Below are 113,992 nucleotides of genomic sequence, written 5' to 3' on the forward strand. Positions count from 1 at the left end.
TACTTCAAAGTCTACCAGATTTATATGATCAACTTATCATCAACATTACCAACAATATTCTTATGAGCTTTCTTAAATTCGACGATGTCTTAACTGCGGTTCTCGGAGAAGAAAGCCGGCGCAAGAATAAGGAAGAGGTTGGTAACATCAAAGCAAGCAGATGATTTACCGATGATAAGAGAAGATTTATGGACCATGACTCCAGTGGTAGCCAAATGCGAGGTAGATCAAAGTCGAGAAATAAGAAGAAAAATATTTACTGCTTTAAATGTGATGGTAAAGGGCACTTCAAAAAAGAGCGTACGAGTATCGATAAAAGTTCTCAAGGAAATGTGGTCAGTAATTCAGGCAGTGGTGAAATATTATTCAGCGAAACAATAACAGTTGCAGAAGGCAGACAAAAATTTTGTGATACATGGATTATGGATTCGGGAGCGACGTGGCACATGACGTCTCGAAGAGAATGGTTTGATCATTATGAACCAGTCTCAGGAGGATCTGTATTCATGGAAAATGATCATGCCTTGGAAATCGCTGGGGTCGGTACTATCAAAATAAAGATGTTTGATGGCACCATTCGCACCATACAGGAGGTACGACATGTGATGGGACTAACGAAGAATCTTTTGTCTTGGAAGCAATTGGATGACATCGGGTGCAAAACTCGTATCGAGAACGGGATCGTGAAAATTGTGAAGGATGCGCTGCTTGTCGTATGAAGACGGAAAAAGTTGCTGCAAATCTGTATGTACTTTTGGGAGAAACACACAAAGAGGCAGAACTAGTTGTTGCATCAATTGGTTCAGGAGAAGAATTAACAATGTTATGGCATAGAAAGCTCGGGCATATGTCAGAACGAGGGTTGAAAATTCTCTCAGAACGGAAGCTGCTTACAAAAGTGTCACTACCCTTTTGTGAGCACTGTGTTACTAATAAACAACACAGATTAAAGTTTGGCACTTCTACTGCCAAAAGCAAAAGTATATTAGAGCTGATTCATTTGGATGTTTGGCAAGCACCGGTTGTATCCCTAGAACGAGCGAGATACTTTGTCTCGTTCATTGATGATTTCTCTAGGAGATGTTGGGTGTATCCAATCAAGAAAAAATCAGATGTTTTCCAGATCTTCAAAGATTTCAAATCGCGGGTTGAACTTGATTCTGAAAAGAAAATCAAGTGTATGAGGACTGACAATGGAGGAGAATGTATCAGTGACGAATTTGATGCATATTGTCAACATGAGGGCATCGAAAGACAGTTTACGACGGCTTACACACCTCAACAGAATGGAGTGGAGGAACGGATGAACATGACCTTGTTGGACAGAACAAGAGCTATGTTGAGGACTGCAGGTCTAGAAAAGTCATTTTGGGCAGAAGCAGTCCAAACCGCTTGTTATATTATCAATCGTTCTCCTTCAGTGGCGATTGATCTGAAAACTCCGATGGAGATGTGGACTGGGAAGACGACAGATTATTCTCATTTGCATACATTTGGAAGTCCTGTGTACGTTTTGTACAATGAGAAAGAAAGATCGAAGTTGGATTCGAAATCCAGAAAATGTATCTTCTTGGGTTATGCTGATGGAGTAAAGGAGGTTTCGCTTGTGGGATCCTACTGTTCACAAGCAAATCATCAGCAGGAATGTTATCTTCGAGGAAGATGAAGTAAAGGGAGACAAAGGCACATTGAATTCAGAAACTACTATATTTCAGCTGGAGAATAAGACAGACGAATGTCAAATTTCTTGTGAAGCAGTACCAGATCACGAAAAACAAGAACATGTTGAGTCTAAGGTTTCCAATGTGAGACAGTCAACTCGAGACAGAAGACCACCGGGTTGACTTTCAGATTATGTCACTGAAAGCAATATTGCATATTGTCTATTATCAGAGGATAGTGAGCCATTGAGTTTCCACGAGGCTACTCAAAGCTCGGATGTATCCTTGTGGATGATAGCAATGCAAGAAGAGTTGGAAGCATTAGATATGAATAAAACTTGGAATCTTGTTACACTACCACGATGAAGGAAAGCCATTGGAAACAGATGGGTCTATAAGATCAAGCATGATGGTAATAACCAAGTGGAGCGGTATCGTGCTAGATTGGTGGTAAAAAGGTATGCTCAGAAAGAAGGCATTGACTTCAATGAGATATTTTCTCATGTGGTTTCGGCTTTTAACGGTCAGAGTAGTGTTGGCATTGTGTGCGATGTTTGACCTACATCTAGAACAGCTAGATGTGAAAACGGCATTTCTTCATGGAGATCTTGAAGAAGAAATCTATATGCTCCAGCCAGAAGGTTTTGCGAAAAAAGGCAAAGAGAACTTGGTTTGCAGGTTGAAGAAATCTCTGTACGGTCTCAAACAGGCGCCGAGGTATTGGTACAAGAGATTTGATTCCTATATCATGAACCTTAGATACAACAGATTGAGTGCAGATCCTTGTACATATTTCAAGAGGTCTGGTGATGATTATATTATTTTGCTGTTGTATGTGGATGACATGTTGGTAGCAGGCCCCAACAAAGATCAGGTCCAATGATTGAAGGCACAGTTGGCTAGGGAATTTGATATGAAGGACTTGGGACCAGCAAACAAGATTCTAGGGATGCAAGTTCACAGAGACAGAAGTAACAGAAAGATTTGGCTTTCCCAGAAAAATTATTTGAAGAAAGTCTTGCAACGCTTCAACATGCAAGATAGCAAAGTCAATATAGACCCCTCTTCCTGTTAACTTCAAGTTATTCTCCGAGATGTGTCCTAGCAGTGAAGCAGAGAGGATGGAGATGTCTCGAGTACCGTATGCATCAGCAGTGAGAAGTTTGATGTTAGCCATGATATGTACAAGACCGGATGGGAGCAGTTAGTCGGTATATGGCAAATCCTGGACGAGAGCATTGGAGCACGGTTAAAAGGATCCTTAGATTAAGGGTACCTCAAATGCTGTATTATGTTATGGAGGACCTGATTTTACACTCAGGGGCTATGTCGATTCAGATTATGCAGGTGATCCTGATAAGAAGAAATCTACTACTGGTTATGTGTTTACACTTGCAGGGGGAGCAGTAAGCTGGGTTTCAAAACTGCAAACAGTTGTGGCGTTATGTACGACGGAGGCAGAATACATGACAGCTACTCAAGCTTGCAAAGAGACAATATGGATTAAAAGATTATTAGAGGAGATCAGACACAAACAAGAGAATGTTCCCTTGTTTTGTGATAGTTAGAGTGCCTTGCACATCGCAAGGAATCCAGCCTTTCATTGCAGGACGAAACACATTGGAGTACAATTTCACTTTGTACGAGAAGTAGTTGAAGAAGGAAGCGTGGATATGCAGAAGATCCATACAAAAAATAACATAGCTGATTTTCTGACCAAGCCAGTGAACACTGATAAGTTTGATTGTTGTAGATCCTCAAGTGGTCTAGCAGAAACGTAAGCAGGAGGGGAACGACAAGATTGAAAGGATGTGTGGAGATGTGTTTGATTCTCAATCAAATCTCCAAGTGGGAGAAATGTCGGCAATTGTGCATTAATTGCAGCAGACAAAGTTTGACAAAAGAAAATATGGTTGGCTGAATAAAAACGTGGGTTTGATTAATAATTCAGAAGACGGAAGACGCGTATAAAACGCAGTCTTCACACGGACAAGGGGCTTTATAAATAGAGCTCCCCCTTCATTCTGAAATCATCACTTCTTCGAGTTTTCTCTCATCTTATAAGCGTTTGAGTGCTTAGTTCTATAATATTTGTGAGGTGTTTTGTTCTCCTGTATTAAGAGAGTATTTGTTCTCTTTGGAAACACTGTGAGTGAGTTGTACACTGTAAAATATTATAGTGGAATTCTTTTCATCTTGCCCGTGGTTTTTACCCTAATATTTTTTAGGGGTTTTCCACGTAGATCTCGGTGTCCAGTTTATTGTTTATTTTCTGGTTTTATTATCTCAAATTCCGCACGTAAGACCAACAAGTTCATCACGTCCAATACATGTGTTAATTCATTGATGACCACATAGATGGACACAATTGTTGAACATTGTATCAAAACTTATATATATATATATATATATATATATATATATATATATATATATGTGTGTGTGTGTGTGTGTGTGTGTGTGTGTGTGTGTGTGTGTGTGTGTGTGTGTGGATTAATGCTTTGTGACATATATTAAGATGAGAAGTGAGATAAGAATTATTTTCAAATACGAGAAATAAAAAATTTGGTTTAATAAAATGAGAAATTCAAAACAGTAGGGAAAAAATACAAGAAAAGAAGTTGAGAAGTGGGGATGTGATTTGCAAATTTGACGTGGATTTCTTGGCTACGAAAGTTAGTGGGATTTTCAAATTTGATTTGAGTTCATGAATTCCCAAATTATGGAAATTTGATCATATGATGGTATTTCTGAGAGAGAGATGTATTATAAATTATTGTAAATTGTTTAATAAAATGAGAAATGCAAGACACATGGGAAAAGAAAAAAAAAAGAAACGAAAAGAAGTTGAGAAGGGGAAGTAGTTTGCAATTTTGAAATGTTGCAATCAAATATATGACAAAAATTTGTGTGAGATGGTCTCACGGGTCGTATTTTGTGAGACAGATATCTTATTTGGGTCATCCATGAAAAAGTATTATTTTTTATGCTAAGAGTATTACTTTTTATTGTAAATATCGCTAGAGTTGACTTGTCTCACAGATAAAGATTCGTGACACCGTTTCACAAAAGACCTACTCCAAATATATATTATATAAATACCATATTATAAACTCAATTAGAAATGGTCAAGATACAATTTTATCTATTTCTTAAAAATTAAAAAAAAAATTAATTATACCGTAAACAAAGAATTAATCTGCGAAATCTTTATAATCTTGTAAAAACCATAAGATGAAAACTAGGCTAATATAAATAATTTTAGCTTCATCCTCCCTTGAACAGAAATCCACCGTTTCGTGTAATGAGAATCATGAGAGATAATAAACAAAGTCTAATCATGGCCGTACCTCCTATGAGGCGAGAGAGGCCCTCGCCTCAGGGCCCAAAAAAATCATAAGTCTCATGTTATTTAGGTATGCACCTAAATAGTTTGTGTAATGGACATTTAAAAAAATTTGGACATTGATCCATTGAAAATATGATTAAATATGATGATTATGTTATTGTGGATTTAATCAAATTATTTGACATCTTTTCTTGAATTTACGTAGTTGGACCCATTTCAAAAAAATAAAACACAAAAAATTGTGATACTTATCTATTTTACATATCTTTATTTCTATTTTCTTGAATAAAATATTATATTTATTATTTAAAACAAATCATATATTTTTACAACATTGGTTCATTATATTTATCATTTTGTTATTTTGATAGTTTATATTGATAAATTTCAATTTTGCAACATATCTTACATTCTTTGTCAATTTCAATCTTTGCTCAATATAATTGTTCATATGATATTGCATTACGTTAGACCTATGTTGATGTTGTGGCGCACGAAAAAAAATCGCAAAGAGATAAATATATAACTCGTAAATTATATTTTCCTTATATATATTTTTTGGTTATTTTTAATTTGCAAAATGAGCTTTACGATTATTTATCACAACAAGCTTTTTTTAACATATTGCTTCAGACCCTGTGAACTACAGGTACGGCTCTGCGTCTAATATAAAAAAGATAAATTTATATATAGATAATTTAAATATAACACATTTCTTAAATTTCAGTGTGTATTGAATAAATCTTCGGATTAATTCATCGGACAAATCATGTACGATAAGCTTGCCTAAAAAAGTGTTTGTATACGAAAATCGGACTCATAACCATCAATCATACAATCACATACTTCACTAATTCAAATACGCTAATCCCTCTCCGTCCGTGGAGGGTGTTGCAATTGGGTTAACTTGGATCCTGATACCAACCTGCACCAGCGGTTGAATCTTGTGGGCCGTCATCTAGGAAAGCTGCAACCGGCCCAATATAAGGCCCATTGTGGAAAGCAATAATTTTGTTTTTCCTTTTAATCAACGTGAAGAAAAAGTTTAACCACACTTCTACTAGATCGTAGTTAGGGATTTTGGTCTTCTGTTCAGTCCAAATTTGGTTTTAGTCATTTCTCTTATAAGTTTTGGAGAAATTGTTTACGGGAGTATTTTTTTCGTTGAAAAAATAATAATTTCTACGGAAGTACTTATATAGCATAACACGTGCATCGCGAAAAAAATAATTAAAACTTAAAAAAAAACAAATATAGCATATTAAGACTGAAAAATGGTATTGTTTTTATTTTTTTCCCCTCGTAGAATGGGATATAATTTTTTTTCCCCTTCTCAGGTAATCTCCTACCTTGATTTTATTGTATGGTTTTGAAGACCCTTAGTTTCAATTTAGACTATTAGAAACACCACCACAAAACAATCAAGAGTAGGTCTCTTGTGAGACGGTCTCACGAATCTTTATCTGTTAGACGGGTCAACCCTACCGATATTCACAATAAAAAGTAATATTTTTAGCATGAAAAGTAATATTTTTTCATGGATGACCTAAATAAGAGATCTCTCTCATAAAATACGACCCGTAAAATCGTCTCACACAAATTTTTGTCAACGATTAATCACGAAGAGAGAAATAATTGTTTGATGATTCATAGATATTTTAAAAAATAAATGACGAGACACCCTATTTCGACCCAAGCGGGTCAGTCCGTTTTGGTACATTCCACCCAAATTGATGGAATATGGGTCGTTGGTCCGTCCGTTTTGATCCATTTTACCCAAATCGAAGGAATATACGTGACGTCTTAGATGTTTGCTTGAACAACTTGCCCCTTGACAATATCTTTATAGTAGGGGTTTTTAATATATGAAATATTAATATTAATTTTAATTTATAAAATATTAATTCAGAAAAATAACCTGCTGACATTTGAAATAAGTTGAGCTGGTATTTTATTTAATCATGAAAATAGAATGATTATAATTTAGAAATTGTATTGTTACAAATGTCACTGATAATAACATATAATCTTAAAATCAAAGAAAATATTTATATATCCAATAAAAATCACACTAAATTAATCGATTTGATTGATTCTAAAAACCAATCCAAACCGTGATTGAATGAAAAGCGATACTAACCATACGATTTGATTTGGTTTAACAGTTTCGTTTCGTTTAATTCGGTTTCAAACACCACCGATTTATAATTTCGTTCAGAACTTGTGACTTGGGGTTCAATCATGCCCGTTTTATCCCCATTCATCTACGAATCATATTATTCTATGTTACAACTGAAATATTTTTCTCTCTACGACGTGGTCAAATACTAGTCATTTGATCATCAACAAACATGTCAACTTTCAATAAAATACGAGAGAACCACATGATCTAATAGTACTGTAATAAAATGAGAAACGTGGTCAGTGTAACATAAACTAACCCGTATGAATCGGTATCCGAACTTATTTGAACCTTGTCTTGTTTATGATTGACCATGATTAGTGGCTTGTTTTTCATTTGAGATTTTTAACATGTTATCGTAAAAAAAGGGTGACCTAACTTCAACTGATGGGACTTTTTTTCTTAGAGGACTTGATAATAGAGAAGAGGGTTAGCATGAAAAATTGAACAAATTAAGAACCACAATAATTTGTTATGGCCGAAACCACAATAAATTGTTGTGGCCGATAATGAATTTTGAGGTTGAAAAGTAACTTTCAAAATTGTGAACCACACCTTCATTCACCACATACGATTTCCAAAGCCACGTATTATTTTTATTTATTTTTTTCATTCAAACATGTTGATGTTTATTAAGCTACGTGTAATTCGTCGGTTTCAAATCGTTTTTAATGGCATTCAATTTGGAAAAATTATTAAGTGTTGTATTTTCGAATCAAACTTATTCTAACAAATGTGTGGATACTAATAAAAGCTGACAATGAAATTTATTGGCGTCCTTTACTTTCGATTTCGGGTTTATCTACACTCTCACACGAAACAGATATTTTGTTGAAAGATCACATCGTGTTTTATAGTATGTTTCTTTTACTGAATTTCAGACTGGTAATGAAATGACATTCAATCACTAGTACTCTAATACAAAATCAAATGGTCCAAACTTGATTTTGATATGTGAGATTCATAGTGTGAGTGTGCTGCTCTTATGTAGTTATCTCATCAACCAGAAAGAATATCATACGGTATGATTTTTTTTTTTTTTTGGATAGATATTTTGTGAGATGATGTTACGGATTTATATTCATCAGAAGCATAGATCAAGTTCACATTTACAGTGGAAAATAATATTTTTGACGTAAAAAAATAATGTTTTTCATGAATCGGGCCGGATATGATACTTGTATGAGAAAATTGGCTTATGAGATAGCCAAAGGAATATATGTATGTATTCTTTTTCTATCCCACACATTATTGTTGGTGTTATTTCCATCGATAACATGGTTTCGAGTTGTCAAATATTTGATCTCTCTACTAAATACTCATGCACACATCTGGGATTAAAAAAATATCTCGAGGGGAGTAGGTATCTTCTGATTCAATCTCACAAATCTTTATCTGTGAGATGGGTTAATCCTACCGATATTTACAATCAAAATAATACTTTTAGCATAGAAAATAATATTTTTTATGGATGACCCAAATAAGAGATCCGTCTCACAAAATACGACTCGTGTGACCGTCTCACACAAATTTTTTTCCTCGACAGTTCTCTCGTTAACGGACCGACAACAAGACCAGAAAATGAAAAATGTGTTAGTTACAAGACCAAAAATTTTACACGGTTAACTTCACAATTATTATTTTTCTTGAATTATATATTTATCTGTCAATCCAAAATAATATATAAAGTTATGAAATTATCATACATTATCTTATGCTTGTATTTTAAGCAAATTATATAATTAATTAATAAATTTTAATTTTATATTTATGATCGTGTACATTAAATACTCGTGTTGAAATCTAAATCAATGACGGCTCGACTTAGCGTGGTCAGTAAAGAGGGTGGACATTTTTATCATTTAAAAAATTAATACAATTAGCTAATCAAACTTAAAATAGGGCAAGCTTTTTGATTGGATATTTTGTTTGACAATTAAGAGTCTGATTTATGCGCACGAGCTATCATTAGACAAAAGATCTTTTTTTAAAATATTTGATTCAAAATTCTTCGAATTTTTTAAAACCAAGTCAGAGTGCCAGTAATTTGATCGGCTTCTGGGTGAGACTTTATATAGTAAATATAATATAGAATATAATTTTGTGTTTCATGAATTTTATAGAAAAAATATTCTCTTTAAAAATTTTAATATAATATAAAATATAAAAAGCATAGATACTCGAAATGGCTTCAATAATAGACCTATTTTTTAAAAATATACGTTCAAATAACGTTTGTCGGAGATTTCGTTTAAAACGATTAAATTATATTAAAATTGTGTTTGAATGAAAAGCTTGAGTAGATTTGATATCAACTTCACATCTCAAATTCATTATATCAATTAATTTGATTTAAAATCGAATGAATGACTTGAAATCTCTTAGATTTTCAGTAATATGTTTGCTCGCGATAATTGTGAACTATCAGGAGGATCAATGACGGTATCTTTGATGCGTTTGAATTTGTTGGAGAATTTAAAATCTATGGAATTAAAATAAGTAGATTGAGCATTTGATATGAAATTGAAACCAAAAATGCACTTAGTTAACATAAGAGATTTCAAATCATTCATTATAATTTTGAACCAAATAAATATAATTGATACTCACTGAAAATTTAGGGTCTGGTTCCAGCAAGTGACACGAGTCCAAATACAGACTTCGAATTTACTCTAAGCCTGAAATCACAAAGGATACCGTTAGAAAGGGGCCGGACGGGTGTCCCGACGTAGCCACTCCGACGCTCAAGTCAGAGACTAAGGATATAATGAGAGAACAGCTAAGGGTGCTGCTAAAAGTCAATATAGTGAATATGAATGAGTTGAACACTCAAACCTGATATTTATAGGAGAATACATAGGCCTGTCATGGGCCTTCTATCTTGGCTAGGGATGGGCCGAGGCCCATGATCTGGCGTGAGCTCGATTTGGATGGACTCATCCCTGGAGTATCACTAATAATGAATTTGATGCATGTTTTTTTTTTAATTCAAATAAACTCAAATCCTTCTCAACTTTATGTTAGTTAAGTAAATTATAATGGAGTAGGTCTCTTGTGAGACGGGTCAACCATACCGATATTTACAATAAAAAGTAATATTTTTAGCATAAAAAGTAATATTTTTTCATTGATAATCCAAATAAAATATCCGTCTCACAAAATACGACTCGTAAGACCGTCTCACACAAGTTTTTATCATTATAATATTTCGATTTCAAATTCATTATTCGACCTAATCATTTCAAATTTGTGGAGATTTGAAATTCGATCACAAATCTAAATTCATCAATTTCCACATACAACGTAAAAATTAAGAGATTTGATTTATCTCCACACGATGCTATGACATTTTTTAACTCTCAACTCACTTTTAATTAATAATAATATTAATATAATTAATTCATTCTCCGTGCAACACGAGAATAACGTTCATGCTATTATTTTCTTTTTCTCAACTTTATTATTTACTACAAGCAATTTAGCCACGATAACGCAGACAAGACGATCTCCACGCATAATATACTACAATTAGATACTCATAAAACTAATCGACTTTTAACAAACTAAGATCATCCACAGACATTAAACTAATTTAAATTAAATCATAATTACAATTGTAGGTAAATTGTCATTTTCGTTTTTTTTTTATTTTACAAGTTTTTTTTTTCTCGTATTTTTGTCATGTATCTTTTAGTTTTTGACATGTATGTCAGAACAGGCTGGCGGAACTATCCAACCTAAAACCCGCCTCGAGGCAAGGTGGAGAGGTACATAGCCAACCAAACTTAACCCACCTATTTTACGTGACGAGACGAACCTGGCCATTTTGTGTTGATTAACCGGGGCAGACCAAACCCATTCTGACAAGCTTATTTTTCACATAGAATACTGATTTGGCGGTGTGTTAGTTGTCCTACATCGACTGGATAAAATACCTGAGAGTTGTATATATGATTTTGGACAATTCTCCCTCCTTGAGCTAGCTTTTGAGATTGAGTTATGTCCAAGTTTCAATCTTAACATGGTATCAGAGCTCATGTTTCATTGTTATGTGTTGAACTGCCCATAATTGGATCATTCGTAAACTTCACGCTCCAGATGTTCATTCCTGGGCGTGCGGGTGTGTGTTAGTTGTCCCACATCGGCTGGATAAAATATATGTGAGTTGTATATAGTCTTGGACAATCCTCCTCCCTTGAGCTAACTTTTGGGGTTGATTTAAGTTCAAGTTCCAATCTTAACACAGTATATACGTCAATCTCATTTTAGATCCATGTCAAGTTATATCAATAAATATGATTAAAATTGTAATTTAAAAAATGACATAAGATAAGACTGAAATACATAACTCTCAACTAAGGTTCGGATATTTATGTACAAAAATTAATTTTACTGGTTTTTAAAAAAAATAATTTCTCTACAATAATAAATAATATATTTTAAAATTTTAAATTTTCATGGACCGTCTAAATTTCATTAAAAAAAAAGAGAAGAAAAGGACAAATGATATTTGGATGAAGTTATAAATATTTCTTTATCTTCAGTTTCAATTCCACGTAAGTTTAAACAAAACCCCATACGGTACCAGTTGTTTGCGTCAAAGCTCAGAAAATCATTGAACTAGGGCTAAATTAGAAACGGCGATAAGATTTCGCCGCCGCGTAAGTGGGTACACAGCCCAGCTGAAGCTTATCGGAATCTTCACCGACGAAAAGGTCAGCTCAATTTCTTCCTCACACACACGCGAGGATGCGTGAGAGAGCATCACGACCTGATAACGATGGATAAGGCTCACATTCCAACATACCACCACTGCTCTCTATTTATTGCTTTTTTCTTGTCTCTTACTTCAACTGGTTATGCATCATCGTGGAAATATATTTACAATATATATATAATAATTTTTATGGGCCATATTTTTTGGACCATTTCCAATCACCATTTATTTATTTATTTGTTTTTTTTTTTTGGTTTTTCGACTTATAATAACGTAGAGGCCACCGACTGCGACAAGCGGACGTAGATCTGTATCGACATCGATCTCTCTTTTGTAGTAGATCACAGGTTCGCTGAGAATAGAAAAAGAAAGTAAACTATGGTTGTGGCAGATAACCAGTTTTTTTAAAAAATCTGCAAAATAAGATTTTGACATCTTTTGCTTAAAGTATAATTTATGGTCGGAGAAGAATTGTATAATTATATTTTTTTTGGAGCTAATTGGTATATTACTTTTTGGTAAAATATTAACATGTTCAATCTTGCCCTTCATATGCATTAAAAAGGTGTTCGTAATATAAATTCTTTCCCATGTGAACTTGGGTCGTTTTAGACAAGGATATGTTAATTTTGTAGAGTTGCCTTTTTCGTTGTAGATCAGCTGCCATTCTTCGGGATTGCCTTGGTGGGATATCTCCGTAGCTAAGCTACCTCAGATCTGGAGCAGTTTGTTTAATGAGTCACGTAAGTATGTTGGTTTGTCAATTGGTTGATTAATGGGTTTTGTTCTTTATAAGTAGCCTTTTCTTTTCTTGGAGCCTTTTGTTCTGGTTTTTTCGAAGTTTACAGGTCAATTGACTGTCTACTTTTATGGCGTTGGCTCAATTCCTTATTTTCTTGCATAGATTCGTTGATTTTTATCTGGCATTATTGAAATTAAGATTTTCTTTTCCCTTCCCCTATTTCCTTTTATAAATCCTACACCAGTCGATTAGATTCGTTGATTTTTTTCTGGAGTTATTGAAAATTAAGCTTTTCATTTCCCTTCCCCTATTTTTTATAAATCCCACACCAGTTGATTAATCAAATAATTATTCTTTATTCGTCCTTAATCATTGGTCGGTTTTACTTGTGATTCACTCTTCAAATTGATTTATTGGTTAGTATCTTCTTGTTAAATTCTTTACTATGATTCACACTTCAAATTGATTTGTTAGATTTTTTGAATATTTTTTTGCGATTTCTTTAGGTTGAATTGTGTGATGCCTTCTGTTACGAAACGTGAACAATGGAAGTCAGGGATTACCTGTCTTTCTGAAAGATGCATTAAGCATGAACTTCTGATAAGTGTACAATTTGTATCGGCAAATTAATCGCTATGATACACCTTTTTTATTATTAATACAATTTTGGGTCATGGGTAAAATGGTAGTTTCATGAGGTCGAAATGCATATTTTTATACGAGTACATGGATATAATTGCAATTTTCTTTCACTGATCTGTCTGGACTTATGATTTGTCATGGTTATGCCATTCACTGATTTTTAATTTTGTTTCACAGGCTTTGCAATAATAAAACGTTTTGAAACTGCTTGTCAAGTTTGATTAACCCAGCTCATGCTCATATTTGTTTGGAAGCCAAATAGTGATCTTGTATGTAATTTCAAATTTTTTTCCTAACTGTGCGTATTTTGATTTTTTTCCTACTTTTTTTTTATATATGTTTTCCCTTTTAACCAGTTTAGACTGAGCATTTATTTTTTGTTTTTAAAAGAATTTTTTATGGTTCTCCTGCTTGTTTATTCAGCTTTTCACGTACTGCTAATCTCTAATAATCGGTTTATGCTTGAGCATGTTGAACATCCTACTTGGCCTATGGAATTTATCGAAGTTGGTTTTATCTGGGGCTGGTGATTCAGATGCCTAAATCTCCAATTGTAGTTGTTTCTATAAAAAAAATTGATATTTCTCCACGTTTTTCTCTAATGAATATCGACTCTTGACTTTTACTGCAAAAACTCTAATTTTCATGGAGAAACTTTTTTCGGGCTTTAAATATTTTATTCCTTTCACATGCTTTTTCCCTTGTTTTACGTGCATGTTCATAATCTTTGCTGACTGAATCAGCTGACTATTTTTGTCAGTAGTAATTATTTTGTGTGCATAAAATTATAATTCTTAAAAGTTATTATATTCAGAGTTCATTTACCGTTGTCAACCAATGATTATTGTTGTACACAGGTTCTAGTTAAAAATTACTACTTGCCGTAATCATACGATTGTTTTGCTCTGGAAGTTAAAATAGAATTGTTCATAGCATAATAGCAAAACCTTATAAGTGCCATAATGGTTTAGTGGCTTTCTTTTCATGTCTCTAGCATGTCCATTTATGCCGGGACCAAATATTTTACACAAGTTGCTGAACTGATTCTTTTGTAACTAAGTTCAGTTTAATTTTTTTTGGTCACAATGTAATTCCCTTGAATCGATTATCATCCAATACAAGTATAGTTTATCAAGCACTTTTTTTACATGAAAAAAATATTACATTAACTAAAGTTAATGTCATTGTTTTTCTCTATGCTTTACCCCATTGATATAGATTGGGCACAGCTTTTACCTTTGACCCCGTGTGAGTCTCATGTCAGTCCATTTGATCATACAATAATCAATAAACAAGGTGCTAAGTGTATATATTCCAAAACAGAAACTCATATGTTTTTCTATGTAGTTTGTGTTGGAAACAATGCGTATTTTCCCCTTTTAAATTCAAAGAAATCTTTAAGAGTAAGTGCTGATAGTTCTTTTTTATATTTTAGAACATGCCTTTCAAGGATTTCTTCACTGAATATGGCGAGGCAAATCAGTACGAAATTCAGGAGGTTGTTGGTAAGGGAAGTTATGGTGTTGTGGCTGCTGCAGTTGATACTCACACCGGAGAAAAGGTGGCTATAAAGAAGATCAATGGCATTTTTGAGCATGTGTCTGAAGCTACTCGCATTCTTAGGGAGATCAAGCTCCTTCGCTTACTCAAGCATCCAGATATTGTAGAAATTAAGCATATTATGCTGCCTCCATGTCCGAGAGAATTCAAGGATATATATGTGGTGTTTGAGTTGATGGAGACAGACCTTCATCATGTAATAAAGACAAATGATGATCTCACTCCCGGGCATCATCAGTTTTTTCTGTATCAGTTGCTTCGAGCTTTGAAATATATACATTCCGGTAGGGGCTTCTCAATTTAAATAGTTTTTACGGTTTCTTTACACTTAGTACATCTATTTGACTTCCAAAATTTCCTTATGCAGCCAATGTGTTTCACCGTGACTTAAAACCCAAAAACATCCTTGCCAATGCAGACTGCAAGTTGAAGATATGTGATTTTGGTCTAGCACGTGCATCGCTGGGCGATGCCCCATCTGCTGTTTTTTGGACTGTATGTGGTTTGTGAAGTCATGTGATGGCGAAATCACTCTCTTTATCTTAATTTTCAAAATCATTTCATGTTGTGTGTGGCAATGTGCTAAATTGGTTTTTGTAATTCTTTCATATATGTTTTGTAATATCTTATTGATGCACTTGATTTTCTAAAGGACTACGTGGCAACTCGGTGGTATCGGGCTCCTGAACTTTGTGGTTCATTTTTTTCCAAAGTAAGTAATCATTTTGAACACACACACCTGTTTGTGATATTTTTGTTTATAATGTTTTGGATTTTAGGTTATTTATTAGACTTCAGGTCTTGTTTTGACAAGTTTGGTATGCATCTGGGTCAAAAAGCCGTCATGTTGGTTACCAATGTCTTGAATTGCCTCTTCTTTTGTGATTCAATTAAAGTTGTTTGCATGAATTTTGTGTGCCAAACAGCGCCACTTTAATTTTCTTTAAAATTGTAGCAGTCTCTCAAAATTTGAAATACCTGTTTTATTTTAAGCACATCGCAGCTTTTATGTAGTGGTTGTACTAGGTTCTGTTTGAGTTTTTAATGCTGTGTTCTTTGAAGTGATTGTTAACTATCAATTTGAAGTGCTGATATAGAAGGAAAAATTAGAATATTAGCTGTGGAATTTTTTCATGGTTGTGAAATATATGTGGTTGTCAGAGAAAAATACTGGTTCCTTGCTAACTTTTTTAAAATTTTTGTCCAAGTTTCCGATTAGCACAATCTGCCTTGGTGAATGTTTCAAAACTTTCTTCTTGTTCCAGACTGAGCGTAATTTTTGACAAAAAAATATGTCGGATTTTCTAATAGTCATTTTTGCAGTATACTCCTGCTATTGATATCTGGAGCATAGGATGTATATTTGCGGAAATGCTCACGGGAAAACCATTATTTCCTGGGAAAAATGTAGTCCATGAATTGGACATCATCACCGATCTTCTTGGTTCACCTTCTGCAGAAACCATCTCAAGGGTCTGTCTCTCTCTCTCTCTCTCTCTCTCAAAGCTTATCCATAAATTCATAGCTGAAAGCCCAACCTTTAATTTTAAGTAGATAGCAAAAGAATTGTCATTGTTGAACCATTTCATTGTCGTGCTACCTGCAGATTCGAAATGAAAAGGCCCGAAGATATTTGAGTAGCATGAGGAAGAAATCACCTGTATCTCTGTCTCAGAAGTTCCCAAATGTCGATCCGTTGGCTCTTCGTTTACTTGAACGCCTGGTTGCATTTGATCCCAAAGACCGTCCTTCCGCTGAAGAAGTAAGATTTATGGCAACTGTGCTGTCATTTTTTCAATTCCATTAAATTGATTATTTCACATTCGATTTGGAGTTTCTGTTTTGACTTTTGACACTTAGCAATTTTTTTCGCTGTAGGCATTGGCAGATCCATATTTTTATGGTTTAGCAAATGTGGAGGATGAACCATCAACTCAGCCCTTTTCAAAATTTGAGTTTGATTTTGAGAGGAGAAAGCTAACAAAAGCCGATGTGAGGGAGTTAATCTACAGGGAGGTAGGAGAAACGATCTTTTGAATAACGCTGTCCTTACTTTAGCTGTTACTTACATTGTATCTCCATTAAGCAAAACAGATCTTGGAGTATCATCCCCAGATGCTCCAGGAGTACCTTCGTGGCGTGGAGCAGATTCACTTTATGTATCCAAGGTCGGGCAATCAAAAGAATACTTACTAACTTGATGTCTCGTGTTGAAATTTGAGCTGTTAATCAAATCATTCTTCATTTTTTTCCTTCAACCTCATGATTTTAGGCTATATTCTTTCAAGAAGTTAATATCGTGTCTTCCTTTTCGGTCACTTGTTCTTTTTACTGAACTTATTATTTATTGCTTATGTAATAAAAATTCTATAATTTTTCAGTGGTGTGGACCAATTTAAGCAACAATTTGTTCACCTTGAGGAGCATCTTGGTAAAGTTCCTAAACCTCCACTTAGAAGGCGCTATGCTTCTCTACCTAGGTAATGTGGTGTTGATTCTTCTGTAAATCAGGGTTGTGTTGATTTATGTACTATAATTAGTATACTTTCCTTTTTTTTACACGCAGGGAACGAGTCTGTGCATCCATAGATGAGGAATCTGAGCAGGATATGGAGTCCAAAAATCATCCTATTAGTGAAATTCCACACCCACATCTCCTGAGCCCCGAAAAGTCACTGGTTGTTAAAGGATCAGAAGTTACGAATAAAGCCAAAGCTAGGCAAAACAGTTGTAGAAATTCAAGCTACAGTGCACGTTGCTTGTTAAGAAGTGCCAGCATTAGCGCTTCAAAGTGTGTTGGCGTAGAAGCAGTGGACTACTGCGAGGTAAGTGTCTCTATCACGTAGCATAGTCTTCTACGTTATATCCAAATTTTGATATGCACGAACCAATTAGATTTTTGGGTGGTGTTGGGTGGGTTTTCTTTATTTTTTCAATTCAAAAGTTCTGAAAGTGCTTTTTGAAAGAATTCTAAAACATATGATGGATGGGTTATGCATTTTTGAAAGTGTTTTTGGTTTAATTTTTGAGTGTGCGTTGTTATATTATGAATTGTATGATGTGGTTATAGTTCTTGAAAATTGATGTTATAAGCAGATGAAATTTTCTTTCGACGTTGATCCAAAAACTACTTAACCATAGTTAGTAAAAACACACAAAAAAGTTGCACGTATAGGTCTATAGGATCAAGGCTCAATGAGGCACGACCGTTGCACTTAGGAGGCGTGGCAATGCATCCTTTAGTGAACCTTGTGCAGTTGCGCCTTGACAGTGAAGCACAGGCTTTGGTGAGCCTTACAAGTAGAGGGGAGTTTAAAGCACATTTTAAATGAAAGGATTCTGAATTTTTGAGTTGAAATTCAATGTCAGTCATTCATATTTGCATTGTTCAATAGTTTGTGGCATTCCCCTATTATATTCATTCGACATATTTCTTTTAATACATCTAAGTTTCATAAAATTATTATGCCATGTGTGACCTGATTTGATGAGGTGTGCACTCTGCCTTGTGCTTTTGCCTGGACTTTATCTGCCATATATCTTAATTAAATTCGTCCTCACCTTTCGAATGGAACAGTGTCACCCCGAAAAGTGAAATAAACTCATCCCGATTGTTTTATTGTATTTTCTCTCTTTTTTTATTTTTTTATTTTTGGCTGACATTCTGAGAATATGCCGAGGCCAATGCCATAAACTCTGCCATTTGAGAGATCAAAAGTCCTCCATCCCTATGAGAACATCCAGCATGGAATAATTCAATAGTAGTTTAAAGTGTCATAAAGAGCATGTCTATCTGCACATCTTGATTTTCTAGTATACTGTGGGAAGGCAACACAATTATAATATGATCATCAAACCATATTATGTAGAATCTTTTCTTTAAAAAGTTGGGTTTGTGAACAAGGAAGAGTGATCCAACTGTTTTTTTTTTTTTGTATTTTCATGTTCTCATTTCAATAAGGAACATTTGGTTTTTGTTTACATAAATTTTGATTTTTTGTCTCTTCTACGTTGTGCATTTTTTGGCTGAGCAGGTGTAAAGGCAAAGGAAATGATCCACCTTTACATTTCTGCTTCTGAATATCAACTTGAGGCCCGATTAACAGTGAGTAGTATGTAATCATAAAAACATTACTTCCTTCTCTCATCTGCATTTACCAGAGGGGAGCCCCTGAATCTGGTCAGCTTCCCTGGTGAGTACGTTTCCAGAATTTATGATTTGACAAACCTGTACATTTGATATCTGATATTGGAACACGCTAACTGTGTGTGGGTGTAATTGTTGATTTGTTGTGTAATACTATCTATATTTTGTCAAGACAGACAATGGATGATACTCCGTAAGACTGCTTGTTATATCATTATCACTATTATTTTTCTTCCAACATGTCAACTGTTGTGTACTCTCTCTGAAGGTAAAAGGTGAATTTCACTTGGTGGGCTGTCCATATTTCATGTTTTCGATATAAACGGGATGAAATTCGTTCGGTGTAGCTTATAATCCTACCAACCACCAACCAAAAATAGTTAAAGACCACGGGCAGCCACGAGTTTTTTTAATGATTGGAATAAACATTTAATTGTTGTTTGTAATCTAATCTCGTTCGAACATAATATAAAATAAAAAAACAAAAATAGAGCTCATAAAGTACTTTAATTAAAATAAAAAAAAAACAAAAATAGAGCTCGTAAAGTACTTTAATTTATCTCTCTGTAACTTGGACTGGCCGACCACTTTTACAACCGGGAAGGGAGCTCGTTGCCCTCGGTGTCATACCTCTTATATACCAAATATAACTTTTATATATATATATATATATATATATATTCATTTTCAACTAATATGTTTTTACGTTAGATTTTGAATTTAAAAATATTATATTGAGATAGATGGTGATAAATAAATGTGAATTTTTTCGCTTGTTATTTTTTTTCGAAAAAAATAAACTGGGAAAGAATTATATTGGGAGAACTTAATATTTAAGAGTTTGTTTTACGTGAGATGGGTCAATACCGAATACAAAATATCCGTACTTAAAGTCGATAAAACAAGACAACCAAATCAAAGAAAGAAACATTTTGTTCCTTTTCATTTCTTTTTGAGAAGTTATTTTTTATTTTATTTGTGATTTTTATTTTTCTAAAAATAATAAACAGGTGAAATATTGTATTGGGGAGCACTTGAGTATTTAAAAGCAATAAACCAAGATATCCAAAATAAAAATAGAGACATTTTTTTTTTTTGCTAGCGACATTTTGTTTCCTTTCTTTTGTTGTTTGTTTTATCTATTACCTTCTAAAATCAATTTTTTTTTTACAACTCACACTTTACAAAACACTATATATATATATATATATTTAAAAACACTAAAATAATTTATATATTTATATATATATTATATTTATATTATATTATATTTATTTAAAAACACTAAACTATATTTGAAAATAATAAAAGCTGAAGCTTGAATTATTGCCCAAACATCCGGTGGATTTTATATATGTACATTCGCGCATAGAAAGAGAGACGGCGGAGAGAGAAGGCGAACATGTGCTACGCAGATCTGCGAATTTCACGGACCTGTTTTCATTTCACAGATTGTTTTGAAAGTTTAATCACAGATCACATTTCTTAATATCTCAATGCTTGATTGATTGAGATAATTTTGATATTAATTTTTTGAGATGGAAAAAGATTGGGGAATATACGATAACGGTGGAGGAGGAGGAGGAGATAATTTTCACACGGGAACGTTCGGATTGTCATTTCCGTCGGAGGCGGGGGAGATTTCATCTCCTCCGTCCTCCGCGGGTGTTCGCCTTAATTGCATACAACACCGTGTCTCCAAATTCGATACCCTCGCCGGTGTGGCCATCAGATACGGCGTCGAGGTACGAATGAGTTCTCGACAATTTGTATGTTAGCTCCCGAATTTGGTTATCCTTACATGTTTGATTATTATTATTATTATTATTATTAGGGCTCCATGTCGTTTATGTGTGGCTGTATTTTGTTGTTGTATTTATAGTTTAGCTGGAAAGAGAAGTATGATCGCTAATTTCGATTTGTTCACTGATCTTGGCGGGGAAATGCGTGTTTATTGCTTTAAGCCAGTTATGTGTTTGAGTTGTTTCTGCTGGATGCTGCCGTGGAAATAATATCGTTGATACTGATTTTTGTAATTTGTGATTGCATGTTAATTTGGATCTAGCAGAGATTTGGACAGTTATTTTGACACAGTTTTGATTTTGATATTTGTAGCTGATGCCTGTATATTAACTTGTAGATTTTGTTTTGGGATGGGTTTAGGTAGCAGATATTAAGAGACTAAATGGATTGGTGACAGATCTTCAAATGTTTGCACTAAAGACTCTTCAAATACCATTGCCGGGGAGGCATCCCCCTTCCCCCAGCTTGACCAATGGTCAGGACACTCCCCCAAGGTACTTCTGTTTTTAATCTCATTTGTGATACCGTCTGTTTCCTGTACTTCTTTCTGTGTTTTAAATTCCTGACCAGTAAAAAGATTTCAATAAGACAGAGGTTTTCTGCCTTTACTTTAATCTATGAACAGAATATTATTTATGATTCATCATACCGTGTTTCTTGGTGTAAATCTTTGAGGATTTTCAAAATTTGATGATCTCTTTCAAAATTTGTGGGGAGGTATTGTCCTTTTCGAAAGAAGAAATTGTTTGCGGACATATCTTTTCTTCAATTTCTGTAAATACTAGTTGCTCCATCCGGACTTTTGTTGGTTTTGATGACGTGATTGAGAAGATGCATATTCTTGCACTTCAAATCCTATGTATGAAATTTGCATCACTTCGTAGTTTCTTCCACTGTATGGCCTTTTATGTATCTTTCTATGCTACGTGAGAATCTACGTGTGTTTAAACTGGTTACTGGTTTGTTATTTAGTGAGCAATTGTGGGGCTAGTAATTCTGATTGTTTTAGTATAAAATTGCCGAATATCTTAAATTCATCTCATGAAAAGTTTCCTTGGGACATTGATTCACAGTGACGTTAATTGAGAGTACACATCTATGCATGAATTTTTTTTGTCGTTTCCCATCTTTGTTATGTGTGTAGTTGTGTTGCCAACTTATTTTGTTGACAACAAAAATGGGGTTTGCACATGGAGTTTGCATGTAACTAATTTCACAGGTTAGTTGTCACTACAATGTGTTTTGATGTATTGGATTGTCAAAAATAGTGGGCTTTTGCAGGGAAATGGTTTTTCCAGGAGGGGTTAAGTATCATTTATAGCAGTTACATTGTGGCTGTGACATCTTCTTTGCTTTTGCCTACAAATTCTTACAATTATCATGAGTTAAGAGTGTTTGAACATAGAGAGTAAGTGGAGATTTCTGAAAGTAAGCCGAGATCTTTTGGTGTTTGAACACTTTCTATGTCAAGATTAGATGTTCTCACATTTTGAATATTCCTTTTTTAATTGGTTATGCATAAGATTCTTTGTTCTTATACCTTAGTTGATTGTTGACTCTGAATTAAAACTTCTTGCATTCATAAAACCACGACAAATTTATTATAGCAATTAAGAGGTTATGACGTGGCTTAATTGTAGTTCAATTTGTATCCAGCTCTAGCAATTCAGATTTATTAGGTTCATTTCAGTCTCTGAAACTGAAATCTTCCTCTGAGCGCAAAGCCTCTCCGGCTATGAGCAGTTTACAAGGTTATTATGGTCTAAGATCAACAGATCAAAATGCTGCAACTGGAGGTTTTGAAATGGCTGTCTACCGGAAAGCAGGGGCTTCTTATCTAGAGGATGGGTTATTTCTCAAATCTGCACATGTCGTGAATCCACCACTGAGTCTTCATAGAAAATCCAAAAGCGTAGCTAATGGTCTTGTTTCAGAGAAAGGAAATCTGAAAAATCAGATTTTGCTGCAAGAAGCAGAAGACAGTGACTCAGATAGATTGATCGAGACGTTGGCGAGAAGACGTCAAAAATCTGAAGCTGACTTTACTTGTCGAACCCCGGAAATGCTTCTGAAGGAGGAAAACAATTGTAGCAGTGCCATTTCGGCAATTACTGGTAAAGGTTTGGCTCTAAGGCCCAAGTCCGCAAGCCGAACTGTCTGGGGAGGAGTTGACGGTGAAGTAGGTGGGCTGACCTCAATTCCATTGGGTCCGGGGGATTCTTTAGTAGCTGATAGTGTAAATGGATTTAGGAAATCATCAAGTACTTCAAGTTTGCAGGATACTGATAATGGTGCGTTATCATCCATATGGCCAACATCAAAGTGGAATCTGAAGCCAGACTTTCAGGCTCTTTCCACTGCAGCCATTACTAGACCTATCTTTGATGGCCTACCTCTACCAATGGGTAGGAAAAACAAGACAGCGGTTGATTAGCTCTAGTATCGTGGCTATTATTTATTTCTTCCAAATTTGTAGAGGCGTTCATTAGGCCACGAGATATAGCAGAAAACAGAAATATACAACAATTGGATCATACTTCATTATAGTTTTTGATAGAACGACCCTCAAAGCAATTAAGCTTATGATGCTGTGCTCTCAGAGGATTCCTTGACAGAGTGTGATATACTGAGTCATGTTTATTAAAGGCTGTGAGGGGATAAAGAAATGTGTAACACCTGTATTCACACCAACATCAGTCAACTTTACTTTCAAACAAATATATTCTTTTTGCTTTGCAGGTCGATATGATTTATTGTGAACACTAAACGTGAGATACACTAAGGTCGGACAGAGGCACCGCTTTGATTTTTTTAGTCGTGATTTCTAAGGTTGGGATTTCGACTATTTTCTTACAAAATGGAAAAAAAAACATTTGAAATACATAAGAATCAACAATGTTGTCTCTGAAAATTTGGGAACAAGCAAAAGACGTGCAAATTCTGGCCGAAAACCAAAAGCCTCTTCGTTTGGGTTGGACGATTTTCTCTCCTGCCATGCTATTTGATTAATAAACGCGAAGCATCAATGCTATTATTGTTCGACAATAAAATCATCACACAAGTCAAACACTAACACCACCAACAATCATTGATGAACACGTGACTCCAGGATCTTTACAGCCAACACCACTTGCCCATTCCGAAAACAAACGGGTATATAATTAGTACATACCAGTTCCTCTGCTGCCGCTGTCAAAGCCATCGTCCCTAGGATTTGCCGCCTCCAGTGTCAAAGTATTCTTGTGAAATACAGATCCATTTAACTCCAGAGCCTGGTCGTAGGCATCATAGTCGTTAAAGTCGATATAAGCTCTCCAGTCAATAGCAATATATTATTGGCTCTACTACCTTTTTGGAATCACTGTACCTCTTTCTCTTTTGCAAGCTGAAGTCTCACTTCACGACCCACCAAAACTTTACCATTCAATTTTTCGAGGGCCTGCAAAATGTTTCGCAAATACTACTAATAACACAGAAAATATTAATCCAAGATAACATTGTTGTCTCTCGATTTTAAATGGAATTTAGGTTAAAAGTTTTTGTTTTTAATATGTTGGACTTGTACTCATACAAGCCCATTAAACATACTCTCCCATCATATTTAATTTAATATTTAATAAACTCAACTTTTGAGCTTAATAAATTAAATATATTATAAATTCAACATTTGAATTTAATATTACAAATTCAAGGAGTTGAATTTAATATTTAATAAACTCCATAATTTGATATTTAATAAACTCAACTTTTGAGTTTAATAAATTAAATCCTCAAATTTTATAAATTCAACTCCTTGAATTTATTCTCTCCAAATTTCAAAAATTCAAGTTCTTGAATTTACTATCTTATAAATTCAACACCTTGAATTTATTTTCTCAAAATTTAATTATCATAAATTCAACTCCTTGAATTTACTATATCATAATATAAATTCAATTCCTTGAATTTATTATCTCAACGGGGACAAAATAATCCAGTACTTGTGTGACCCTCAATGGTTCAGGGATACAGCTAGCCGTGGGTTCACAACTTTTTGTGATTCAAAATAATATTTATTCTTATTCGGGCTTACCCTAGTTAGCCCCATTCTTTTCATCAACACCTTGATCAAGAATGTCAGAACTTATTTCTGATTGCACCCATCGGATCATGGTAAGAGCGTCTAGTAGCATCGCCCCATGATCCCCTAGGTATCACTGATAGTGCCTGCAAGAACCAATCGATTATGATTAGCGCACAGTACGGTCCCTTCATCTCATATATCCCGATCGAATTTGCAACCATTGGTTCATCGAGGGTTGCATAATAATTCGATAACTATGTGACAACTATAATAGTGGCATCGCGTGTACTATTTGGAGAACTCCTTCTCCAACGTACATCTCGTACTCTGGCCAGAGATTTCATGCACTATTATTTCATTAGGTCACATAGGATATCCACACCCGTAGGTGAGCGGTGAATCCCCAACTACAATGCACTGGCTCCTATATGTGTCGCAACTGTACCCAACCTCGCCACCCGATGACTCTCCTGGAGCCGGTAAACGAGTCAAAGCACAGCCCTAGCATATAGAGCCTCAGTGTTGTCCCGGGTCGTAAGGACTAATGGTGTACAATCATAACCACGGACTTATCCTCTCGATGAATGTAACCACTTGGAAAGTCCGAGGGAGGATTGTTCGGTATAATCATCATATGACTACCCATCTGCATGTTTGGACATCTCCATGCCCTTACCAAGAAACGCAGTACACAACATCACAGATGCTAGTCTCGAGCTCAAGCGACCTTTATCCCTGTTTTAGGCGGCTGAATCGACTATGAACGAATTTAGAATATGCAGTGTTTACAAATGAGTTTCAACATCGAATTACGATTCATTTGTATTAAAGCATAATCAAGGACTTTATCTATGCTGTTTGCATGGGTATACAGATAAAGTATAACAAGACCATAAAATGTTAAATTATATTAAAATAAAGATTGTTTATTTCACTTGAGTCAATAAATTCTCATAGCCAACCGTTGGCTTGCAGGGCATCTACTCTAACAATCTCCCACTTGCCCTAGAGCCAACTACCCTTAATCCCATTGCTTCGCGATGCTTTTCAAACAATGGTCCTGGCAAGAGCTTTGTAAGTGGATCAGCAACATTATCTGCAGAGGGGACTCTTTCGTCTGATATGTCTCCTCTTCCCACAATCTCCCGTATGATGTGGAATTTCCTCAGTACATGTTTGGATCACTGATGAGACCTTGGTTCCTTTGCTTGCGCAATGGCACCAGTGTTGTCACAGTACGACGGGACTGGATCAACTCTATTAGGAATAACGCACAACTCTTGGACAAAATTCCTCATCCAAACTACCTCTTTGGCTGCATCCGATGCAGCAATATATTCAGCTTCAGTGGTGGAATCCGCAACGGTGTCTTGCTTGGAACCTTTCCAAGAGACAGCCGCACCATTAAGCATGAATACAAAGCCAGAGGTCGATTTCGAATCATCTACGTCACATTGGAAGCTAGAATCAGTGTAGCCTTCCAATTTCAATTCTCCACCCCCATAGACCATGAACAAGTTCTTAGTGCTTCTCAAGTACTTAATAATATCTTTCACGGCCTTCCAATCCATTGGATTAGGGTTCGCCTGATATCTGCTTGTAACATTTAGAGCGTAAGCAACATCAAGACGTGTCGACATCATACCATACATGATACTACTAATAGCTGACGCTTATGGAATACATGTCATCATCTCTATCTCTTCATCAGTTTTGGGACACAAAACTTTAGATAGAGTAACACCATGACATATTGGTAAGTATCCTCTCTTGGACTCTTCCATAGAGAATCGTTTCAAAATGGTATCGATATAAGTGACTTGGGTGAGTCTCAGCATCCTCTCTGATCTATCTCTAGATTTGTATTCCCAATACGTAGGATGCTTCACCCATGTCTTTCATGGAGGATTTACTGGCTAACCATACTTTAGTTGAATGCAGTAATCCTACATCATTTCCAATGAGCAGGATATCATCAACATAAAGTACTAGGAATGTCACCGCACTCCCACTAACTTTCTTGTACACTCATGGTTCCTCAAGATTCTTAGCAAAACCAAACTCTTTGATAGTGCTATCAAATCTGAGGTTCCAACTCCTTTACTCCTGCTTGAGATCATATATTGATCTCTGAAGTTTGCATACCTTATGCTCACTTCCTACTGATGTGTATCCATCGGGTTGAGACATATAAATTTTTTTTTTGATGTCTCCATTGAGAAATGCAGTCTTTACATCCATTTGCCATATCTCATAGTCGTACCATGCTGCTATGGCTAGTAGTATTCTAATGGACTTAAATATAGCAACTGGTGAAAAGGTTTCCTCATAGTCAACTCCTTGCCTTTGAGTATATCCTTTTGCAACCAGTCTTGCTTTGAAGGTCACTACCTTCCCATCCGCCCCAAGCTTTCTTTTGTAGATCCATTTGCACCATATAGGAACGATTCCCTCAGGTTGATCCACCAATGTCCAGACTTGGTTTGAATACATAGAGTCCATTTTTGACTGCATGGCTTCAAGCCATTTGGTTGAATCAGTATCAGATATTGCTTCCTTAAGGTTCATTGGATCATATCCAACACAAGACTCATCATGGTCTTATTCATGAAGAAGCATATATCTAGCAGGTGGTCTAATAACACTATCAGACCTCCTAGGAGCTTGTACTTCAACTACTGGTTGTTGGAGATTAGGTTCAACTACTATAGTTGAGGGAGTATCTTGAATTTCTTCAAGTTCTATCATCTTGCCTTTTCTATCTAATAGAAATTTCTTTTTTTCAAAAAGTGGCATTTCTTGAAACAAACACTTTTGCTTCATTGGGATGATAGAAATAATATCCAACAGAGTTATTTGGATATCCTACAAAGTAGCACAAAGTGAATCTACTATCCAATTTGTCTCCCACTGTCTGCTTCACTTAAGCAGGACATCCTCATATTCTCATGTAAGAATATTTGGGAGTTTTTCCCATCCATATCTCATATGGGTTTTTATCCACTGCCTTAGTATAGACATTATTCAACAACATTGCCGCAGTTTTAAGCGCAAAGCCCCAAAACGATGTAGGCAATTCAGTGAATCTCATCATTGATCAAACCATGTCCAACAAGGTTCGCTTACAATGTTCAGAAACACCATTCAATTGTGGTGTTGCTGGTGGAGTCCACTGTGAGAGAGTCACATTCTCTTTTAGATAACCCAAAAATTCAGCACTCAAGTATTCTCCACTTCGATCAGATCGAAATGTCTTAATACTCTTTCCAGCTGGTTTTCTACTTCAGATCTGAATTCTTTGAACCTTTCAAATGCTTCAGATTTGTGTTTTATCAAATAAACACACTCATACCTCGAATGGTCATCAGTAAAGGTAATGAAGTAGGATTGCCTATATTTTATGCTAACACTTAGCGGGTCACAAACGTCTGTGTGGATCAAATCCAGTAGACCATGTGCACGTTCCACGTTTCCATTGAATGGAGTCTTAGTCATTTTTCCTTTTAGACAGGACTTACAAGCATGTAGAGAATTTATGTCTGACAAGTCAAACATGCCTTCTCCCACTAGCTTGTGCATCCTCCTTTGGGAAATATGACCTAGTCTAGCGTGCCATATTTGTGTGGGATTTGGATCATCTAACTTTCTTTTGTTTTTTGTTGAAATTATGTTTACTCGGACATTCACTTATCATTTCCAGAACATTTCTGGCACATATAATTTCTTATGTCCGGACTTCTTGCAGTGAAATAAATATGTTCTAACTTATCGGGCTTTGTAGGCCTTTTAAGTGTCTTTCAAAGTTTGCCTCTTATTGGGATTGTTTTTCTTGTGAGGGGCAGAACATTTCTTTCCCTTACCTTGTGGGCCATTTTCGTTTGACGAGAGGCCCATTAGAAAACAACGATTTTTCTTATTTTATGGTGATCTCATAATTTATAAGCATATTGACTAGCTCTTCAAGGCTATCAAATATCTTATTAAACTTGAAGTTCACCATAACCCCGTCAAATGAGGAAAATAAACACAACAAATTTATGTTATCAATTAACTCGTTAGGAATCACATATTCCAGGCCCACCACATTTTCAATAAGCCCAATCATATGTACACCACGCTCATGGGCCAGAGCCCCATCTTGCATGCATGTAGTCATGAGCTCCTTGAAAGTGGTGTGCATAGTTTCATGCACCATGCAACTCTTTCACGTGCATTCGAATGTCAGCAGCATTCAAAATTTCCTCAAACTGTCCCTACAGTTCATTTGACATAGAAGCGAGCACATCACACTTTAGCTTGCATACTATGGTCCCACCATCTTGCATGCATTGTCAGTTCAACAAGACTGGCATTAGTGTGTATGTCATTTTCTCTGAATTCAGAACAATTTTCCCAACCAGTCTTGAAAATTAGATTCGATTAGCTTGTTAATAATAAAAATTTATTACGCGACGAAATCGAAAATATACTGATACGAAAACAGAATAATAGTTGCTGATTATTTAAAATAATTTTAAGATATAAAATATGGATTTCATTTTATAAATTACCCTCCTACTATTTTGACATTTCCACCACCCTCTGATGAAAAAGGGAAATCGTATTTCCTTAGTAGGCACGTAGAGTCCAATTAGCCAATTATAATCCCGAATAATATCAGCCAATTATAATTTCTAAAAGGTAGAGTCCAATTGCATCCCTATGCAACCTTCCGCGTGTTTTGCCTCACGTTTAATAAGGACCCAATAATATGACGTCGTTTATTTTCGCGTGTCAAACCAACCCATCAATATTGAATTGTAGTAGACGGTCGCCATGAGTTCCCCCAATAATATGAGCCGAAGTCATGGGAGTTCCACTCAATTCACATCATATGTCCGGTGGAAGTCACAGCTTTCCGGCGTACAGGCCTCCCCAATAATATGAGCCAGACACTGTCCGCGGGTAGCGATCAACATGCAACCACAGTTGATGGAAGGCAAGGAAAAATTAAACTCCTTTAATTTTTACTTTTTCGGTTTGATATAAATTTTGAATCTTATTCAAAATTAGGGATTTTAATTTTAAAATTGTCTCACCATTTTAATTTAAAAATCGCGTGCCACGAGTTTGTATGTTTGCCGGATCCATGCAACAATATTATCTAATAATATACATACATGCATACTAATATATATCACATATATCATAATATGACATTCAACAATAAATAAGGATGATCGATCGCCAACACTATTAGATCCATGTGAGCCAGACATGGATCCAGGTCCAAAACCTAGGTGAATGCAGGGATGCAAATGCAACGATTACAAAAGCTTCCAATATTTTACATGTCTTCATCTTGATCATCGGACCCACCATCTTCCAGTCTTGATCTCCCACTATTTCTTATAATTACAATTAAATAGCCATGGCACATAAGGGATACATCTCATAGGGGTGGGAACGGGCCATAAACCAGGCCCACTTTAATATATCAAATATTAATAAAAAACCGAATAAAAAAGTAAAATATCCTAACATACACCTAACACATTGGTCAAGGCTCTCGATCATCCTTCATGCATTTAATATCAAATATTAACATCAATTAATTAAATAAATTTAATTAACTGATCAATCATATATCAAATAATTATTTCACAAGAAAATTATTAGTTTTCCAAAAATTAATTTCCAAAATAAAAATTGAACCAATTTTCAAAAATATCAATTTTACCCAAAAATTCGAAAAATCAAAAAATCGCACCCTAGGCCCAAACAATTCAAGCTCATTATTCAGCGCGCTTCCCCAGACGCTCCCGGGCATCCGCCCGCCCACTGCCCGCCCGCCCACTGCCCGAACGTTTCGGGCAGCGGCAGCGGCCCTGTGCGCGCAGAACGCGCACAGGCGCGCCGACGCCGCGCGCAGGCGTCCGGCGCCTGCGCTACCGCGGTGCGCGCAGGCGTCCGGCGCCTGCGCGCTGCCGTGCGCGGCCCTGCGCGCACGGACTGCCCGGAACAGTTCCGGGCAGATTTAATTTAAATTTTTTTTATTTCGAAAATCTGGAAAAAAAAATAAATTTTCGTGGTGCTAAATTTTCTGAAAAATTTTCTTGTGTGGTTAGAAATAAATTATTCAATATAAAACCATAAGATTTAGAAAAACCTTGGCTCTGATACCACTGTTGGATCTCGATTTTCTACACGACCAAACGCAGCGGAAGTTTTAAAATTTTTATTTATTTTGACAATCAAAATATGTTTTGAGCGCTCGTATGATTTTAACATAAACATTCATAGAGCGTTAAAGAATTATACCTTTGGTGAATTAATCACTGGACACCAACCGATCCGGTATAACAGATCTTCCTCTTGATGAATCCCTACGAACTTTCTTCAGGATCTCCTAATCCGGTCCACGACTGGAATAATTGTCCCTCTTCTAAATTGCACTAGAAATTTAGAAGAACTTTTGCGTAGAAATAGAACACGAACAAAAATCGACTCAACACAATAAGCCGAATTTATTCTTGGTTTTTGAGAAGAGATTTTCGAGAGAGTTTAATTAATTAATCAAAGTCCATTAATAACTTTAATTATTTAATATGTTGGACTTGTACTCATACAAGCCCATTAAACATACTCTCCCATCATATTTAATTTAATATTTAATAAACTCAACTTTTGAGCTTAATAAATTAAATACATTATAAATTCAAAATTTGAATTTAATATTACAAATTCAACTCCTTGAATTTACCACCTCCATAATTTAAAATTTAATAAACTCAACTTTTGAGTTTAATAAATTAAATCCTCAAATTTTATAAATTCAACTTCTTGAATTTATTCTCTCCAAATTTCAAAAATTCAAGTTCTTGAATTTACTATCTTATAAATTCAACACCTTGAATTTATTTTCTCAAAATTTAATTATCATAAATTCAACTCCTTGAATTTACTATATCATAATATAAATTCAATTCATTGAATTTATTATCTCAACGGGGACAAAATAATCCAGTACTTGTGTGACCCTCAATGGTTCAGGGATACAGCTAGCCGTGGGTTCACAACTTTTTGTGATTCAGAATAATATTTATTCTTATTCGGGCTTACCCTAGTTAGTCCCATTCTTTTCATCAACACCTTGATCAAGAATGTCAGAACTTATTTCTGATTGCACCCATCGGATCATGGTAAGAGCGTCTAGTAGCATCGCCCCATGATCCCCTAGGTATCACTGATAGTGCCTGCAAGAACCAATCGATTATGATTAGCGCACAGTACGGTCCCTTCATCTCATATATCCCGATCGAATTTGCAACCATTGGTTCATCGAGGGTTGCATAATAATTCGATAACTATGTGACAACTATAATAGTGGCATCGCGTGTACTATTTGGAGAACTCCTTCTCCAACGTACATCTCGTACTCTGGCCAGAGATTTCATGCACTATTATTTCATTAGGTCACATAGGATATCCACACCCGTAGGTGAGCGGTGAATCCCCAACTACAATGCACTGGCTCCTATATGTGTCGCAACTGTACCCAACCTCGCCACCCGATGACTCTCCTGGAGCCGGTAAACGAGTCAAAGCACAGCCCTAGCATATAGAGCCTCAGTGTTGTCCCGGGTCGTAAGGACTAATGGTGTACAATCATAACCACGGACTTATCCTCTCGATGAATGTAACCACTTGGAAAGTCCGAGGGAGGGTTGTTCGGTATAATCATCATATGACTACCCATCTACATGTTTGGACATCTCCATGCCCTTACCAAGAAACGCAGTACACAACATCACAGATGCTAGTCTCGAGCTCAAGCGACCTTTATCCCTGTTTTAGGCGGCTGAATCGACTATGAACGAATTTAGAATATGCAGTGTTTACAAATGAGTTTCAACATCGAATTACGATTCATTTGTATTAAAGCATAATCAAGGACTTTATCTATGCTGTTTGCATGGGTATACAGATAAAGTATAACAAGACCATAAAATGTTAAATTATATTAAAATAAAGATTGTTTATTTCACTTGAGTCAATAAATTCCCTAGCTAACCGTTGGCTTGCAGGGCATCTACTCTAACAAACATCTACAGAAGACAAATAAATTACTCTATCATCGAGCAATCACACTCCCAACGCACCTGCAATCATTCAAAGCTTTTCATTTTCTATATTAAATAGAAATACTAAATTTAAAATCTTTTTGCCAGCGCGAGAGGTAACATAGCTTCTCAACAGCATAAATAGCACACAATTGAACGAAAGAAACAACTTTGGCATTAATAAATCATAACCTGATGTTGTTAAAAAAAAACCCCATAAACTGATCAGTACAGCATTCCAACCATGCCTAAATTTCATGAGAATGTGTATGTCTATGTATGAGAGCTCCTTGAAAGTAAGGTTGAGCTTGGATTTAAGCATCTTATTGAAGGGAAGGATTTGATTTTGGGAAAAAAATTGACAGATTTATATATATATATAAATTGATATGGAGTCCATTTGAAATCTAATTGAAGGATTTGATTTTGGGAAAAAATTTGTCAGATTATATATATATAAAACTTGATATGAAGTCCATTTGAAATCTAATTGAAGGATTTGATTTTGGGAAAAAATTTGACAGATGATGTATATATATATATAACTTGATATGAAGTCCATTTCAAATCTAATTGAAGGATTTGATATTGGGAAAAAATTTGACAGATGAAATATATATATATATATATATATATATATATATATATAAAATTTGACAGATGAAATATATATATATATATATATATATATATATATATATATATATATATACTAGAAATAACGCACGTCTGTTGCACGTGAAAAACATATGTTGAAGTAATTAGAATTTGAAATAAAATTAGTTAACTCGACAAAAGATAATGATAATAGTATTGTAAATTTTGAAAATTCGTGTTAATTAACATATGTAACTAATTTGGAAAAAAAAACATATCTTTTTAATTTTAAAAAAAGATTTGGACTACTAAAATTTTCTCATATCTTTTTTATTATATTGTTTTTTTTTTTGTTTGTCATATTCTTTCAATAATACATATATTTTATTACAATATTCAATTCTTACAATCTTTTTTGACAATCATTGATATGAAATTTTTATTTACAATGTTGTTTGATTATTATTTTCTTTCATGTAAAGCGACAACAATTTTTACTGAATGTTTTTACTTTCTTAGTCACCTTTAATTTATTACATTTATACTTGATAACATATAAACTACACATTATTATTAAGGGTGAGCAAAATTTCGATTAAACTGAATTAACCGACCGAACCGAGTCAATTCGGTTTGGTTATTTCGGAATTCGGTTTTCAAATTAAAAAATTCGGTTAATTCGGTTCAGTTACGGTTTTTAAAATTTCGAAATCGGCTAACCGAATTAACCGATATAATAAATACTATTGTTTAATACATTTTTATTATTTATCAAATTTAATATATATTTTTTAATTTTTGATTTTAAAATCAGCCCTAATTCTAAAGAGAAATTAGTGATGTATGTGATTTTATGTTTTTATGCATTTTTGTAGGCTGTAGTGTTCAAAAAAATTATATATATAATTAAAATTAAATCACAATTTTTTTTAAAACTAATCGGTAATTCGGACACCAACCGAATTACCGATTTTAATTCGATTCGATTTTCATCGGTTATGAAAATTAATTCGGTGGGTTTGGTTATTGTTAAATATTTCGGTTCGGTCCGGTTATGACTAATTACCGACCGAATGTTCACTCCTAATTATTATAACGATCTATCATCACATAAAAAGTATTGATGGATTGATTTAAAAAAATATTGATTAAATGTTGTCATTTATTTGTAATTTATAATAATAATAATTTTGACAATAAATCATCTTTTTACTGACTCTTATGACACTTATTTTAATATTTCATATTAACTTATAAGTATAATTAGCACAATCAAATTACTAATTTCATATTGGTATTATCTTCAGAAAAATAATATATATAATTTTTCTAATTGTTTAAATATCTTAACAGGAACATTTGTGTACCCTTATCTTGAGAAAAAATCATTGCATTTATAAAGTTTGAATGATAAATATAACTTTAAAGTATACATTTAATTTGAAAACTGAATTCATTATATGACAAACTCTTCTTTCATTTCTATTTTTTTGTGTAACCCAAAAGAGTTAATATTTTTTCTCTTTTATCTTCTCCAACTCACTGCAAAAAGTTATTAAAAAATATTTATATCTAGAAAAATAATTTTATTTTTTTCTTGTCTATATATTTTGTTATATATGAACATATATTCAACTTCATTATCTTAATTGTCATATATCTTTACTATATAATTTGTGTACTTTGAAGATGAGTAAATTCATTTTGTAATTTTTTATTACCTGGACTTAGGTTGATATATTAATATGTAATATACATAGATATAAGAATTTTCAAATTCAATTTATTCACAATTATTTTTCATAACAAAGGCTAACTCAAAATAATAAAAATTAGGATTTATAATTATTTTAAATATGATATAAAAATAATATGTGGAAACTTTTTTTGACATTTTGGTTGCAAAATGCAGTGATAAATGTATGTATGTGCACTATTTCATTGTGACAATTATAACTTTATTTAAATATCTTATTTCTCACTCAAAGATAAAATTTTTTTATTTCTTATTTTGATCATCGACAAATTCAATATTTCATTTAAATATTTTTGTTAATAATATTTACATGAGTTTTATTGTATATTTATCCAATTTGAATGGTATAAATTATAATTCAATATATAATAATATTTGAAAACTGTAGAATGCTTCTAAAAAATCGAGTAACATATAAGGGATCAATTCAAAACTAAAAGCTGATGCAACATGTTTCTTCTAGCTTTACAATCGAATAATGTAGGATCGAGCGTTTGTCCCTTTACCAAAAGCTATAACTAATAGTAACTATGCAAGTCAAATCTTTAAATCATACAATAACTCAAGCGCCTACCCACCGTGGACAATTATTGTACCAGACAATCTATCTCCTAATAATTGCACCAATTGCAATCAATGAAAACCAAAACCAATAGATTATGGTAACAGTGCAAATCAAACATTTCAAATAGTACAACAACTCAAACACAACATTTCAATCACTCCACCCAACATGATCAATTATTGTACCCAACAAATAAATTTATGCAAATAACCTTTTACTATATCATATGAATTTATAAGACATTTGAGTAGAATATATACTAGATATTCTACATAAGTAGTAGAGAAAAAAAACATTTTTCATCTATTTGAAAATTTATATTTTAAAATAAAAGAAAAAAATCAGAATATATATATATATATATATATATATATATATATATATATATATATATATATATATATATATATCATGTTGACAAAATCCCGAAACCCATATTGAAAGTTGAATTAATACATTCATATTCATCATTAAATTCTACTATTTAATTTTAATAGATTTAACATGTTTATCAACTAAAAATATTGAAAGAATTGTTTATACAATTTAATAAAAAAAAGTCAAAGTACATCATTTTCTGATTCCGAATAACGATCACATTATTATTATGTTACAATGATAAATAAATTATTATTTTTAGTTTATCTTCACAGTCTTTACCTCAATAAACACATTTTTCGAATGTAGGACTGTTAAATTTAAAATTGACATTAGATAATTATAGTATTAATTCTAATATTCTTTTTTTATTCTTCTAAAAACATTACTTTTTCTATCTTCAAATATATTACCCTATTTATTATTGTATACAAAGTATAATAATTATTTGGATAATTGATCACATTTAAGATTAGATGTTTAGAAAAAATTCTAATAAATCTTTGAAGTCCAATAGATGATGATTAAATTTGAAATCAAGAGAAAAATTAAGAAAATGTAGAACACTACAGTGCATGAACTTTCGCTTTGTACATTGACAAAACATAAGGTGATATCAAGTGAGATACTTATATATATATAAGTCTCATTCAACTTAACTCATTATAATATTTTTATTAACTCACTTTATCCTTCGTTTTTACTTCACTAACTTTCCAGTGTGACTCATTCAAGCATTAACTTTTTTATTTTTTTTAGTACATAGTGGCCTCCACTCTCGCCGAATTCAATCTTTAGAAATTGGTATTAGTAGTTTATAAGTAATAGACAATTATTAGTTTTTATTTTCTGCCTTTTGATTAATTTTTTATGTTCTACCTAATTCATTTTTAGAATTTTTATAATCACGATTAGAAGTGTTGCATGCATACAATATAAAATTAATATATTTTAAAATGTTGATATTGAAGTGTCGAATAAATGTATTAAATCATTATTTAAGAATTTTTAGAAAAACAATATACATCATAATCCAGATTTAAAGATTAACATACAAATAAAGAATTGCGATGAATATTTTATAAAGTAAATGATGTTAGCCCAAACAGATTAAATATGATTATTGTCAATGAATTTTTTTTAATTAATTAGAAAATGTTCAGCAAATGCGCTGAATTAATTAGAATGTTTTCAATATAGTATGTCGATAAATGTTTTTTCATAAGAGTTAGTGATTGAGTCCTTATGAACATTTAAAAAAATGTGTCTTTAGTTATATTAACAGTGTTTTATAATTTAAAATATTAAATAAAACAAATTATCAAGATAAAAAATTAATTAAGAAATTCAAGAATATGTAATTACTCAATTAGTTTAATTGACACGCTCTTTAGTTTGCTGATTTAATAGATGATAAATCCACAATCACTGAGTTTGACAAGCATTCTTATAGAATAAAATACAATTATAATAAATTACTTGATTGTATATGTAATAAAATTTTGTATATTTCATATATGTTTGATTTATTTCATTTATAAGGTTGAAATTTTATATATTATGGTATAAGATTTGTGATACATCTTAACATCGATAAATTCACTAAAAATTTATATATTAATTTTCGCTACCATATAATTCTGGTTTCGCCCCAGACTTTAATTTTTGCATTCGTTTGTTTGAATTTATTGTTCCTCATTTTACCAAGACTCATAATATGTCAAACATGAAAGTGAAATATTAATTTAAAGAGAAGATAATATTTATATATTGTAATAAATATATTTACCCATCACGATACTGATAAAACTAACTTAAAAATAATATGTTGACGAACATATTGTCAGGAATCCAAAAATACAACTCAAATGTCAACTTTGACACTCAATTTTGAGTAACTGCCAAATTGTCTCAACAACCCACAATTTTTGGACAAGATAGTAACATCACAATTTTGAAATCAAAATGATATTTTCTATTCTATATCAAGAATTCATGATTGAGAATCGATAATATTAGATATATTGATATTTAATATAAACTCGTGCGAGCTCATTTAGGCTCACCTTTAAATGAGTCGAAAAATTTCAATCCAACTCACTCAGACTGTTTGGCGGTGCAGGCCAAACCGACAGACCCAACCCACATTGACGGCTCAAATCACAACGATCTTTTACCGTGTTTTATTTAAATAATTTATAAATATAAGCCGCAAAAAAATTTTGGTTGCAAAAATTTTTAATTTAAACACATAAATTCTAGCAAACTGTCACATAAGGACATAGAAAAAAATTAATAAGACACCAAAGAAAATTCACAATTCGAGAATGAGTTATTTCTAAATTTTAATTAAATTAATTTACATAATGAAAAGATAAATAAAAAATCTAAATCATTGAATTAAAATAACATATTACAATGTGGGATAGACATAAAAAAACCAAATACTAATTTACATAATGAAAATATATCATTAGATAAAAATAACATATTATAATGTGGGTAGACATAAAAAATTAAATACTAATTATCACACATATTTAAAATATAAATAAGGAGAAAAAAGACACATTTAAAGTCACATATTTATATACTTTAATTAAGTTAATTTACATGGAGATTGAAGTGACATGTTTATATATATATATATATATATATATATATATATATATATATATATATAACTTGATATGGAGTCCATTTGAAATCTAATTGAATTTGTCCAACCAAGCAACTCAAGGAAAATGGAATCATGATTTGAAAGCCATCATCACCTCAAATCCAAAGATCGAATCACAACTGAAAGTTGTTGTAATGACTTGAATCTTTATTTCGAATGAATTACAAGTTAAGATATGATTAAATATTAGTTAATTAAGTATTATTAAAAAATTGATATTTCAGAATCAATTTGTTGAGATCTATCGAATTTAAAATAGACAATTCAATCTATTTCAGATTACATTATCCCGACAAATCCAATTAGATGAATGAGATTCTAACACGCGACAGATAAGATTGATTTCAGATTTTCTGAACTAATATGTAGTAGCCTATAAATAAAAGTTGGTTTCATTTGACTTAAAAAAATCTTTTGGTATCGTGATCTAACTTACCTAAAATACCTTCAAGTGCAATGTATATGTTAGTTGCATGCATGGACTAATTTTTCAATAATGAAATTGATATTTTCAAGAAATTTGTGGCAAAATATAATGTTTTGGTATATTTGTTTTTTAATGTTAAAAATCATTATCATTATCTAGTTAAAAAATCTACCATCAAACTAACTAATTTGGAACCGATTTGGTGATATTAATATCTTACTATTTACTAAAATACTCTCAAATTTCCTTTTTTTTTAGCTTCCGTCCAAATTTATCTTCAATAATACATAATTATTTTTCCGATATTGTTTATAAATCATCATATCTTTGATGAACTTATCCAAATCCTTGAATTTTCTAATAATTTATTTAATTTGATCCAAATTGTTGTAATTATTAATATTTTAACTAAATCCAAATTTTAAAATAAAGAATTATTACACTTAAATGATATATAAAAGTCAGATTATTATATAACACACCGTGTGCTGGGTATATATAGTGTTCATCACGTGCCATACTAAATTTTTTGATGTTTGATAATTTTTTCATAAAAAATATATATTATTTTAATAAGATATGATACATATATATTATGGATTATATAAGATTTACTGAGATAATTTGAATTTTTAGATAAATTAGACATAAGCTAGAAAAAAAGAAAGAAAATGATGGAGATATATACAAATAGTATTGATAAACCACACCAACAAAGTCAGCTATCAAATATTACGTATTGTAAAACTGTAGTAAATTTAATTATATAATATAGAAGTATAAATATATTATGGAATATCTAATCCACCAAATTAATTTTATAAAATGCGATGGGTTTTTTTTTTCTCCTCAATTTTTTTGCTTTCTGGGAAGATTGTAGTAAATTTTTTTCTCTTGGTTGCAATTGGGATTTGGATCCTCTACTGTGTTGAAAACAAGTGCTGTGTATTTTTTACATGAATCATCTTGTTTAATCTGACAATATTTTAAATTTATCTCATATGGTGTGATGTCCACAAGATGATCACGTGATCATCTCATGTAAAAAATACACAGCACCAAATGCTGTGTTTTCAACACAGGAGAGATCCAATCCTTGAAATTGAAAGTGGCATACAAATCGGACTTGAGTAGTGGAAACACTAAAATTCCTCCAGCAAATATAATCACAACCAACCTTGCTTTTCTCACCATCTTTGTATCTCTATATATATATATCTAGCATGATGCAGATTCTGAGATCTCCCTATACTTTCTTCCTAACAAATCTGACTCTCAAAGTTTGAGAGTTAGATAACAACAATAACAATGGAAGAAGGAGGCCAAGATCGCCGTGATGCCCACAGCGGTGTTGAAGACGACGGCGTGGTGGCAATCGAACGGGCTTTTGTGGATACCGCTATCCCGCCATGGTGGAGACAGATAACGTTCCGTGCAATGGCGACGAGTCTTCTGCTGAGCATTGTTTTCAACGTAATCGTTTTGAAATTGAACCTGACGACTGGAATTATTCCGTCGCTTAACGTGGCTGCGGGACTTCTGGGATTCGCGATGATCAAGACTTGGACGGTTCTTATCGAGAAATGCGGTCTTCTTAAGCAGCCATTTACAAGGCAGGAAAATACCGTCATACAGACGTGTGTTGTTGCATCTTCCGGCATCGCTTTTAGCAGTATGTGTTGCAATATATATTTACATGTTATACATGTGTGTGTGTGTGTGTGTGTGTGTGTTCTTGTATATATTTATATCATGCATGTGGTGGTTACCCTGATGGGTTATTAATTGTGTGCTTTGCAGGTGGAACAGGGAGCTATTTGCTTGGAATGAGCCCAAAGATTGCAGCTTTGGCAGATGCTGGAAATACTCCAATCAATGTGAAGCCACTCTCTCTTGGATGGATGATGGGTTTTCTCTTTGTTGTTAGCTTTGTTGGTCTATTCTCAATTGTACCTCTGAGAAAGGTTAACATGATTCCTTCTTATTAATTTATATATGTAGTGTATGACACCCTTATGGAATAAGATATATGTATTGGTTATAAAATTTCTTAAATTTGAATGTTTAGGTGATGATCTTGAAGTACAAATTGACATATCCAAGTGGAACTGCAACAGCATACCTAATCAACAGTTTCCACACCCCTAAAGGAGCGAAACTTGCAAAGAAACAGGTGTGGTCCCTTTTCAAATCATTTGTTGCTAGCTTTCTGTGGGCATGCTTCAAGTGGTTTTTCGCCGCCGGCGATGGTTGTGGATTCGATAGCTTCCCTACGTTTGGTCTCCAAGCATTTAAGCAGAGGTTTGGCTTATGTTAATCATTCTTCAAACTATATGGATTCTATGATATTTTAAAGTTTCTGTATTTGCGTTTACTCTTTTCATGTGATCTGAGTGAGAACTTCATATATTAATAATGATTCTTGCAGGTTCTACTTTGATTTCTCAGCTACATATGTTGGAGTTGGTATGATTTGCCCTTACATGGTTAATGTATCACTACTTATTGGTGCCATTCTTTCTTGGGGAATAATGTGGCCTTTAATTGAATCCAAGAAAGGCAGCTGGTACAGCGCTGATCTTAAAGCAAGCAGTCTTCATGGAATTCAAGGATACAGGGTAACTTCGAAAACCGTCCTTGCGATTAGTTGCCCAAGAACTTTGATTAATGATCATTTGAATTTTCTTGAACAGGTTTTTCTTGCTATTGCAATGATGCTTGGTGATGGATTATTTCATGTCGTCTACATGGTTTTAGTGACAGTTAAAAATTTTGCCAAACAACAGTCTGATAAGAAATCGCTCACGGACGACGAAGCAGATGGGCAGACTGAAAATTTTGATGATAAAAGGCGAACAGAGTACTTCTTGAAAGATCAAATCCCAAATAAAGTTGCTGTAGCTGGATACCTTATATTGGCAGGCATATCTGTTGTATTAGTACCTGTGATATTCCATCAGCTAAAATGGTATCACATCCTTTTAGCCTATACGATCGCACCGATCCTCGCCTTTTGCAACGCCTATGGTTGTGGCCTAACTGACTGGTCTCTGGCTTCAAACTACGGGAAACTCGCCATCCTTATTTTCAGCTCATGGGTCGGCGAAGAACATGGAGGGGTTCTTGCTGGGCTTGTTTCCTGTGGAGTGATGATGAGCATCGTGTCAACTGCTTCAGATCTTATGCAAGACTTCAAGACGGGTTACTTGACATTGTCGTCTCCACGTTCCATGTTTTTCAGCCAAGTGTATGGAACCGTGCTCGGCTGCATTACATCGCCCCTCATCTTCTGGTTCTTCTACAAGGCATATGACGTTGGTGACCCGGAAGGCTCGTACCCTGCTCCATACGCCTCGATATACCGCGGAATCGCGCTCTTGGGGGTGGAAGGCTTATCTTCGCTTCCCAAGAATTGCTTGACACTCGCTATCTTATTTTTTGTCGCAGCAGTGGTGATCAATATTTTGATTGAGGTCCTGAAGAGTTGTGAAACCAAGTACAAGATTTACAGGTTCATACCGAGCCCAATGTGCATGGCAATCCCGTTCTACTTGGGGGCATATTTCGCCATAGATATGTGTGTTGGGAGTTTGATTCTGTTCATATGGGAGAAGAAGAACAAGAAACACGCGAAAGATTACGCACCGGCTGTTGCTTCCGGATTGATCTGTGGGGATTCACTTTGGGGAGTTCCTGCTGCTATATTGGCTCTGGCAGGGATCAATTCCCCTATTTGCATGAAGTTTTCATCTGGATGAGTCTTTCCTAAAATGCTTTAGCAAAGCCGTAGATTACATCAGATGACATTTGTATTTAATAACATATATTTTAAATAATTTATTTATTCGGTTAAGAAAATTATTTATTTCTTCTCATTGACTTTAATTTATTGAATAAATTGACTACGTATCTATGTTATTTTATAAAAAATCTGACGTCTAGAACATATCACCTTTGTTTTCCATGTTATCGTTACACCAACATTTTTTCTCAAAATTTTGACAACTTATTTTCAATATTACCTTACTCAAATTACACTATAACCTCTCACTAATTTCTATCAATTATTATTAAATTAAAAATAAAATTAAGTATTTATAAAATTAAAAAAAATATTATATAAATTATTATTATAGTTTTACAAAAAAAATGTGTGTGCATAATTTATTAGTAATTTATAATACTTCTCACAATACTTGCATATATATAACTTTACTTTTAAAACCTTTATCTGATTAAATTTCATTTCATGTATTTCATATGCGCCAAGATTCTATTGCAGTGAATTTGAGTACAGAACCTGTAACTTCAATGCGAATTTTAGTTTTCTTAGACTCTGATTCAGACCTCGATTTCTGAATATGATTTGTAGAATTTTGAGTTGGATGTTTAAGCGCCGTTTAAGCAGCTGATCATTTGAATCACCGAGCTATAAGATATCATTAAAAAACGTATGCTCACCATATTTTCAGCTTTGTTAATTCGCATTTCAACATTCAAAACTTGCAACTTGAACAAGCAACTGCACAATTTTGTTATCATCAAAATCAAGATTGTTAGCATTCTGAAATCCAGCGATCTCAGTATAGTTTGAATTCTCGAATGACAATGTATCTCACGTACGTCCTAAGAGTATAAGTTTATATATACAAAGTTTCCCGAGGAATGATCCTCTACAGTGCATAATATGATGATGTGCACTATAGAACCGTAAGATCATGGACACACTTTTCTTATGGTCTTCTAGGATTGGGTAAAATCTCTTTTCGAGTTGATTGTTCAATCAGAGTGAGTTACTTCAAGTCAAATGAAAATGATACGTACCAAACAAGATATTATTAATTAATTATTATTTTTCATCTTATCATATCATTTTTTTATAGTTACAATATAATTTATCATTTTTTGTGATTCAGTCTCATTAACCTAACAATGTAAGGAAGCCAAATTATACATTGGGAAAACAACAATATTAGTAATTTATATTTGTATTTATTTGATTTTGATCATTTATGTTGTCGAATTTCAATTTTGGCTCGTTATCTTTGTTATTTTTGCAATTTTAGTCTTTTTACGACGTGACGTTGATGTAGAACATATGCATCGCCTACGTGACTATGATATGACGATGTGTGTAGTATCACATTAACACTTCTAATTAAAAATGAATAAAATTGTTAAAAATCGAAAATATATGACTTATATCGAAATTGACAATCTAAAGTGCCAAATTAGAAAAAAAAAAGTGTATATATATATATATATATATATATATATATTTGTAGGGGCTGATGCAATTTGACCTCAATGTATACAAGGGAAAATGGTAATTTCGGTTTATATTATTAAACAATTATCCTCTGAGTAGGTCTTTTGTGAGACGGTCTCACGAATATTTATTTGTGATATGTGTCAACACTACCGATATTCACAATAAAAAATAACACTCTTAGCATAAAAAGTAATAATTTTTCATGGATGACCAAATAAAAGATCTGTCTCACGAAATACGACCCGTGAGACTGTCTCACACAAGTTTTTGCCTTATCCTCTTGTAATGATCAAACGATGCTTATGAGGTATTTCCTTTTCGACCGATATTGGAGCAAATCGTTGGCTTCGGAACAAAAATTAACAAATGAGGGATGTAAATATATAACACGTGAAAAGTTCGAGGGACATAATTGCGAAAAAAATGGAAACTGAATAATATAAAAATGTATTATCTCCATAAACACGATAAATCGAACCACATATGATACATCCACAAATATGCATGGCTTTTCTAATTAGTACTACGATGACGTAGAAACCTAATTACTTTCTTCTGGAGTCATCCGATTAGTTACGTTGAAACAAACCCTACTCATGTCTCAACCTTTTTACTTGTCCGAAAATGAATAAAAACAACATAGCTGATAAAAAAAACAGTTCAAGATAATAACAAACCCTCACGCAAACTCCATTGACGCAAAAAAAAAAAAAAAAAACCTTCATCTGAATCCAGGATGCTATCTTCCTATGACGTATGGAAACCGCGATATGCATATAAAAGAACGTCTAAATGAGATGAAATATATTATCGAGCATTCAAACAGAAACAAACCTTGTTTCCTCGGGGATTCATCTATGGCGAAAGGGCTTCTTTCTGTCTTGCTTCTTGCTGTCATGTGTGTGATTGTAATGGTGTCTTTCGTCGAAGGGCAATCACAAATAGCGCAGTGCTTGATAGATTGTGGGCAGGAATCGGTTTCCTGTGCAGTAGGCTGTGGAACCAGCGGACTTGGAGCCCTCTCTTGTTACCAAGGTTGTGGCGCTAAAAACATTGGTTGTGTCGCCTCTTGCTTCACAGCAGGAACCCCTGTGAAAATTTGATTTTGCTGAAAGTTGGGTGAAACAAAAACATTTAAAAGTGGATTGATGTGTTCGTTTTAATTAATAATAATAAACAATTTTCACCAACTTAATCAAGGTGGGTTGCTTTCTTTATATGTGATGTAATCTATTCGGAAACAATATTTTGCTTGATTAAATAAAACCATATATATGTTTGATGTGTTACACCGCTTTCCCTTATATTAATTGACAAAAACTTATGTGAGACGGTCTCACGGGTCGTATTCTGTGAGACAAATATCTTATTTGGGTCATCCATAAAAAAGTATTACTTTTTATTATGAATATCGGTAGAATTGACCCGTCTCACAGATAAAGATTCGTGAGACCAGTCTCACAAAAAACCTACTCATATTAATTTGGTACTTATAATTTGAATCTCGGCATAATTGGAATTTAGTTAAATGGACAATATAATATATATGATTTCAATTTGGTTTATTTTCCTAAATATAAATTCAATAAGTTCAAACTAATAAATAGCAAAATGATATTAAAAAATATATATATATATATATAATAAAAATTGTAATAATTGGAGAATTAGTAATATAAAAATTTAGAATTAAAAAAATAATACAGAGCTGCTAATAATTTTTTTTTAATCACACTGTTTTTTTTATAATAAGAATCAATTTTTTTTATTACTCATAATGATGAATGACCTAAAATCCAAGAAGTGAAAAAAATGCTTATGTAAATATGTAGAAAAAAAATTAATTATGTGTTTTATATATTCATATCGACAACATTAATTTAAATAAGCATTACACTAATGGAATGCCGCAATTATTTAAAAATTTGCACGAGAAGATCATAGATTTAACATTATACACCACAAGACAAAAAATAAAATTAAAATATCATAAATATAAATTAAAGTCCGTAAAATAAAATTAATAATTATATATATCACTTATTTATTATTTATTCATTCCCCATCGGATATTCAAATTCATTCACATCCATATCCATATACCTGTCGGGGAAGATTGGATATCCATACCCTATCCAAATATCATATTATCACGTATAATTGCAGTTTCTCAAATTCTAATTATTTCGAGTAAGTTGTGGATATTTACTAAATTGTTGAAAATAATAATTAAAAAATAAATATAAAAGTTAGCAAATTACATATTATAAAATAAATAACAAAATATTAGAAACAATTTATCTTTTATTTATATATATATATATATTCTTTAAAACCTGCATCATCTCCTGCCTATTTATTTAATTGGATAAAAAAATCTTCTATACACCCTCCTCCATTCGGGTTTGGTATCGGATTCTTCGTCGGGTTCGAAAGAAATTATCATATCTGGATGAAACTGTATATATAATAAGTAGACATCATATCAACGGTTCTCACATAGATGCTCATGGTGCGCGTCCAGGAGATCAAACTTCATATACATATATAATAATAATAATAATAATAATAATAATAATACATATATACAATTTCATGAATCATAATGGTAGATTACAATTATTTTTGAATAATTTAATTTTTTATATAAATAAATATAAATAAACTTGCCCACATTTATGTTTTTGGGTGGTCCAGTTCAGTTTCGTTGAAGAAATCGATTCATAATTACGATTAGAGATATATTTTTTTCGTGTGTTTTTTAAAATAGCATCAAAATCACAATTTCCATTAAATAAAACAAAGTTGATTATTGTTTGGTTCATTTATTCTGACTACCTTCATATCCACAATGATCATTTCAATTGGATATGATTGTTAATCATATTAAAAACGTTATCATTATTGTTGGAAGTCATATTCATTTATGACATAAAACTAGATATTACAAGAAGATGGTCATAATTAGGGGTGAGCAAGCTTTCGATTAAACCGAATTAATCGACCGGACCGAGCCAATTCGGAAATTCGGTTCGGTTATTTCGAAAATTCGGTTTCCAAATTATAAAAATTCGGTTATATCGGTTATTTCGGTTCGGTTACGATTTTCAAAATTTTGAAATCGGTTAACCGAATTAACCGATATAATAATAATACTAATTATTTAATAAATTTTTATTATTTATCAATTTTTATATATTTTTAATTTTAAATTTTAAAATCGATATAATATGTATTAATTGTGTTCAAACAAAACTTATACATTTGTGATATGTGTGATTTTATGTTTTTATACATTTGTATAGAATGTAATATTTAAGAAAAATTATATATATAATTAAAGTTAAATCACAATTTTTTTTAAAATTAATCACCGAATTAACCGATTTTAATTCATTTCGATTTTCATCGTTTATGATAATTAATTCAATCGGTTCGGTTATGACTAATTATTTCGGTTCGGTTCGGTTAGGGCTCGGTTAGGGCTAATTCGGTTCGATCGGTAACCGACCGACCGAATGCTCACCCCTAGTCATAATCATTATATGTCACTTAAATGATGGTGATAATATGATCGATCTTTTTAAGATATTGGTGACAATTAAATATGAGTAGGTTTTTTGTGAGACAGTCTCACGAATATTTATCCGTGAGACGAGTCAACTAACCGATATTCATGATAAAAAGTAATACTCTTAGCATAAAATAATACTTTTTCATGGATGACCCAAATAAAAGATCTGTCTCACAAAATATGATCCGTGAGATCGTCTCACACAATATTTTTGCTTTAAAATATAGATCAAACTGCACAGCGCCACCCTGTGAAATTTAATTGCTCTTAAAATATTAAATGAATTGGGGATTGGAAAAAAAAAAGGAAAGATAATTAATCCTAAAAAATAAATTAAGACAAAAATTTAGTATGGGTATTCAGGTTGACCAGTTAACAACATGCACGCCCTACAGCGTGGGAAGAGAGAGATGTTGAATGAACCCAAGGGCATATGTGTAAACAGAAGCATCGACTGGCAAACCCGAACCCTAGCTCCCAGCTCTTCAAACCGTGGTGTTTCGTTGCTGTCAATTTTCTGGCAAATGTTTTTCATCTCGATTAATAAGTAATGATTCTGCACCGCAATCAATTATTCAGCTGCTAAACTTTGTTTTGCATCAATAGCAATCGATTTTTAATTTCTATTTTTGAAAAATTCAATTGAATTGATTGAATTGCAAGCGAAGGGTGTGCTGATTGATCAGTTTGTTACCAGTTTAAATTAGGTGAGGAAGGTTTTGGTTCAAGCTAGTTTGTAATGGCAGAACCCTCAAAAGTTATCCATGTTCGCAATGTGGGGCATGAGATTTCCGAGGTATGGTGGTATCTCCATCTAACTATGAATATCTGAATTTCGCTTTTGGGTTTTTTAGTTAGCTGGTGTGCGTGTTTTTAAGATTGTTCGTCTTTGTTTAATATCATCGTGATTAGACTCTACAGACTTGCATGTATCTATTTATGCCGCTAGCTGCAGAATAGTTCTAGGTTCAGACCCTGTTACCAATTCATTCGTTTCATTTTTTTTTCCAGAATGATTTGCTCCAGCTCTTCCAACCATTTGGGGTTATAACCAAGCTCGTGATGCTTCGAGCCAAAAATCAAGTATATTTCTTGTTAAAGTAGTTAAGGAGCTATACCACATGTCAACACGCAAGGGTAAAAGTATATTTCATCATATTCTTGCTTTTACCTAAATAGCAGGCTCTCATTCAAATGCAAGATATCCCTTCAGCGGTAAATTCAATACAATACTACACAAATGTTCAGCCAAGCGTAAGGTATGTGATAGATTGATGATTTCTCTCCATTGAATTCAACTTCTTGTTCAAAGCGCTCCTGTTGTTATTGGTATCCAGTCGGTCAATGAATTCTTGTTGTCCGTAGGGGAAGAAATGTTTATATTCAATTCTCATCACACCAAGAGCTAACAACTATGGAACAGAATTCGCAACCACGAGGAGAAGAGGTGACTATTTCGTAAATATGGCATTTTTGTTTAACTTCTTGGATACCTATATTTTTTTTTTACCTATTTTAATTGTGTGAGTTAATGCCAGTTTGTAAAGTTTTCATTGTTGTATTAATTAGAGATTGTACGTGGTCACATTATGTGGGTGGTACTTGCTAGGATTCGTCATTTAGTTATCACATTGGTTTTTCAATGAAGTTGTTTAAGTAGCATCTATTCCATAAATATGTCCTAAGGTGACCTGTTATAGAAGTTAGAACTTACGTGATACAATGGGTAGTTGCAAATCCTGCCGGGTTTGATATAATTACTGATACTTTCCCTCTAAGAATCACAATGACTTTTATTTTCCTTGAGGTTCAGATGGCCTTTTATTTTTCTGCGAAATGACTAATTTACTCTTCAATCTTCAGCACTAGGATATTATCAAGCTGAGAAGATTGATGAGTCAAAAGATATTTATATCCCAAAATATATTTCTCTTCTTTTCTTCTCTTTTTCATTCGTTTTTTTTGGTTTTATTTATCTATTCATCCCTTTCCTAGTATTCACATCTAACCCATACTCCGTCCTAACCCTCCAACCCCATTGCTGCACCTATCTACGGCTACATCAGTGACGAAGACTCTGATCACAAACATTAAATCGCGGCTCTTGGTTCCTGTCAATACCAAGGTGTCCATTTAAAAAAAAAAAAAAAACTCTTGTGTGCTCTGTGCATCTCTAAAGATGTTTATGTTTTGACTTGTATTTTTACCCTCTCTGTTAACTCCACGATAACAACCATTGTTTTCAATTATTTAGGTGTGCTAATTATACAATTGGAAGTACAAGAGTGGTAATTGCGTACTCTTGGGGAGGGTGAAGTTTGTTATACCCTATATTTAGTTGCAACTTCTCTTTTAGATTGTTTATTAGTTTTCTTACTGCTTCATGCTTGATTTGTCTTTTTATATCATTGCCTCGTCTCTCATTCTGTATTCTATCCTATTCATTTCCCTGTCTTCTATTTCTTCTGTCTCTATGCTGGTCTGCTGTTGGGCTCTTTCTGGATGCTCAGCCTAATCGAATTCTCTTAGTTACAATACATCACATGCTATATCCTATTACTGTGGAAGTGCTGCATCAAGTGTTTTCTCCTCATGGATTTGTTGAGAAGATCGTCACGTTTCAGAAGTCGGCTGGTCAGCATATTCATAATTTCTCTCTTTGGTCACTTTCTGAATTTCTAATCTTCTTATTCATGTAAGAATTTCCAATTTCAGTATCTCCAGGTTTCAAGGAAAACTTTTATGCATAATGATTGAATTCTCGCATTTATGTGGGATGAGTTTTATTGGATCGTGATTCACTGATTTGCGAATGTCTGTTGTTGCTTTCTTAATCATGAGATTACACTGCCTCTACAAATTGCATTTTTAATGCACTGGGATTACTTATTATATTATATTTTCTGACTAATACTGGAAAATCCTACCTGCATAATGTGTAGGTTTCCAAGCTCTAGTTCAATATCAATCAAACCAGAATGCTATTACTGCAAGAAACTCTCTCCAGGTATAATGGGTGTACAATATTTATATGTTATTTTTATTTATGGGATGAAGTCAGCATGTCTCTTGCAACTATCAACAGGGACGAAATATATATGATGGTTGCTGTCAATTGGACATTCAGTACTCAAAGTGAGTTTTAAATGTTATCGGGTTTAGGTGCCCATATTTGTTGATCTGTGTGCTCCCACAACTTGTGTTGTTGCTATATTGGTATCTTATTAGCTCTTCTTTTTGATCTAGCCTCGACGAGTTGCAAGTGAACTATAATAATGAACGTTCTCGGTAAGTTGGTGAGTTTTCTGTAATGTCATTTTTTCTCCTCAAGAATTGTTCTGTATTTGATGAGGTGCTACTATTCTCTTCTCCATGTAGAGATTTCACAAACCCATCTTTGCCTTCAGAACAAAAGGTCAAGTCCACTCAAGAAAAAGCCATTCTTCTGCAATGTTACTGTTTATATTATTTAGTTTTTTATGGTTTCTGTTTTCTGATACGATTTTGTACTTTTGTTTCATTTTGTCACAGCCTGGGTATGGAGATGGAAGCCTATGTGCACATCCAGGTTTCTAATTAACTACTGAAAAACCTGTCACTTCTCTTTTCTTACTGTTTCTAACTTCTCTGTTTTTTTTTCTTTTTCTGGCCATCTCAGTTGGATTTCCGCAGGTGAGGGTTCTATGCTGATAAAGTTAGAATTAAAGCTTATGCGATTGCCTATTAGCGCCTTGAGCAGCACCATTCTCGTGTTTCTTTTTAAAATTAATCATGCTATTTCCATCACAACTCTGATTGCATTACATTTAACTATTTTAATTCATTGAGTTTTGCATATGTTTGGCATCTTTTGCTGTATCCATGCAATCTTGTGAAGGTCTGTCTGAATGATATACTTAACAACTGTTCGCCAGTGTTTTCATGAATGAGTGACAGCCTTTATACTTATTTAATCATTGATATCTTATGATTTATGACTCTTGTTGGCTCCAGAGTTACATCTGAAATATTTGGAGATGACACTGAAAATGTTTGTGTTCGATCTCTTGTTGTCCTAAATTGTAGATGGGTAATGCTGCTGTCATTGCTGCTGCGTTTGGAGGCAGTTTGCCTCCAGGTATAAGTGGTACGAATGATAGGTGCACGGTTCTTGTATCTAATCTGAGCCCTGATGTGAGTATCTTGCTCTCTCGCACTAACACATACACAGACATGAAAATACACATGCGTTCCATTTACAAGCTGCAGCCCATTGCTCCAATTTAATTTATTATAAAAGGAAGAGAGTTGCGCATCTGCTGCTTAATTTCTTTAGTAGAACTCTTGAACTTCAGGACTTTCTTTGTTCCATACGTCACATTAATTTCTTTTATGCAGAGAATTGATGAGGATAAGCTTTTTAATTTATTCTCGCTGTATGGAAACATTATCAGAATCAAACTTCTTCGAAATAAGCCAGATCATGCATTAGTCCAAATGAGTGATGGCTTTCAGGCTGAATTGGCTGTGCACTTTCTGAAGGTCCGGTAAATTTCTTTTGAAATTTGTGTAGTTAGATTGCTTGAACGATGCACTATTTTCTAGCTTGAAACTATGTTCAGCTTTAGTTTTCATGCATGAAACCAGTAGGAAATATGGAAATCCTTTAGCTTTAATTTAAGAACATTCAGTTGTTTGTGTGGCTTTCTTGATTTCAATTGCTGCCGATCTTACATTTGCTTTTCATATAGGGTGCCATGTTGTTTGGAAAGCGCTTGGAGGTGAATTTTTCCAAGCATTCTATCATTACAGCTGGAGCTGATACCCATGACTACTCCAATTCTAACCTCAACCGTTTCAATCGTAATGCTGTTAAAAACTACCGGTACTGTTGTTCGCCAACCAAAATGATCCACATCTCGACTCTCCCTCAAGATGTTACTGAAGAAGAAATAGTGGCCCATTTGGAGGATTGTGGAACAATAGTTAGTGTGAAACTCTTTGAAATGAAGGGAAAGAAACAGGTTCTAGTCCTTTTTGAAAATGAGGAGCAGGCTACAGAAGCTCTTGTGTGGAAGCACGCCACGTCACTCGGTGGTTCGACCATACGAATTTCCTTCTCTCAGCTGCAAACCATTTGAATCACTTCGCGGTTGTTGTAGACAGTAAATTTACACTCCATGTGTACTACTTGGGACATTTTGTTTCTTTAATCCAGGTTCGTCTGTGAGCTGCGTCTATGTTTTCTTCCGTGCTGCCATTAATTTTTACTTTTTCCCGTTATAAAGTTTCTTGTGTACAAACTTCATGCAGAAAGGAAGATTGATAGAGTAGTCATTCATCTTCCGTTTTAACGAACGCTGCATGAGAGCAGCACTGCACAAAATGTTACTTGTTATACAGGAATTTGAACTCATGTTCCGACATCCCAACTTCATCTTTCTCGATATTTAAGTTAACCTGCTAAACCATGGCCTCTGCTCTTTTCTAGACTGAATGCGCGCCCGTTACATCTCGCGGATAATCACAAGAACCTTGCCATATATCAGCGACACAATAATCCATTTATAATATATCTTTCATCTGATCATTGAATTAATTAGCATCCGGTTCTTGTTGGCCAGTCGATAATGTGTATGTGCCAACTACATCAGGTTCAACAGTATTTTTAGCAAATTCATAATTTCTTGATATATAATTTCAAAAATGTGCATATAAGTGAAAAGACCACCACATTTATTTTTAGAAAGATCAAATATCGAAACTTCTATTTCAGAGGTTTAACAAGAAGACATTTTATCCAAAAATACTTCGAAGTAGTAAAATTCTATCCATTTACCAAGTAAAACAAGTACATATCCACCCCAAGAACTTGTTAATGCCACTTAAATACAAATGGGATGTGAATTCTCAAGTGGCAAAAACTACATATTCTAGACTTAAAACTAAAGCTGAAATAAGCATCAAACTCAAAGTAAAAACTCATAAATACAAACCAAAATCCAGGTATAAGAGTGTGAACCTTCCATGGAGCTAAAAACTCTTGAAATAGCAACAGAAAATAGGAAAATCCAAAGTCAATTCGTGCCTTCCTCGGGCTTTGGAGGAGAGTTTCCAATAGTTCAAGATCACCTTATCCTTTTAGCTTCAAAATCCAATAGTCTAACGACATGTAGGGAGGGGGAGAATCCCAAGAAAAATTAAGTGCAAAGGCACATCTGGTTTTCGGATTGAGCTGTAAAGGAATTTAAAAACAATTAAATGGAGACAGGTAATCCACGTTGTCAGAACTCAGGAGCAATTTGATAGGACCCAAAGAGTTGTCATTTTTGCCAAAAAGTATTTGACACAACGTTTCTCTCATATCTATAGAAATTGTTTCTAAAAAAGATATCAAATTAATGCTTCGATTGATGAAAGTAAGAGTCCACATTCCATAGGGGCAAACCTGTCATTTCTCAAAAAGTGGTCTGTCAATGGCTGAATTTTTCTACGCTCAGTCCACTCTCTTTGCTGCCTCGAGCCATTATTGTCTCGCAGACTGTTGTGTAGCGTTCGTTCATTATTTGGTTCGTTTCTTCGGGTAAGTTCTTTCCTCGTCCGGCATATCTACGAGTCTGGTTAACCATGTGTAACCCCCACCCCTCCCCACCCTCATTTTTCGTATGAACTCAACCTGGATTGAATTTGAGTATCAGCATGATATGTAATGAAATTGGTCCCCAGACATTCTTAGTTTCTTACAAAGAAAAATTCAAACTGAAGATAAACCCATAAGTGGCTGAGTGTGTTGGTTTTTTTTTTGAGTAGTCGTTTGTTGTTGTGGCAACCGGCCTCAGTTAACCCTTCATGACTAACTCAAAGGATTGGCGGTGTTTTTGTTCTGTTGGATATTTTGAAGTAGATTTGCTGACGATTCTTCATGGGATCAAAGTATAATTCTCCATTCTTTCTCCCCAAGTTTCGATTACCCATCTTATTACTGGGGGACTGATCACCCAGAGTCTTGAGTAGAAAATAAGTTGTCAAACTCATGACTTACGAAATGTACACGTATATAGGTCTAATGGATGCGGTGAATGTTTATTTGGTTTATGCAAGTATGTGTTTGTAGAAACTAAAATTTTTAGTGACATTCAATTATATTTGAAAATTTTACATATACTGGTTAAGTGAGAAGCATAGCTCATAGCTGAAAGGGATCTATCTATGCGTGATACTCTCGTTCTTGATCCTGGTGATGATATTGATTTACACATGAAAGTATTCTTCTCATTTTAGGGGGACTGCTGAAAATTGGATATTAGTGGAAGTGAGAGGAGGTTGTCGAGCAATGGCACCTTCCCCTAGTGCTTTTGTCGTATCCTGGTAAGCATGCCCGACAATTTCATACCTTAGAAATCTATGTTAACTTTGATATCCCTTTCCGATTTCAGCTTCTTGGAGGAATTTGCATACATTTATAGGATTATACATTGGATTATTCTAGTAATGTAATGGATATAGCAGAGTAAGCAGCTTTATGACAAAGTTACAAGTAGAGCCTTTTGTGCAAAGTGCTACTATTGCACTTGATTTGTTGGTGTCCTGGGGCTCCTTTAAATCGATCCATAAAAAAATACAGAATCTTTTTTATCCTGATTATGTAGAATTGATTGCTATAAAAAATAAATTGTACTCTTTAACTCCAAAAGTGAAAAAGTTCGAGATGCATACCTCACAATATGATCCTTATTATATAAATATCTATGAACTGTCCACTGTAATATGGATTTTAGGATACAGATATGGAGAAAACTCACCATGGTTTTGGATATTAGATTATGAGTTATAATCTAAACAAACAGGCTCAATCGAGCCTGAACTGATATATTTATGAAAACACTAAAACGAATAAGTGCATATAAATTAGATAAGTCGAACACTTTTTCATGCAAAGAATCTCATTGCCAATTGTATAGATTATAATAATTGTCCTATTTCTTTCTTGTCCAGCTCAAGAATGAAAATTGAATTATATTTTCATCTTTGGGAAATTACTTTCTAGAAACAAATCCTCCTTCTGAATTATTTTGCCTTACCTTGTGTGTTTTGTTTGTTATTTGAGGTGACTTTATCATTATTTGATATCTGAGAACAACTTTTCCAAGAAACAAGAAAGCCAACTTAATTTGAATTCCTTAACATTTTAAGACAAAAACACCCTCTTAAGTACATCCCATAATCCGAAACCCAAACATTAAATGTTATTGAATTATCATCGACGATAAACTTTTTGTAGTTATTATGAGACAAATAAGATTTAATGGCTAGAATCTCATTCTGGTAAAATTTATTAATTGTGGTTAGCATTTATCAATTGCTCATGTGGGGAGCTATAAACAAATAGACAACGGTTTTGTGAATCTTTTGGTTGGGAAATTGGTTTATCATGTATAATCAAGATGTTTTACAATTATTTATTCACAAACTTCGTGCTGAACTAGTGATTTGCGTTTCCCATCTCATGGAAAATCCTCTTCGTTCCATTTAGCCACATCCTCCTTTGGGGGGATATTTTAGCAGCCACAACAGAGATCTATTTTTTGGGTCATTCCTCGAATCACAAACTGAAGAAAAATGTAGGATATTGTTGCGTAGAAAGATATGTTGCCAATCCTCGAAGACAAAGCACAATGTTCTGCGGGAAAATTAGAATTGCATCCAAAATGGAAACCTTGTGACATTCAGGGGATTGGTGATCAAATTCATGCACATGGTTATTGAATATGACAACAATTCCAAACCAAAAACTTCGATTTTGTCAGTTACATGATCGGTTTCGGCTTTGAGTATATAATAGTTTGGTTTTCGGTTTCTAGAGAAAAAAGGCGAAGTAACCGTGAAACCAAATTTTTTAATTATTTATTTTGTTTTGTAATTATAACATGTCTTAAGGCCTACACTTATATTAACAAATATCTAGGGTTTTGAAAACCCGCTCATCCGTTCCACTCATTTCCCTTCGTTTTTTATCTTGATTTTTCTCATCTTTCTCCGCTTTTGAATCAGGAACAACCCCTACGTATTGGTCGCTCGGCCAAAAAAAAAATGATTGTGCTACTCTCTCTTTGAAGATTTGTATTGTATTTTTCCCACTTCTTCAAATTTTTAATATTTTGGTTTTTTAAAGGTTTTAAATGATTTGTTTGATTTTTAGAAGCAATTCAATATTAATATTGTATTTTTAAACAACTAGATTTGTGATTCAGTTTTTGCCTTGGACCGTTAAATCGAACCTTATCATGGAAAACCGATCAGAAATAAAACAGTTCGAATATCGAATTATGCATTTGTGAAACAAAAACCTTAACCGAAATATTATAAAACTGTACCTAACAAACACGTCTAACAACAATAATATTTTGATATGTGAGAAACATTGGTGTATATTTGTAGTGTATTCTGTCGTTACTAGAAGAAAGACACGTGGGGAAAATGCTATTTTATTAAATGTATTATATGAAACGATACATCGGAATATACATAAGGTTTACCCAATCAAAAGACTATATAATCTAATCTAATTTTGAATTTAATCATAAAGGATAAAATGCTATCTAAACTACCAACAAATCAAAGAGTTGTTTTATCAGCTAATATATCCTTATTCAACATTCCCTCTCAAGTTGGGTCATATATGTTAATCATGCTCAGCTTGTAAATCATGTCGTCGAACTTAGATATAAAAAGAACTTTTGTGAGGATGTCCACAAATTGCAACCGAGTAGTGATGTACTCAAGACCCACAATTATATTCTCGATTCCATCACTGATGAACTGACGATCAATCGCAATATGTTTGGTTCGATCATGATGAAATGGATTCTTGGTGATGCTTATTGTAGCTCGATTGTCCCACGTTAATTCCATTTATTGATGTCCTTCCGGTTGTAGTTCTTCGAACAGTCTTTGGAGCCACAGTCCTTCGCATATCCTATGAGCTAACAATCGAAACTCTTCTTCTGCACTGCTTCATGCTACTACTGATTGCTTTTTGCTCCACCAGGTTACTAGATTTGCCCACACAAGCGATCAGTAACCTGATGTAGAGCGCCTTTCATTTGGAGAACCCGCCCAATCTGCATCAATGTAAACTTTGATGTCTTTATAATAGGTTTTTCTGAAGAGTAGTCTTTTCTTTGAAACTTTTTTTAGGTATCTTAATACCCGATACAACACAACGTCCATAAGTTCCTCAGTTGGAGTATTCATAAACTGGCTAACAATGCTTATATCGAACCTGATGTCCGGCCGTGCGTGAGAGAGATATTAACTTGCATACCAGCCTTTGGTACTGTCATATATCAGCCAACGAACTGTCATTTTTCATCCCAATCTTCACGTGAGGGTCCATGGCCATGTCAGCAGGTTTGCACCCCAACATGCATGATTTAACAAAAAATATTTAAAATGCCTCAAGTCTTTCATTTCAAATTCTCTTGCGAGCAACAACTAGACACAAGTCATTTCTTGCTGATCATTTACCGCTAGAACAATTTCGTCAACATATACAATGATAATGAAGATTTTTCATTCTTCTGGGTGTTTGGCAAACATTGTATGATATGATTGACACTGTTTGTATCCATCTCCCTCATTTCCCTATAGGAAACTCGTGAATCAATGAAACCAGGCCCGAGTTGATTGTTTTAGACCACAGAGCGACTTCCTTAGCCTACACACTTTGTTGACAATGGCTTTTGATTCAAAACCTGGAGGGATGTTCGTGTAGACTTCTTCTTCAAGGTCACCGTTCAAGAATGCATTTTTGATGTCAATCTGATATAACAACCAATCTAAATTTGCAGCAATTGACAAGAGAACTCAAACGATATTAAGTTTAGCCACAAGAGCAAATTTTTCTTGATAGTCAATTCCATATGCTTGTGTATAGAATTTTGCCACCAATCGTGCTTGAAAGTGTTCAATACTCCCATCGGCCTTATGTTTAACTGGGAAGATCCACTTACATCTAACTGTTATTTTTCCAAGTGAAATGTCTGTGATCTGACGTGCTATTTTTTTCCAGTGCCTTTATTTAATCAAATATAGTGACCTTCCAGTTTGGATCCTTGTACCTGGTCTTGGTTATTCACAAGTGCTCGATATCCAAGAGATAAATTATCAAGGGATATAAAATTACATATAGGGTGTTGAGTACAATACCTGATACATTTCCTTAATGCAATGAGTTGTACATAATGATCATCATGTTCAATTATAGGTGAGTCAAGAGAAGTAATACGTGATCATTTTCCATGGAATCTGACTTCGAGGAAGAGCTATTGGTTGGCTCATCGTGTACATGGGCATGTTGGATCCCAAGTTGAAGTAATTTCCTGCGAGAATAGACCTGGATTGGTTTATTGGTGAGGGTTGGATCAGGATTAAACTAGGGATCAGGATTAGTGAGGGTTGTATCGGTATGGATTGGGATGTTCCTGAAGTCGAAAAATGGGATAGTGATAGGATCTCAATTCAGCGATTCACTACTAGAATTCTCCCTTTAAATCTCTGAATTGGGAAAATATGGTTCCCTTACAAGGAACGTGACCTCCATAGAGGTGTAAAACTTGCGGGTGACTGGGAAATAACACTTGTAGCCTTTTTAGATGGGAGATTAGCCTAGGAAGACACATTTGATGGCTCGTGGTTCAAGTTTACCTCTACGTTGGGAGTGGATATGAACAAATGGATGGCTCGTGGTTCAAGTTTACCTCTACGTTGGGAGTGGATATGAACAAATGGTGAGCACCCAAAAAATTTGAGAGCGATGTTTAGAAGGTGGGTGTTTGGGTAATACTCAAAGAGGGTCTGGATATGGTTTTTAAGTTAAGGACTCGGGAATACATTCGGTTAATGAGGTACGTGGCAGTAGGTACTACATCACCCCAAAAATGATGGGGAACATTATTTGTAAACAATAAGGAGCAAACAACTTCTAGTAAGTGACTCTTTTTTTGTTAAGAAACACCGTTCTATTGTGGGGTTTCAACACATGAACTTTGGTAAACAATTCCTTAAGTAATTAGGTAATCACCCAAAACAGAGTTAAAAAGAAATCTCTGGCTGTATCAGTTCGCAAAATCTGTATCTTTATCGAGAATTGGCTTGGATCATGACGTTGAAATGTTTAAAGATCTGTGAAGTTTCAGTTTTGTCTTTCATTAAGAACCCAAGAGTGACGGATATGGTCATCTACAAATAACAAAAACAACAAGCCCCCGTGATGTTTTTACATGTGATGAACCCCAAATATTGTTATGGATGAGATTGAAAGGTGTAGATGGTTTGTATGGTTGTGCTTTAAGTGTCGTTTTTGTGTTTGGACAATTGGTATCATCACTGTGAATAAACTTGGGAAATTTTATTGCTGAATAGAAAAGACAACAATTTTTCCAAGTACAAAAACGGGTATCTTAACCCACAATGCCATGGTAAGGTATCATTATCCTTATTAATAGAAATGGAAAATAGCGAAATGGATGAAATCAAGGTCATAATTCACGTAGGATCCTTCCATCTTGAAGAGTTACGGTCCAGCATAAAGATTAGAACTGCCAATCGTTCTCTCCGATGCTAGTTCCTGAAAAATACAAGAAATAACAAAGAATTTAGTAGTGCATTGCAGATCATCTTTCACTTTACTGACTGAAAGTAGGTTGCATATCAAATCAGGTACAAACAAGGACTGAATGTAAACCAATATCCCTAGAGAGCTGTACTGAACCGGAACGAAATACTTTGGAATAAGAACCATTTGATATATGGACAATGTGTGATCCTTGACAAGGAATGTAAACTCGAAAAAAGGATAAATTTCCAGTCATGTGATTGGATGCACCTGAGTAAATTATCCAGTAAATGGATAAATCTCGCTTTTTGGTGTTGGCAAATGATGGATCACGGCTTTGGGCTGTGCTGCCAGTGGCGATGTTTGATGAATTTGGTGAAGATTGGGCCTGACAGAGTAATCTTTTTGAAGAGCTTCCAACTGGACCACAGTAAAAGGAACTGGTACTGGTGGATTACCCTGGGTGGCAGCGGAATTTGCACTCCTTTCCTGTGAGGGCTTCCAATTTACTGGCTTGCCATGGATTTTCCAGCAACTTTCCTATGAATGGTTAGGTGCCTTACATTTTCACACCAAAAGCGACCTCGTCGAGGTTTTCCATTATTTTGGGAAGAGTGGACATTTGCATAATCATTCGAGAAGGGTGGCCGATGAGAAACAAGGGCTGAACTGTCGATTGTTGGCTTGGAAATGGGTGAGCCCAACATGAATTTGCAACGTCTTTCTTCATGGCGTACTTAAGAGATTATTGTCCGAAGGTTGGCTAATGGTTTGGTAGCCAGAATGTGACCTTGCACTTCGTCATGATTCTGGTTTAGACCAGAGAGGAATTTGAATGTGCTTCTCTTTTCAATAATTGACTTGTAGCGGTGGGCATCATCCGTGCATTCCAATCATGAACTACAAACATATCAAGTTGCTGTCAGGAACGAGTTAAGCTGGTAAAATAGGTTGTCACTGAAGCATCACCTTGTCATAAATCGTGAAACATGCACTCAATTTAAAAAATTTCAGAGGTGTTTCCCTTGGAGGAATATGTATCACGCACAGCTTCCCGATGTCTTCTGCTGTTGTGTATAGGAGAATTTTTTGGCCAAATTCTGGGTTCATGGAATTTATTAACCATGACATAACCATGATGTTCTCGGATCTCCATGTTTTGAATATCATGTCTGTGGCTTTTGCGTGACGCGCAGCACCCGAGAGACAAATCATCTTTCCCTCGTTCGCATACGAATAGCATCACAGATTGAGACCAAGACAGGTAGTTCTTGCCATTCAATTTATGACAAGTGATTGGGATAGTGGATGATTCGAGAAGCCCAGTATTTGGGCATGGTGGATTTGAGGATCTGACGGTCTTGGATGAGGCGCCAGAGGAAGAAAGAGATGACATGCCGTATTTTTTCATTGGCAGCAACCTGTTTCTGAAACCATGTCGTTACTGGAAGAAAGAATGTGGGGAAAATGCTATTTTATTGAATGAATTATAATGAAATGACACATCAAAATATATAGAAGGTTTACCCAATCGAAATACTATCTAATCTAATCTAATTTGAATTTAGACATAAATGATAAAATGCTATCTAATCTAATCTAATTTGAATTTAGACATAAATGATAAAATGCTATCTAAACTACCAACAAATCAAAGATTTGTCTTATCATCTAATCTATGCATATTCAATATACACTAAACTCTATTAATGATAGTGAGTATCACGTGAAGCACTTGAGACACGTGATGAATACTAGTAAATATACGTTCCATTCTCTTTTTTCATCAACTAGAAACCTTTGAAAGATCAAAATCTCTGAGAACGTGTTTCATGGTTACATCATAAGCACAACTTCATTCAATAGACTAACAATGTCATAAACTTCATGTGTGCATGATGCATGTGTAAAGAGATAAATGCTAAAGGTATATCTTCTCAATAAAGAATAAAGATTGTTAGTCAGTGGTTACAAAAAAGGTAACTCATGGTTCAACGGGTTCCTAATCTAATGCATGGTTAAATAGGGGTAATATGAGAAACTCACTAGTTGGAATATCAAATGCCAAGTACCATAAGGCAAAAGTGCATTGTGTGTGGATCTATGTTTGGAAAAGAGTTACACACGCATGAGTCACCTCTTGAACTGATAGATGTCACCTCTAGAATTCTGATATTCTAGGATTGATCATGCATTGTGCGAGACTCGTGTATTTCCTTATGAGGGATGGTTGTGATACCTTGATTTGAAAGTTAGAGAAATTTGAGTGGGTAGATCAGCTACTCTAGCAACTTGAATTGTCTGAGTTACACAAGGACTCACCCACATTGATGTTGGTTATTGCTAAAACTATCATTGCTTATGATTTGGAAAACTTGACCTTGGCTTCTTGTCTCTAAAGCAGTTACTCGAGATGCCCTTTTCTTGGAGAAGCATGTGGGATTCATGTTCCTGGACATGTCACTTCTCCAGCTCCATTTTTGAGAAAGAATATGCAATGGAAGGAATTCAGAACTGGCATCAAGCTGAAAATGGTGGCTTCCTATGAAACACGTGTAAAGGAACGTCAATACTTCAAAGTAAAGGGCCAAGGAGGACAGCTTGCTGCAACTTACCCACATATAGTTGTTGGATTTCATAAGCTCAGAGAGTCAATGGGATCAGAAAAATTCAACCAACTCTCGGGCTTGTACAGGTACAGTTTGCTATTTTTCTTTTATATCAGGACTCAAGGAGTTATTTTAATGTGTATTTCCTTGTTTGGTGTACAAGTAATGATTCTCCAGTCTATTTTCACTGGCAATGTTTAGGAGATATTGCTATATCACCTAAGAAAAGTAGCTGGAACTTGGACTACCAATTCTTAAATATGTAAGAAAATGATTTCTGTGACTAAACTTCAGAAATTGACATTTGTGATCTTATGACCTCTATTTCAGATTCTTCAATTGAATGTTTTCAGTAAATAGGTTATCCCATCTCCAGGTAATTTAAATAGCTAGAAAATGGTATACATCATATTTTATTTTACATTGGAGGATATTACAAACGAATCCCTGGAAAATAACTGTTCCAATTCATGAACATGACTATGGCAGTAGATGTGTAAATGCTTTCTATTACCAAATTCTAACTTGTGACACAGGGTGCACCTGCTCGCCAAAACATTATCAACAATGGTAATGGGCTATTTACTGATTTATGCTCCACTTTGAGTCAATCTCTGAGTTTGGTTTTGAATTTCATTTGTTGTGCTATCAATTTTTTTTTCTTGCTGTACTATCTATTTTGTTTATTTAGGAAATTCAGAATCCATTGCACGAAAGCCGCCTCTGGAGATTTTTCTAGTGGTACTCAAATTAGCCAATATGAGAGGATAATTGAATTATTGACTACTCTTTTTCCTCTGTGGGTATGTTTATTCCATTCTGCTTGTTGTAAGATTTTTTTCTGGTTCTAGTTTCTGTGTATCTTTTCCAAAAGAATTTGAATCATTTATGAGTAAAGTATGACATCAGTCTATGTACCGATGCAGGTAATTTTAGGTACTGTTATCGGGATTTATAAACCTGCTGCAGTAAGTATTTTTAAGTTTCAGTGTCTGAAAATTGAATGGCAATTGATTGTCGAGTCTATTTGCTCAGGTAACTTGGTTGGGAACGGAACTATTTACTGTTGGACTGGGTTTACTCATGCTGTCAATGGGATTGACGCTGACATTTGAAGACTTCAGGAAATGCTTGCGTAATCCTTGGACTGTATGTAGTATCTCATTTGTCAGCCTCTCGGAATGTTTATATTAAGTTGATAAGTTGATGCGATCTTTCACCTTTTAACAGTGTGAGTGAATTTGCTTCTTGACTTTTTAGGTGGGTGTGGGATTTTTGGCTCAATACTTCATCAAGCCAATGCTGGGCTTTTTTCTTGCAATGGTATGCCTTCTTTTTGTCCTGAGCTTCTACGTTTATTTGGTAATTCTACGTTTATTTGGTAATTGCTATTATTGCACACCAATAATTTTTTTTGTCTAAATATTTCTGCTAACAATATTATTGCTGCTGAATTATATTTCTAGAATGTGATTAACTATGTCAAGATGGTTTTCGACCGTTGGCTTGTATTTCATATGTCACACCTGTTGACTAGTAAATCCAGAAAATTTCTGCACCGGGATTTGTAAAACTACTTTTGCTCTGATACAGACTCTGAAATTGTCTGCTCCTCTAGCGACTGGACTTATTTTGGTATCATGCTGTCCTGGGGGCCAAGCATCAAATGTTGCTACATATATATCTAAAGGAAATGTAGCACTATCGGTTCTTATGACCACGTAAGTCTTTTAACAAGTTTTTTCTCTGTGCGACGTTTTCTGAATTTATTATAGCTAGATATTTGCATTAGTCATTAAGGTTGTGGAAATTCTCATGGTGAAGTCATAACTAGGAGATGCATTCTTTACAAACAGCTGTTTTGAAACTTGAAATTCAGTCAAAGTCAATTATGCTTCCGATCATGATCTGGCATCGTGCTGTCAATATGCTGCAGGGATGATCTAGGGTAGAGGCTCAAGCTTGATCTGGATTAAAATCAGATTTTGGAATGACTGTTGGGTTACCTGGCAAAGCAATGAAATTTGACCTAAATTTGGTCCGTGACTGTTTATGAAATTTTTGTTATTTAAGAACTATAATCAAATTCAGCTTAGTCATTTTAATTATGAGAGCTGAAAGCAAGGGCTACCGTTATATTTATGGCGAACATTGTTCCAAGAAGGTGCAGATAGAAGCAAGCAATCAATGAATTAGCCAACGAAACTAATGCTTCGTAATGAGTGATTTTTACTGAGGTTGTAAATCAAAAAATGAAAGTCTAGGTGCCATTGTTTATGAACGTACCCTTGACAAGGGTTTAAGGTCATGTCTTCCATCAATGGGTACGTGAGATGCAACATTAGTGTTTAGCTCATCTACATTTCATCAATCATTAAGGATTTTGTGGGGGCGAATCTATCAAGTTGTCTCAACTCGTCCAAGTTAAACTTTGGAATCGCCATAAAAATCCTTTATATTCATTGTTTTGACTGTTTTTTATGCATTAACTGACCTTCAATGCTATCCAAATAACTTATGCTCTCCATTGAAATCAAAGTAGAATCTTGATTATTGCCATTTTAAAAATATTCGCAGAAATCATGTCTTGACATTTGATACTTAAATTTTGAGATATTGCATTACAATGTGGAAAACTACTTCACTGATTAATGACGTCCTGTACATGAGAGTTTCTTTGCAAAAATACAAATTACTGTTTTTATGTGAACTAGTCTTGAATTTCCATTGGTGACCTAGTTGTTCGACAATTGGTGCTATCGTGATGACTCCACTCCTAACTAAGCTTCTGGCAGGCCAGCTTGTGCCAGTTGATGCAGCCGTAAGTTCCCATATTCTTTTCAATTCTGTACATTTATTTTATTGGTAAAAAAGACTAGTCATTTACATAGCCAATGAATTGATTTTGATGTCCTTGCTCTAAAACTTCATGTTCTATAATTTTCCTACTTTAATTTTTTTGGTTATTATTCCTCCAGGGCCTTGCTATAAGTACTTTTCAGGTTGTGTTAGTGCCGACAGTTATTGGGGGTAAGCAGCAAACTTGAACTTTGTGAACCTTTTTGGTGTAAATACCAAAATCATTATCTTCTAGTTACAGTTAATTGAACGACCACGTTCTGGTCAACTGTTTTTTGTTTTGCAGTTTTATCAAATGAGTTTTTTCCAAAGTTTACCTCGAAAATAGTTACTGTTACACCTTTAGTTGGAGTCATTCTTACCACCCTTCTCTGTGCAAGCCCAGTAAGTTCACGAGTTATTCTGCCACCTTTTCTCAGATCCTTGCTTTGTTAGTCTGATTGTTCGTGTTCATGGAGAACTTACTATTTGTGTTTTCAGATTGGGCAAGTTTCAGATGTCTTGAAAACTCAGGGAGCTCAGTTACTACTCCCTGTGGCCCTCTTGCATGCTGCAGCGTTTTTTCTTGGTTACTGGATTCCGAAATTAATGTTTGGTGAATCAACTTCTAGAACTATTTCAATAGAATGTGGAATGCAGGTATCTTTTCCAATGTCAGATTCACAAGAAAAAATTATCACTTGTAATTAAAAAGTCTCATTTCTTTAAAATCCAAGAGTATTGGTTGACTTGGAAATGGATTGTGACTCTGTGACGTAACTCATACCACTTTGTTGAAAGTATGGTATATCTTGTGTTTGAGCGGGTTTGAGAGATTGATGAAAATCTATTTTGAGGGATATATGAGCTGCCTCATTATGTTATCTGACTCGCTTGGATAGGAAGTAGAGATGCCACAATTTAAAAGGTGAACAAAGATAAACGCGTTTGTTAGCAAATTAAAAATAAAGCTGATAATATGCAGTATGACAAAGATTAGTGGAATTAGAACCTGCACTATCAAATATTATTTTTTTCTGGAATTTCTTTTGTAGAACTGTGCCATATAGAATCTTAGTCTTAGAGATCAAATGTGTAATGTGGATATGATCTCGTTCTCTTGTCAACGCGAGCTACTTTACTTATTATGGGGTCTAAACTCTTCGTTTTCACTGAAACATTTTGTTATGGATTCATATTTCTTAACAATATGAAATGTCTTTGATTTGAGATCTTTTGGTTTACATGAAGGCATTTTTTTGGGTTTTGTTTCATTACCTTTTATTGTCTTGAAAACTATAAAATTATAAATCTTCAGATCGTGCAATAAAATCGACTTAACCACAGGCAAATGAATTTGTTTTTGTGAGATCTAGAAAATAGCATGCAAATATTTACTCAAAATGTTATAGAGGCATGAGATCTGGTATCAGTTCGCAGAGAATGTTGTGTAAAAACTAATCTAGTGACCCTAACTGTTGTACTATATCAGAAACCAATTTTTTGAAAGTTCAAACTCTTAAGAATTGACCTAACACAATAACATATATGCTTTAACCAAGCTCTTCACTCTTTGTTTCATGTTATTCCAGAGCTCTGCACTAGGATTTTTGCTAGCCCAAAAACATTTTACGAATCCTCTTGTCGCTGTTCCTTCAGCTGTGAGTGTTGTGTGCATGGCGGTGAGTCATTTGTTTATTTGAGTACTTATGTATCTCACTTCAAAGTGATTCTGGCCAAGTTTGACACAAGTGTTTTTTTACTTATTCTGCAATTTTCAGCTGGGTGGAAGTGCTCTTGCTGTGTACTGGAGGAACTTGCCAATTCCAGTTGATGACAAGGATGACTTCAAGGAATAGGAGTTTCGTTGCCTTTTTCCCCCTGAAGTTTCCAGTGGAGTTCGATTCTTTTTGTATTGCTACGGCTACCTTTTTGGTTTGGCTCCACATGCGAAGGGTGGATTTGCCATTTCAGCTCTTTGTAAGTAAAAACTATACATGGCTGCTAATGGTATCCAAATCCATTTTTTAAATTTTATTTTGTATAGACCAGTTCATCACAATTTTTTGGCTCTTTTTTACTTACATAAACACCCTTTTTAATTCATAGTACTGTGTATTTGTTGGCAGTGAAAAAACCTTTAGAGTGTAGGCGCGCACCAAATGGTAGAGAAGTGGGTTCCAAATTGTCATTTTTTCCCATAGACGGTTTCTTCCAATTTCAAAAATGTTCACCCAATCTACACTTGGAAGCCCTTGGTTTCTTTTAAGAGATTAATAGCCCTCGTTTCCAGGACCCATTTTTCATGTAGTAAACACTCCACTATTCTAAAACATTGCCTTGTGGATGAAACAAAACCCATTCAGAATACGGATTCATATTCGAAAGAGTGCATATTCGCATGGATAAGCTCACACTGCTCACCAAATGTGATTAATCAACATACTATTACATGGAACATAATCTTATCGATATATATATAGACACACACGTATATAAATACATATATCCTCTATTACATGGATGATGATATCTATGCACTCGAGTTTCATTCGAAAATTCGCCCTGCTAATGAAAAGAACAGGGGTGGAGAAAGACAATTGTAATGTCTAGATTGTAGGAAACATTGAACGTAGGTATGGTCAGAAACAAGCTTATAAGCAACAAAGACATGAACACAATGAAATTGATGAACCTATTTATGAATAAAATCAACTTGTATTTTTACCTAAATGAAAATTGTTTGGCATTGCATGCAAAATGGTCATTGCCATTTGCCGGGAGTCCTCTTCATACTCTCCGAGGGGGCCTCGAATCCTCTCCACAGCTCACGATTCCCGGTTGCCGTTGGCTCGAGGGTACTCTCCAATTCCCGTGGAGGAGTTCTCGGCAGCTGATAATGATCAAATGGCGCCTCTGTGGCCTTTCCCCTCAGTGGCGAAGATGGTAATCTGTATGTAAAATTCTTGATTCGGATCTCCTCATCAGATGAAGGTTCGTCGTGATCGAAGTTGAGGGAGTAGCTGAGGGGATCGTAACTGAATTCGGCGGAGGAGTGACGACGGTGGCGTGCTATGCGTGAGATGAGGTTGCGGCATTTGTCCTTGATCTCCGGCAACGGCGACGGCGACTTGAGGTTGGTGTCCCAGGATCCGGTGCGTTGGTGATTGGAGGCTTTGAAACAGGAAGAAAGGCTGATGGAAGATTTCTTGCGCCTCTCTCTCAAACTGCATGCATCGCCTTCCCCCTCATGCATCATTATTTCATTGATCATTCATCATTATTATGAATTAATTCCTTCAATTCCTATAATAAAATCTTGATGGTTGGGAATGAATGGAGAAGAGTGTTAATCGAACTATTTATTTATATATTAATTTAAAAATAATAATAATTACTACTATTTTTACATGGACAGGAGATTATCATGCAGAATCAGGTGATGATAATAAGTTACTTCTAGCATTAAATTCCATTCCAGAGGGCTAAACATCTTAGGAAAAATAAAATCAAAATATTTTCTCCCAAAAATAAAAACAGTGGAAATTTTAATTTTTCATTTTACACATTTTCTGGAAAAAAAGAATTAAATGGAGTCAAATTTAATAATATTTTTCTCAAATACACCCTTTACTAGAAAATTTTAAAAATCATGTTCCTAGAAAAATTTTATTTAATAAAACGAACTTTAAATTAATCATTTCTTAATAGTTAGTTATTTATTTCGTAATTATAAGTACTCTATTATCTATTTTTTTCCACTTTTATGTTGTAAAGTGTATCATCATGAATAATTTTATTTTTAAATGAGAATAAATTAGCCTCACCATGCATTCCATAAATATTAAAAATTTAATTATTCAGGTTAAAAAAACATTATGAAAAAGAGGATTATATTGATATAATTTTTTAGAATAGAGGATGAAATTCCAATTATACAGCCGTTAATTTTAGTATTTTTCTTTAAAATTAAATAATTGATATCGTATATAAAATTTTATAATATAATTTTGACTAAAATTGAGCTATAATCTTTAAAATAAATATTATATTTTTTGTGGACGAAATTGATAATTAAGTAGTTAAACGGACGGACCCTCCTCCACTGACCTTCAGCAGAAGTGCCTCGACTCTTCTCTTCTTCTATGTGAGCTTGCATGAATTATGGAACAACAAGGTTCTATCTCCGTATTTGAATCGGATTATTCCGCAAAACCCTCTTCATCTTCGTCTTCTCCTTCGTTGGAAGATATCTTGAAGCTTTTGAGGGGTCAAACCGACTCTCAACGCATGGCTGGCCTCTTTTTGGTCACCAAATTCTGCAACACCGGCGACCAGCAGCATACCATCCTCGAAATATACCGCGCACTGGACCCCAATTTCCTTCTCCGCCTTTTGCTCACAGGTATGGGGAAAGGGACTGCTGCCGGTCGACGTGATGATGCTAATCGTGACACCTACTTGCGGTTGTCCGTAACCGTTCTCTCTGCCTTTGCTAGGGTTTCCCAGATTGCCTCTACTGAACAAATGCTGGCAAAATTTCCCCTCTTTTTGGAGATTTTATCAGAAAGGTACGTTGTTCACTATTTATTTTCCACAAGTTTCTCTTTGCCTCTGCTTATATTGTTCTGTTTAATCTAATGGCGCAAACGTTGTGATGTGTGCAATCGCATGAGCAACATATGAACTAAATGGTGATATTCTTAATTTAGTTAAGTTGCTTTTAGCACATTCGGTTGTTTATATTGTGATGAGGGTAAAAGTAAGGTTCCAGATCATGGAACTTAGCTTTCGTGATGTTTGTGGTTGGCATTGTTGTCTCTCGGTGGCAGAAGAAATTATAGACTTTTCTTGTCGGTATATCAATCATCGTTTTCCATCGATGGGCCATGACCGCTTTTACTGAGCGCACAGATCACACTTTCCTTGCAAGATTATGACTTTTGGGAAGACCTGCTATACATCCTCATGGAAGGGTCTTTTCCTTGGCTTGCATGATTTGTAGCTGTTAATCTTACTCATAACCTCTGCTTTGCTATTCCGAACAACAAGTATTTGCATGAGCTGAAGTGCACTGCTAGTTTTATTGTCCATCTTCTATGTTTTATTTTCAAGTTTGAATACATGTTATTCATATTTGCAAACTATGTTTTCGAGTAGGAAATTATGTTTCTTGGATGTTAATGTGGAAACTGGTTATTTGTTTTTTTGGAATTGCAGATCTAATTCATCTATCTTTGAAGAGTGCTATGAATTTCTATTATTAGTGTCTACTGCTCATGAAGATGGAGCCATAACCTTGTTTAAATCGGGAGGAATGAATGTTCTGGCTTCTCAAATGCCTACTTTACAAGATGGTGATTACTTTCCACCTATCATGATGTTTGTTTATTAAATGAATAAAGATGGACAAACGTCAGCAAGTGCTTGTGTTTCTTAATTACTTTGAGTTCTTATTTACAATTAAACAATTTGCATATTTTTATTCCGTACAGAAATGCTGCAACAAAACTTAATGAAGCTGCGACATATATCAATAGCTAAAGTTGTCTATTTGGTCATTTACTCAAGCGCAACACACATAAAACAGTAGTCTATATTTTGCCATTTAACAGTTCATCCTGGTCAATATCTGACGCTAAATATGGTGTAGGTTCTCATGCTATGGAGCTTGCGATGAGACTTGTGCAGTTGATGATCAGCAAGCTGCCTGGGGAAACAGTTTATGTTGAGCATCCACATGAGCTATCAAAAATGGTGATTGCGTTTTGCCAATCTTTTTCACAATGTATGACATATGACCGCCAACTGGGATGAAACTATATCATACCGATTGTTATATTTTTTCTCTCATTTTAGCTCTTCTCTCATGGTGTTTCCAGGTAACTACAATCGCAAAGCAATTTGCCGTACTGCACAATGCTTTAAAATTTGAGGCACTTCACCTCCTCTCTAATATTTTGTCATCAAATTATTCGGTATGTAAGTTCTTTATCCCTCCTTAGAAAATTCTATTTTATGCTGTATAATTATGAAGCAGAAGATATATTCAATGCAATTGTGATGCCATGTAAGTCAGACATGGACCCATATTTTGAGGAGATGGTGCTCTGGCCATGCACCTTGACATGTCTACACAATGATGTTGTGAAAGGATGATTGCTGATTCTTATGAAAACTATAGGTGTTTGTAACTCCCAAATGATGGTTACTTATTTTCTTTAATCAATATCTGTTTTCTTTTGACTAGCAAAACTGTAAAAGATGGATTGAAAATTAACTCTTATCCTAGATTTTGTAACTCACATGTTAGATCTTCTTGTAAGTTTACAGGTTACCTTTCTTGCCAGCTTATGCAAAAGTATAATTTATTTTATGGTGTTTATTGAAAAAACCAAATCTCATCTAAAACTGAGGTCCAGTGTTGGATTATCTCTGTGAATCTCCCAGTCTTTTATGAGTGACCTATAATATATAATACATATTGTTCTACAACTAATCCAAGGATATATTATTTAACTACTGATGTATTCAGGAAAGACTTATTATTCTTTATCTCCTTGCCTTGTTTCTTATTATGGCATCGATAACCTATTTCTAGGTTGCTCTTCACGGTGTACTTCAGTCCATGGTGGTAGATAACTGGTCAACTTACTTGCGTGTTGGTGTTGTGGATGTTTTGCAGAATCGAGTTGGTATGCAGGAAATTCTAGTTCTTTTATTAATACCTTGCTCTAGATGTTATCGTTCTTTTGAATTATATTTCATATCTGTTGAGAATTATCCTAGCCGATAAGAAGTTCAGTTCATGTGCCAGCAGTTGTTCATGGTAGTTTTCTAAGGTTTCTTACTGGAATATAGTCGAACAATTATGGTCTTTTTCTGCAAACTATGCAACGTCGTGTGTATTTTCTTGTGAAGCTTTTTTTGAGTTGTTGATCTGCAGCTCCTGAAGAGAAGCTTCAGGCTCTTATTCTAGCTGAGAGTGTCATATCCATGATCGGTGAGGATTGGCTGATTGGACCGATTACCTTACCTACTGAAAAAAACTCTTCCCATGCCGATCTGTAAGTGATTTGACGAACTATGTAATTATCAATTTGTTCTCTTTTACTTTTATTTAAATTTTCTTGTTGTAGGCAACATGAGAATTTTACTTGTATTTCTCCAGGTGTATACTGCTTGTCCTAGAGTCATCTAGGGTTGAAATCGCTGTTCTTTTAAATGAGCTAGCATACTTAAAATATGAAGATGACAAGAATTCTTCTATGAATGCTGAAACATTTCTGGTGAAGCTACGGAATCTTGGTGTTGCCTTTGCTTTGGTAGAAAGGATTATTAAACTTGTCGCAAAATTTGGTGAAAGTGAAGGTACTAAATCATAATATTGCTGCCTCTGTTGTTGTGCTCCTTTATCCATCATAAAAGATGAAGTTAGGAAGTTTTTCATTGATTATGTTCATATACTCTATTGATTGTAGACCTTAAAGGTTAATGCAATAATATTAAGTGTCGTCAGAGAAGGTGCATACTAGTTGACATATCTTAGGTTATGCAATGTTCATGGATAGATAAAGGGCGAAACGGAGAGGGAGGGAGACAGAAAGAAATAACTAGCTACTTTCCTAACTTTTCTGACGTGCTCAAATTCTACTTATTTATGTATTCAGTATTCACCTTGATAAGTTATGCAGCTATTTTAAACTTATGTAATGTCATTAAGTTGATGTTGAGCAATTTTTTGAATAACACTATTGAATCATTGTTTACTGTGGGAAAAAAACCAAAAAGCCATATTATCTTAGATTTTTATCAATAAATATATTGGAAGGCCTATAAACTCCATTGGGTTTGAAGAATTCAACTTTTGTGGTTTCTACTGTATCTTAGCAAAATGCGGAATATGGCATTGCTCATGAAATTATACTTGGCAGTATGCTTTTTAACATTTAAGCTCACAGTGATAATGCGAGTTGTTTTCTTGTTTTATTACTGTCGAATGACAAGTAGTTCTTAGTGGCATGTGTTCTTTACATTTCAGCTCACAACGGAATTTTTTTTCAGAATCCAATTCTAATTCGATCATAACTGAAGGCACTTTCTCCAAAATCCTTGGTGGTCTTGATGAGACCATAGGTGTGATTCTTGATTATTTGCAGGAAGCAAAGGTATACCATGTTTTTCTTGAAGCATTTTTCAAGTTGATGCACCATCATTAAATTTTATAATCATGTTTCCTGCAGGAACATGGGCATAAAAAAGGAGACGATCTTTTAGCTTCGGTCAGAGTAGTTGGGAGGTGCGTGTCCATAATTTATTTTGATCCTCCGCTCTTAGATGTCACCTCTATGTATCTATTATTTGATTTGATGTAAATGGCTTCCTTTTGTTCTTAGAATATATAAGTTACGCCGTAGAAGTTTCTACTTCTTTGTATCTCATTCCCTTCCTAATGGGACATGTAGATTATTTTTCTTTTCACGGATAAAATGCCCATTTTGTGCTCTGAAAATTTTCGGAATGAAAACTAGTTCGAAGTTAGACAAGCTCACTGGGAGCTCCCATATTCAACCACATTATGAAAGTGAAGCATTGACTAGGAACTTGACAGTTCTTCCTAATTTCAAGAGAGAGAGCTGATTTCCTATTAAAGTTAACAGACAAAAATGGTTGTTAACTAATCAAACGGAATCTATTCAGGTTTTAGCATTCAGACAAACATAACATGCATAGTGGTCGCTTAGTTATGAAAGATTGAAATTGTAATTTAGTCATCATGACTGTATTGTTTTCAGCTATCTTGCAGAAGCACCTGATGCATGCAGAGAGAAAGTCGGGCAGCTTCTTGGTTATATGCTTTCAATTGAAGGGGACGACGAGCCTAGGTTTGGCACTCCTAATCAAGTTCACATTTCTTGGAACTTGTCCTTTTGCAAAGTTATTGACTAGACTCTTTGATATGCCTTTGAACGTCAGCTCCTCTTATTCCATTTGTTTTCTGCTCCCGATGCTGTGCCAAATAACCATGACGAGTGATGGATGTAAAATGGTTGCCTTTACTGGGGCTTTCAGACCGGTAAGCAAATTTTTATGTAATTTGGTGTTTTTCTTCGCCTACAAATACTTTTCTCACGTAACAAGCCAATCTTATTGAATATTTTAGATATGATAATTTGTTGCCATTTTCTTTGTGCCAACAGAAATTTATAATAAAAAAATGTTTCAACAATTCAGTGTCTTTTCATCAATTGAGAACTTTTTTGTGATTTTACTAATTTTGTTTGCAGGTTTTTGGGCACCTTATTTCATTGATTGATTCTAGCAGTTGTACGATTGAGGATGATGGGACCATATTATTGGCATGCGACACCATTATGAATTTCCTATTAAAGGTTCGAACTTCGCTACAAATGAAAAGTGTTAAAAGGTTTATGCAAAACTAGTAAAAAAAAAATCATTTTCTTTTGTGAATAGAGAAAGGAACTTCACTGCTCCTTGGATGATCCTAGTTATGTCAAGCTTTTGCTAGCATTGTCCCACTGGACAGGTTAGTATCTCTCTCTAATAGCTTGAGTGTTCTCTTAGGGTTGTGTAAAGTGAACTTATCCAAGTCATTAATAGAGTAATCAGTTCTAGAATCTTGATTTTCAAATGAATCTTTGTTGATTAGACATCAGAGCGAAGATGAAAAGAATGAGTTAAGGTGGCATTAGAAAGAAAGTGGCCCATCTACAATGGTGAATGCATCCGAATGGGTTATAATTTGTTATTTTTGTTTTTTAAGATTGGTTGAAAGAATGTTTTATACTACAATTGAACATTTTAAATTTATTAACAACTTATATTTCTTATCATAAAACATGTCAAGATACAGGCAGTGGGATAGCCTATGATGGAGAGTGAATGCTTGTTGTGGTCATATGTAAAACACAATTAGGAAGAAAATATCAATCATGGGCTTAACAACTTTTAACCTTAATTAAGACTATGATGGTCTTTCTAGTTTAAGTTAGAGGATTGGCTTCGGGTTTTAAGATTTTTCATGAAGTTCATTGGATTAATGAAAGATATCGTTTTTTCATATCAATTGAGCCACATGCTTATTGTACATTGTCATTTCATTAGTTTGTTTTTAAAAAAGTTTAAATTTAAGTTTCTGTAAGGAAATCGGTTGACATTATACATGATATGTAGAGAACATGACGGACCCATCCTCTATAATGATGGCATCTACCATTTGTGCACTAATACTTGATTCAACTTCCGAGGAAGCTCTTCTACAGCTTACGAATTTCAACATAGACAATCTGATTAGTCTTTCACTGCTTATGAAGAGAAGCTTGGCTACCACTGTACCGGTAACCTCCATGGTGCTTCCTCCTTTTCTTTTGTTTGGTTACCCGTAGGACAGTAATCTCCAGGTTACTTGATTGAACTTCTGAGCCAGACTTTCATTTCACTTCCAACTGAAACGATAAAAGAAGTTTTCGGTTGCTTTTGCATAAGCCCATCAAAATTATATTGTTTTGTATCTTAGAGCAATACCATCCAAAGATATGTTTGATGTCGGCTTTCAAACTACCATTCCACAACAAACCAAAAAAAATGTACAAGTTTCAATTTGTTTGGTGATGTATTCACAGCCTTTAATTTCTAATGTAAAATTCAGGACTTGATGGTTGAAAATAACAACTCAGAGGCTGATCTTCATGAGATAATTGCTTCATGTAAGCGGTCTTTTCGAGTTAAAATAGAACTTATTTGTTCTTGTTTACGTAACCAGATCCAACATGATACTTTGACGCAGGCTATTCTAGTTGGGCAGATCGGTTTCCTCGCATCAAAGGAGTGGTGGAGAGATGACCCAGTTTGATTGCGAATTGGCCACTTAAGGGGGACGTGTGTCGAAGATTGCTGCAAAAACCAAGAACTTCTGTTTTCTTGAATAAGTTGGATTGTCCCGTTTCTCCGGTCCGTGGCGCTGGTTCATGGATTTATGTAAATTGTTGCTGAAGAGGAGTAGAAATTTGTAGTAGTCACGAGACTCGAGAGTAAATGATACAACCACTTCGAATTAATTCATTTTGATAATCATCTTATGGGTATGGGATTATAAAAATATCCTCGTTAATGTTTTTTCTTTCTATTTCTGAACTTCTAATAAAGTCTTTTTTTTACTATAAATTATTTCTTGAATTACAAAAATTATTTAATTTTCGTACTATTTTCAAAATCTTAGTATATATTCAATTTTTTTTAAGGGTGAGGATATGATAATAACCACCTAGGGGACATCAATTTTTTCTTTCAATTTTACCTTTATATGATAGTAATATTATACTTTTTTTTTGTTTTTTTTTTAAATTTTAACACACTTTTATTTTTATTTTTTTTATTTCAACAATTTAAATATCAATTTAGTCCTTTCATAATTTGTCAAATTTCATTTTAGTTCATCGATAATGATAAAAAAGACTGTACTACACGCATCGCGTATATAAAATAACTATCATGTAGAAATAATCCCTTAAAATTTGGCCGTTACGGTAGTTAAAAGAATCAATCAAAGATAGCCAACATCATTAATCTCTCAATTCTACATTTGTGAACTATATAAATAAAGAAGTATATCATATTTTTATACCTAAAAAATGAAAAAAACAAGTGGCGTGATTTGAAAAGACAAGCGACTCTGTCTCGTTAATTTCTCCTATTCTACTTGCGTACTTTTTTCTTCCCAAGAAAATCATTAAAAGAACCCTATGTCCTATAGTCAACTCTCTCAGCTTCCAAATATTATTATTAATAATATTCTTAATAATTTACTCCTTGGCAGCCAAAAAAGTCTTTCATCCATTTCTACCAAACAAAAAAAAAAGGCAGCCCACTCTTATTAATTTATAGTTTTTCATTTTTCTGTCCATCGAAGGAACACAGGCAAGAATCAAAATTCAAGCCTACGAGGTTCTCTTTCGTCTCCTCTCACTCAAATGGGGTGTGGGAAGTTGTTCTTTACGCTGGTGGTCACCTTGTCCACCGCACTCATTACATACAACATCATCATTTCTGCTAAGGCATCACTCAAGCAGGATTTCCCCGGGCCTTCTTCCACAAAGTCACATTTTTCCTTTTCTCAAGATCCCATCATCAAGATGCCCACTGATTTATCATCCTCGTCTTCGGCCGGCAAGAAAACCAAAAGGCTTTTCCACACGGCTGTTACCGCCTCTGACTCCGTATACAACACGTGGCAGTGCAGGGTGATGTACTACTGGTTCAAGAAGCAGAAGAGTAAGCCCGATTCCGAGATGGGTGGCTTCACTAGGATTTTGCACTCCGGCAAACCTGACAAATTCATGGATGAGATTCCCACCTTTGTTGCTCAGCCGCTTCCTTCTGGGATGGATCAGGTTTCGTTTTCTGTGTTTATTTTCTGAGGTGTTGTTCATCGTGGTGTTTGTTTCAAGTCAACTATGAGGTGGAATTTGAAACAAAATCGATTCTTTATTCTGATTCAGTATCTGCAAGGCCAGTTCTTCAGGCTTGTTTAATTATTGCTGTTATGGTTGGTAGCCAATCAAGTTAGTTTAGCTCGGAGGAAGCAAAAAAATGTGCAATTAATAAAATGTTCGTGTTTGTTATTTCTGGGGAGAGATATTGGCAGAGGTCTTTGAATACATCAGGAGCTTCCTCTGTATGAACTAGTGAGAGGGAAATATGTGATGTTCCCTTCAGAAACATTAATGATGGAATCTCTTCTGCGTATCAAAATTATGAAATCGTTTTCGTATACGGACTGCACATGTTTGCCAGATATGTTGGTAGTTTCTGGATGGTAAAATATTTATGTAGCGCCAACAATTCACAATTTGCAAGGATGTGAGGTTCACATGCATAATCATTCATAAGGTTATGATACCTTTTTCCAAAGCTCAAACAGTTTTTTCTTTCTTCACTTGCCCAAGCAGTGCTAGCACGCGTAGTTCCAAGTCAGTCACCAAAGTTATACTTATGGGGTAGGCGGTAGCTGATTGAATCGTTTGGCAGTTAGAAACAACTCGATGGATGGAAAGTAATTGGCTCATAGATTTGTTGATTAAAATTTAGAATTGTAACTTTTAGAATCTTGTCTGATTCTTTCCGCTTATCTTTTGTCCTATTCCACAATTTCAGGGTTACATAGTTCTGAATAGGCCTTGGGCATTTGTGCAATGGCTTCAGCAAGAAAATATTGAAGAAGAGTATGGAAACACATACCAAAATTTCTTATTCCCCATGTCTTGATCACCTTACAGTTCCATGAAGTAAGAAAATAATATATCACATAATTGTGCTGACATTATGCAGCTATATATTGATGTCTGAGCCAGACCACATTCTGGTGAAGCCCATCCCAAACTTATCTAGAGATGGTCTTGGAGCGGCTTTTCCTTTCTTTTACATTGAACCTAAGAAATACGAGGCCGTTCTGAGGAAGTTCTTCCCCGAGGAAAAGGGACCAATAACTAACATTGACCCAATAGGGAATTCTCCTGTCATTGTAGGAAAGGTATCTATTCTTTCTAGGAGGTTCACTGGTGATAAATTAATTCTCTTTCTGTTCATTCATGCAAGGTGAGGCCATCTTTAATTTAATAAAATGATTATAGGATTCTTTAAAAAAGATAGCTCCCACTTGGATGAATGTTTCCTTGGCTATGAAGAAGGATCCTGAAACAGATAAAGCTTTTGGATGGGTTCTTGAGATGTAAGTGCCTACATTAGATTTCTAATTGATTAGCTGTTCTCTAAGTTCCACTTTTGCAAATGTAGGTATGCCTATGCTGTTGCATCAGCATTTCATGGTGTGGGTAACATCTTATACAAGGAATTCATGATTCAGGTCCGGAAACTTTTTTTATAATTTATAGAGTTTTTCTTTCAAAAACAATATATTCCTTCTTTAAACATCAGGTGTCTAACATGGTTTATACCCATTCTTATTGGTTCTCATCAGTTGTCATATTACATGTGAATATCGTTTTGACTTGCACATCCAATAGCTGGTAAACTCATCTTCGAGTATTAATCAAATCATTAGATAAACACATAAATGCACTTCATCCATGTAAAGTTTTCCTATTTTAAAGTTACAAATGATAAATAAATCTACTGATGAGAAATTAAGTGATGACTTAATTGTTCCTTTTACTTTTACTATATTGTACTTTTATCAAATTAGAGACTTGAATTGCAATTTGTTATCGCTGGTATATATCACTTGCTAAGACTATGTTTCCTCTTTCTTGGAATTTTCTCTCTAATGTGCTTGCTCCATAGCTTGGTAGCTTGAAAAAGTAGTACACTATATGTAGAAACTAGTGCATTTAAACCCCTGATAGTCCTCTAGCCATTCATTTTCATTTCTTTGGATCAAAGAATTTGGATTTTGATTGCCATTTGTTGATGGGTGATACTTGTGCTTTGGAGTCTCTGCCATTCATGTTGGTGATGAACTAAAAGTTGTCCGTCTTTCAAAATTTCCTGCAGCCTCCATGGGATACAGAAATTGGCAAAGCTTACATAATTCATTATACTTATGGATGCGACTATGATTTGCAGGTATTTTTCTCCCCACGGGCTCTTTGTTTTGTAATTTTATCGTTATCGTTTGAAAACTCGTCAGCTTTTTTTACATTCTTAAATTTATGTTTCACATCCTTCAGGGTAAGTTGACATATGGAAAGATTGGAGAGTGGAGGTTTGACAAAAGATCATATGACAGCACCTGGCCTCCGAGAAACCTTTCCATGCCACCACCGGGTGTCCCAGAAAGTGTGGTATGTTTTCACTCTATAGAAAACTTTAGTTACTAGTGTTCTATTTGATATTTCTTTTCAAGTGTTGCTCTGTCATCACCATTATATTTTTTTATGATATGATATGGCAGGTTACTCTGGTGAAAATGGTGAATGAAGCCACTGCTAATCTTCCAAACTGGGGTTCTTAAGATGATACACTGGCTTACTCTGCTGTTTAGAGTGAGAATAGCACGAGGAAATATATTGGTGTCGACTTTGAAAGAAATTATGAACTTTACAAGTTTCATTAGTTTTATTTAGAATGAGAGATCGTGGGCTCTATATATACGCTGTAAACAAAAAATTGTATTGGCAAAAGTGTACATGGTATACTGAGTTGCTTGCTAGCTAGTTATTCATATTACCGGTGGTGGAAAATGACCACAAGATTTTCTCGAGATTTCGGGAGTCGGCTGTGGGTACACCGGTTAGGACTCAAGGAAACCGCAATTCTATTCATGAAAAAGTAAGCCTATAATTGCACACAAAAATGTCTGGTCAAAATTGAGACCTAAATTTTAAGCCAACATTTCCCAAAATAAGCTTCACAAATAAAACAACGAGAAACTCCCAACAAAAAGCAAATGTAAAGATTTGAAATTCATAACCAAACATCACAAAGTTAAAAAGCTTAACTAAGCATACTGATAATTATTCGATGTAGAACAAAATTAATACAATTCAAATGCCAATAAATTATGAGTGATATAACAAATGTAGGTATTTTTTAAAAAATAGATGAGAAAAACCTCTTACAAATAATTCCATCAAAAACTCTTTGAGCACCCGTACAACCTTCTCTCCCTGCGAAAATTCCTTTAGCTTCTACTTCTTTCCGTGTACCCTCCCCATGGTTGCAACTTGCACATGTCAGTTGTAATGCAGGTCATAATAATTGAACTGTACAACCTTTTGTCTAGTGAAACACCAAGTAGTTTCATCTCTTCAAATGAATCTTTAGCTAGTTTGAGATTACCCATCTTGTTGTACACGTGAAATAAAGAAGTCAGAATGACTTGATCACAGATAAAGCCTCGGTCGCTAGCGTATGTGAAATTCAAGAGTGAAAGAGATGATACTTATTCTGTCAACTTTTATTTGCATGATGTAAAGCAGATGAGGAAAATAACCAAGTGATCATTAATCCTACATCATATAGTAAACACAGAAAGAAAAGCTATTAATACAAAATTTATAACATGTTGCAGACCAACACAGCAGCATGAATATGATAAATAATGATACCTAGCTATGGTGTAAATTGGAAATTAGTGGCTGGTGCAATGCAAAAACTTTAGGAAATTAATGGTTCACTTTCCTACTTCAACTTGAATTCGACAATAACATTAAATCCACCATAAAGTTTCCCGTTAAAATTGCTAAATGACAATTAAAAGCAGCAAATCACATAATCATAGACAAAAAAGAGAGAACAAATCACTTGGACCTTGCAATGTAAATTACCGAGGAAGAGCAGGGTGCTGCCTTTTCCCATCTCTGATTGAAATTTGTCCGCAAAAGTCTATGAACACTATGCCACCTGCCAAGTTCTCAAACTAATTTGTCCAGAAAATGAGAAAATTTCATATAGCATCATTCTTCGTTCATTAATTGTGAGCAACATATATAGGTAAATAGAAATCAGTAAAAACTTTGAATAGACGTAGGAGTATGATGTTCAGGAATTGCAGGCTGAACTCCTTTGATAGCAAACCAAATAGTGACTACTGCAGTATCTAGTGGTGCTTTCGGCAGAGGAGTGTGAATTACCTAAAACACAGAGTGATATAGAATAGTAATGATATACTAAATAATCAATGAAAATAGTTGAGATGCTTTAAACCCTTTCCCCAATGCAAACCAAAGAAAAAGAGAAAAATACAAAGAATAGCACCCTAGGAATGGATATGCTCAAGTAGCAGTCGATGACTTTCAGGATACACATGTGATGTCTTGAATTAGTGAGGCTCTTATTGCACGGTAGTCTAGTGAAGCTTATGTGTAAAAAGAAACAAACAGAGATAACATTATTAGTTAGCAGATGACACCACAAAGCATTGAATAGAGGCAAATAAGGTGCAACAGAAAGAAAAGAAGTTAAACTGGCCATGCTCGTATGGAAGATTTCCGGGAACCAAAAATAAAAGTGAAACCATTTAAAATCACAAAATAATTCAATCGCTAACTTAATACCTTACCATTTCCTTAATATACTCAGGTGGACTTTTCGTTACACGTCATAAGTGCATCAAATGTACCAAAGATTGAATTTTGATAGAATCTTGATCATTACTCGTCAAACAAAGAAGATAGAATCCGAGTGAGTTGATCCACAGCGATGAAAGAAAAACACATAGAAGATAGAAAAGTTACCTCTCAAGTGTCATGGAGTGTCAGTATACTCAACAACAAAAAAGGAAGTCCACCAATTCAGACATCTACCGAATTACCACTTGAGTGTAATTAATCGTTCTTCCAATTTCGTTGCTGGGAAAATTTATCTGCTTCACGTAAAGAACCAGTGAGTTCTGAAATTATGAGTGAGTTTGTATGCTCCAAAATTTTGAAAATCGGTTTCTGTTCATAGCCTGTACGATCGAATTTAACTGCAAAACTGTTTATTAGTGTTTTGGATCGGATATGTAATCGGTCGTTGTTACCCATTTCGAAAACGCTCATTTATATAGAATCAAACTTGAAATTATCGAGTTTTTATTTCTATATTAACCCACTCACTAATTAATTATTTGCATAGCCCGATTATTGTTTTTTCTTTGGACAAATTAATTCTTTATGTCATCCTAAATTCATTTTTGACAAATAAGCCCCAGCCGTTGACGTTTTCCAATATGTAATGTTGTTAATTCGAGCATGCAGCTTATGTTGGAAATTCATCGTTCAATTTTTCTAGCAAAGCCAAACGAAATTCGAGAGATTTTCAATTACTGGGTAAAACAAAATTTGGAAAACCAACAATGGCATGGCAGATCCAACTAAAGTAAACGTCTTAAAAAAACATCACTCGGCTTCGTAACAAGAAAAACAGACGTCTGTTATCACATCCCAGTAAAGGCCTTCTTCCCACGACCAGAAGAACCAGCTGGTATCACCTTAAGAACATTAAACCTCACAGTCTTGGACAAGGGCCTGAATGGTGACAAGTAACTCATCACAAATAAATTACAGAAACAAAGTGAATAAGTAGAGGAAGACGGGTTGACACTTGCCTGCACTGGCCAATGATAACATGGTCTCCCTCTTTCACACGGAAGCATGGGGATATGTGTGCAGGAATGTTGGAATGCCGCTTCTCATACCTAAACAACTACATAAATTAATCAAATCCACGGAAACAAAACAATTTTAGATCATTAAAAATCAAACATCATTCTTGCCTCTGGTACTTCTTCACCCAATGCAGATAGTTCCGACGAACAATGATAGTTCTCATCATCTTAGCACTGTGGCATGTCCCGGCGAGAATACGACCTCTAATGGACACACCTCCAGTGAATGGACATTTCTTGTCAATGTATGTACCTGCAGAAAGGGAAAATTGAGACCACAACAATGAATAAACAAGTAACATTAAAACCATTTTAAAAAATTCGGAACACCCCAAATGTTTGATTCAAATAAATTCTATCACCATCAGATTGACTGACGAGCAATGGTTACCAGGTAACAGGCTCACCAATGCAACCTAATCGATGAAGGTGCAGACTAATATCAAACAAGAAACTACAGAACATTCCACATCGTTAGCACAAGAAACTAGAGAACATTACACATCATTAGAACATAGCCAAAGCTGAGGGACAATCATAAAGTGCTTTTACAATAATCAAATTATCCTAGGATCTTAGATTTTTATCCACATAAACGGGCCAAGTCAATTAGCAAGCAAACAACAAAATAATCACAAACACATTCACTACTTCACAGATGATCGTTGTACTCGCGGGCCCAATCACAAGTCAAAATCGACACCCGAGAAGTGAAAGAAATTTGACCGCAGTAGAAGCAACTCGTACGAAGTCTATTAGTTTCTTCCCAAAACCAATTGCCAATACTAGAGTGAGCAGGCGAGTACAAGTCAGATGCAATGAGAACAAAGCCATCTTATTTATATAAACCATTAGTTTCTTCCCAGAACCAATTACCGATGCTAAATCAGGCCCAAGTCATCGTATATATAGTCAAATTTAGAACAATCCGTTAAAAATCGGGTAAAATGACACCTTCAATAGCCTCGCGAGGAGTCTTGAACCCTAGCCCGATGCTCTTCCAGTAGCGGTTGCCTCCTTTACCGGGTACCTTGCCCTTTCCTGACTTCTTCGAGCTGCAATTTCCTCAACACTCAAACAAAGTTTTACAAAAACGTCACTAACTATGAACAAGACAAAACGATAGAAAATACGTTACCAAAGGAAAACCTTGGGCTGCTTCAAAAATGCCTTCTCAGTCTGCAAAACCAATCACCGGACAGATAATTAGTAATGCAAAATAAAAGAAAAAATAGAAGATACGAAGGAAGATAGGCAGTACGTGCTGGAAACATATTAGTACCTGTTCCGCCATGGTTGTCTTCTGGCTGCGGAGTGCAAGAAAGCGGGCACAGGGAGAGCAATAGCTGAGGAGGATGTGGCGAAACTGAGTAAAAGAAACCCTAATTCTTACTTATAGGGCAAATGCCATTGAGACCGACGAAGCCCGTCGCATATTGGGCTCAAACAAGGCCCAAAATATTTAGTTTCGTTTATATATATATATATATAGAATATTCCATAAAAATTTAAATTTATTATTTAACTGTGATAATTTGTATTTTTAAAAACTATTCTTCTATGATAATATAATCTAGATAACAATAATAATAATATTTAAACGTTCCACATAGAAAATCGGATTTTTTTAACATGAAGCAGGACTATAAAGTTTTCTTTTTTTAAAAAAAAATTTAGAGTTTTAGATGATTTATATATTTATATTTTTTTATAATAATAATTATTATTACTATAATAACAATGATTATGAAGGTAATGAGGATTAAATTAAAAGAATGTAATTAGGACGGCGGATCGAGACATCGACCCACGCAGCATTTATAAAAAGAATGTAAATAATGTAGCTGTTGTTGAATCGAGATTTTTAATATAGACAAACTTGTGTTACAGATCATATTTTGTGAAACAGATATCTTATTTGGATCATCCATGAAAAATATTAATTTTTATATTAAGAGTGTTACTTTTTATTATAAAAATCGATAAAGTTAACTCGTTTCACAGATAAATATTCGTGAGACCGTCTCACAAGAAAGTACCTGTTAATATAACATTAATGTACCAACAAATGACTAGTGCTTGTACAATCATCTTTTCAAATATGAATAATATTATAATTATACAAATTAATGAAAAGTCATACTGCAATTTAAAATGAAAACAAAAAACACATAAAAAAACAAAAAAACACAAACTAAAACAACAAATTAATAATTCGAATGAGGATGAAGTAATGCTGATCCTTGTTGATGTCACAAGAGTCAATAAACCAATAAAATAAAGAATATATTATTATTATTATTATTAATATTATAGAAAAAATTCGCAGGTCGGGTACCAAAGAATCCACGGATAAAAATAATAAGGGAGAAGAATTCAAGGCCACCTTTCCATGTGAATTATAAAGAACAAGCAATAGCTATGAGCCAACTGCCAAAGGGTTGGCCTTCATATCCAAAACTAGTCATACAACATCTATCATCTCTCTTCATCAAAGCACCCACTGGACGTTATGTTCACTCCCTCTGTATCATATCATTACAAAACATTCATCATACGAGCTATTAGTGTTAGCAAACAAGTGAATCGGCGTGAATCAATCATACCTTTTGTCGTTTTGATCTTTGTGCTAATTCGGGTGGGCAGGTGCGCTCATGGCTGGAAGAAACCTCCTCATCCTGGTTTGCATCAGCCTGCAAGTGCCACACGAATTAAAACAACAATCTCGGTGAGAAAACAAAGAGGCATTGAGATTGTCTCGACTTTAGGCTCTAGAAGGATTTAAAATTAAATTCCCTTGGAGTGGATATGTCTGTCACCTGTGTTTGAACAGAAGAAATTCCAACGTTCTCAGTAATCATGGGCATTAACTGACGAAGTATATTAGATAATCGTATTCCTTCTTCGCTCACGGTTGGTGCTGCTGCTGCCGCTGCTGATTCAACATCCTGCCTTCTTAATTCACTAGGATCTGGAATCAAACCTGAACTCGGGGGATTGGCATTCTCCCCGGGAAATATTGTCCTCAGCAGCTGCTCAAGTCCACCCTGGATCTGAGTAGAGAATTCTTGACCAGCAATCACTTCTCCAGCTGAATTGCTAATGCCTGAAAGTTGTGCTAAAGTAAATAACCCAACAATACATAAATCATTTAATTCACAGGTAAAATTACCTCTCATAAAATCACAGAGTTAGATTGTTTATATTGATTTATTGACATGATTAAAACAATCCATAAACAGACAACCTCACAGCAATAACCAGTTAATTAAAAAAAATTACAGGCTTACCACTACCCCCAGTCAGTCCATCATTTCCCTGTTGTGGAGCAGAAACAGATATAGGTTGTTGGGTGTTGCCAACAGGAGCATGATCTGGATCCAATGCTTGGGAAGCTATTGCACCATTTGGATTTCCTGTAGTTACTTGCTGAACTCTTGCCAAGACTGGATACAATATTCCTATTGAACTATGAGATGAATCAGCACCACGCCCAACAGCTGCAGGAACCGCGGTCACTACAGTTCTAACAGGAATTGCCCGCGATTGGGGCTCCCTGTTGCTTGAATTTGAATCAAATCCCGCAGGCTCTTGTGGACCAGAATTTACATTATTCGAAGACATTGGAGCACCTTGCACGTGAGGCTGCGACCCAGTTGTATCTCTTCGAGGAAACACTGAACCTGATTTAAAAACAATAAATAAATATGTGAAGCAATTCAAATCAAGCATTTCCAGAAGTTGTCAAGAAAAACTCCATTGAACTGGAATTTCTACAGCACCTGTTCGTATTCTGATGTCAATATTTCGAGGGAGAGATCCAGAACCACCAGAGCCTGCAGCTAATCCAGAACCCTGTTGAGCAGTACCAACTGGAACTGAACCAAAACTTGCTCCTGGTTGCAAGGGCTGGGGCTGTAGTTGGTAAATAAAGGAGAGGGTGAACAAATCTTATAGCACAAACAATGGGAGGAAAACTTGTTCAACCAAATACCACCTGAACCATGATAGGATTGGGCCCCGTTGAGGATACAAAAACAGAGGGCCCAGAATTTACCATTGCATCAGCCTGAGGACGGAATGAATAATCCTCGTTAGATGGAGGGCAACTTTTAAACTAATAACTTTTTATGAAGCTACCTCTATAAGCTAAAACAGACACTATGATACCACAAAACGTAAATGTTCAATCAATCCAGGTAGTAGATAAACATACAGGTGTTTGACCCATCCTCAGAGTCATTATTGCCCTGCCAAGCTCAAGCAATAAAGACCCTAAATTTTGGAAAAGAGCTCCTGATCTTATAGCATTAGATTGAATTCTTGACCGCTCTAATGGATCAGTAACATTTGTGTGACACTGCAGTTGTCCAGCAAGTTGCTGCAGTTGAAGACAGAGTTATAGAAGCACAAATCTCTAACCACGACAAGTGTTATGTTTGTCATATTTGATGATCACTGGAGAACCCTTCTTTGATTTATATCTATCAATTCACAGTTACCAGGTTTCACATACCGATAAGCATTCAGTGGCTTGGCCAACAAGCAGTTGTCTGGTAGATGTAATCACCTTCTGCCAAGGACTCTGGTGTCAGAAGCCCTCTGGTCTCATTAGAACGTATAGTAATGTCTAATTCATGTCCATCACGCTCAGAAAAACAAGTATTTCCAAAATTTGTAATTTGTCCACCGGCTGGAAAGTCAAAAACTCAAACACTTGAGGATGAGAAAAGTTGATGGAACAAAATGGAAGAAATACAAGTTTCAATCGAGGAGAGTTCCACACCATTGGCAGTAAATTCTTGCCGCAAATGACTTAAGTACTGTAACAAAGTAGTCAATGAATCTGGTATTATCTGCAAGAAACATTGTCATTTTCTTCAAAGATTAATACAGGGAGAGGAGTAATTAGACATTCATTTATCAAAAACACAACACGATATTGATTTGTTTGTTTGAAGTATCAACATTTGAACTGTGTGCTATAAGAACTGATTAAATATGAGTGCTACCGGTGGCTGCATAGCTTCCAATGGAACAGATGCAGCACCTAATTGGTCAGACAGCATTCTTCTAGAATTTCTAAGACCACCATCACTGGGCACAGTCGAAAGCCGCTCCGAAGGCAGTAGCTGTCCAAGAGAAAGACGAAAAAATCAATAAAAATCGAGCGTTCTCTCAGAAGAACACTCAAATAAAGATGGCATTGAATCAAAACTAGCATAGCTCAGAAAAGAGTGCTAATAGTCAAGCATTCAAACTCACATTAAGATCAATTCCTTCGCCACCATTTCCAGACCTTGGGATTCCAAACGAACTCAGAACAGCTGAGACAATCTATAAAGCACCCCACCAGAAATATATATGTATATTAGAGAATTATAGTTCATATAATCTAGTGAATATTCATATATTTACCCGATTGAGATCAGGAAATGCTCCATCTCCCTGCTCTGATAAGTTGAAGGTTCCAACAACCATACCAGGACCTTCTTGATTGCCAGGATTAAGCCCCGTTCCTATCGTTGGATCAGTTGCTGGAGAGAGAGAGAGAGAGAGAGAGAGAGAGAGAGAGAGAGAGAGAGAAGCTTGAGAATAGCCTTTAGATATAGCACAAACAGAATGAAAAACTGAACTTAAAGAAGACCTATAGCAGTAAACATCAATGTGTCACAAGAAATTCGCCTCAATTAGGGCTCATGAAGCCAAATAAAATTGTTTGCACGATAGTACTGAGACAAACGGAGTAGGTTATCAGGTTGAACTCACAATGTTCTCAATAGAGACGCTGTTTGATCATTGGTTTCGATTAGTGCCGTTGGCATAAAACTAAGGTGGTGTTTGAAGCAGCTTGCTTCACAATGACTATTGATTTGATTAGAATAAGCTTAAAGCTACATGGTTGTTACAGATTTTATCAAGGAATAGAAAGGTTCTCTAATTATTTTAGCCACACTTAGTAATCAAGGTCATATTGCGTTTCTGCTTTGTTAGATCATGCATCCATGACTACAAAATCAGTTCATAATGCTCATCGGTATGTTTAAACAACATTACTCTAATTTAGAAACTGAATAAAAGCAAATTCAAATAAATACAAATGATTATCTTAATAACAATATTCCCAAATCAATTCCCAATAATCATAATTTAGTCATGCTAACCAACAACAATCAAATCCTGCAGGAGACAAGGGCTTTCACATCTTGTTCCAAGAATTATGATAATTGAAATAATGAAACACCTTTATCATGTTTCCAGAATGTGATGTCCCCACTTCCCAAGCAAATGCACCATTGTGTTCACACTAACTAAACTGATCATGTAAAATCCATAATTCTAGGGGGACAAGGATTGTGCAAGCACAATACATGAAGCAATTTTTTACCTCAAAGTGAGGAATTTGTACCACCTATGTGATGATTGATCTATTGGATAAAATGTATACTAAACCAAACCTGGAAGATCAAATGAACTCTCCGGAGATGCAGCAACTGGTTGTCTCACTACCAGGTGCAGGGTGTGACCATCTTCTACATCTACAGATTCATGCATTAAGGAACTCAAGCAAAAGATGAATGATAAAGAAAGCACCCTCTCAGATTCTCACTCAAGTATAAACGAATATGATAAACACATATTCACAGAATAAATACAAACCAAGCGATTCAAGTACTACAAACTTGTGGAGATATTTCTTCATTCCAACAGCTCAATTATTTTTTTAGTATCAATTATGCTCATAACCAAGAACATTGTCCTTGAACAAATATATTGGAAAGATAATAAAACTTCTAATTTGTTTGAAATAAAAATCGCATTTACAACCCATTGATTGGACCATGGATAAACAGATTGAACCAACTTTTGCCTGAATTGAAACGTATTGACCCGAATCCTTATTTGGAACGAAGTACTAATTAAGAGATGATTAAGGAGTTGTTAATTAAGTATTATCAAGGAATTGATAATTTGGATTCAACCTGTTGAGATCCATCGAATTTAAAATTGACCACCCAATCTATTTCAGATTACATTATCCCGAGAATCCAACTAGACGAATGAGATTATAACACGTGGTAGATAAGATTAATTTTCGGATCTTCTGAGCTAGTCCAGATGCAGCCTATAAATAGAAGTTGATTTCATTTGTTTCTTATACCACTTTCCCTCAATTGCTCTCTCTCGAGTTCTAGCCATATAGCTTAGGTTTTCTAGCTATTTTATAGGGCAGTTTAATGTCGGGAAGCTTCGAAGCTAGTTTCGACTCGAGGAGGAATCGGTGAACCGGGACACGCAAATCGAGACATCATCAGCGGGTTGACGACAGAGACAAATATAATCCTGAAGTCTTAAATAGTGATTAATGATCATTAGGAAGAACTTCAATCATGTTTGGTAATTCAGGATCTGGCCTGATAGTGATCTCATTACGTTGGTATTGTTAGGTTCGGAGGAGTAAACTTTCTGTCAGATTGTTTTAGTGAGGTACGTGATGTACTGACCGAGATATCCGAGCGTAGTACACACACTTATATGCTGCATTTTTATCTTTTGCATGATACATGGTTTAATGCGTTGGCATATTATGCATGCCATATCATGTTGCCCTGATATCTTTGGAAATATAACTCGTTTGTTGGGGCCACTCAGCCATGTTCTGTATTGTGGACGGTTGGGCATCGAGAGCTACGGTGTCTGACGGGACCTGCGCTATGATGGTGAGTGTGGAAGCCACAACTTGCCAAGGGCAGATCAAAGACTACACACTTCGACGCCTCTAGACTGAGCATTTGATTATTGACTTGATACTTGTAACTCAAGCATTTTGCATTTCACATGCATCGTATCAGTTTGTATGCTCGTACATTCTCGTAGTGGGCGATTATCGCTCACGTCCTTGTTTTCATCTTGGGCACCCTATTTCACGGGGCAGGTCTTAGGTTGGACAGTTCGGACGACCAGGGCAGTGGCTAGAATAGTTGGGTTTTTGGTGGGGATTTAGTGGAGGTTTTGTTTGGTTTCTCGTATTTCGTGCAGTATTATGTTTTCGATATGATCGTATTAATATTTAAGACTGATATTATTGTTCTGTTTTCGTTTGGTTGTAAGATGATTAAGTTATTTGGTTTCCGGTGTTTAATTGTTTCTATCAAGTTTAAATTTTTCATACTGATTAGTCTGTTTAGTAGTGGCTCGGGTAAGGGCGCTACATGAAATCAGTTTGATCCTTACTCCAGGTCAACTAAGAAGATTATGATAAAATCTTAATAGCAAGGCGGTTTCTAATATAAGTTTACAAGCAAAACTAATATTGTTTGTATATTATGCAACAATTATTAGTCTTGCTTTCTTTCAAGCATGTGCTATGTGGATTAAGGTAATATGTTATTCCTTCAAATGATGATATTAGAGAACACAATGTTCGCTAAAGTGATAAAATTTCCACTTGTAGTGAAGGCTCGCATGGTTCTATATAATAAAAGAAATGCAATAGAAAATATATCAGCTAAAACAACAAATATTTCCAATAAATGTTTATCTAAACTAAATTTCATCTATTAAGTTGAAAAAAATGCTCAATTTTAGAGTGTAAATCATACAGATATTCCCAGATGAATGTGAAATACAATAATTATTAAGCTTAATAGTATTCACATTCTATAAGCAAAACAAATATTTACATAAGTTATTTCCTTAGAACCTGAGTAGGAATCCATACTCTTTCAAAGGACTTTCCTGTTGAGTCCCTTGAAAAGAATCATCATTCCCAAATGTTTACACATATGACATATCTCATATGTTTATATAAATCCAAACAAAGACCAACAACAAGAGTCAAAGACTCAACTAAGCCATAGCAATCTCACAATGTAACAGCAAACAACAATTCTCTCATCTTTCTTTGCCTGGGAGAGAATAATTCATGTAGATTTTTCATTGCCTCGTACACTGAAAGACAAATAAACAAACAATAGAAAAAGATCAACAATCGAAAGGAAAAAGAGCCCTTCCTACAACTCAAAGCAAAGACACACAAATCAAAACTTCAAAGGATACGGTAAGCAGAGAGAAGCTGATCGTCCTTCAAAACTTTTCCACGGCATATAAGGCGTTGTTGCTCAGACAGAACACCAGTTAAAGAAGCAATGTGTTCCTTAAGTTCAGGAACAGGAACCTGCAACCAGTGTACAAATTAAGAAACTAAGAATAATTTGAAATCATTATGTCCAACTATATTCTCAATTTCTAGTCAGTGACAACATGCCTAAGTATCATCGCAGTGACCCTACTTAGGAGGATCATCGGTTTGGATTGATTTCATGGTTTCGATCAGTTTTAAAATCAGCAAAACCGACTTTGTAAATTCAAAAAAATATATACAGGCTTTAATTAAAACATAATTTATCATAATTTTTCAATTATAGAAATTTAATTTGTCGTAATTGGTTTTGCTTCATTTTCAAATCTAATTAATGTTTTTATTTACTATTTTTTAAGATAAATATATTAATATAGGTGATACCGGATGATTGTGGAGTTTCTTTTGAAACTAACATAATTCATTTTGAGGATTTATATTTTTTATTCTAAATTTATAATGTCATCGTCATATAATATATGTTAAATACTTTAATATCTATGTAAATATTGATATTTGTTTGTCTATAATAGCTAGTTTACAAAATTTAAATTAAGTTTAAAATAATTAAAATATTTCACATGGAAAAAAATATAAATTTAAAATCAATCATCCCAACCTAACTCAACTGAAAATTTAGATTTGGTTTAGTATAGATTTTAACTATTAATGGTTTGGTTTCATTAAGTAAAATCATTGCACTTGGTTTTATTCGAGTTTTTATCAAAACCGAACCAAACCGAATTTCTCACCCCTAGCCCTACTAATGCATATCAATGCATGAGCCTCGCTACAATATATCCGGCGAACAGCTTAAGATACAAAATTAAATAGAAATAACTTGTGCCTTCATATCCCACCACAGATTCCTTGTCTTCACAGAAACAGTAAAAACCATTTTCATCCTACTTGCTGAAATTCAAAAATCATAACGCACTAGTCTATTTTCTCAGACCATGAATGCACGACAAACTCTAAATTTTATTTCAATAACACACAGATTGCTTGCCGGTCACCCCACAAGATAAAGTACGCAACCATCCCTTTAAATAATTAAATAGAAAATCTAGGAGAAAATTATCCACGTCAGTATAATATGGGATAGTGCCATCAGAAACCAACGAAGTTTATAACTATTAAAATGATAAATGCAATTTTAGTAGAGCAAAAAGAAGAAATATGGTAACTCAAAACAGCTTTAGGATCATATGTGTGGGGGCACACATAAAACACGTGGGTGAATAAAGGAAAAGAGTAAAAGACGGACATAGGTGCAGGTGCACAAGCATACAAAATTGAAATAACAAAAGATCTTAGCATGAGGGAAATATAGATTACGCATTTATCCACTCGCAGAGTGAAAGTTTGAGAATCCAAAGTCTTGATCTTAATTTCAACGGTAGTTTCAGAACACCCAGCCACGTCATTATGGGATCTATCTGTGCGCTCAACGCTCTTACTTCCCATCAATTGAAGATATGACAGCCTGAAATCAGCTACGTTTAGATGTCTTGATAAAAAGATTTGAACGCAACAAATGGAAAAGTTGAAACTACAAAAAAATTAACTCAAGCCAGCCCCGACAATAGAACCAAAAAAGTAGCAAGGAAAAAGTAAATCACGCATATTTACGTAATACAAAAATTTTACATGTTTCATAGAAGGCGAGAAATACTCGATAAACATTTGGCGGCAAAACATGATGTTACTTAACCCCCTATGTTTACAATGATAGGAAATTCCAGTCTTCATCCGACTCATTTCAAATCAACCGAGAAAAAATGAATTCCCTGATCGCTCAATTTTAATGCAAAGAACAGTGATGCTGAACTGCCCTTCCTGAACATACTGTGAACTGATCCAATCATCCCACCACACAATTTGAATAGAAAATAAATTCAATTGGTAATGACAGTTATATTTTCGAAATCATTTTCACAAGAATCGTGTTTTAGGTTGTCAACCCTATCTCTATTTCTCTAGGGTTCAAGTGAACATAACTTAACACCAGAATGACCATATCTCTGAATTGCAACGCTGTATAACTTATGGAATGAATACCCTTTAGTCTAAAGGATAAAATGCTGCGGCTTTATATAGAAAACACCCACCCATCAGTATCCAAACACCCAAAATAACCATGATGCTTTCTCTTTTCTCCCGACATAAAAACACTCAACTAGACGAAGTTCCATCCGTTTTCATTCATAAACAACCATACCTCAAATCTCGCAGCAGTAAACAAAGAAAAATAAAATATGGATTCTTGAATAATTAATTATTCTCCCTAACAAAATCTGATCACCAAATTAAACTACTCTAAATAGAAACTCAGAAAGCCAATATCCGAGCTTTTTGACAACCCATTACAGAAGTGGGGAAATAACAATAAACTTCGATAACCCGAGAAAAACAGTCCACGAAACAACACAGACACACACATGAAAAGTAAAAAGAATATACTAAAAAAAATTTAAAAAAATAACAAACAAACCCAGTGAAGCACGATCTTCTATATAGTTGGCCGTTGATTTAAAATAATCACAGGCCAACAGAGCAGTGGTGGAGCTGAGGAGGAAGAGCAGAGACTGGAGAGGTATGTCAAGACCTCTGATTTGGCATTTAAATTTATAATTTTTATTTTTTTTTGGATTACAGATTTTGCTAAATCAGATGAGAAATAATAAAGGCCTGTTTGGTTGGTAAACCCAAAGTGAGGCCAATGAAAAGCCAAGAACCCGTTGGCCGCCATTCTTAGTTCTTTCAATAGTTTCATATGTCGGTTATTTATTTATTTTTAACGTGGTAAAACTCAAATATCTGAACTTGGTCCGACTAGTCTTGAGATGATAGTCTTCCTCGTGATTAGTCTCTGATCCAAATTTAGATGCGGTTATATCATACGTAAGATTGATTGAAGTTATTTGAATCATAGATTAAACGATGATCGAAGTCAAATAAAATAATATTTTATAAATTTTGGATCGTATTTAGAATATCAATAATAATGTCAATTACATTACTTAAATTAACACAAACAACAAAAACGGTGAGTGATACGCGTCAAGATTTTTCCAGAAGAAAATAAAATAATTTTCATTTTCTTCTGAAATGAATAATACAAGATTTTATATGAAAGCGTGTTCATATCTATCAATACAAGAACGATTCAAACCCAATAACCTCAACATACTATAAATTCTAAATGGTTTAAGATTCCTCGAAAATATTAGTCATCTTTGAAAGTATATAAAATTATACAAATATGCAATAGATATGAAAGGTGATTTTACTCGGTTACTCGAAATCAAATCACATCGATTACAAACCTCAAATATAAGTTGTTACTCTAAATTTAACATAAACAAAAAAATATTTAAACAATGTCAAGAACCAAATTAGTGAAATACCTCAGAAAAATACCACATAACCATGCAAGTATGTTTGAAGTAAATGCGTCTAAGCAAATTCCCAGCCAAATAAATGTTTTAGCTATAGAAATTCTCAAATCTAGCCGTTGTCATTTGTTGAAAAATAAATTAAAAAATGTTGCTTAGAAAAATAAACAAGAACGGGGATATTGGATTTGACCAAACATTTGTTGAGCACACTAAAAGAGGATTCGGAGTTGCCCTAGTTACAAGAGCTTATTTTGAAGCCATGATTACGAAGTCGAGTCATTGGAACGAAGACATTCAATCATTTTAAGTATTATTCGAAACGAATGACAGGACATTAAATGATTATATATTATGTTTCATCAAATTCTCACAATAATTATAGTTATATCAGCACACACATAATATATTATCAAATCAAACTATACTCAATGTTGTTATTCGAGAGATGAAAAAAAAAAAGAAAGAAATATGGTAAGTGTATTTTTATCCACCATCTCAACTACTATTTTGCATTTGTTTTGAGATAATTTATCAGTATTATTATGTTACTTGTACGATGTATGATGGGTTTTTAATGTAATTAATGATTAAATGTTATAAGTATGAGTGCTTGAATATTTTTACAAAATTATTGATATAATGTAATGAATATATTTAAATTTAAATAGTATTATAAAAAATTATTATATCAAAAAATATTTATATCATTTAATATCTTCTCATATATATGTGAATACATTCAAATACGTTTGGGTAAGAGCTACCATCAAATTAACTTTTTTTTATATATAGAATTCGATATCTTGAAATAATTTTTGTTTTAGGATTTTTGGAATATGTAATAATAATAATAATAATAAGATATGCTGACGGTCCATTGCGGTGGCCGCATCACATAAACTCTCCCAGAAAATTGTAGCAGAAGGGAGTAAAAGTGATCGGGTCACTTTGCGTCGGAATATCGAACTTAGCTGACCATCGGGAGAATCATTAGGGCTTTTGGCGACATGGAGAAGATCAGAAGAGCGTCTCACGCCGGTTCATGGTACACCGACAATCGTATGTACCCTAAATTCCACTTCATTTTCTTACATCTAGATTACCCACATCGCCTCTCCCACTTTTACTCAGTTTTTTGTTTTTAAAATTTTTATTGTTGGTTAAAATTTATCGAAAATAGCTCGGTGATAATTTTTCACCTAGGAAATAATGAAAGAGTTCATATTTTTAATGTTTCGTGGCAGAAAAATGCCTTCTTGAGTCAATTATTCTAAGGCATGATTTTTTTTGTTCATTGGTTAGGATTCGTTCATATATTCCAAATTGAAGTCACCAATCTTTTGGTTGCGTTATCGATACCTGTTTACGGAATTTAGTAAGTAGTTAGGTAAAATGATTGCGACAATTGGGATGCATGATTGTTTTTGCGTAATTTAGCTATAATATGACTTCAACCTAGAAGTTTAAGGGCTGCATGGGATTATTAAAAGATATGGATTCCGCGTAGGATTGTTAAAAATAAATGGATGTTATATAGGCCCTGATGGTTTTCTCTCATCATCTGGTTGTTCACTGTGATTGTGGCCTTCTTATGGTTTCTGTTTAGATAATATATGCTTTTACTTACAAAGTTCATTTACTTGTGAATCATGAAAATAATAGTTTAATGGAGAGGTATTGATCCAAGTGAAAAAATGTACATATAACTTGTATTTGATATAATATATTTGCTATCTTCAGAGAAGTGTCGATCTTAGGTTTCCTTTATAATGTTTTAGCTACAAAATTAGCCGAAGAGCTTGATGGTTGGCTTAGGTCTTCCGGCTTGGCCAAATCTCCTGACATAAGAGGTGTAATTGCACCGTAAGTCTTTAATATCAATGTTCTTTTTGTGTAATCATATGCAACAGTTCTGACACAAGTTTGGGTGGTGTTTTGAACTCACTAGTCATGCAGGTTATTCATATTCTGGTCGAGCAGCAGCCTATGCATTTGGAAACATAGACCCTGCAAACATGTGAACTTTTCACTCTTTCGTCATATATCATTGGTTTTTATAGCTCAAGCTTCCTCTCTTCCTAAGCGTATAAATACCTCTTTTCTTGGCAGTTCTCGGGTTTTTCTTCTCGGCCCATCTCACCACTATTACACTCCCAAATGTGCACTCTCAAAAGCCACGGTCTACAAGACACCAATAGGAGACCTACCTATTGATCAAGAAGGTATAGTGACTGAACCTAGACCCTAGTGTAGCTTTAATTCTACCGTGGATCTCAGAAAAACTGCCATTATGTCTTTGTCTTAGAATTTTCTTTTAAAATAAATTTCATGGGACCTTTTGCATCATGATATGTCCCCAATTTCACTAAAATGGAATGTGGTTGGATTGACGTGATGCAATGAGTAATCATGAATTGTTCTTACCAATAGGTTCTCTAAGTAGTTCTATAGTAATTTTTTTTCCCAAGATATTCTTTTTAATGTTGGTTTCATTGACACTCATTTTAGTTTTTGCTTGGTGTTTGTGCCAGTCATCGAGGAGCTAAAAGCCACAGGAAAGTTCGAATTGATGGATCTTCATGTTGACGAGGCTGAACATAGCATGGAAATGCACTTACCATATTTAGTTCAAGTATTCCAGGGGTATGATTGTGGTGAATCACAATTGGGCTTACTATTCCCTCTCTTCTATTTTTATGATGCACGTCTTTTTTATTACTATTAATTTTTTGTGGTAATATATTGAAGAATTTGAACAGGTATTCTGTAAAGATTGTGCCCATCTTAGTTGGTGCTCTTAGTGCTGAAAATGAAGCCATGTATGGTCGGTTGTTGGCAAAGTATGTGGATGACCCAACAAATTTCTTCTCTGTCTCTTCTGACTTTTGTCATTGGGGATCCCGGTATGTTGCATTCCTGATTTTTATTTTTGATCTGTTCTTTATCGTGTTAATGATGAACATGTTCTATAGTAGTCTCATTGTCAGTTCTGCTAGAGTCTCTGACTCTTTTATTATAACTATAACATTTTTTATGGAATAGAAGTTCCTATCGAATTGGTAAAGGTATGCCATGTGTAAAATATGACGACTTGTATTATATTTTGTGTTTGTATGATTAGTTAGATTTTTACTCCATAATTCATCATACAAAATTATCAAGGTAGTTTTCCAAAATCCCACCTGAATATTGTTTAGGGAGAGGGGGGTGACATGTACAGCCGACAGTCCAGTCAAGATATAATGCGAAGTTGGATTCCTTGAGCAGGGAGACTGTAGCGATTGGGGTTTACATAACTTTTCGATAATGATGTCAAGGTGCTCATGCAACTTTATGTTAATTTTCAACTTTTATTTCCTTGAATCTCATGCAAGCAGCCTTTTCCTTTATTTTTTATTTCCCCAACTTGGATTATTAGATGAAAATGTGCATAAAATTTGAAATCTTGCAGATTATCTTTTTAATCGCTCATGTTTGTATGGCTTTATTAAATGAACGTGTCCTTTCACGTATTTTACTGAAGCATAACATGATTTTGATTTTTACTCTAGGTTCAACTACATGCGTTATGACAAGAAACATGGAGCAATCCACAAGTCTATCGAAGCAATGGATAAAATGGGCATGGATATAATAGAAACAGGAGGTCCAGATGCGTTTAAGGAGTATCTCTTGGAGACGGACAACACCATTTGTGGACGACACCCAATTAGTGTTTTTCTCCACGTAAGTATCTTAATGTCCTTTTTAGAATTATAACAAAAGGGGCATCTTTGCTTGTAGAATAATATTATGGTATAAAATAGAACATGTTTGTTTATTCGAGTGTATTCTCACCTTCCATTTGTTGAACAACATATCTTATCTTATCTTTAATTTGTTAAATAGGATCTTTATTATCTTAATTAGTTTCATGGGATCTTTTATTTTGTTATCTTTGTATTTTGAATTCCTAGGATTGGTTTAGCTTATCGCTTCATTTTCTTTATTTAAAACCTTGTAACCTAATCACTTTGGGGAATAAGAATAACGGTGCATCTTCCCACCGAGCCTCCGTCTCTCTGTTCGATTTCATGGTATCAGAGCCAGCGGGATATACATGACCAAACACGGCATGGCAACGCCAAAAATATCCCTGCCACCAGAATCCAACCCTTCGGCAATTGATTTCCCGTCGGGACCAATCACTTACCATCGATTGAATGGCAAGAATTATTTACAGTGGTCTCAATCTGTCAAACTCTTTATTTGTGGCCGTGGGAAATATGCATTCTTGTCTGGTGAAGCACTATGTCCAGCCTCTGAGGATCCGAAATCTCGGACGTGGAATTCAGAGAATTGCATGGTTATGTCCTGGTTAATAAATTCCATGACAACCGAGATAGGAGAGAATTTCCTCCTCTATCGTAGTGCCAAGGAAATTTGGGACGCTGTAAGAGATACATACTCCAGCAAAGATAATACCTCCGAATTGTTTGCTATCGAATGCCGGTTGCTAGATCTTCGCCAAGGCGAGTCCTCGGTGACTGATTTCTTTAATACTCTTACCCGTTTGTGGCAGCAATTAGATCTCTTCGAAGTATATGAGTGGGAGTGTCCAGCAGATGGTGACCGATTTCGTGGTGTTGTTGAGCAGCGGCGGATATTCAGATTTCTGTCTGGCCTCGATCCATCACTTGACGACGTACGAGGGCGAATTCTGGGCACTAAACCCTTACCAAGCCTTCGAGGTGTTTTTTCCGTTGTTCGGCATGAAGAGAGCCGTCGGAAGATTATGTTGACAACGACATATCTTCCTTCCTCTGTTGACGCATCCGCCCTGGCTGCCCAACATCAATTCCCTCCACCAAGCGATGACTCTACTAGTGGTATGCGTGTGATTCCAAATTTACCCGGCACTGACCAATTCAAGCAAAGCCGTCTATGGTGTCCTAAATGCCGAAAATCTACACATACACTGGATACATGCTGGAAAATTCATGGGAAACCTGCCGATTGGAAACCAGCAAGAGAGCGACGTGGAAACACGGCTGCCGTTGATCCTCCAACTTCAGAGCAGCAACCCTTCACTAAGGAGCAACTTGATGCTCTCCAGAAATTGTTTGGACAGCCTCCTGTCACACCCAATCCATCTCTCAGCAGCACCGGTAATATGGCTCATTCAGGTATTGCCTCATTTACATCTTCACAGCATGATATGTCATCCTATTGGTTAATCGACTCAGGCGCATCCGATCATATGACTGGGTGCCTCAACCACCTTCACAATTTTCAGCAGTGGGCTAACATAGTACGAATAGCCAATGGTTCTCTATCCACTGTGACTGGTTGTGGCTCCATTCAATTAACTAAGGATATCTGTCTTCATTCAGTCTTGTTTGTGCCAGACCTTGCTTGTAATTTACTGTCTGTTAGTAAACTGAATCATGAGCTTGGCTGCCTGACTAAGTTTTTGGGTAATTCGTGTGTTTTCCAGGATGTAGCATCGGGGAAGACGATTGGCAGTGCTGAACTTTCTGCGGGATTGTACATTCTCAAGACTGATGTTGCCTCGGACCTACCTTCTGCCCCTCAACCAGTACCTCACTCTGTTTCCGCTTTAAGCTCTAATAAGATCAAGGATATTGTTTTATGGCACTACCGTTTAGGTCATCCAAATCCATTGTATCTTCAAAAATTGTTTCCGGACTTATTTCGTAATAAAATTTCCATTCCATTTAATTGTGATATATGTCAGTTCTCAAAACACACTCGTACAACTTTTAGACCCAATTGTTATAAACCATCTTCGCCATTCTCCCTTATCCATAGTGATATTTGGGGACCATCCAATACCCCCAACCTTAAGGGGACTCGCTGGTTTATCTTATTTATCGATGACCAAACGGCTATCATGGGTCTTCCTCATGAAAAATAAATCCGAAAGTACTCAGATCTTTAAACATTTCCATTCAATGATCAAAACCCAATTTTCGTCTCATATTCGTGTGCTACGCACTGATAGGGCCCGTGATTAGTTCAACTCTGTATTGGGGAGTTATCTACAAACACATGGGATTATTCACCAAAGCTCGTGTGTGTATACCCCTCAACAAAACGGAGTCTCTGAGCGAAAAAATCGTCATCTTCTTGAGGTTGCCCGTGCATTACTCTTTACCTCAAATGTTCCTCATTACCATTGGGGTGATGCAATATTAACGGCCACTTACCTCATAAATAGAATGCCCTCAAGGATACTGCAATTTAAAACTCCCATCCAGACCCTCCTAGAAACTTATCCTTCTCCTCGTTTAGTATATGATATTCCTAAAGTGTTTGGTTGTTCGTCCTTTGTCCACGTACACTCACATCTCTGTAATAAACTTGAACCACGTGATGTCAAGTGTATCTTTCTTGGCTATTCTCCACGCCAGAAAGGGTACAAATGCTACTCACCCGCCACCAAACAATACTACACCTCTATGGATGTCACGTTCTTTGAATCTCAGCCATTCTACCCCGGCTCTTCCTTTCAGGGGGAGTCAACCATCAATGAACAAAGCAGCTGGAAACCCACAATCCCATCCATACCTCATATAGAGCCTCTCACATCTATTACTACACCAATAGACTCACCTCCGGATCATAGAAATATTAACCTCCGTGAGCCAATTCACACATACTCTCGTAGAAAGCATCATCATCAAGAGACTATACAAATGCCCGCACAAATTCAGGCTGCTGCTGACATCTCCCCAAGGACAAATCCAGGTACACACTCACAAGAATTAACCCTTACTGATACTCATATGATGAACAACAGTGAGCTTGTTGATAACCTTGATGAAAGACCTATTGCACTACGAAAAGGAACTCGATCATGCACACAACATCCTATAGGCAACTTCGTCTCATTTAAACGGTTTTCACCTGCATATTGTGCCTTTCTTTCCAATCTTGATCAGGTTCAGATTCCCTCCACTATAGAAGATGCCTTAAATGATCCAAAATGGAAAATTGTTGTCCTTGATGAAATAAAGGCATTGGAAAAGAACAATACATGGGACATCATTGATCTTCCATCAGGGAAAAAACCGGTTGGGTGCAAGTGGATTTTCACAGTCAAATATAAGTCTGATGGGAGTATAGAACGACTAAAAGCTAGACTTGTAGCCAAGGCATACACTCAGTCATATGGCATTGACTACCAAGAAACCTTTGCCCCTATTGCTAGACTCAACACTGTCCGAGTTCTCCTATCACTCGCTGTTAACCTCGGCTGGCCATTGTACCAACTTGATGTCAAAAATGCATTTCTTAATGGTGATCTTGAGGAAGAAGTCTTCATGAAAATACCTTCTGGCTTTGAATCTCAAATACCAGTTAACAAGGTGTGCAGACTGCGGAAGTCCCTGTATGGACTTAAACAATCTCCTAGAGCTTGGTTTTATCGATTCATGAAAGTGTTAAAGAACGATGGCTACTCTCAATGTCAGACCGATCATACCTTATTTGTGAAACACTATGGGGAAGGTAAAAGTGCAATTCTTATTGTTTATGTGGATGACATTGTACTCACATGGGATCATATAGAAGAAATCAATCATGTGAAACTCCTCCTCACTAGGGAATTTGAGATAAAAGACCTCGGACATCTAAAATATTTTCTGGGAATGGAAGTAGCCAGATCTTCTGATGGCATATTTATTTCTCAACGCAAATATGTTACTGATATTCTGCAAGGAACAGGAATGTTAGGGTGTAAGCCTACAGACACGCCGATGGATCCGAATGTCAAAAATGGTGAAAAAGAGGACCATCCCTTAGTCGACAAAGAAAGATATCAAAGACTAGTGGGAAAATTAATATATCTGGCACATACACGACCAGATATTGGATTTGTGGTAAGTGTTATCAGTCAATTCATGCACAACCCGACCGAGGAACATATGGCTGCCACATATCGCGTGTTGAGGTACCTCAAAGGGTCCGCTGGTAAAGGAATCCTATTTAGAAAGACTACAGACCGAAGAACTAGGGTATACAGCGATGCTGACTGGGCTGGATCTACTACTGATCGACGTTCGACATCATGGTATTGTACATTTGTGTGGGGAAACCTAGTGACATGGAGGAGTAAGAAGCAACCTGTCGTTGCCCGCAGTAGTGTTGAAGCAGAATTTCGGGCATTGGCCCTTGGGATATGTGAGGGGATGTGGCTCAAAAGATTGTTAACAGAGTTAAAAGTGGAAGAAATTTCGCCGGTTGAAGTGTTATGTGACAATCAAGCAGCCATCAGCATATCAAAGAATCTGGTACACCATGATAGGACGAAACATGTTGAGGTAGACCGTCACTTCATTAGCGAGAAGATTGAAGATGGGATTATCACTGTTATCTACGTTCCTTCTCAACTTCAGCTAGCTAACATACTGACAAAGGCTATGTTCCGCCCCACATTTGCTGAATTATCTTCCAAGCTGGGAATGATAAATCCATACGACCCAACTTGAGGGGGAGTGTTGAACAACATATCTTATCTTATCTTTAATTTGTTAAATAGGATCGTTATTATCTTTAATTAGTTTCATAGGATCTTTTATTTTGTTATCTTTGTATTTTGAATTCCTAGGATTGGTTTAGCTTATCGCTTCATTTTCTTTATTTAAAACCTTGTAACCTAATCACTTTGGGGAATAAGAATTACGGTGCATCTTCCCACCGAGCCTACGTCTCTCTGTTCGATTTCACCATTTACTTTCATAAGTTAGATATGCACGTAAGAGCACCTGCATACATGTTCGTTTTTTAACAAGATGCATTTTACTTCATCCATAATGACTACTTTGCATATTTCATATTCAACTAGATGTTAAAGCATAGCTCTACAAGGATGAAGATTCGTTTTCTCCGATATGAACAGTCTAGCCAGTGCAAATCCATGAGAGACAGCAGTGTAAGTTATGCATCTGCCATAGCGAAGGTGGAAACTTGAATTAGTGAAAATTGAACACAAATTAGACCGACCTACCATTCAATGTCCTTTAACTGGTGTAACTTCTACTTTGGTTTCTGACAATAATAATTTACTTGTCCTTCTTCCTTTCTTTTTTTTGTTCCTTTGTAATTTGCTTCTGCATAAGAATCGAGCAAAGCGATGGCCAAGTTATTTGATGTCAAAGTTGCTATTAATACCAAATCAACATGTTATGTGAGAACTGCTGGCATAATTATATAACAGGTTGCCTCTTATTTCTGGACACATGCATGTGAATTCAAGAGCATGAAAACGTTAGAGAAACCGAAAAACATTATGTGAGGCTAAATTACATCTCATGTTTGTTTAAATGATGAAGGTATTGGATCTTGTGTTTAATCTGAAACATTATTATTATTCTTCATTAAAATTCTATAATTCAAGATTAAGCGTGTAAACGAAACAAATACGAAAAAAATTTAAGGTTCAAATTCGGTTTGAATTAGATATATTTGAATTCGAGTTTGATTTGAAGCTCAAAAATCTTAATTCTTTGGTTTAAATTTGTTTGAAGTAAGACTTCATTTCGAGATATTAAAACATATTCGTGAATTGCTCGAAAATAAATGGTCCATGTATATTTATTTATGTATGATAAAGCTCACAAACTATTAAACCAAATAATTTGTGTCCGGGTTCAATAATTTAAAACACAAATCAGATAATTTTTGAATCGGTTCCATTTATATACACCTTGCTAATCATTCTAATCATAATAATATATGAAAAAACGGAGAGAGATTCTAAACATGAATTCTGGAATGACAAAAAAGCCCAACTCTCCAATGAACTAACTCCTTGTATATAGACGTAAATAACGATGTTGGTTGTACCCACCAAAACAAAACTTACAAGACTTGTCATTTACATCCTTAATCTCATGTGGTTATAAATACATTGAATAATAATAAATAATAACCATGCACGCTCAATCCTCTGTCCATTTACCTTGTGATTCACCAGGCTCCATCACAACGACTCCACCATTGGATAATCCCAAGGCAAACTGGTTGGGGTTTTGTGGGTGAGAAGCAACCACAACTGGATACACATAACAACTGCATCCACAAGTAAAAGCCAATAGCTAAAATGGTGCATTAAGATAGATGTATTCATGCAAGTTTTCCTCAGTTCAAATCTATATAGGGTGCATTAAGATAGATATATTCATGCAAGTTTTCCTCAGCCAAAATCTAAATACCTGTGACGAGGCATTAGGTAGGCAGAAGGATCAATCTCAAATCTTGGTGTGAGATCTGATGCGCCAACTATTAAAACAATCCCATCTCTCATCACAGCATACACCAACTGGCTATCGCATGAGTATGTCGCATGGGAAATTCGTGCACAGAACGCAGCGATGGGCCACTGAGAGTAGTATGTATAGAGGGGACATAAATGTCAAGTAGAAACACAAAAAAGGAAGAACATAACTGGTTTATAAAAGACAACAACATTCGAACCTGTTTCACACATCGCAAAGTTGCTCCTTCATATATCGCGAGTTGAGTCTCGTGTACAGCAAGGAACTGTTTCTGATTCTTGTCAAGTTCGATGGTTGTCTCAGAAAGGTCTGAAGCCGACCATCCAATTGAAATCTGCAACATTGTGCTTCTCTTTTTCTCCCATGAAACAGAATCCCACACGATGATCTGCAGTCATCATCTATTACCAGTGATCGATGGTCCTACCTCAATATATCAGATTGCTAACGAAAGGACCAAACGGCAAGAGCTGCTTGAATCACTAACCTGAGTATCCACTCCCGAAGAGACTAGGACATTTAAAGTGGTAGAGAAAGCAAGCCCACTAATTCTTGTACGGTGACCTTCAAGCTTACTTATTACCTGAAAAATCAGCATTCAACACATTACACGTGCATCCTCCTCTTGTGTACGTGTGTGTGTACATAAATGATTTAAAAATAATGGGACATTGATTGATTTCACACCTTATCCACACGTATGTTATATATGAGAATGGTTGAATCATCCATGCCTATCCCAATTATGTTGTTATCCGGAGGATAGAACACGATACTCGTTGCAGCAGGTGGTGGCGCCATCACATTTCTGATTTTCTGCATTTAACCACCACATTTTAGTTAGGACTCTGAAATACCATCTAAAGACAGCACTAGTTTTGTAACATTACCTTGAATACCAATATGTTGTACAAAGTGATCACCCTCCCTGATGCTGAGACAACATAAGAATCGTTCTTGGACAAAGAAAAACATGGTATAACTACGTCCACGCTATTTTGAGGAAGATCATTGGACATCAATAATCCCTTCTTTGGTTGCCATGGTCGAGGGGAAAACTTTGTAGTTGCCTGCAGGGAAGAGGCTTCTCAATAAATAAGACATTTTTTTTCTCAGATATAGATACCGTTGAAAAAGACCAATGAGATGCTGAAAAAGAACAAAAAATGAATGAAAATAACTTCCACATGTTGATTTTTAGCCAATAATCAAACGAGATAAAACGAATTCTTACTTTGCCACTCATATTAGAATCATTTTTTGACCATCTCCACAACAGATGTATCCCATCTTGAGCTAATGCCAAAATGCCGTTACCTGCATGAGTGTACACCAATCGTCGAATCTGCAACAATCAAATGGGATTATGTAAACCTACTTGTTTAAAATTCATTTTTTGCATTATGCATGCATGTGACTTAATTAATGACATTATCAGCACAAATAAGAGCACTTCGAAATGAAGAACATAAGCATTCACATGGTCGAGTTTCCGTTTTGATCTTGAGAATAAGTAAACCATATGACCTTTTTAAAAATACCATTATGTAATAACGATTACTCCCTCTACTTTTTCCCAGTAGTCTCTGCAAAGTTATGATATAAGATCAATCATCCCTAACCATACCAACTTTCAAATTATCAACGAAACACAATCTCAAATCTAAAAAATTCCAAAAAGAAAACTCTATCAAAGTTTGCAAGAATTCTGAAACGACAAAAACAAAGAATTGGCAAAATTAAGCACATTCCAAACTCTACACATGCAAGGCAAAGGAACTGTAAAGAAGTTGAAATAAAATTTTAGAGCCAATCCATGTCTATCATACCATATTTGTCTTAACTTCAGAAGTGAGCAGCATGGATTGACAGCGTGAGATTCCAACAATTTTTGAAACGACTGGCATCTCCAATTCGTTTGATTCTGCGGGCCCTTTCGGTTTTACAATTTCCAACATAGCTGGAACTTCTTCCTATGAGTAACAAATTATTTAGTTTGTGTCATTTCTATGAATAAATGTAGAATAATAATTAAAATGGTGCATGCCAAGAATTCTATGTTGAAGTTTAGGAAACCACTCACAGCTTGGACAGGCCCCTCCATGTCTCTAGCTTTAAGAGGGACAGGATTGGGATTTACTGAAAGCTATACCAAAATTCAATTCATACATAAGGAAAAGCCTGAATGAAAGGCTAGGACCATAGCGAAAGGGACAAGAATGCCACAGTAGCAGATAGACTAAGAAATGGAAAGATACATCCAACAACAGGAGAACGAAGGGAATATGGGGGATGGGATAAAGCAAACAAGAAGAAGAAACTATAAACGAATAATTGATGACCAACTGCACAAGGGCTGACCTTTCCAAAGGTTTCTGCAATGCATCTAGTGGAATAACCAGAACCAGCTGCAGAATCTTCCAGCAGCTTAAAACCATGATCATTTGCTAAGATTTTAATTTGATGCTTATCAGAAAAAACAGCCAAAAGAGTGCCTTTTTTGTTGAAGCATACATATGGACTCTCCTTTAATAAAAAAAACACAATAAGAGAAGAATATTAGACAATCATCTATCCAATGTATCTATAGCTTAACCAAAATTGATTTGGCAATGAAACAAATACCGGCAGACCACCATCGGCTTCGATAGATGCTAATATTTCAGATTTGTTTACATCCCAAATTTTGATCTTATGGTCATCACCAGCAACCAAAAATTTATTGTTGCATGTGACAAATGTCACCATGTCCAAAGGAAATTTGCAAAGTCCAAGGTAATTCCTAATGATAACACCTTCCGCCTCATTCCATTCAACAATGTATGACTCTCCATTTCCGTTCACCCCACATGAAAATAGCCTGAAAATATTTAAAAAACTCAGTGTACATAGGCAAAAACACAAACAGCTAAGGAATCCAGCCAATCACCTTTTACCATCGGTACTATAAGCCATTTTCATGCTACATAAACCAGGAGCAGCATAAGTAACCCTTGATCCCAATTTGTCAAATAGCCATGCTTTTATCTCACCACTTGTCGAGATGGACATTAAAAACTGCAACAAAATAAAGTGAATTCGAGAAAAAAAATAAATAAAATGGTTTTACAATCAACTAATTCTCACAGGAATATTTTCCCTCATATGAGGGCATATGGAGTAGACGGGAGTGTCATGGCCTTCAAATGTATAATGTTTTGCACCAGTCACGGCATCCCAGACCTTGGAGAGATGATAACAGATGATTGGTCAATTACTGCATGACATATGTTGAATATATTTGATAGTGAAACTAACCTGAATCAACTTGTCGTCACCACAGCTGATGGCGACGAGTCTATCATATGGTTTAGAGAATGCTAGATCATTTACGCTGCCAACATGGGCATCAATCTGGAAAGTGAATACTCGTCATAAATGTTTCTGAATTATTATTACTACAAAGAAAGAAAAGCTTACAAAAACTACCTCTAATTGGTTCTCAGCATAATTGCCATTTTTATGATACGAATACAACCGTATCATGCGCTCTGAGTATGCAACCCCTGTTGTTTGAACACAAAGCCATCTAGATCAGCAGGAAAATAGAAAAGCAGCTAAGTTTAAGGAGAATGTGCATACCGAATGATGTACCATCAGGGTTCCACAGTATTCGATTAACAGAGATGCTGGAATTATTTTCCATGTCCTGATTACGCAGTGGATATAAATCAGTCAGATTTCAGCTGTCACCATAGACTAGTCATAGCCGAGAAGAGCTGTACCAGAAATATTTCTGAGACCGACTTTACCTCCCGGACCACAAATTGTCTTTTGAATAACTGCTCAGCACCAGAAACATCCCAAATCTCTATATCCGCAACATTTGTTCCAACTGAAAAAATAAGCTAACAGCTTTTATAAGACCTCGTAAACATAAGCTTGACAAAGTATAAATGGGAACAAAAAGTCAACCTAATAGCAGAGTGTCTTGAAATGGGTGAAAATCCATGCTGGTCGGTTGGGATCCCATGTCTAATATCCGTCTAACAGACTTGGGAAAGTCGACTGGCAGTTCTTTTGCAGCATTTTGATAATCGTTCCTCGAAATTGAATTTGACATTACCTGCATTATATTGCTTTTTCACTTGTTAGAAAATAATGGTCTCAGTTATTAAATGCAAGAAAGAAATATGTTTTGATTCACGGTATATGGTGTTACCTCATCATGATTCTTAGTTGATATTATTTTTGAGGCGTCATGGCAATCCTTACTATCCTCTGAAGGACCAGTAAAAAGTTCCATTATTATTGTGGTCAAAATTTGTGAAAAACAAAATACCAGATAAAAATTCAAACACAAAACATAAGCACCACCTTGGTTTGACAAATTCTCAAGATTTATGGACCCCGCAGAAATTATGGATTCTGTCGCCAATGGCAGATTAGCAGTTGCAGACATGTACATGGGAGACTGAAAAAGAATTGAATCAAACAAAATTTAACAAGATGAGGCTAATAAGAGGACATTAATTTTTTATTGAACCAAACCAATGAAATTTCCTCATTTGATTGATTTTGTGCATCATCAGGTCCAGGACACCTGTGATCAGTAAAGAGGGTGTCTATACGAGGTTGCGGATGAGGATTCGAACAATGAATGTGCTGCCAGTTCAAGCTGCATATTATCACATTATTTACAATCAGCAAGACTAAGAAATGTGTCCAACTGACAGAAGAGTGTTAAACTTATATGTAGAGAAATACCTCTGGTTAATCAACCATCTCAACCTCGACTTGCTATATTGAGGAAACTTTGTTCTTCCCTGGAGAAGAGGATTTGCATCAAGTACACCCCTAAGTTCGCTTACAATACGTTTTCTGGCAGATTCTGTATCTCCATATGTTGCGAGCGAATGGTTTTCCCTGTTAATTCTGTCATAAGCAACTACTGTGTTTTTTTTACAGTTGTTCATGGACACATCATTGTACCTGAAATCATCTAATGTCAGGAGTTGAGTCATTTCTTTATACAATTCTTTATTTGGTTGAGCAAAAACTTTCAGGTCCTTAAGTAGCATATCCAAAGCCGCTTTGTGATCATGCCTGTGACAAAAAAACAACATATTTATGGTTTTAAGGGGTCTAATGAAATCGATTAACAAAGACGAAGCTTACTTGTCTAATGCCTCAAGAAACTTTTGCTTCCGGATTTCAAAGTAAGTCTTGGTTGAATATGTGTTATCTTCAACGCCAGTGAAACCTGAAAGATAATTCTCTGCATCCTCCCAATTCCCAGCAAGAATCATGTCCTCGAAATATTTCATATCAAAGAAAAAACCTGTCTCCTGCTCAAGCCTATTTCGAGAACGGACGCAGAGTAAGTTAAATGCTACAAATTGAAAAATGGTATTAAAAAACAGAATCCCACTCACATGTGGGCAGTCCTTTTCAGGTTTTCTTCCTCACAAAATTGCAAGATCAAAAAGATGAGATCCTTGCTAAGTGACATCACCAGATTATCTTTGTACCCCTTAACAGAAACGCAAAGAAATAGTATGATACGAATTGGGAACCTTCGCAGAACAGAATAACAATGGAAACATGTATAAAATTAAACAACATCGCAATCAAGAAGAATTCAGAAAAAAGAATAAAAAAAACGAACACGATTTTTTTTTTTTTTTGGAATGCATCTGCGAGAAATCTTAAAGGAATCCAGTGCTTCAACCGACAAAGAAAGCCTTGATTTCCGAACTCACAACAAAACGAGTACACAAAATCCTTCGCAACCACTTGATCAAAGACAGAATGGATTCAAATGAAGATCAGAATACCCAGTTCAAAGAAGAAAAGATGTGATTAAATGGTGGGCTCTTTTTTCTCCCCCCGATGATTAAACTTCGAAGAACAAAGAAACGAGACAAAAGTGCATAGCAGCAATAACACAACGGTATGTAAAACATATATAACAAAAGAAAGAAGAAGAAAAAGCAAGAAAAAGGCAATGGAGTAGCCTACTTTAAGTTTTCTTTATGGGTTGGAAAGAGGAATGAATAAAATAGAAAACTAGAAAGTGAACTTGGACTCTGTTCTCTTCCTCTATCTGTAGAAGAAGAAAAGAAGAAACTCAAGATAGTGCAGTATTGTGTACCCCATATATAGTGGCAAAAACACAAGTGAGAAAGCGATACGTCGAGAGAGATAAGTTGGTGTACTTATCATATAAGTCATCGAAGAGACGAGACACGTATATATATAATAAATAAAAAAAATAGACTGTATTTGGAAAAAAACCGATAAAAAATGTAGTCTATATTTTTGAGACGGATGAATATATAAGTATGATTTATATGTCAAGTGGTATTCTGGTAACTCGATTTTATAATAATTGTCAAATCCCAAAAAAAGAAAGAAAAAATGTATTTTGACTGATGGAATGATGAGTAATAATTGTGGGATTTGGTTCAAAATATACAAACGAACCATATCAATGGCATATATTCGAGGTTGGTGGAATTTGAAGTGTAAATGAAGTGAAATAATCCCACGCACAAATCACAGCGCAAGTTTGATTGTTAATTGGCTGATATTCGGACCCGTCTATGCGTCTTCAAACCAAGATCTTTCATTAGAGCCCAACAATGGATTCATTTACAAACTCCCTACCAATTGACAAATCTGGAACAATACACACCAAACAATACATGAAAATCAGTCGACTCGTGTACATGAAATGAAAATCATATGACAACAGTACACATGAACTAGATGTCAGTCGACACAAGTCAAAATGAAGTAAAA

The 113,992-nt window shown here is 35.0% G+C and overlaps 11 protein-coding genes and 2 long non-coding RNA genes across 24 annotated transcripts; 8 read left to right on the forward strand and 5 right to left on the reverse strand.

Annotated features, from left to right (window-relative positions):
- The first annotated feature begins 13,511 nt into the window (after window positions 1-13,511).
- On the forward strand, window positions 13,512-17,995 carry LOC142555393 (mitogen-activated protein kinase 9-like). Its single transcript, XM_075666239.1, has 10 exons — window positions 13,512-13,562; window positions 14,729-15,137; window positions 15,221-15,348; window positions 15,506-15,565; window positions 16,177-16,326; window positions 16,460-16,615; window positions 16,732-16,869; window positions 16,948-17,021; window positions 17,235-17,333; window positions 17,420-17,995. Exons 1-10 carry the CDS (start codon window positions 13,527-13,529, stop codon window positions 17,697-17,699), a joined length of 1,530 nt encoding a protein of 509 aa, XP_075522354.1. The 5' UTR covers window positions 13,512-13,526; the 3' UTR covers window positions 17,700-17,995.
- Window positions 17,996-20,292: 2,297 nt separating this feature from the next.
- On the forward strand, window positions 20,293-23,347 carry LOC142555394 (uncharacterized). The gene is made up of 3 exons (XM_075666240.1): window positions 20,293-20,745; window positions 21,164-21,297; window positions 22,460-23,347. Exons 1-3 carry the CDS (start codon window positions 20,539-20,541, stop codon window positions 23,235-23,237), a joined length of 1,119 nt encoding a protein of 372 aa, XP_075522355.1. The 5' UTR covers window positions 20,293-20,538; the 3' UTR covers window positions 23,238-23,347.
- On the reverse strand, window positions 23,246-24,286 carry LOC142555395 (uncharacterized). The gene is made up of 2 exons (XR_012822394.1): window positions 24,171-24,286; window positions 23,246-24,075 (listed from the first exon to the last, which is right to left on the reverse strand). It is a non-coding gene; the product is annotated as an uncharacterized LOC142555395 (long non-coding RNA).
- A 16,320-nt stretch (window positions 24,287-40,606) lies between these two features.
- On the forward strand, window positions 40,607-43,274 carry LOC142555396 (putative metal-nicotianamine transporter YSL7). Its single transcript, XM_075666241.1, has 5 exons — window positions 40,607-41,043; window positions 41,172-41,335; window positions 41,440-41,672; window positions 41,800-41,989; window positions 42,065-43,274. The coding sequence occupies exons 1-5, from the start codon at window positions 40,680-40,682 to the stop codon at window positions 43,127-43,129; spliced, it is 2,016 nt and encodes a 671-aa protein (XP_075522356.1). The 5' UTR covers window positions 40,607-40,679; the 3' UTR covers window positions 43,130-43,274.
- A 5,311-nt stretch (window positions 43,275-48,585) lies between these two features.
- On the forward strand, window positions 48,586-53,431 carry LOC142555399 (polypyrimidine tract-binding protein homolog 3-like). The gene is made up of 15 exons (XM_075666249.1): window positions 48,586-48,764; window positions 48,915-49,013; window positions 49,229-49,300; window positions 49,400-49,476; window positions 49,583-49,664; window positions 50,728-50,851; window positions 51,160-51,224; window positions 51,303-51,352; window positions 51,464-51,505; window positions 51,596-51,632; window positions 51,749-51,785; window positions 51,876-51,889; window positions 52,283-52,390; window positions 52,595-52,738; window positions 52,948-53,431. The coding sequence occupies exons 2-15, from the start codon at window positions 48,957-48,959 to the stop codon at window positions 53,335-53,337; spliced, it is 1,299 nt and encodes a 432-aa protein (XP_075522364.1). The 5' UTR covers window positions 48,586-48,764; window positions 48,915-48,956; the 3' UTR covers window positions 53,338-53,431.
- Window positions 49,796-50,721, reverse strand: LOC142555400 (uncharacterized). Its single transcript, XR_012822396.1, has 2 exons — window positions 50,294-50,721; window positions 49,796-50,221 (listed from the first exon to the last, which is right to left on the reverse strand). It is a non-coding gene; the product is annotated as an uncharacterized LOC142555400 (long non-coding RNA).
- A 1,226-nt stretch (window positions 53,432-54,657) lies between the features above and the next one.
- Window positions 54,658-68,627, forward strand: LOC142555397 (sodium/pyruvate cotransporter BASS2, chloroplastic-like). Of its 7 annotated transcripts, XR_012822395.1 has the most exons (15): window positions 54,658-54,779; window positions 55,478-55,564; window positions 63,214-63,507; window positions 64,113-64,224; window positions 64,348-64,389; window positions 64,457-64,570; window positions 64,682-64,744; window positions 65,015-65,142; window positions 66,161-66,242; window positions 66,400-66,451; window positions 66,567-66,664; window positions 66,761-66,919; window positions 67,852-67,941; window positions 68,041-68,239; window positions 68,389-68,627. XR_012822395.1 is itself a non-coding variant. In XM_075666242.1 (14 exons), the coding sequence occupies exons 1-14, from the start codon at window positions 54,673-54,675 to the stop codon at window positions 68,116-68,118; spliced, it is 1,506 nt and encodes a 501-aa protein (XP_075522357.1). In that variant the 5' UTR covers window positions 54,658-54,672; the 3' UTR covers window positions 68,119-68,365. The 7 variants fall into 7 exon arrangements, 6 of the variants coding, with proteins under 6 accessions (XP_075522357.1, XP_075522359.1, XP_075522358.1 ...); XM_075666242.1 differs by lacking the exon at window positions 68,389-68,627 and having other exon boundaries at window positions 68,041-68,365; XM_075666244.1 differs by lacking the exon at window positions 68,389-68,627 and having other exon boundaries at window positions 64,122-64,224; window positions 68,041-68,365.
- Window positions 68,628-70,359: 1,732 nt separating this feature from the next.
- On the forward strand, window positions 70,360-77,405 carry LOC142555402 (uncharacterized). 3 transcript variants are annotated; one of them, XR_012822397.1, is made up of 16 exons: window positions 70,360-70,830; window positions 71,480-71,616; window positions 71,913-72,016; window positions 72,142-72,237; window positions 72,861-72,954; window positions 73,206-73,326; window positions 73,431-73,630; window positions 74,324-74,427; window positions 74,503-74,558; window positions 75,055-75,144; window positions 75,236-75,335; window positions 75,547-75,651; window positions 75,734-75,806; window positions 76,454-76,680; window positions 76,929-76,986; window positions 77,067-77,405. XR_012822397.1 is itself a non-coding variant. In XM_075666251.1 (16 exons), the coding sequence occupies exons 1-16, from the start codon at window positions 70,424-70,426 to the stop codon at window positions 77,120-77,122; spliced, it is 1,977 nt and encodes a 658-aa protein (XP_075522366.1). In that variant the 5' UTR covers window positions 70,360-70,423; the 3' UTR covers window positions 77,123-77,405. The 3 variants fall into 3 exon arrangements, 2 of the variants coding, with proteins under 2 accessions (XP_075522366.1, XP_075522367.1); XM_075666251.1 differs by having other exon boundaries at window positions 76,454-76,629; XM_075666252.1 differs by having other exon boundaries at window positions 76,454-76,617.
- Window positions 77,406-78,114: 709 nt separating this feature from the next.
- On the forward strand, window positions 78,115-81,499 carry LOC142555403 (hydroxyproline O-arabinosyltransferase 1-like). Its single transcript, XM_075666253.1, has 8 exons — window positions 78,115-78,669; window positions 79,433-79,500; window positions 79,607-79,808; window positions 79,909-80,006; window positions 80,072-80,141; window positions 80,789-80,860; window positions 80,965-81,078; window positions 81,189-81,499. The coding sequence occupies exons 1-8, from the start codon at window positions 78,250-78,252 to the stop codon at window positions 81,246-81,248; spliced, it is 1,104 nt and encodes a 367-aa protein (XP_075522368.1). The 5' UTR covers window positions 78,115-78,249; the 3' UTR covers window positions 81,249-81,499.
- A 2,519-nt stretch (window positions 81,500-84,018) lies between these two features.
- Window positions 84,019-85,806, reverse strand: LOC142555404 (small ribosomal subunit protein uS17-like). The gene is made up of 6 exons (XM_075666254.1): window positions 85,669-85,806; window positions 85,525-85,565; window positions 85,341-85,441; window positions 84,495-84,639; window positions 84,327-84,416; window positions 84,019-84,246 (listed from the first exon to the last, which is right to left on the reverse strand). The coding sequence occupies exons 1-6, from the start codon at window positions 85,678-85,680 to the stop codon at window positions 84,156-84,158; spliced, it is 480 nt and encodes a 159-aa protein (XP_075522369.1). The 5' UTR covers window positions 85,681-85,806; the 3' UTR covers window positions 84,019-84,155.
- An 845-nt stretch (window positions 85,807-86,651) lies between these two features.
- Window positions 86,652-96,260, reverse strand: LOC142555401 (ubiquitin-like domain-containing protein CIP73). Its single transcript, XM_075666250.1, is given in 17 exon segments — window positions 86,652-86,911; window positions 86,993-87,079; window positions 87,206-87,492; window positions 87,677-88,069; window positions 88,169-88,301; window positions 88,384-88,455; window positions 88,603-88,767; window positions 88,903-88,956; window positions 88,958-89,079; window positions 89,173-89,242; window positions 89,399-89,518; window positions 89,652-89,723; window positions 89,805-89,923; window positions 90,845-90,925; window positions 93,447-93,564; window positions 94,867-95,014; window positions 96,023-96,260. Coding segments are annotated over 16 exon segments (2,031 nt in total). The 5' UTR covers window positions 94,996-95,014; window positions 96,023-96,260; the 3' UTR covers window positions 86,652-86,902.
- Window positions 96,261-97,780: 1,520 nt separating this feature from the next.
- On the forward strand, window positions 97,781-106,015 carry LOC142555405 (uncharacterized). Its single transcript, XM_075666255.1, has 8 exons — window positions 97,781-97,988; window positions 98,708-98,792; window positions 98,878-98,946; window positions 99,039-99,151; window positions 99,461-99,572; window positions 99,689-99,832; window positions 100,481-100,655; window positions 105,778-106,015. The coding sequence occupies exons 1-8, from the start codon at window positions 97,937-97,939 to the stop codon at window positions 105,901-105,903; spliced, it is 876 nt and encodes a 291-aa protein (XP_075522370.1). The 5' UTR covers window positions 97,781-97,936; the 3' UTR covers window positions 105,904-106,015.
- Window positions 106,016-106,731: 716 nt separating this feature from the next.
- LOC142555406 (topless-related protein 1-like) lies at window positions 106,732-113,320 on the reverse strand. Of its 4 annotated transcripts, none has more exons than XM_075666259.1 (26): window positions 113,210-113,320; window positions 112,624-112,721; window positions 112,367-112,546; window positions 112,181-112,294; window positions 111,956-112,114; window positions 111,740-111,866; window positions 111,566-111,662; window positions 111,411-111,469; window positions 111,164-111,314; window positions 110,974-111,083; window positions 110,831-110,897; window positions 110,678-110,754; window positions 110,507-110,602; window positions 110,336-110,431; window positions 110,139-110,266; window positions 109,835-110,069; window positions 109,571-109,735; window positions 109,293-109,355; window positions 109,039-109,182; window positions 108,444-108,554; window positions 108,100-108,279; window positions 107,897-108,025; window positions 107,697-107,792; window positions 107,409-107,597; window positions 107,147-107,313; window positions 106,732-107,003 (listed from the first exon to the last, which is right to left on the reverse strand). In XM_075666259.1, exons 2-26 carry the CDS (start codon window positions 112,698-112,700, stop codon window positions 106,874-106,876), a joined length of 3,147 nt encoding a protein of 1,048 aa, XP_075522374.1. In that variant the 5' UTR covers window positions 112,701-112,721; window positions 113,210-113,320; the 3' UTR covers window positions 106,732-106,873. The 4 variants fall into 4 exon arrangements, with proteins under 4 accessions (XP_075522374.1, XP_075522372.1, XP_075522371.1 ...); XM_075666257.1 differs by lacking the exon at window positions 113,210-113,320 and adding an exon at window positions 113,026-113,193 and having other exon boundaries at window positions 111,001-111,083; XM_075666256.1 differs by lacking the exon at window positions 113,210-113,320 and adding an exon at window positions 113,026-113,193.
- Window positions 113,321-113,992: the final 672 nt, after the last annotated feature.

Source organism: Primulina tabacum, chromosome 9 (assembly GCF_025594145.1).
Source record: "Primulina tabacum isolate GXHZ01 chromosome 9, ASM2559414v2, whole genome shotgun sequence".
Lineage (NCBI taxonomy): Eukaryota > Viridiplantae > Streptophyta > Magnoliopsida > Lamiales > Gesneriaceae > Primulina > Primulina tabacum.

What these genes read in the sequence shown, in the direction of transcription:
- LOC142555393 (XM_075666239.1), top strand. Translation starts at nt 13,527, where the DNA reads ATGCTCATATTTGTTTGGAAGCCAAATAGTGATCTT. An exon ending in GTGGTTCATTTTTTTCCAAA is followed by an intron (nt 15,566 to 16,176) that starts GTAAGTAATCAT and finishes TCATTTTTGCAG; the next exon opens with TATACTCCTGCTATTGATAT. An exon ending in CGCTATGCTTCTCTACCTAG is followed by an intron (nt 17,334 to 17,419) that starts GTAATGTGGTGT and finishes TTTTACACGCAG; the next exon opens with GGAACGAGTCTGTGCATCCA.
- LOC142555406 (XM_075666256.1), bottom strand. Translation starts at nt 113,154, where the DNA reads ATGTTTTACATACCGTTGTGTTATTGCTGCTATGCACTTTTGTCTCGT. An exon ending in ATATGAGGGAAAATATTCCT is followed by an intron (nt 110,267 to 110,335) that starts GTGAGAATTAGT and finishes ATTTTGTTGCAG; the next exon opens with TTTTTAATGTCCATCTCGAC. An exon ending in ATAACATACGTGTGGATAAG is followed by an intron (nt 107,793 to 107,896) that starts GTGTGAAATCAA and finishes CTGATTTTTCAG; the next exon opens with GTAATAAGTAAGCTTGAAGG.
- LOC142555404 (XM_075666254.1), bottom strand. An exon ending in CAGCCCAAGGTTTTCCTTTG is followed by an intron (nt 85,442 to 85,524) that starts GTAACGTATTTT and finishes AGGAAATTGCAG; the next exon opens with CTCGAAGAAGTCAGGAAAGG. An exon ending in TGGGTGAAGAAGTACCAGAG is followed by an intron (nt 84,417 to 84,494) that starts GCAAGAATGATG and finishes GTAGTTGTTTAG; the next exon opens with GTATGAGAAGCGGCATTCCA.
- LOC142555397 (XM_075666242.1), top strand. Translation starts at nt 54,673, where the DNA reads ATGGCTGAATTTTTCTACGCTCAGTCCACTCTCTTTGCTGCCTCGAGC. An exon ending in AGTGCTTTTGTCGTATCCTG is followed by an intron (nt 55,565 to 63,213) that starts GTAAGCATGCCC and finishes TTGTCTCTAAAG; the next exon opens with CAGTTACTCGAGATGCCCTT. An exon ending in CTACTCTTTTTCCTCTGTGG is followed by an intron (nt 64,225 to 64,347) that starts GTATGTTTATTC and finishes GTACCGATGCAG; the next exon opens with GTAATTTTAGGTACTGTTAT.
- LOC142555405 (XM_075666255.1), top strand. Translation starts at nt 97,937, where the DNA reads ATGGAGAAGATCAGAAGAGCGTCTCACGCCGGTTCATGGTACACCGAC. An exon ending in TTCATGGTACACCGACAATC is followed by an intron (nt 97,989 to 98,707) that starts GTATGTACCCTA and finishes ATAATGTTTTAG; the next exon opens with CTACAAAATTAGCCGAAGAG. An exon ending in AACATAGACCCTGCAAACAT is followed by an intron (nt 98,947 to 99,038) that starts GTGAACTTTTCA and finishes TTTTCTTGGCAG; the next exon opens with TTCTCGGGTTTTTCTTCTCG.
- LOC142555399 (XM_075666249.1), top strand. Translation starts at nt 48,957, where the DNA reads ATGGCAGAACCCTCAAAAGTTATCCATGTTCGCAATGTGGGGCATGAG. An exon ending in TGGGGCATGAGATTTCCGAG is followed by an intron (nt 49,014 to 49,228) that starts GTATGGTGGTAT and finishes TTTTTTTTCCAG; the next exon opens with AATGATTTGCTCCAGCTCTT. An exon ending in AATGTTCAGCCAAGCGTAAG is followed by an intron (nt 49,477 to 49,582) that starts GTATGTGATAGA and finishes TGTTGTCCGTAG; the next exon opens with GGGAAGAAATGTTTATATTC.
- LOC142555396 (XM_075666241.1), top strand. Translation starts at nt 40,680, where the DNA reads ATGGAAGAAGGAGGCCAAGATCGCCGTGATGCCCACAGCGGTGTTGAA. An exon ending in TTCCGGCATCGCTTTTAGCA is followed by an intron (nt 41,044 to 41,171) that starts GTATGTGTTGCA and finishes TGTGCTTTGCAG; the next exon opens with GTGGAACAGGGAGCTATTTG. An exon ending in CTCCAAGCATTTAAGCAGAG is followed by an intron (nt 41,673 to 41,799) that starts GTTTGGCTTATG and finishes TGATTCTTGCAG; the next exon opens with GTTCTACTTTGATTTCTCAG.
- LOC142555394 (XM_075666240.1), top strand. Translation starts at nt 20,539, where the DNA reads ATGGAAAAAGATTGGGGAATATACGATAACGGTGGAGGAGGAGGAGGA. An exon ending in CCATCAGATACGGCGTCGAG is followed by an intron (nt 20,746 to 21,163) that starts GTACGAATGAGT and finishes GGATGGGTTTAG; the next exon opens with GTAGCAGATATTAAGAGACT. An exon ending in GGTCAGGACACTCCCCCAAG is followed by an intron (nt 21,298 to 22,459) that starts GTACTTCTGTTT and finishes ATTTGTATCCAG; the next exon opens with CTCTAGCAATTCAGATTTAT.
- LOC142555403 (XM_075666253.1), top strand. Translation starts at nt 78,250, where the DNA reads ATGGGGTGTGGGAAGTTGTTCTTTACGCTGGTGGTCACCTTGTCCACC. An exon ending in CAAGAAAATATTGAAGAAGA is followed by an intron (nt 79,501 to 79,606) that starts GTATGGAAACAC and finishes GACATTATGCAG; the next exon opens with CTATATATTGATGTCTGAGC. An exon ending in TTTGGATGGGTTCTTGAGAT is followed by an intron (nt 80,007 to 80,071) that starts GTAAGTGCCTAC and finishes TTGCAAATGTAG; the next exon opens with GTATGCCTATGCTGTTGCAT.
- LOC142555402 (XM_075666251.1), top strand. Translation starts at nt 70,424, where the DNA reads ATGGAACAACAAGGTTCTATCTCCGTATTTGAATCGGATTATTCCGCA. An exon ending in GAAGGGGACGACGAGCCTAG is followed by an intron (nt 75,145 to 75,235) that starts GTTTGGCACTCC and finishes TTTGAACGTCAG; the next exon opens with CTCCTCTTATTCCATTTGTT. An exon ending in TTACTGGGGCTTTCAGACCG is followed by an intron (nt 75,336 to 75,546) that starts GTAAGCAAATTT and finishes TTTTGTTTGCAG; the next exon opens with GTTTTTGGGCACCTTATTTC.